This window comes from Sander vitreus, chromosome 2 (genome assembly GCF_031162955.1).
Source record: "Sander vitreus isolate 19-12246 chromosome 2, sanVit1, whole genome shotgun sequence".
Taxonomy (NCBI): Eukaryota; Metazoa; Chordata; class Actinopteri; order Perciformes; family Percidae; genus Sander; species Sander vitreus.
The window spans coordinates 25,368,791-25,512,969 of NC_135856.1; the positions used below are offsets into that span (position 1 = coordinate 25,368,791).

The window sequence follows — 144,179 nt, forward strand, 5'->3', positions numbered from 1 at the left end:
TGCAAATAAATTCATTAAAAATCCTACAATGTGATTTTCTGGATTTTTTTTTTTCTCATTTTGTCTCTCATAGTTGAAGTGTACCTATGATGAAAACAGGCTTCTCTCATCTTTTTAAGTGGGAGAACTTGCACAATTGGTGGCTGACTAAATACTTTTTTGCCGCACTGTACCTCACTTGGTCCGGACTTTCGGACTTTTCAGTTTGATCCGAACGAAAATTACAGGTGTGAAACCTCCCCCGGACCACGGTCCGGATCAAAAGACCAAATTTTGGTCCGATAAAAAGAGGTGGTATCGGGCCGGACCAAACTGGACCATGGTTCGTTTATAGGGTGAAAGCATTTTTTGGATGGTTCGGACTTTCGGACCAAATACAAGAAGCTCTGGCAGGCTCTCCTTGTGTTACAAGACTGGGGAAGCTCCTTTAAGGAATAGCTCGGTGCTTAGTGTGTAGGCTACATGAGAGAGAGTGAGTGACGGTGAATGCGTTCAGAGCAGACAGCTGTCGGCTATCAAAGCTGAGAATACATCAGCAGTTTATTTGTTAAGTGGTAGTAAATGTACAGAGTAGGTTTCACTTTATCTCTGAATAAATTCTCCAGAAAGAAAGTTCCCGTGTCTTGCTTCTCAACATCACAACAAAACAAAAAGAGCCGCAGCAGTCAGTTGAAAAAACTCAGACACAGAGAGAGGATACGAGAAGATGAGGATGCCCGTCTACAAACCAATCAATTATAAGTATCTGGAGATACAGCTCACATATGTGATGACGGCAGGACATAGTTTTGTCACGTATAGATCTTTAGTGCGCTTGCATAACTGCAATGTGAAACCAAAACTTACCGGATCAAATGTATACAATGTAACAAAAACATGAACCGTGGTCCGGACCTTGGTTCGGACTTTCATGTGTGAAAACACCCTTACAATATTGTTACTAGTTGGCTTGAGATATGGAGCACAGGAAGTTTCAAAACAGAAGGTTAAATACATGTATTTGTACGAGTTTAAATAATTTCAGACCTTCAAATAAAAAAAAAGTTTTTCTTGATAACCTTTCAGGTTAATATGGACCACTGTTGTCCTTGCTATCGGGATAAATGTACAGCCTGCACACAATGGGAAATCAAAGTGCGACCTCCCCTTTTTGTAGCTGCTGTAGAATAGAATACGATGGAAGGTGTATTCTTTTTTGTGTGATATATTACATTTAAAAAATATCATAGTAATCATATTCTCTCATTTCTGTGCTGCATCATTTCTATTTTATCAATGCCTATGACTTCAATTGACCCACGTTTGCAATGATTTATTTGCTCTTTAAGTCTGATGTGCAATGTCACAGATGTGGCAAAACATCTGGAGGCAGCTAGTTAAAATGATGGTTGTGGATGGTGTCCAAATCTACCACTGACCAAGCTACAACCCACTGCATTTTGTCTTTTGAATCCCCACCGTCACAAGTGCTCTGGATCGGTGTAGAAATGTATTCTCACCTTGTCTCCATAACAACAGGTCTATCTAAAGAAGACATAGTGGCATTTAAGGGGAAAATGCTACGCTACGGTCTACAGTAGATAACACCATAGGATCTGTGTGCTTTTTTTTATCTACAGGGCCCCCACAGCAGGAGCCTCCTGCTCCAATACTGGAGCTTCAGGAGAGAGCCAACCTGCTTCCACCACAGCTGCCTCTGAAAAAGAAAAGCCAGAGGAGAGGTAAGACAGGGTTCCTGCTCTTTGGACTATTTGCCTGTGTTCTGCCAACTGGATTTTATAAATGCAGTTGACTACGTTTTTCCTGTTTTTATCTCTGTTTCGTTTAGTCATTTTCACACTCATCTTCACTAAATGTCACACTCTGGGAGTCTTTCACTCTCGCTTGCTCGTCTTATCTTGCATGGTCACTCAACAGAATCACCAACTCCCTCACTCGTCTAACATCTACTTGCAGCCTTGCACATCGATATTTTCCCTGACTTTCTCATATATTCACCAGCCCTTAATTTGGTTTACCTTTGAGGGATCTTAATGCAACACAAGTATCAGCTACAGCAGGGGCAGCAACCTTCTTCCCTTTCAGTCAAACCCCAGATACGCACAGAGGTATCTGAGCGAACCCGATGGGACTGTGTATACAGTCTTCCCATTACACTGGTCTATAGCTCTGCTTCCTTGAGGCTAAATGATGAATTCATTTTCCGTGCTTTTCAGATGTTACTGAGGAAATTATAAACCGCTCGGTCATTCTGTGGGCAATCCATTCATGTTATTTTCATAGAAATGCAAATCCTCATTTTTTCCAAATGCGGTTCCACGAGAGTGCATTCTTCCAATTCTGAATGCAAGAACTCGGCTGAACATTGTTGTATTGACAACTCTGTGACCACAAACTTTTTTTTTTTTTTTTATAGTTTGTGTATCTTCTTTCTCCTCTCTCATCCTACATTGTTGCTGCTCTGCAGAAAGAATATGAAATATTTATCAGGGCATCGTGTGTTGAAGGCACAATTTCTACATGGTAATTTTACTGGCATTCGAGATAACGGTTTGCTATGGTGGGCAAAACAACCTTTCTGTGGAAACGTTTTTTATGTTTTCCGGAGCGCAATGGCATAAATATGCCTTTTTACTAACGTTTTCAGAGCGATGAATATGGTTTTCTTTGAAGGCGCTCTTTTACATCAAACTGATTTAAAATGCAGCTTCAAATACAAATGTATAAAAGCTGAAGCACCGCGGAGAGAGATTTTTATTCTACCTCTGTTAGTGTGCAAACCTACTTTAGAGTCCCCCTGCCACGTTTTCATTATCTCACCATAGATGGGTGTCTGCTGGGTGTGCCTGCCTTTTCCGCTGTACAAACCTGCTACAGACAGCGCTCTTTTTCATTGTGTTTGTGCCCGCACATGGGTTACACGTGAGTCTGATTTGACTCACTCGCTGGTCTGTCTAGACTAGACATAGGGCCCAGCTCCTCTCTTGCCTCTGTTCCAGCCTGGCCCATTTCTGCTGTTTCAGGCTGGTGAGTGAATGAACAAGCAGGCCCCGGGCCCAGATTGAACTGTGCGGTAATCCTCCACATAGCTCCGCCAGCTCACTGATTGCCTTCATTTTTCAGTGTCACCAGCAGGAAAGCCAAGGCAGTGTACCCATGTGAGGCTGAGCACGACTCTGAGCTCTCCTTCCAGGTCGGCGCAATATTCAACGCCGGTAAGTGTTATCACCTACACCAGTCGCTCACTCAGAACCAGCCCTGGCATATTGGATTTAGAGGAAAACCGAACACCCAATCTGATCTTCCCAATCGAACAGAGAGATGAGACGAGGAGAAGGAGGGGAAAGGAACGGGGGGGGCGACAACACATATTTGCTCTCCAGTGTGTCTGGAAGAGGCTCGACTGAGCTTTAATCACTCTCAGAGGAAATGAGGATTTTGTAGTTCCTATTTTTGCCTTTTTATGTGATACACAGACACTATGGGTAAACTATAGTCTTTACTGGGAAACGTGGTGGTGTCTTTGATAAGATCCCACAATGCATTGCCGTTTATTGGTTGTTTTTTTTGTCTTTCTTCTTAAAAGGTGCGATCACATCTTTTTTGACATTTCCCTGCAGATATAAGTAAACCGTTTGCCCTGAAATATATAATGATCTAAAGTTTTGATCTAAACGTCAACAACTGACATTAATACATATGGATTGGAAGACTGAAACCTCACCTTAATCATTTTTCATGTACAGTATTTTCTATTTTGATGCCTGCACATTACAGCCAACAATATTTCTTTCAAGTTCATGTCAAGATAAATGCCTACAATGGATTGTATTTATTACAAAGTGGATTTCCAACTCATAAAAAAACAAACTCCTATCATCTGAATAATAATAAACACAAAGTCAATGAAGTATCACATTTTCAAAAACTAAATTAGATTATGTTCTAGAGGCCATTCTCTTATTCAGAAATTTAATTTTGGAGCTTAACTGTTTTGTTTAGTTAAAGTATTACAGAATGATGGTATGTGTTTCTTTTGTATCTCGACTTAAATCTCCAGTTAGCTCGATACAGAGTTTGGGTGTTTAAGTGTAGTTTGCATAAATGTTACACTATGAGGTTTTCCTTAACTAAACATCTATAGTATCTAGTATCTTAGTAGTAACCCTTGACATTTTGCATATTTTTTGCATATATATATTTCTATTCAACTTTCCTTAAACATTTTAACTTTTTTAACCTTTCAACTTCTTTGTTTTACCGCGCTGCTTCACCAAGTCAAATTCCTGTGTACATTTGGCGAATTAAGTAATTCTGACTCTGATTATTTCTAAATGTATTTGTGATTATTTATTTTTTTTAGTCTGAGCTATGTGCTTAACAAATGGTCTGAGTACTTACTTACTACAAGCCACTACAGTTTGTCTCAAGAAAAATCTACATGTCTCCTCACCCTTAAAACTAAAAGGACAATTTTGCCTTGCTTTTTAAATTTTTTTTAAAGGTGCAATTACTGTTGGTTTGGTTTAGTTCGGTTTAATTGTGTCATAAAACAATGTATACATGACATACTCAGTCACTGAACAAACTTAGTGTTAGAATGCATTCAGACTAGATCAGGCTCTTAGGAGAAAACGCCGGTCCTCCCATTCATTTGATCAATTGTGAAATGCAAAGTCTACTTGAGCTACTTTGTGCTGTTAAAGTACACAACTGGTAGCCTGACAAGCCAGACGACATCAAGATGTTGGGTCTGGGAACTCACCATTGACAGGGCTCAATCTGAGGGGCGGGATAAACGGTTGTCTTTCAAATTCCCTCTGCACGCAATAGGATAGCACTACAACCAGGCAGAGCAACGAAGAAGGTAGTGGAGCTAGTTGATAGATTAAACTTTTGCCGTATCCGGTCGGCAAAACTCTGAACACATCTTCCTTTTTTAAGAATGACTTCAGTGCCGTTCTTTGTTCTTTTCTCAAAGAAAAGCTTAACTCCAAGTCTTCCAGAAGACCGCTGTTCCCAGCAGCAGCAGCCATACGCCCGCCCACCGACTCTATACACGATGTGATTGGCCTGACCAGAGTTTGGTTTTTCCAGCTCACAAGCCAACGGAGAGTGCCTGGACCCCCCTGGCTGCAAATTAAATTTGGTGCCGCTAGGGTGTGTCTAGATTTCTAGGCTACACAACTAGCCGATTTAAATGACACTCCCACACTGTTGTACAACCCTGTGGAAAATCGCTGGAGCGCCTGAGGCTTTGCGAATGCAGCCTTAATGTGTACACAAGTAAAAAACAAACAAGTATAGAAAAACAGGTACGAGCGTAAAAAGTAGTACCCATGCTAAGGTTTTTAATTGTGCTTATTAGAAAAAGTGCAATGAGCGTAGATGAGGTTTATCCTTCGTTCTAAGGATGGGCTTTATTATGATTTGACTAATGAATGATTATAAAAAAAACTACATTTGGCGATAAATATCCTAAAAATAGCAGTAAAAATAATCCCATAGCAGTTTGTTAATGTACTCACTCAGATAGGAATGGGGGTCTTTGTTTTTCTGTTGTTTCTCATTTTAATGGGGACAAGCTTATGTAAAAACACCTTTTAACAACATCAGAAAACAATAATAATACAGAATGAGTTGTGTCCTTGTGGTAGCCCTTGTTGAATGTTGGTGGCGGGTCAACTCTTTTGATTACACTTGATTACAAAAGATTGGACTTTAAAAATTCCTTGTTCATGTTGTGTTTAGAGATGGTCCGATACCATTTTTTGCTTCCAGATACCGATTCCGATACCTGAACTTGCGTATCGGCCGATACTGAGTACCGATACGATACCAGTGTGTCATATATTTTATTATGTTTTAAGAACTGTATGCTACTATCCCTGTATGGATGTGATTGATTTCTATCTTTGTTGTCGGTCTGGCTCAGGTTAAACTCTTTGTGAAACATGAATGCCACAGAACGTTCTTTTATTATGCAGTTTGACAGTCAGTTATAACAGAAAAAGAACATAACTAAACTACTTTAACGTATTTTTTCTTTAGGGCTTTATTATGTGGTATCAGATCGGTGCATAAACTCCAGTACTTCCCGATACCAGCGTTTTAGGTAGTATCGGAGCCGATACCGATACTGGTATCGGAACATCTCTAGTTGTGTTCAATAGACACACAAGAGCCCTGTCGGTAAACACATTTCTTTGCGTCCTGAGGCCAGCTGAGACTTATTATTATTTATAATAATATGTATTTATTATTATTTCTTGATTTGGCCCATTTATCCATGCAATTGATGACTTGCAAATGCACTCCCAACTTTTTAATTGGCTCACTCAGTATGTACATCAAGAATCCTGGGAGGATTTTGAGAAGGCGTGCCACAGAAATGCTCTGTGCTCTTGACACATCTGTCAGTGAAAAGCTCCGTTTTGCAGCTGAGGTTAAGCTCAGGGTGACATTTTAGCAAAATGGGATCCAAAAAACAGACTCGAAATCTGCAGTAGATATAAAAATGAGTCACAGTGGAGTTTAGTGTAACCACATAATTACTGTATCCTCTTCAGACCTGTACTCTGTTCGCTCTGACACATGTGCACATGCTGTGTATATATACTCACCAGAGGCTCTGTGTCCTCTGTCTGTCCCCCACCCTCACCCTCCCTGTGCTGCTTTCCCCCCTGGTGACGCTGTGTCCTCTCCTGCAGTGACCCAGTCGAGAGAGCCAGGCTGGCTGGAGGGCGAGCTGGAGGGAAAGAGAGGCCTCATCCCTGAAAACTATGTGGAGATGCTGTAGCCCCAAATGGAAATATTTATGGACAAGTTATCACATCCACCAGGAAAAAATATGCAGTCATGAATGTGCATCAACTCTGACATTCACCATAGAACCTCGTTTATCCAAATCTCTGAATTCTCTCAAGCAAGTGACAATATGTTATTACTGGTGGACCATTCTTGATACACAAGTATATCCATTTTTGGCTAGACGTTTGTGATCCATATGCAAGCATGTTTCTTTCTTTGAATTGACTTATCTACTTGGATTTCAGCATTGTAATCTCAAAATGGGTTTGCACTTACAATGTTCTGCTGTATACAAAGATGCTGTAGCCTATAAACATCCAGGTAGCTTTGTAGCAGCACTAGAGGGGGCGATTCTCTCTGTTAAAGGTCTCACTCTCTCCCCCAGTTATACATGGTATCCATGAGCTCCCAAGTCAAACAGTGATCCTCAGAAACTGTAAGGAAGAATGTCAGCACTCAAGTCACTGTAATCCGTTTTTGTTAAAGACTGCTTTTGCACCGAATCCAGCAGCTTTAGACCTTCTCGACAATGATGCACAGTGTGTTTTCAGCTTTTAAAAGATTAGACATACTGTTCTTAACCGTGCCTTATTCTTTAGAACAGCCAGTGTAAATGTATGTACGGGTATGTATGAAAATTAATTAGAGTGTGGCTGCTTTCACTTTTAAAATGTTGCATTTGGATATTCAAAATGAAGCATATCGCTATTGTAATTTTATTTTATTTTATTGGCAGATTGATTGCATGACTTTTGAATTATAAATACACTCTGTACTGTTTTGTTCTTGGTGCACTCCTTTACAGAAACACAGTGAAACGCCTCTTTGATGACTGATGAGTCTCTCGTGTTCAACACTAGCATCAGACAGTCAGCAGAGGTACATTTAAATAGGTAGTAATGATTGAAACCAAGTGTTGTTGTTTTTTGTCAAATGATCTGTTTTGTTTGTTTTCAAAGCTTTTTTTTTTTGCTGTTTTTTTTTTAAACTTCGCTCAGTTTACTCTGAGCAGAAAAATGAGACACTCCCACAAAGTTGAAATTTTAGTTTTGCATTATTTTATCTTCAACGTCTGTATAAGTGATTAGAAATCCACATCTTATAAGACCATAACATGCAGTATTTTAAAGTTTTACAGCTGTTTAGTGTATATAACCTAAATATTAAAAAGAGTTTATGACTGCAAGGTATGTTTGAGCCTCCGTTAAGTGATGGACAGGTTTTCATATGGATTGGTTTTAGATACACAATGTATCCGTCAGCTGTTCAAGAAGACACTTTAATTTTTCTGAGAGCTTTGGTTCAGCAGGCTTTTTCAATTGCAATAATTTAAGACATTGATTTATGATGTTTGTAAAGGGCCTTTTTTCATTTTGATACCTTTGGGTATCCTCTTGATCCATGTTAAACAAATAAAGCTTCCTTTTGTTCTTATTTTTTTCTCATAACATAAATGTGTTGAATAGATAATTTAACAGAATAAAGTCTTATCAAAGATTTTATTTAGCAATCAAAACAATATTATCTTAGGCACGGATTTCATGTACAGTACTTTAAGCAAACATTCAACAGTAAGACATTTGTTCACCAAAATAAAACATATTAACTCTGTGGAAAGCACTGCAGCCATTGTTATGACCACAGTTTGCTGAATGAGAATTATAATAAGTGTCAAGTTTATATTTGGAGAAATTTACCATTTGAAATGTGAAATCTAGCACTGTCTAATTTTGTGATGACTCATCTGTTGTGTCACCGAGAGGGCCCAGTTTCCCACAGAGTCTAGGAATAAAGTGACTGGTGGAATGAGGATCCATTCTGAAGCCAGTACTGTTACAGTGAGCCATGTAGTGTAATGTTAGCCTTCCTCTTTATATCGACCTGCACTGGTCCATCTGACTTAAAGCTACTTCCAAAATAACTTTCCAAAACGGGGTTTAAAAATAGATCTTTAATAGAGGGAAACACACAGTAATCCACCTCCCTGATCCATTATCAGCTCAGCTTCACACATGTTATTTCTTACACTACATCTCTGTAATTAATTAACACACCGAATGGCCTCAAGACTCGGTGCTTTGGCCTCAGTTATGTAATTACCATCAGTCCACCACCACACTTAGTGAGTGTGCTGCTCCTATGCTATTTAGAAGTATAAACACACACACACACACTGTCCCCTTTGAAAATACCAAAGGTTGTAGCTGTGGTTTCATTCAGTGAGACACATATGTCCACCAGTTCCCTAAAGCAACCCCAGAAGCGATGATTACATAATGAAATAAGGCAGAGCTAATGAGATGGGCAAAAATATTCCCCCGCTATCAGCCCCACCGCCATCATCTACCCCGGGGGCCCTACATCATCATCTTCCCTCTGCCAGAATACTGCTGAATCATAGAGACATCCACCTTGTCTGCCTCTCACTATGCTTTGGACAGTCCGAGAGCGTGCCATGTTGCTCTATCTGCCCTCCCTTTCCCTTTTTCTTCTACCTGTCTGTGTCTCAGGAATTAAACTCTGCCCCTCTCCAACTTGCCTTCCTTCTTTTTCCTTTTACCTTTTCTATTCCTCAGTTGGTCTTTTCTGACAGTGTAATAATAATCTGTTCATGAACTCAGTTTTTCTCTTTCCTTCTAAATTTGGGAATATGGCCCAATGAACAACAATGGTCATTTGGGTGGGTCCACCTGTGAGCTGCCTTAATATGACTTGAGGTTGTGTTACCTGTGGTGTTCTGTGTCTCATGCATTATGCATCAGCGTCTATCAGTCTGGGATGCGATGTATACATTTGTGTCACCGTGTCGATTTAGACTAGATATAGGTGTGTTTGAGTAAAAACCCAGATGGACGTTTTCATTTCTCTATTCCCAGAGTCCTGGCTGTGTGCCAGCTGTCCTCTGCCTCCTGTGACGCAGTGTCCTTCAGCCTCAAAACATAGTCCAACGCCATGACTCAGCTTAGATCAAAGCCTACAGCAGTTTACCTCTAATGATGAGCGAATGACACAACTAAGTGCCACAAATGTGTCTGAATTTCCCAAATGTGCACAGCTGGAAGTAACACTAACTTAATACATTCCTATCCTCATCTGGTTCCTTTAGAGTGCAACTCCTCTGACATATAATCATAATAGGACTTGATGTATTATTGGGAGTTAAAACTGAGTGGGAATTTGGAGAAAAGTACATTTAAAACATAAACGAGAAGCGAGGGAAGAAAAAAAAAAAAAAAAACAGCTCAGAGAGTGGGCCACAGAAGCCGCCATGTGCGCGGGCGCAGCCGTGAAATCAGCCTGATCCAATAGATTCTGTTTATCTGGCACGACTACAAGTGGAAGCAATTGGAAATCTGGGGGAGATTTGGAGAAGGCTGTGGATTCGGAGAGAGAGAGAAAAAAATGAGCAAAAAAGTAATACTGTCTGCTCTACAGTCTGGCAAAGCAGGCGTGTTTTCGGATCAGCCTTTAACAAGGTTAATGGTGATTTTTCTCCACAGGCGCCGTTTTACAGCAAAACCCTCATTGTCGCATGCTTTATCTCCGTCATTTTTACTCTCTTCTCTTTCCGTTTCTCTTTGGTCTCTTCATCTGCTCTCCCCTGTGACTGATGTACCTTCTGCTGCTCCATATCATTTTTGTTTTTCCATGCTAACTGTGTTGTTTTTTTTGGCTCATTATCCTCCCCAGCCACCAAATGCAGCTGTTTCGAATTTACCCACATCAAACAGCCCATTTTTCAGGGCACGTTTCCCTTGCTTCTGTCTCATGGTACAATTTTCATCACACCTACAGACCATGCATACATATATACACACACACACGGACAAATTACAGCACATCAAATGATGAATTGAACAGTTTTATTAGAATCTTGCAATAGTTTTGCAAACACAAGTATGGCAATATCTGCATCAAGATATACAGTAACTGGTTTTATTGGTTTATGGTAAAGGATGTCTACTGTGTTTGCTGGATAGTTGCAGAGAAATATTGTACAAAGCATCTGAGTAAAAAGTCATTTTTGGAATTGGAAAAAAAAAGCATTTGTATATATTTATATAGTAATAAGAAATGCACTGCCATGGCTGTGGAGATATGGCTTAGTCTCTCTACACCCGATTCATCACCGTGAACAGAAAATGGCAATGACGTGACTCCACACACAGTGACGCGATAGATAGAAAGTGTACTATGTACCAGCAGTTGAACACATTCTGAGTCATTCGTGCCTAAAAGGAGTTTGTTTAGGAGACAGCTTTGAAGATAACATTGCTCCCTTGAGTCGAGGGAAAGTTTTTTTGTATTTGCAGAAGGTGGTGATTAATGACCAATAAATACGTTTTGTTCCTTTTTAAAGGAATAGTTCAACATTTTGGGAAACACATTTATTAGCTTTCTTGCAGAGAATTGTATTAGAATATTGATTTCACTCATGTTGGTATGATATGGTATGAAGCTACAGCCAGGAGCCAGTTAGCGTAGCTTAGCATAAAGACTGGAAACCGGAGGAAACAGCTAGCCTGGATCTGTACAAAGTTTACAAAATCTGCTTATAAGTAAACCTGTGGGCTTTTTATTGTGTATATTAATTCTTATTGTGTATTTATGTATCCTTATTTATTGTGTATATTAATCCTCGACAGTTTGTAGGTGTGTGTGACAACTGTCTGCAGGTGAAGCAGTATTATGTGTATTTTAAGAATGTCAAATGAATCAATCTATCTATGTCTATCTATGACTATTTATTGGCCAAGAGCAGTGAGTTTCCCAACAGTCTGGCACATAACCCCCCATAAAACTACAACATCATCACAACAACATTTTTACACCTTTTCTACTGAAACAAATGAGATGTGTTTTAATTATTGCGTTTAAGAGGTGCTCGTACATGGGACTTTTTTTTATACCTTTGGACAGGGCCAGGCTAGCTGTTCCCCCCTGCTTCCAGTCTTTATGCTAAGCTAAGCAAAGCTAACAGTCTCCTTGCTGTAGCTTCATATTTACCATACACACCTGAGAGTGACATAAATCTTCTCATCTAACTCTCAGCAAGAAAGCGAACAAGTGTACTCCCCAAAATGTTGAACTAGTCAAAGCCTTTATTTCCGGAGTGCAGAAGGTTCATACAAGGGCTTGAGAACATTACTGATAACATTGTCGTAATTATCTGTGTATAGATGTGAACATTTTTACATTACCATTCTTTGGGACAAATTTGTTTCTGTTATGATTGAAACTTATTTTGGCAGTAAGTGAAATATGTCCAGTTAACAACTGGAACTTGAAATAAGTCAAATTTGAATTGGCTAAACCTCAGGTCTAATCTCTACATCCATCATTTGTTTTTGTTTTGTGTGTGCATTAAGTTTATTTTAAAACTGAAAAGTCAAGAACTTTCTTCGACGTATCCCAGTTTCAGTAGTTTGTGATTTCTGGATTTTATTGTGGTGCTCATCAACATTACCGCCATGGGTTAGGAAATCATTTCAACATCAACAACTCAAGGATCCATCACTTGATACATCTTGTTACAAAATAAGAAATACCTTTTGATTATTTTTTTTGTTTGAGCCACTTGAACAATGCAAAAAGTAAAAAAAAAAAAAAAAAAAAAAAGATGCAAAATCAAATAATTTTACTTAATAAGTAGATAATAAATGTACTCTCTCTAACATTCAGGTAGTAAGTTCCATAAGTCTCTCACAATGTATGATACATTCATTTCTCTATTTGGCCCTTTCTGGCACTGACCCTTACTGTAAATTCTTCTCTGTGATCCAACACATAGAACATAGAGTGGGAAACACATTTTTCCAATATTCCAACAAGATGGTTAAAGTAGAAATGTTTTTATACTATACTCAACATAAGGACTTGCTGTATTATTTACAATATATACTGTAAAATTGTAAATCAGGTGAGATAAAAAGGCACAAGTTTCCCTTTTTTAAATACAATGTAAACGTCTCATCAAAAAGCATGCATTAACATTTCATTTTACAAAAAGGATATCATTTTTAGACAAAGTACTTAAATATTGTTTTCCAGCAAAATATAATTCTCTCAAAAATACTTTCCCATTCATCCTATGAACCTTTAGACAGTTTTTTATTCTTTAAAAAGGACAAAAAAGGGGGCAAAAATAAAGAAACAGAGAGAGATTAGCTTAAGTCCTTCACAACTTGAACACAATAATGCACAACAAAGACAGATTGTGAAATGAGGCCTTTCTGACAAGAGACTGATGAAAACTATTAGGCAGGGGGACTTAACACAGCATTATAAATATTTAGTTTGGACCCTCCCCATCATTAAATTAAAATCATGTTTATGGCAAGCATAACAAAATAGTGAAAATACAGCTACAGTCTCTATTTTTGAAAAAAGAGCTGCTAAACAGCTGGGTCAATAAAAACCAGTGATAAGAAAAATCATCATGAGAACTGATAGAGCACAATCCTTTCACCCCAGAATGAATGAAAATCATATCATTCTGGGATGAGAAGATGTTGAAACACCCTCCCCCTACTCTCCCAACAAATTTAGACTACCCTCCCTTGAGCCAAAATTAAAAATACATAAACCTCCCCCTTTTCTGAACCCCCAGGATAATTTGCGTAGAGTCCCTAATGACAGCTGCGCTCATGCCACCTCCGTCTCTTTGTACGCCAATCTTTACACAATTACCGCCACAGAAGAGACCTCGTAGTGTACCACAGAGCCATTATTACGAGAGCCGAGGCCACAAATACATTACACCAGCACCCAGCTGGGCTAATGATGTCATGTTGTCTAACTTTAGGCTGGGTGACCATGCAGAAAGTCTTTTCCTGCATCATCACATCAAAACAGACAATTCCTGCTAGCTGCACTAATGCCTCATTTCACATTGTATCTCCTCTGTGCAAATCTAAATGTGGAAATAGGATATGGCTAATCCTATAACATAAAATGCATAATACCCACACTGAAAGAGCAGATCAACTATGCACATGCTTGCTTGCCAGAAAAAAACACACACACACACACACACACACACACACACACACACACACACACACACACAAATGTAAATACACACTCACAGGGCACAAAAAACAAAACAAATAATCACACGCCCCCACTGTTTTTCTCCTCTAGCGGCTCTATCGCTTTTCAGTAGCATCATAGTAGTATTCCACAACTACCCAAAAACCAGTGGGGTGTGAGACTAGTTAATGGTCCAGACGACTGGGCCTGCAATACCTAAAATAGTAGTACTTGGCCCAAAGATTAGAGTAAGGAAATACACTAAATTAGGAAATATGATAATACAGTACCAACAGTTCTTCATCAAGCATTCATCCACATGTACCTCAAAACATCTTCTGTACAACCGCTGAATAGAATGTGTTTAAGAATTTGTTAATACCTATACACATCTGCCTGGTTTTTGATACATTAGCCGTTTGCTGTAAGCACTGCAGAGTAATGCTCCATTTTGGATTATATCAACTTTACAGAGTATGTGTGTTTAAACTGCATGTCCATATAAGTGTATTGTACAGTATGGACTGTCTACACGTTACTGTACATGTTATGCTTTGCCTGGCTTTGTAAAAATGAAGCACCTTAATGAAAAATGACTGGCTTGTCAAAAACTAAACCTTTGCAACACACTTTTATAAAACGCTTTTTATTATTTCTGGGAAGAGTAGATAAGTGTTGGTTCACAAAGGGCTGGTTTTGCTTCATTGTGAGTAAAAACAGACATTTGGACAGCTGCTCTGGAGATAACACAAAACACAATTACTATGGATGCACCTCAGTCAAATCCATTACCAGCGGACTCTACTGAAATCGTTTCCGTAAATGCATGATGTTTTCCATCCTGCGACACTCCTGACCATTTTTGCACAAAGGTAAAATCGCTCATCAATACTGTCTACATAACAATGCCTAAAATAATGACTTTATGACATGGGAGCTTCATGTGCAAGCTTTCTTTACACAAGAGAGACATTTTTTTAATTTAACAGCTTTAGCTTTGGACTTTTGCATATTAGTTTTGATTGTTTTACTACATAATTTAATTAAAAAAACTCAGTATGTGAATGTTAATGATGGCTGTTATGACACTGATTGAGATTCAAAGTTGGACTTTTTAAATTTAATGTAACTATTCAACTTATGATGATGCTTGTATAGCCCTTGGATTATATTCAAATAGACCTTCGCCTTACCGTCTAGAATTTCTCCCTCCTCAAAATGTCCTTTGCCCTGTAGTCTTGCAGTATGCTGCTACACTGCAAAGCAAAATCTAAGTATTAGCATATCTTTTTATAATTTCATAGTGCTATTATTTGTGAAAGACTGCATAAGCCACATTAAATATTTGCAAAAACTTGCTCTCTAGATTTGTAAGGGAATCTGATTTTAGTGCATGTGGAGTGCATCTGTGCGTTTGTGTGAAGGCATGTGGACAGCATGTGTATCAATTTCCCTCTACTTGTGTGTGCGTGTACGTACGTGTGTGTGTGTGTGTGTGTGTGCGAGCGAACGCAGTGACTGTATCTAGCGCATCCTAAGAACTGTATGGCTTTATCTCCATAGAAAATACTGTTATCGTCTTTGGGGCAAGGGGGGCACGGGGTGGGGTACTTCAGGATGCTTTGTCACATTTATCTCAAGTCCTGCGTGTTGCGCTCGGCTCCACAAACTATTCACAGCTCTGACCACCCTCGTGGTGACTGCAGGGTCAAATCAGTTCTCCCCTTTTTACTTCTGTCACCATGTCACTTGACTTTTCCCATCCAAGGTGAGGACGCTGGCATACTGGGCGACCGGGTGCAAGCCAACTGGTCTGGCCTTTTTTCGCACATTTTCTCTTCTTGAACTTCTTCCTCCTCTCTTCCAGTTATTTATGCCGCTTCTGTCCCAACTGCTAAGTGAGTCACTTCTTGTGGAAGTAGATTGTGTGAGTGAGGCCTGACTCCACCTTTGGTATCTGGTCACTGATGATCTCCACCAACATTTCAGGGAACTCCACCTTCAGGGCCTGGGACTCACGAAAGGTGTAGAAACAGAAGTCCAACAGGTTTCCCACCAGCTGGACAACACAGACACAGTTTGATGAGAAACATACTGTAGTTTTTTTCCTAATTTTTATAGGATGTTATAACTCATATGTGAACTTTTTCTATAAATGTGAGAATGTAAGTACACTACTGTATGTTTGTATGAGTTTCATATTCATATGTGTTTACATTACGGTTTGGCACTGACCCCTTTACAATTCTCTTCAGCTCACCACTTGGGGGCACCACTGATTTTTTTCTAGACAGCCCTCCTCTAAAGAAGGGTCATCCGTTCAGCACTAGCCCCATTTACTCATTTGGGTCATTGCATTTTGGCCATTAATCTCTGTGACCTCTCGCTTGCTGACTCTCAATTAATGGGGCTTTGCCTACACTGTCGTTATGCCACATACCGGTTGACCCATGCAAAAGAAAAAGAAAAAAAAGTGATTAAGCACATTTGCTACAGTGCCCACTGTGTACTCTGCTCCAATAAACTGTGAGTTGGCATTGATCCCCTTCTGTTCCATTCACCAATACAGGCTGGTCACTGCCTTTGCCAAAATTACCTCCCCCGTAGGGAGAGATTGGGATGCAATAATCCTTATTCCAAGTCCCAGCACCATTGAACCGCTAAGTAAATACATTATCCTAATCCACTATGCTGCCATTTTACTCAAAACACGTCATGGGAATATTAGAGGCCCCAAAGTGCCACTGGACCCCACGCTTCGTGTGTGAAGGCATGGCTTACCGAGAGGCTGCCAAGGGAAGCCTGTGCTGTCCTGTAGGCCATTGGCATAGGAGGCAGACAGGGCAAGGGTACTTACATCATGCATGGCGTCCAGTAGCTTGGTGAGCTGGAAGAAGCGCTGCCAGGTTTGGCCAGAGTTGTTGGTTGCTTTTCCCACTGAACGCCGGAGCTCCTTAATGTAATTAACCCTCATCTCCTCGAACGCCGCCTGGTTCTTCAGACCCTCTTTGGGAACTGGGGAACAAAACAAATTCTTCTGTCATCAACTGGATTTATTGAGTGGACAACAATCTGGGTTTAAGTGTTATGATCCAATATTGACACAAAAAAACAACTGGTATGAGATTTGTATGGATAATGGGCAGTTTGTTGGTCATTTGACATGATTGATGTAAATTTGTCTTACATAATCATAAAGCATAAAAACCAGAAGAGCTTTTTTGTCTTTCTGTGCTATAATAAAGGACTATACCGGTAGATTTGCATGTTTTGCATACATCATGTTACTTCTGAACATTTTCCAAAACCTTTACCGATTGATCTGGAAGACTATAATTTATCACAATGGACATTTAGTTGGCTGTAGAGTTGGGCGGTAAGACCACTGTGAGATGATGTCAACCATCAAAAGTTTTACTGTTTATACCGAGGTAGTTATCACTTTAATATATCTGGTTGTAAAAGGCCATTGCGAGCAATGTTATAAATAAACAAGCAAAACTATTCTTGGCAATATTGTATTTTATATTAATTTGTGTCAATGGGAGGAGGTACTTGTTTGGTAATTCATTTAATTTAAAGAAAAATACATTCCCATCCCATATACATCAATATCACAGTTTAAGATTAAATGCACATTAAACACCATTTGCAGTTCATGTACAGCCATCAGTGTGTTCCTTACATGTTGAAACGTGTAACTGTTTAAAGGGTAATTAGAGGTGTTCAGTGAATTATGCTCCAACTCCCACACCATGGCCTGTTTTCGGACATTTTTCCTGTGTTGACAATCTGAGCCTATTTAGCAAGTCATTACAACCACTTTCATCATTTCGAGAAATTTTTCCTGTGTAGCGACTGATTCATGACAGTCAACTGAGCTACTGGAAGGTATTGATTAAAACTTATCTTGGCAACAGTGACAGCAACGCTGCTTATGTGTATTAAAGAAAGGGCTGTACCTGAATCAGATCTTTTCCAATTGAAATCGAATTTGGCTATTCAATACAGATTTGAACATTTGTTTCTTTTTCTTCTTATAAACTATCTGGCTGTCAGATAATCCATTGGCATGTGTTTCAGTGATGATTTCGACCACATTCAAAAAATCAAATGGGGTCAAATGCAGCCCGCCACAGTTTCATAATGAGGTGAACATATTTTTACCCTTCTCCACTGAGGGGTCACCGACAGATGATTTGACTCATCGACTTTCAGGCAGCAGCCCTAGTTAAAGAGCTTAATGATTTTGTCAACCAAACCTCATGCATCAAGCAGTTTGTTCGATGACCAGAGCTGTTACATAACTGCAACCTCCATTCACATCATTATGATTTGGATGGTGGCAACAATACATTTTAAATAAAAAGGCAACGTAATGGGAGAGATTTAGATGGATGTGTAGAATGAGATACAGACACTGCACCATGAGGATGTATTGAAATGTCTACGTCTTTCTGTCTCACTCGTTCTCCCTCGCTGTGCAGGAGAACAAAGTCACAGATATGGAAGTCTGCCAAATCTCTTAAAAGACATTCAGCTGCTGGCTACCAGAATAAGAAACACCTCGCCTCTCAAAGAGCACACCTCAAATCAGTCTGAGGGAACGCCTCGGAATCGATTATTTTAGTAATCAAGTATTCTACCGATTATTCCATCGATTAATCGAGTAATCGGATAAGAAATACTTTTGTTTTATTGAAGAGCAATAATATATAATAGTTTGGTTAAATTTTCGGAAAAAGCAACATGTGTGTTGCCTACATTGCTTACAATATCATCTCTCAAAAAACTAAACATATGAAGTGCATTTAAGTGCCATATAACATTGTAAAATTTTTAAAGAAAAAATTTTCTGAAATGACATCAACCTCACACTAAGGCATACATTAAACATACATAAACATTACCTTAAGTTGTGCAACTTTCAGAACTACAAGTTTCATCCTGAGACTGATCTGTATATAGACCTATATGTATATGTAAATATTAATTATACTCAATCTATTTTAAGTTATATAATATATAAATTAAAATAGATTGAGCTCTGTTACACTTATGCTAGTAGATCGTTGATCAGCTGTTTCTCCGTGAAGAGAGAGAGTGAGAGAGAGTGGTGCGCAACAGTCAGCTGTTTCTCCAAAGGGATAGTCAACAAGTCGGCTCTTTAGATCAAATTGTGGTCACTGCTACGTATTTTCTTGTCTTTGTTTTTGCTAGTTGTTGCGTTTGGTGTAGTTTCATCGTCCATACAACTCCGTGATTTACTTTTGTCGGGTCTGCTTCGTGTCATGGATGAGAAATGTTTTCTGTTGAGATGCTGAAGCATTGACGTTGTGCTATTATTGTGGTAAGCTAGTTCGGTTTTTCAGTAGACACACTGTACAGGATTTTCGTTTTAAATACGTTTGAACTGATTCCAAACTTTCTCCAGCCTGTCTCTTCTCTTAGCCCCTCACTATTTATGCTCTGGCATGTGCCGCCCACAGACTTAGCAGCGTCTGGTGTGCGACAATAATAATGATACGTGTGGAAATGCCGTCCGTCAGCAATACAACGTTGGTAACATTGATTTAACGAAGCTTCGAGGCAGATCATTTTGTAAAATGGATACGGATTCGGTAATTACAAAACGTTATTACTATTTTTATGTGGAATAGGGCTGCAACTTCTGATTATTTTCATTATTAATTGATCTGTTGAATATTTTCTCCATTAATCGTTTAGTCTATAAAATGTTGTTTTGTCCGACCAACGGCCACATATTCAGTTTACAATCGCATGATATAAATAGAATCGAGAAATGTTCTTAAAATCACTTCAAGGATTAATTGATTATCAAAATAGTTGCCAATTCATTTTCTGTTGATAGATGGTATCTCATCCTGCAGTGCGGTTCACCTCTCTGACAAATAGCTGTGAGTCATTCATGTTTCATCAGTGAAGAAAGCCCAAAGACGCTCACGATCCCATGTCAACAGCTACAGTATAGAAAACTAATGGTCGAACTTTTAATGTCTCGTACATTTTTTGTGTTTTTAAAAACTTACAAAATATATTGTTCAGCAGAATGTGAAATTCTGACCCATAATGGTTTGAATGGCCTCCTTTTAAAAACTAAATCATGTGCTTCTTGAGTACGTTTGAGTAGCCACTAGCAAAAAGCAGCAACTGACAGGACCTGTTTTGAGTCCTGCAGAATGATTAGCCATAAGCAAAAGCCTGCTTCATGTCAGTTATTATTGAATCTTTTTGAGAACAGATCATTGTAGGTCAATACATCTAAGAGTGTGTGTTTGTCTGGCTTCATCACATCTGATCTATCTGTCTCTTTCTATGTCGTTCTCTTCACCGTACTTTGATGCGCAATCACCTTCGAGCTTGACATACTCATATGAGGCTGAGGAAAGCAAATATGAAAACAAATTGGACCCTGGTGCAAAGACTGTGATTTCTGCACTTTATTTCATGTCTGACATGTCGAGCATGTGCTAAATCCGAGGGCCGCCGAGACCCAGGGACCTTTTGTTTTCCTCCCACTGACCCACATATGCCCTGATTAGAAACCGACCTGGCATTTAGGGGTGTTACCATGAACGGCCCCAAAATAGGACATTTATACCACCTTAATTGCTTTAAAATGGATGTTCACTGCAGGTATAGAGCCTTTTCAACTAGGTTATATTTAGTGCAACTGCATTATTGTACCAAAAAAAGCCCAGGAAAGCTCTCTTTCTAATGCACATACCATAAAGAGGCAAACATAACTCATGCAGCTAGGAGATGCCCTTAGCATGTGTGTCATTGAAGGACATGCAGCTTCCTGCTCTGGGTTGCTGGTACATACCAGACTGACAGAGTGGCTCTCGGTTTAGATATATAATACCTGATACTTTCATTAGGACATTTCTACAACTAGTCCTGAGCATGACTACTGTAACAACTAAAGAAAGCATTATCTATCAGGAAATTTGAGTAATGACTGGTTAGAATGAAAAAATGATCACATGATTTAAAACGATCAGGCTTTTGAAATGGAAATGAGGCTATAGGAGAACAATCGAAAAATGGAGATAATCTAGCAATATTATCTACTTGTGTGTAGAGGTGAGGAGTGTAACTGGCTTGTGCAGGACAACGCTCCAGTACCAAATCCAAACAGGGTCATGAGACGCCGCAGGCTCAATGAAACCTTAGCCAAAGTCAGAGAGGAATAACAGCTCTTTTCTCTTTATCTCTCTCTCTCTCTCTCTCTTTCTCTCTGTGTAATGCAACATTTTTCAAACCAGCCTAAAGGCACACACACACTCAGTGACTCCGTAGTACTTGCTCAGCTGACAAGTTCTGACAACTCCTCTGTAAACATTTCTGCCGCTATTCCTTCCACAAGGCCCGCGCATTACCTCTGAATGACTGTAACGAAGAGAGCTTCCTACAGTACCTCAAAAAAAAAGGACTGCTTTTGAAAAAGGAAGTGCTTTTGCTGATTGTTTATCGAACCTCTATACAGTACAGTTGCTCACAGATACAGGAATTTCTCTGCTGCACATTAAAAAAACAAAGCACTGGATGAATATTTTCTTCCCCTTCTCTCTTTATATTTTAGCGCTATATTTTGACTAAATGTAATAACCGGAGCAGATTGAAGCACCTTGAATTCCCTGTTTCAGTTCTGTATCCCAGCTTCTTTTATCCGCACCCTCTCCTTCAAAATACCAGCTCTGGGTTTGAAGGAAGTAAAGAAAAATAGCAGGTCTTGGAGCATTGCCTGGCACTTGACTGGCCTTTATTAAGTACAGCAGGACTCTCTGGAAAACCTCCAGAGGACCAGCAAGGAGAGGAGAGGGAGGCCGCAGCAACAGAAGGACCAGCTCTGCCAACCCCCCTTTGTATTCTCTTTCTTTTCTCCCCATAGCTATGCACCTGTCTCTTTCTCACCAACACATGCTCTTACTGTCAACATTAGTCTGATTTCACTCTTTAAATCTTCTTTGTTGCTCTTGCTTTCTCATCTCCTCTGTAGTCTTTCTCTTCCTCCTCTCTCCCAACATCCAATAGCTGAAGTCCGGCTGGAGCTTTCCTGCTTCCAGATGACTCAACAACACTGATTGCATGAAATGCTGAAATGCATTCCATCTCCACCTCTTCCATATATCTCTGTACTATGAAGCTAAACCAACCTTATACCGTCCATATATATATATATAAGCCGACCAAATGGATTTTTTTTTTACAAAAACTTAAAGGGCTTCAAACTTGATAGTAATGGCCATTTGATAACCATAGCATTTTCAGTTGCTCTGTTAAAAAATGTTTTATTTAATTTGATTAAAATTGGATCTACAGGACTAGTTCAAAGCCACTGACATACCTGCTACATTGTCTGAGCAGCTTCGACCATCAATTGTTTGTAATGGTAATGATACAGAACTATTAACTTCTTCTACTGTATGGTTGCGCTCATTATTACTCATTCTGGATAATGGTGTCAGTTAATCGGGCAAAATGTAAATGTCAAATTGAAGAAGTTGTGATGCTAAGATGAAGTTAAGTTCACCACAGTTGTGTTTTTGCCAATCTGAGTCCAGCATCCACACACCACTTTTAGAGGCCTCAGTAACTGAAAAATATGTACATACTCTGCCAATGACTATTTCCACTGATTGGCACTGGTGCTGAAGTTCAAATGGTTTGAAGTTTGGCCAGCATGCAGACTCTTCGAAAAGCCCCAAAGCTAGAATGCAGCAGGTCTTGTGTGTCCCAGTGCAGTTTAAAGCTTTGTGGTGATCTTTTAATTAGCTGTGAGCGGGTGTGGTCGGTGAAGTTGTGACACAGCTGCCATCACAAAATATTTAACTGTTCCTATTGAACTGACAGCAGCAGCTCACAGGGTGTTGAGGTGGTGGAAAAACCAGTGCTTTCAGTTTCCAACTGAGCAACTTGGTCCAACACGTCCTCTCTGTGAAGCTGCAGTGCCTGTGGGCGCAGTTTGGCAGAGAGTGGCAACACGGTGGGACCTTCTTTGGGGAGTGATAGACATATTCTGTTTATCCATGGGCAATTAAATTTTTTTAATATAAAACAGAGTAACCTTCGCTCAGAGAATAGAAAAATGAAATCACTGCTCCCTTTTTTTGTTTGCATATGGATGTTGCTACACAAACTGGTGCATGCAACATCAAGTCTATTTCCACACTTGTTATGCATGGTACGGATTACCAAGAATGATAATCTAACAGACTTTTAAAAAGCCACGATCATGGGTGGGTACGGTCGATCACTGCCAAAACGGTCTCAAAGGTGGATGGAACCGAACAGAACAGAACAGAATACACCTTTTCAATATATTTCCTAGACAAACACATAATGTATCTCCTGTTCACAATAAACCACAGATTATCAGTGGATTTAAAACATGAGCACTGTTGATTCTGATGAATCTTGCTTCCAACTGCACCAGCATAAAGGTTGAATCAGGGTGCAGCGTAAGTTGCAGAGCACACAGGTTTGAGTCCCACATTAAAATGATGAGTATCACAGCAGACTATCAATTCATGGGCAACGTGTTCTCACAAGGAGTTTGTACTTTCAACTAGAAAACACTCCCTGTCATGGAGCAAGATTAATCCAGAAATAATTTTAAGACGACCTGGCCGTTAGGATCTGTTGATCAAAAAACATTGAATAATCCCACATGAACACTGTTGGGATGACTTTGAATGCAGCATCTGAAGAAATCAGATGCATCCACCTCTCAAAGAGTTGCTTAAAAAATGATGTCTGCATGGTCAGCTTTAACTGGGACACTACAGTTCAGTCATTGCAATGAAATGTGGCAGCTGTTATCGGGCACAATTGTGGTCTAGAGTGGTACTGAACAGTGGTCTCTATTAGTAGTGTCCAGTGTGTATATTTTATAGCCAGGACATTCAAGTTTTTCACATTTACAGCGTTAATGTTATTGTTTGTGATTAAGTCAGTTTGAGTTATGGATACCCTGAAAGTTCAAGTCATTCTTGCTTGGAATTGATGTTGACTACATAATGCTTTTTTTTTTAAATACATTATTTTAAAATGTTCATGGTACCACTAGTAATTTGTGCTTGCAGGGAGAGAAAAAAGCAGTGTGAGCAGGTGGGTATATAATGAATAAATAAGTGCTCTTGCAGTGCCTGTAGCTCACTGCTTACCTGTGCTGAGAAGCAGAAGGACCTTCATGGAGAGGAACTCGTCGTAGGTTAACTGCAGTCGTAGAAACTCCTGGCTCACCTGCCTCATGCCCAGACACAGGTCGTACATGGCTGACTGCCGCATGCGGTCCCTGGAGAAAGAGAGGGAGGGGAAACATTTCAAGCTTCACAAAAAGTAGTATTTCTTTCAGAACTCCTGTATTAGTATTAGTTACAATCCATCCTCAGTACTCACTCATCCACACACTCATCTATTCATTTATTTACCCACTCCTTCTGATTTTATGTCACATTTTTTTTATGTAACTTACTCATTCACTTCCTAACTCCATTTCTAGTGGAGCCCAGTGAAACAATATTTCCACACAGTGCAGAGGATTCTGCTAGTCTGGGCTAAGAGCAGAATACAAAATCCCCCCAGATTGCAATGCAGTATCACAGCACAAATGCGCCACTTTTTTCTCTCGCTTTGGCAGCCTACAAAAGACCCCCTATCTAACCCTAGTCCCCATAAACACACTTAAGGATGTGTAACTTCCAACATATTTATGGTGACAGAAATGACACACACATGGACATATGTTAAGCACACAGAGATGTACATGTTTACTAAACAGATTTATGTACATCGATGTGTCGAAAATACATCATTAAGTGTGCATTGCAATCGCGCATGCTTGACACGCATAACATTTTCTCACTCCCCTTCTCTCTCACACACACATTTTATCAGCAAGATAATCTCGGTTACGTCACATAGTTCACAAAAACAGGAAGGGAACATTAGTAGGGGTAAAGCATGAGCCAATCATAAATGTGCTCTGCAGATGCCTCAGATTCAGGGGAATCTCTGGCTTTAGATGCCACTTCTCTTTGCTAGAAGTCACCATCATATTGAGACCACAGTAATTAAATGCAAGTGGTGTGGCTTGACTTGAAAGAGTTTGGGGTTTTACCCACAATACAGTGGAACCACATCATTAGGTAGGCAGTGAGGGTGGAGACTTCACTCTGATAACAACTAGACATTTTGTAGAAGAGACCAAAAGCAGCCGATTGGAAATGAGCGCAGAATAATCAGACAGATTCTACAGTATTTACTGTAGTACAGCTGTGTCTGTCGGCCTGACTAAATAACTGATAAACTGTGACGTCTGGGAGAGACGCAGTCCTGTCTCCCTGCTGAGCAGCACTGTGTATGTGAGCAGTTTCGCAAAGTGCAGCATAACATCATTTGATACAACTTTGGGCTGGAGTTTCTAAAGTCTCAACACGTTCTCTCTCTCTCTCTCTGTCTCTCTCTCTCTCTCTCTCTCTCTCTCTCTCTCTCTCTCTCTTCCTGAAATCAATTTTGCTGAATCACTGCCCAAAATGAGCTACTGGTTTTGGGTCAGAAAGAAAAAAAACTGGCAGAAATCTCTCCTTCCCACCTTCTCCCTCTCTTTTTCCCGTCTGTCTATATCTCTCCATCTCTGTATTGCTCTCACTCTGTTTCTCTCTCGGTCTTAAACTCACTGAGTCTCTGTTTCTATGGTAAAAGATTCAGGAAGGAGCGCAGAACTGAGGAAAAAAGGAAAGTTGGCTGGAAGAAGCCAACTCAATATTGTTGTCAGAAATGTCTACCTGATTGTCTTCAGTGAAATATCATCTCAAAATAAATATTATATATATTTTATTTTTAATATTTTTTAATATTGAAAGATGAAAAGGTTTTTCAGAGATACATCAGAAATGCTTTTTAGCCTTCAAGCCTCTGAGTGGGTGGGCCAACGTGTGTGTTTGATTGACAGCTGAGCTGGCAGGGGAACAGTGACACAATGTAATTCATCTAGCACCGCTAACTGCAGTTCACAAGCCAAGGACAGTGTTTTGTTAGCGGTGGTATTGACAAAACGACCAGACCGAATAGCATCTAAACTGACTGACACTGACTGACATTTACACTTGCAGGTAAATGTTTAGCTTTTCATTGTGCTACAACTGACTAGTTAATTAGCTATCTAGCTTGCAAATTGATATTAGAAATGCACTTTTCACTGCTGGACGCTGGTTGCTGTCTATGTTGTCAGCCGATAATAGAGCAGCTACATACTGCTGTCTGTGACTGTATGAAAGTGTTTAAAATATAGATTAAAATGAAAGGATTTGTTCGGCTGTAAAAGAAAAATGCTATATCTACATACGGAAAATCAACAGTGGTAAAAGCACAAACAGGGGGTGCTGTCTTTAAACAAAAAAATATAAAAGGTTGTATTTTATCTTTTCTGTATGGTGTCTGTGGCCAGTAGAACTTACTGCCATTGCTTTAGGAGCATTACTTATACTATATGTTGCATTTCATTTCTACCTTTACACACAGTAGATACATTGTTCCTGTCCAACATGTACATTAATCGAATCATGGGTGAGTGCCCAGAACCTTTAAGCAAATATCTTTGTTTTCTGTTTTCACATCAAAGACTAAATGACACAGACTACGCAGGCTTGCTTTGTCTTTAGTCTAAAATGCACATCTGTCTTTGTAGTATTTACGCTCAATCAGTGACAGATTCCATTCTAATAGCTGAGTGAGTGGACAGTCTATTCAATAAATGCCTTAATGCCCTGGGTCAATAAGCACTAAGTAGCTATGGAAACAAGTATACACTGCCCAACCACTAAATACTGAGTGGAATCAGCAAAGTTATGGACCAATGTCCTAATTTTTTGACAGAATTATCAATGAACAAAACAACATACTGTACGTTAACAACAAGCAAGCAACACACCTCAACCTAATAACAGGCCCAAAAAGACACAGTGGAGATGGCAGTGACATCCAGGCTGCCCTGACAGAGCAGCAAGCAACATCCAGGCCACCACCATCTCCAGCCGGTTAGCTGAGTACCAGGCCCATCTGTCAATGGGACAGGCCTTAGTAAATGCTTCACATGCAGCAACATCAGCATACTGTACAGCAAAATAACATATCTTAATTTATCTGCAAAGCATACATATTAATTTGTCATATACAGTACATGCATGTGTAACAATATTGTCCTCTGTTAGAACTTATTCCCAACTAAACTTCCCGAAATGATACAAACCATTAAGTCTCTATCACAAAATAAGATTTTTTTCTTTCTACAAAAGCGGCTGTCATCTCACAGAAGGAAACACATCATTCTTAATAAACTGTGATCCACTTGGCACTAAATTGATTAGAGGATAAGGGGATGGTGTGGCAATCTAATGCTTTACCAACTGTCCTAAGCTCACTGTGATACAACACAGGCTCGCGGAGCCTGAAGCTGTGTTGCACAATGGCATTTGCGCTGCTGTTTATTTATTTGTTTATTTGGGACAAACTGACCCACTGACATTGACTTACACAAGCTATTAGTTGGAGCTTTCAAATCTGCCCCTGACTGAACCCGCTCCTCTACAGCGAGTGCCTACAGAAGCTGCTATTCTCATTTTTGATTAATTCTATTACATTCAATTCATCAGCGGTCATGCACCACAGCTCCAACAAGAAAAGGCCCACATTGCTCCCCTATTAACACAGATCAAGTGGACCATTGACTGCCCTTACTAGGCTTTGATCCCCTGTGCTTGACGCAATTAAGGAATCATTAAAAAGTACAAAAGTACTTCCTTGCGAAGTCCCAGAAATCAACTGCAAAATTATGAACCTTGTTTTAAGTACACCACGACTTCCTAAAAACCTCATTACCGCAAAAAAAAAATCATTTTAGCCTTTGAATAGGTTTTAGGTATGTTAATGGCACGCCAAAATAGTACAACAGGAAAATACTCTCCATACTTTCCAAATTCTACTTGCAAAATTGATGTTTATGCATAAATTTGCATCGGATGAGCAGCTGAAAATACAAATACAAGCTACAAAACACCAATAGACTAAGCCTGGCTGTTCAACCAATTACTGTATCTACTAATTATATACTCTGAAAAACAAATAATTCTTTCTCACATCTGTAATAGACACGTTTGTGTGTTGGAGATCCCACAGACAACATCAAATGTATTTTATATTATATATATTCTATTTTGGTGCTTGGTACTATAAAAACAGGTGAAATGCAACTGATGTGACCTCGTCTCTTTGTTACATTTTGAAAATAAGAGCATATAAATTATGCATGACAAAAAATATTTCTTAAATCTGGGCCACTGCTAAATGTCAGGACTGGTACACTTTAATAACATCAGCGCGGTGTGTGCGGTATACTGCAGATTTGGAAGTGAAGGCCTACTCGTCAAAGATGAGGTCAGGGGCAAAGTAGAGCATCTGTCCATTGGTGTGTTTGTAGGAGCGCCAGCTGAGGCAAAAGGAGGACAGACACATCCATGAGTACTGGATCAGGGTGATTTGGTCCTCAATGGGCAGGCTCCGAAAACCTAACACACCAAAACAAGACACATAGCAGAAACAGATGAAGCTGTTGAAAAGAAAGCACTATGTTTAAATGTAGCTGACAAAATGTAGCATTTGGACTTAATTATTTAGCTGCGTGTGTGTACCTGTGTTAGGATAAGTGTGTCTTTGCTACAGTTTGCTTTTCTGTGGCAATATTTGTTTAGGCATGATAACCACTGAGAAGTATTCACCCATTCTTGTTTTATGCAAATCCTACAAGGCCTCCAGTTATTGGCATGTTGTCTATATAATTCCAAAAATAGAGTTGAATAGGAAACTTGCCAAACTCTCAATCAAACTCTGGCAAGAAACTCTTCCTCATTCAAAACATAGGCCAACTGAGGACATGCAAACAACTTATCAAAGCTTAGGGACTATCTTAGTCAATATGCATGTCAATCTGCAAAATACAATAATTTGTAAAAATATATTTGTAGAAAAGGTATGTCAAATGCCTGGCTTGACAGTGTGTATTCAGTACAGGGCTGGCTGATAATGAAAAAATGTACTTAGTAGAGTTTGATGTCTTTAATATAAATTTGTCATGCAACTTTAGAGATACCTAGACATCAGAAACAGTATGTGCTAATAACGTAGCTCCCATTGATAAATAAGACTGACGTCCCTAAGAATATATTGCTGGTATTGACAATACTGTTCCATGTTCCCCTGTGTGTTAGACCTGGTACATCCAAATGTTAGCTGAATGCAGGCAGTGGCATATCTGAAAGTCGAAGGTACTCATTTTGACCCTTCCGTCTGGCTCCCCTTCTATTTATACGTCCGGATATGGCAAGCAGACACCGTAGAGGTATCAAATATTTGCAATACAGCAAATTAAACAGCCTCAAAGAGCTACCTGTGAGGCATCTTTCAATCCCTCCCACTGACTGGCATTTTAGGGGAAGTTGTTTATCCCTTTTGAAACATTTTATATTTTCTTACAGTGCTCTGGTTTATTAGGGAAAAAATAATGAGATAGACATTAGATCTTCTGTTTAACATAACATCTGACAACGAAGATGTAAATGAGTTCTGTTTGGGAATCTTAATCTTGATTCGTTTAAATTGTAAAATAGGATTCCCTTTTTTAATCTTGTTGAAGCTTTACGGGATAATTCCATGACCTAAAACTTAAAATAAAATTGTGTGACCTGACAAAACTAGCTGTATTGCATTCCCAAAATGTAGAGATGTAAGCATGTGTGTATTAAACCCCTGCAGTCCATAATTACACGATAAACCCCCTGATTTATTAGACTGTTTTTACCATTTCCCTTTTATCTGACTCATCCAAAAATAAAACTGACTAAATTCCTATTATTTGTTAACAATAAAGTCATTATCAATATAATAATTTCCATGGCCAAAGACTTTGTATTGTACTGAAAATATATTGGATTTACATGCTATTTTAATCTAATGAATTTACAGCAGCCTACCTTATCTTTTCATTGACTTTTAAAAGCAAGGGGGGAAATAATGTGACTAGTAGTACAACCTAAAATGTAATCATCATAAAAAATAACCTTTAAAAATGTGATTTACACACCTCATTTTCTTTACACATATTTGTGAGTGCACTTCTTCAACTCCTTGTTTTAAACAGCATTTAGGACTCGGCCCACCGCTCTAGTGGTCACTAACCTGGAAGTACTTTGGCCCACTTCACCATGCGTACCATCTGCTTTCCGGCCAGGCGGTTGAGACTGGACAGCATGTGGTCAGCGGTGTCAGGATGTGTGTTGTCATAACCAGAGTACACGTCTTCAGGCTCAATCAGCTCCAACACACTGCAGATGGAGGGCGGCAGAAAAGGTGTGACCACCCCAGGCCCATGGGGCACCAGGGCATTGGCAGCGCTGGCCGTGAGCTCCTTCTCTGAGGACAGGTAACCACCTCCAACGCCACCTGTGGCAGTTTGGCCATCCTTAGAGCCCTGCACGTCCTCGCTGACACCCTTCAGCTTCCCTAACTTCTTGGACTTCCGTGCTGTGGGGAACACAACAGCCCTCATTAACACATTGTTGGTGGTGGCATTTCTTACATCTATAATGTGAGGTTATAATTATGATGTGACAGATACTGTACAGTTAAGTTTAATTTTATTCACAAAAGTTAAAAGACAATCATAAGGCATAATGCAGATATGTAAAATGGGACACCCTGGTAAGCTATTTAAAGCTTGTGTAAAAGGGCCCAGACACTAGCAAATAATACACCTAAATATATATATATATATATATATATATATATATATATATATATATATATATATATATACTTAGTATCGGGGTGCAAAAATTCAAGTCTGCTGCATGTGTACTGCTATTAAATGTGATTTTGTATTGCCCACTTTAATGTTAAAGGTGTGCTGATCAAATTCCCACTGTACAACATTCATACAATAAATCGGTTATCTCTGTATCTGAAGTAAGTTACTTCTGGGAAGTTGTAACTCTAAATGTTAGGATGTGAGTCAAAAATTCAGTCCAGTAAAAAGTATGTTGCAATAATCATGTTTAATTTCCTGTGTATTGTTTAGTCATACACAGATAGAAGGCGATATTTGAGGGATAATAAACAAAGAAAAAATAAAAACATACATACATTCATACAACAGGACTTTTTCTCATCAGCCATTTTGACATGCCAATAATTAATAACATTAATTATGGTCCTGTTCTATTTCCGAGGGCTAGGGCCCTGGTATGAGCTAGCATGCAGGCGCTAGCTCACTGAAATGGCTGTGACACACAAAATTGAATGGGACCATAATTAATTTGAAGAATTTCACCTGTGTTTTTCCTACAATGACATTTCAAAATGGCTGCTGTGAGAAGGGCCTATAAGCCAAGCCTCTCAGCTTGTTCAGGCTATTAACTCCAGGTGTGCTGCAATACTTGCACACAACACATATATTTAACACCCCCTGTGCAACAATGCCCTCTTTTTAAAGCTTTATGATCTGTCATGTATTTTTCTCTGCCAGTGTTATAGATGCAGCATTTATACCATCATGTGCGCTAATATTAGCTGCTGCTGCTATCGTTATATTCCCCAAATCTGTTTGTTGGAAGGTCATTCACTACCCACAAACTTTACCTCAAGAGGGATGCTGGAGTTCTCCCTTCTCTGCGTCTCTCTACCTAAGGATTTTCTACTGCTGAGATGCCTTCTCCTCTTGCTGCTTGCTAGCTAACATGCTTAAGAAAAACGCCACTTTATGTGGCTGTTTTCTCAGTTGTGTTTCAGCTTTGTTGCAGCATTACAGTACAGACTTATTAATAAGTTAATACATATTTACTTACTTACTCACTGGTCATTGCATCTGTTTAGTTGTTACTTGATAAGTGCATGATCATTTGTTGGCTGCTAAGTTTCTGCTCCTATCAGGCTCTTGTTATTCACACTGGTTTGGTTAGCTAGTCTCGCTTTTCGTTTGAAATTATGCTAATGTATTGCTTTTTTCTGTTAGCTATGGGCCGAATTGGTTTGACTTACTTTACCCAGGTGGTGGAAGAAGTATTCAGATCTTTTACTTAAAGGACAATTCTGGGGCAAAACGAACCTAGGACAGATGTGTACCCACTCGATCATTCTCTGGGACATGTTTTCATGCTAATCGAATGCGTTATGTAGCTTGAAACAAGCTAGGACGGACCGCTGATTAGCTTACACTGCTAGTATGCGGAGCACAGGGAAAGTAAAAACAAATCGCTATTTATTCCACTAAAAAGGCTTAGTGTGTTTAGAAATACAGTAGCTCCCAAGACGGCGGCCGCCTGTATACGAGAACGCAACTTTATAATCTATCTTTTTAATAAACTGTCTGTATACTTACAAAGTTCTCAATGCTTCGGTTAACATTTAGGGACTCTCATTATGCTACCGTTGAAGTGTGGTGATATTTTGAGCCTTTTTAGTGGTATAAATAGGTTTTTACTTTCCCTGTGCCCCGAATACTAGCGATGTAAGCTAATCAGCGGTCCGCGCTAGCTTGTTTCAAGCTACAAACACATTTGATTAGCATGAAAACATGTCCCAGAGAACGATCGAGTGGGCACACATCTGTTATTAACCCCTAGATTCGTTTTGCGCCGGAATTTTCCTTTAAAGGGTAATTTTCAGGTCCATACTAGTATTTTGGTTTGTTACTAGAACATGTTTACATGCTTTAATGTAAAGTATCTCCTCCTGTCTATCTAAATATACCTGGGCCAAATCGCATTCTGGTAAATGTGGTGTTAATGTTTAGTTATTTATATATTGTTGGATAGCCTAAACTATAGTAATATATCATAACTTATTAGTTATATATATATATATATATATATATATATATATATATATATATATATATTAGTGCTGTCAGTTAAACGCGTTATTAACGGTGTTAACGCAAACCCATTTTAACGGCGTCAATTTTTTTATTGCGAGATTAACGTTCTTTTTGGCCTAGCAAACTTTGTCGTTTTTTTACATGCTGTTGCAACAACTAGTAACGTTCGAAAAACTACAACACCACACCGGATCTAGCTAGACTGGAAACAAAACAACAGGCAACTGGAACTGCTGCAAAGTGCTGCAAACGCTGTCTCATTAACCGGTGATCACTGGACGTCAGTGAGTAATCAAAATTATTTAGAAGTTACTGCACACTATATTGACTATATATATCAGCATACGGTTTTAGGACTGTGTTGTTTGTATCGTTTTTTTTTACTGTTTTTGTCATTTGGGACATTGTCCACCCCCTTTTCTGTCCAGGAGAATTGTTACATTCCTTATTAGAAAAACGTAATGGTTACAAATGTCCTGCTGTGGCATCTGGTTTTTGGACCATTTTGTTTGTACTGTATAAGCAAAGTGTTAGTGTTACATCTCAGTTAGGTTAGGTACTTGTAGGAATTGTGCAATAATGATTAAAATCTTAAAGTCAAGTTCATAAAGTAACTTTCCTTGCATTCATTTGATTCCCAATTAAGATACACTGGTAAGAATGGCTTTCCATTGTTAATATGTACTTAAAAACAGTTCTGAAATGCAAAATAATAGAATTTTATTCATGTGATAAAACATGCGATTAATCGTGATTAACTATAGAAATTTGGCGATTATTCGCGATTTAAAAAATGTATTGTTTGACAGCCCTAATATATATATATATATATACATACCGTTGTGTTCAGAATAATAGCAGTGTGTTTAAAAAAGTGAATAATGCTTAAAATCCTTAGAATAGCTTCATATCAATATCCATAATATCAATGCATTGGGAACACTGCACATTCAATTCCAAATCAAAACATGATCAAAATTGATCAGGTTTGTGCTATACCTTTACAGAAAGTGAAGAAAAAGGAATATGTGGCTGTTCAAAAAAATAGCAGTATTTGCATTTTTCATTACAAACTCAAACATTTACTGTATAAACTGAAAAATGTCTCAAGGGTTTGCTTTACTTTGAATCACTGCACTAATATTTAGTTGCATAACCATTATTTCTGAGAACTGCTTCACATCTGTGTTGCATAGAGTCGACCAACTTCTGCCACCTGTGAACAGGTATTCCAGCCCAGGACGATTGAATTACATTCCACAATTCCTCTGCATTACTGGGTTTTGCCTCAGAAACAGAATTTTTGATGTCACCCCACAAGTTTTCTATGGGATTGAGGTCTGGGGATTGAGCTGGCCACTCCATAACATCAATCTTGTTCATCTGGAACCAAGACTTTGCTCGCTTACTGGTGTGTTTTGAGTAATTGTCTTGTTGAAAGACCCATTTCAAAGGCATTTCCTCTTCAGCATAAGGCAACATGACCTCTTCAAGTTTTTTGATGTATTGAAACTGATCCATGATCCCTGGTATGCGATAAATAGGCCCAACACCACAGTATGAGAAACATCCCCATAACATGATTTATGCACCACCATGCTTTACTGTCTTCACAGTGTACTGTGGCTTGAATTCAGTGCATGGGGGTCGTCGTGGCCCCTAGACCCAAAAAGAACAATTTTGCTCTCATCAGTCCACAGAATGTTGCCCCATTTCTCCTTTTGGCCAGTCAATGTGTCCATTTCAACCTATTCAGTCCATGTCTTTTTTTCAGCAATGGTACTTTGCGGGGGCTTCTAGCTGATAGCTTTGCTTCACATAGCCTTCTTCTGATCGTAACAGTACTCACAGGTAACTTTAAGTCTTCTTTGATTTTCCTGGAGCTGATCATTGGTTGAGCCTTTGCCATTTTGGCTATTCTTCGATCCATTCAAATGGTAGTTAGATGCCATTTCAAGGCATTTGAAATCATTTTGGCTGAGCAGCCTATCATTTTCTGCACTTCTTTATATGTTTTCCCCTCTCCAATCAACTTTGTAATCAAAGTCCGCTGTTCCTCAGAGCAATGTCTGGAACGACCCATTTCGCTGAGCATGCACAACATTTGCTTCCTTCCTTCCTTAAATATGGGCCATAATTGACACCTGTTTCTTCACAGAATCAATCACATCACTAATTACACAACTAAGAACACAACACTGCTATTATTTTGAACATGCCCCTTTCAATTACAGATTCAATTACACAGAATGAGCAGCATGCATGTCATGACTGTTGGGTCTGTTGGTTTTCTATGACTCTACAACACTTACTAGTAAATTATTTGCCATGTAGAAATATCACTTCTACACAACTGTATATATATATATATATATTATCATCATCAATCTACTGTAAATCTGCAAAGTAACTAAAGCTTTCAAATAAATGTAGTGGTGTAAAAAGTACAATATTTGCCTCTTAGTGGAGTAGAAGTATAAAGTAGCATAAAATAGTCGCTCAAAATTGTACTTAAGTACAGTAAGGTACTTAGTTTTTTTCCACCACTGCCGTGGTCTGTAGTAGACGATACTAGTGTATATTGGCAGTAGGAATATAAACATGACTGTTGCCCTTTACACAGCTAATTCAATAAATTATTTTCCCTTCAAGGCAAATTTGGGATTGTTAATGGTAATCATATTCACTTCTTTCCACATACTTGATATTTAGCCAGTGTTACAGAAATATTTTTAATCTTAACCTTTGGGAAGCTGACAGCTTTCTTTACTTGTCTGCTTCCATTTAATGGGTTACACTGCTGCTTCCCAAACATACAGCCACACTCATTGGCAACCTTAAGCTTTTATTCATGACTCATGGTCATCTGCTGCTTCTCAACACTACATAACATTTCACTAAAAAGAGATGTTTACTCCAAGTCATGTTTTTGTACTTGTAATATGCTTAAGTTAATAATGATCTGCCGCTAAGTTGACGTCTCTATATATGATTGACACATGGTGAATTGTTAAATTCAAATGTATCCATTCCAACCAAGTTTGTTGGAGATGCATTGTCAAAGGGTAACCTAACCCCAGGTATCCCTTACAGCTGTATAGCTTATGTCAGGCTCAGTATCTAATGTGGTTTCTATAGGTTTTTTTTGTGCACTCCCTCTTCGCCTCTGTGCTCACTCACTCTGGTGTATGTTTTAGAGGAGTGCCAGTGTTATCTATTAGTGATTGAGGGAAACCGGCAGGTTTATTTAAGCAGACTTGTGTCCACTTTTTTTTTTTTTTGCTCTGCTCTGCTCTGCTGCATTTAGCCTATACTGCTCCAAACACCACTTCAACACTGCTGCTGCTGCTCATATAGCATTTTATAAGACCGCCCTTCATCCCAGCGTTAGTCTATAGCCTTCACATTCCACTTCCGGTGATTGCTCCCTGGTGCTGCAGGAAATTCCGCCAGATGCATGTATTTTCCGTTTCCTTCCGCTTTCTTTGTGTTGGAATTTTAAATTTGGTGGATTTATGAGGACTATTGTTGACTGCTCCTCAGATCTCTGCATTGTAAATTGAGGCAGCGAGCTAGACTATCTGTCCAATCTGAGTTTTCTCTCGCACGACACAGCAGCTCTGTGCAGAGTTTAGCCCATGACAATTCTGATTGGTTTAAAGAAATGCCATTAAACCAGAGCACGTTTTCCTCCTCATCGAATTCTATGTGGAGTAGCCAGACCCTCTTTCAGCGCGCTTTGGAGGAGGGTCTGGCAAAGCAAGACTATCCCAGTGTCCACCTGTAGTTATTTCCCTGTGAGTGGGTTTAATACTGTCACTTTCCAATCTTCTCTGTGCATTAACACTGTGAATGCTTGTGGAGAGTGATTATGTCAAAGTAAAAGAAAAAAGGACTGTGTTAAAACTCTGTATTTACTCAATAAAACATCCATTCCAACTTAGTTTTGTTGACTGAAATTTATACAAGCAAGTCAAATCGGCCATTAAAAATAGCCATTCATACATTCACAGTGCAGAAAATGTATCATAAAGTGCTTTTCTGGAATTGATTTTCCCAATCAGTGCCCATTTGTTCTACTATCAGATATTTGGATTGGTTCCAGGATAGATGTGTTGGCTAATACATTCAAAGGCACAGGCCTTGAACAAAATGTAAAAAAAAAAAAAAAACAGTATCCACACTACTGACATGTTGTAGTACTTGCCCTCATTGTGAGCACTTCACTTTTAGTGTATTTTATATGATTGCTGACAATAACCCAGCAATCTGACTGCTGTTTTAGAAATTCCTCCAGCTACAACACATTTCATAATGCACTGATAATAGTAGTCCTCTGTTTGTTATATTGCATCATTAATTGAAAGTGTTTATGTTCTATCAACACCTGCGTTTTCATTGCACATTTAACTGTGCACAACAATACGTGTTGAAATGATTCTCCTGTTTAATAAAGCTCACTAACGTCATCAGTTCATCAGAAAAAACTCTTATGAGGAAAAATAAGAAATGAAAACCTTATTCTCGCAGCTATTTACTAAAACATTACTAAGTACACTCAGTCTTAGAAAGCTTGAGATAGGTTGGGAGTTGTTGCTGTTGTGGGCCTGTACATCTCTTATGTGATATTGGGCTATACAATTAAACTTGACATGACAGCAGACAGTTCTAGAGCATTTCCAGATGACAGACTTTTGTATAAACCAGTATCTTAGTACTGTACAGTACTTTAGATAAATTACATGATCTTTTAAAAAGTGCTAAAATATCCCCAAGGATTAAGATATTCAATATTCATTGATTTTACACTTTCATCCCATTGCATATCCAAATAGATGTAATTGCTGAACATTTAATGGCAAAAAAAATGTTTTACTATCACATGCCACAGGCTATGATAATTAGGTGATGAGCATTAATAAAAACAACTTTACAGTAATTTCTGTAAATGGTTCATTTTGACAGGAAGTCAAGGAATCTGAAATCACAGTACAGGGTGCAGCTAGCTAGTCAGTCTAAAGTCTGAGGACTTTTTCATAGGCATTCATTACCTCCTCTCACCACTGCTTGGATACATATTCCAATTTGCAAATATTTCACCTTGGATTTATTTAGAAGACTCACAAATAATTCACTTAAAAGCATGAAGTAGACAACTCTGGCTACTCTCTGTATCAGCAGCAGCTGCATGTGTGCATGTTTTTTCCCCCTATGGCCACATTTGTTTTCTCAAGTAATTTGACAGCGCTACCAAATTTTGCTATACATTTACATTCATGTTTAAATTTAGCTTCTTCGGGGACCATAGAATTGGTAATTTCAATAACTCTAATGGACTGAAAACCTATCAAGTATGCTTTTAGCCTTGTGTATGCTGCTGCGACCCTGAATTGGAATAAGCCAGTGGCAATAAATTAATATATTTCATTCCACATCCCTCTCAACTACACGGTCGTCTTTTCTCATAATACAACACTGTAACTTGTCTGCAGGCTTTGTCAGCTGCCATCGTATAGAGTACTGTAGATCTACACCTTCTGTGGATGCATTACGCATACTGTTTTGTGCTCAGATATACTATATACACGCACACACACACACACACACACACAAACATATGACTCCGCATATGCGGACCTCCTGTGACTACAGCCAGACCTGCTTTTCCACATCTATCATTTCTTATAAGCAAAGCTGACTCAAATGTCACATCTGAGACACGTGACAGACCAAATCTGTAATGAGGGTGTGACTCCTCACCTCCTAGGTTCATCCCAGCCTGGAGACACTTCCGTACGCGACATGCCGGACAGTTTTTCCTTCGAATCTTGTCAATGATACAGTCATTTCTCCCGGCACACAGGTAGTTGTGCTGACCTACAGAAAAACAAGACACAGCGTCAGTATGACGGTGAACCGTGCATGCAGTTTGACATAGAACAGCAGCTGTGATGTGTAGCAAAAAGAGCAATAAAGAAGAGAAAGGTGGCTTCTGCAACACTAAATATTTGCATAAATGTGATCACATGAACAGAAGTGAATGTTTGATTCTACAGTAGAGTCTCTGTCGGTGACTGTTTGTAATGTAGGTCAACCCAGGAACCCGTGAAATATCTTAACAATATCAGAGATCTACATTTCAGGATTATCACTGTGAAAATGATTGAAATTGTGATTATTCTGCTTTCACATTCTACAACGCATGCCTAATGGTGTATTTTACATTATGTGGCATGAGGGTATTAATATTCGCTGGAACCAGGACACTGGCTGCAGCTAGACTATTCCTGACAGTGATGCTAACATGGCGAGAATCCCTCCTGCCTCCTGCCTAGCCCTTAGCTAAACCCAATGATCTCCCATTTCAGAGTGCTTCCTTCCGCTCCACTAGTTCTTCACTGTACAGCTCCTCTCTCCTCCTCCACTCTTCTCCATCTCTACGCCTGCGTCTCCATCCCTCCTTTTTCCCTTTTTCCACACGTCCGCCAGCCTCAGCGCCATACGCCCACACACAGGCAGGCTCATGCTCGTGCACACATACAGTCATTCACTCTCTCACTCCCATACACACACACACACACACACACACACACAACCCAGATGGAGTGGTAAAATGTTGTGTAGTGACCCCAATGACCCCAGTGAATGTATTGATGTTAAAATTGTGTGCACATCTCAGATGATGTATATGGTTGAGTGCATGCACATATTTGCAGGTGAATGTAGGGCCTATATCAATCTGTTTTTCCTTGCATGTTCGCTTGTATGGTTTTATTTCTTCAGACGTATCTGAGATTCCATGCAGTTTGTAAATTCTGTCCATTGCCTTTGTTGCATCTACAATACGGGATTTGAATTTGTGTGTAGGACTGAGCAGAAGTTGTTTTCTGAGCTAGCAGGAGTAGTGCGCAGTGTCTTTCTGGCTGCTGCCAAAAGCCAAGGAACCGAGCTGCAGGAGGAGAGGCAGCAGCTGTAGCCCCACCACTATTTCTGGCTAAATCACATGACCGTTACATAAGCCCATTTTTCTTGCTCTAAAAAACAGTAAACTGCGACACAGGAAACACAACGCATCCATCCCCTTCCCCACCCCCCTAGTGCACGCACATGCATACACACACACACACACACACACACACACACACACACACACACACACACTCACTTGGATAGGCCGGCCCAATTGGCAATTCTGAAAACTCTGGAGCCTTCCTGTCAACTGTTTTGATCATTCCCTTGAATCTTGTTAATAATTGTGTGTGTGTGTGTGTGTGTGTGTGTGTGTGTGTGTGTGTGTGTGTGTGTGTGTGTGTGTGGAGAAGTTGTTTATTTATGTACTGTGTGTGCATGTCCTCATGTTTACCTCTGAATATGGGCATTTGCTTATCAACCTGGCACTTGCAGGCTAATGATGAATGCTGCTTTTTTCTTACCTTGTAAAATTATAAAATTGAAGACGAAAAATATTCCCCTTTTATCTCCTATGAAAATGGTTAATTTATGTAGTAATTCTGACTTATATTTTTACTTGCATCATACACAAAAATCTATAAGTTACTGTATTCAATTTTACATCATTCTAAAAACTTCTGTTTTCTGGAACAATACACACTCTGTCAGCATTCTCCATTACATGGCAACCCTAAGAGTTTTTTTTAACGGAGTTCACTCACATCTTCTTTTAGCTAATGATCTCACAATCTGGCAACAACCCGCTGAGTAGTCTCAGTAGTCTGTCAGCTCCAGCGTACATCAGTTATGAGGACCTTCATCTGAAAGGGAAATACTCTCTCCTATGGGGACCCCCGCTTTAACAAAAGTAATCTGTCCTGCAGTCGTCCTGCCATCAGCACAGCTACAGAGCATCTACTTTACAAACAAAAAACAGACGGACTTCAGGCCTTTGCTAAAATACAGCCTTTAACCTGACATTTTTGAATAGCCACTAGACACAAGTGGTCAGGCCCCCGATTGTTTAAATAGCCTCTCAGATACAGTAGCTGACACACATCATCAATAATAATACTACTGTGACTCTCTAAATGGCATTTAGTAGTGGCTGCAGAATTCTTAGTTGCAAGCCAGTCCTGCAGTCGCAAGACGGCATGTAACTAAAATATGTGCTTAAAACATTGTCACTCTCATAGATTAATGCCATTTAATTATCCACTCACAAAGCATTTGGTCACTTTTGTGATCGTCATTCATCTGTATTTATGCAACCTAAATTACATAGCCAACGAAATACCAAACAACCGGAAAAAAAAAACAGGCCTCTCAGAGATGTTATTGTTGTTACCACTTGGCCAGCAGTATGCAAATCACTGCCTTGCAATGGCACTGCTACTCCAGTTCTTTGGACAACACAAATATAGCTGTGTTGGATGAGGCTCTACACAATTAAGTTACCCTGTCTGGATCATTATAAAAAAGAGGGTACAGAAGTTAAAAAAGGATGTAAATAGAAGCTGTTATTTTGTTTACTGATCTCTTTACTTCTATAATAATCTGCTATTTCTCAAACCTATTGTCCTGTGCATTTCTGGTCTCACAAAGATTTTCACCATCTGCTGTCTTTGTACATAATGTATAGAGTCATTATGTGGGTCTCAATATGGTCTTTGGAGGTGTTTAATGTACAAATCCAGCCTGATATGACGGTGTTCATGATAAAAGCACTTAGGATCCAAAATGTGTCTTATAGTACTCTCAACTACAATGCATTATAACTTTATTCCAGCACTACACCAACAGTTTGTCAAGACATTCAGATTTTAATTTGTACAAATTAAAAATGTGTATGATCTTACAACTAGAGGTTAAAAACACATTTGACTTTCTTCCAAATCAAATAAAGAGTGCTTGCTGCTAAGTGTTTTCAGACTAAAGAGTTACTATAGAAATATGCCCACTCCTCTGTACCTCTTTTCTCATCAAAGCTGTACAAAAAACATGCGTCTATTAAAACATTACTTGAATGCCCATTTTAAAAGATTTAACTTGTATCTTGAAGGACATTAACGTGGAGAAATTCCACTTAATTGTGTAACTATGCGTTTCTTTTCTGCGCCTACTTTGTTTGTAATTATTACGAGCAAGTGCATTTGATGTGAGCATTTACAGCACAGTATGTGGTACACTAAGACTAAAAGTAATGCCACCACACTTGTAGTACTGTATCTTTATCTAACCAATCACTAGTGAAGACACTGATAAAGCCCATCAGATTGCCACTGCTCATTTGGTTGAACACAAAAGGTGTAACCCACTGGCTGCACTGGATCCTTTTTGCATTCATGTCAAAGAACAAAGGTATCACCAGGGAGCAGGAAGAGATGGAGGTCAGATTATATCCACTGAGGAGCCATCGGGCCTGCAGGTCAGCCAAGGCCAGGGGAACTGAGGACACTGAGAGAGGAAGTCGTGTGTGTGTGTGTGTGTGTGTGTGTGTGTGTGTGTGTGTGTGTGTGTGTGTGTGTGTGTGTGTGTGTGTGTGTGTGTGTGTGTGTGTGTGTGTGTGTGTGTGTGTATGAGTGAGTTATATCATCATACGTGCATCAATCATGCAGCATACCTGTTACTGAGGCTTCATATGTAGGCAAAATGCTGTAAATAATAAAGTATATTGTAGTGCTGAAGTAATTAGGTAATTGATTAGCCATTTGCAGAAAAAAAAAAATAATCAAAAGCAATTTAAATAATTAAGTATTTAAGTCATTTATCAACTATTTGCTAGCTTCAGTTTTACATAATTGTAAATAAAATACATTTGTGTTTTAGACTCATTGTCAGACAAAACAAGCAATTTGCAGATGTCAACATAGTTTCAGTAAAAATGTGAGGGGCAGTTTTTCCTATTTCTTCTAATATTCTAATATTTTACAGGCCAAACAATTCATTAATGAATTAATATACAGTGTATATATGTACCAATGTGTCACTAAGGATTGTGAACTGTACACACTGTGTATGTATCTGGGTTGCATTAGAGAGACCCTTCCTCCCTATTAGCAATGTGGGTCACACACATGCTTGCAGTAAGATTTGTAGATTTAATTTCTACCTAATACTGTACTGTGAAGAAGTGTATGTCCATGCATGTTTGATTGGGTTTGTATGTATGTTATATGCCGTTTTTAATCAAAGAAGCTCTGAAGTGAGAGGTGTTGAGGCTCTTGGATCAAGGCAATACTGCTAAATGGCTTCACTCCAGCCGTTGTTACATGAGTCTCTCACACACAACCTGAAGCATTCACTCCGGCACGGAGGGAGGCCTTTACTCCCCCGGCCGGAGCTGAAAAAGATGCGATTGGACGGCAGAGCTGCTAGTCAAAGCAGAAACAGTGCGAGACGTGTCCTCAGATGACCTCTCCCACAGATGCGGTACCGAAGAATAGATTTTTAGATTGACACCAGCGCCATGGAAACCACAACCCAATCACATCACAGAACACGGTGAGGCCATAACAAGGTTGACTAAAGTCTGTAAATCTCTCCGTTCAATAAGAGAACAGCGGAAAAACTACTAGTGAGCTAAAAGCGGGGCCTAGTATTTTTATGTAAAGAGCAGACATGCCAAGCCACTGATGACATGTGAATAATAAGCTAGCGTTCAACTCTTCAAATGCGCTCCACATGGAGTCGTTTTATTGAATGCAGCTGTCTTGTATCAACAAACTTTAGTCTTTAGTGGAGTGGATGCAGGAAAGAAGCACATATAAATGCATTCAGCTATTTCCACATTTCATTAGGGATGATAACACATATTTACGAACTGTTTTGTGTCAGAAGGCATTTTCCCGCAGCGCAGGATAAACTGAAGAATCCATTCATGTCAATTGAGGCTAGAAATTGGTTGCATGTTTGCATGTGACAGTAAAGTCAACATTAGTAATACAACTGCAAAACTTGGAAGCTTCATAAAAGTTATTACCCTTCTTCTATGTTTGTTTACTATGCAAGAATATAACAGTAAATAAAATGTGTGAGTACTGTATAAGAGCTGCCACACTTAATGAGATAATCTAGATGACTTGTAGTGAATAGGAGAGCAGGTGAATGAATGTTTCTTTCATGAAGTGTGTAATAATGTGAAAGCTTAAAGAATGAATTTAGGGCATTTAAAAAAAAAAAAGCTCACAGTCGGTGCACATATTTCAGTATTTCCAAATATAACAGTTATAAACTTCATGCTGCACAGTTGGCCGTGCCTTCTGGTAGATATGACAAAAATTAAGTGGAATGAATATTTGTCCTCTTAATGAGGACTGTAAGTGCACATATTTGGACAGCAAAAGGCCCATGTGGCCAACAGACATTCCACACAGAGGGTCTAAATGTAAAACTAAAATTTAGACTTCAAGGAATAACTGTGTCAAGCTCCGGTGATGTTAAATAAAGCTACCTAACAATGACTTGTCTGTCTTGGATAAAGAGGAAACCAGACCCTCCACAGTCAGATGATTTGATCTGTTTTGTTGATGCGAACTAGTATCTAGTAAAAGGGCTGTGAGCCAGTTTGTCGTCTAATGAGCTAAAGCTGACCGAAAAGTTTTGTCCCCTGAGGCAGGCGGTGCCAAAAGAAATTAAGCATGGGCTGGATTATTCCCCTTCTACAGATGCTCACTCTCCGAAGCCTTTATATCTTGCATTAAAGTCTAAGTGTTTAACTTTGAGAGAAAAGAGGAGGAGAAGGAGGAGGAAATACTGGGAGAGGGGAGGAGTAAAACGTCTTCTCACATCCTAACTTACACCTCTCCGGTGCTCACTGCTGACACATTGTTTTCCATCCCTCTCCCTGTTTCTTACTCCCTCTCTCGGCTCCTCCTCTCTTTATCTCTTTGTCTGCGTCTGACTTTTTCTTTGTCCTTCCTCTCCCTCCCCCCCCCCCCCCTCCCTCACTGTATCTGTTACACTGTCCTCTCTCTTCACTTTGCAAAATCCTTCTCTTACTATTTTCATCCTTTGCCTCCGTCCACCTTACCTCTCTCTTTCCACCTCAGCACCAGCTGTGGAGGGGTCAATTAAGGTAACTGCTCACTATGCACATCAAAAGGGCGTACACGTCACACACAACCTCGATGACATCACAATCCTGTATGGGTGGCCTTTATAACGCTGTCATAGTTTGCACAGTTGCAGTTGTTTGGAAGTACAGAATCAAGAGGAAAATCCAATCAAAAACAAAGATGCTCATAACGTAAAGAGCGCTGCATTAGACTTAAACGGCATCACACAAATCAATGAGTAAATTTCAGTATAATTATACTTCATATGCAAGACAAATAGAGTTTAAAGGAGAATTCCAGCCAATTTTTACACATTTGCACATTTTAGAGTGCCTTTGTGCCTCTTAACAGACACAAAATGCAATTAAAATGTCTGTGCCACATGAACAGGGCCCTTACGTGACAACAAGATGCGTTTTCAACTCAGACATTGTTTAAATTCACCTACCCTGTCTCGATCCTGCCGGTAGCTAGCTCGCCCTGCTAGCTACCGTGTGTTCAGCCAGGCTTCTGTGATAATCATCATGCAGCAGTTCCGTGTGTATTTGTAGATCGATCTGGTGTTGGTGAGTAGGAGGCTTGGCAGTGGCGATCTGTGTGGTAGTTCCCTTAGCCGGGCTAGCAGGCCCGACCGGCATCCTTGCTTCTCGGAGCGATCTGCACACTGTTTACCTTTTCCTGCTACAACGGGACTTCAGCGCGAGACTACAGCTAGCCTTCTCTAATGCTATCACTGTGCAAGCCACAGACATAATTTGGCCCGTTTCCATGTAGTTACATAGTCACTGATATGGTCATAACCACTACAGTGCTCAATTACCTATTTTTGAGGGGGAATAAACTTCAAGTTTTCGTCGCGAAGGCATGACCTGTCCTCTGGAGGACATAGCCAGAACAGCGACGAAGGCGGGGAGAAAGCAGAAGCAAGGATGCTAGCCTGCTAGCCTGCCAAGCCTCCTACTCACCAACACCAGATCAAGTTGAAAACGCATGTAAGGCCATGTAAGGGCCCTGTTCATGTTGCACAGACATTTTAATTGCATTTTGTGTCTGTTAAGAGGCACAAAGGCACTCTAAAATTTGCCCCGACAACAGCAACTCCAGTTTGCTAGCACCAATTTGGCTCGTTTTTTTTTTCTATCGACAGTACTCGCATATTTATAGCGATCAAGATTAACATAAAAAAAAAATTCTCCTTCAATCACATAGCATATAGAGATCTAGGCTCTTCAGAGCCTCACCTGACTAACACTCTCACACAAAGTCAGATCTTTAGCATCTGCCGCCAGCTCGCTGGCCACGCTTGAAGCAAGAACAAATGAACGTCTGATTCGATAAACGTTGACACATAATCTGGTTTCAGGTCTTCGTAATGACGGTGTGTAAATATCATCAAATTAAGGCATGATTTGATTGGGAATAAGTGCAATTCCTCCAACGGTCAAGAAAACACCTAGAGGGCCTGATTGGCAGGCTTGTTTGCTTGTTTTTTTCTGCCTGCACTGGGTCTGTAAGGGTGTGTTTCGCATTCAAACACTCCTCTTAATGAGTGAGGTCAACGCCTCAGGCAACAGGCACAAAATGAAAAGCACATTATGGCTGCTTGTGATTTTCCCTCCGCTAAATATAACATAAAGGGTGGCTGCAGGAGAATTACCTACTGAATGTTTTTTCTTTTCTTTTTTTCCATGATGTACCACAAAACTGGTCACAGTCTGTTAATGTAGTGTACCAAATGTTTTTGGTCATTTTAATGATCTTTTAGACAAAATAAATGTTATCTCAAACACTATTCTATCAGGAAAAATATGATTATTTATATGAAAATTACTGAAAGCAGAGTTACTGTATTTGCATTTTGCACACATTTCCCAGTTGGAAAAACTGTAAGCTTATACCAGAAAAACACACGTACTTGGCATAAGGCACTACCCACAAACTACTGTTATTAAATTGAGTAGTGTATCCACCAATCGGTCCGAACGCTACGGTTGTTAGTTCAGGTGATATTGTTTGAAATTATTTGATATTCAGTGAAACAATTGTGAGCACCAATTTTGCCCATAATGCAACATGAATGAAACTTGTTGAATAGCAGCATAATACAGGCACAGTAGCTTCCTCCTTCTCCTCAAGTATCATTTTTAAGATTAGAGTTTAAACAACATATGTCTCTCTTAGCTAAACAATAATAAATAAATATTTTTTCTCTTTTTAATGGTCAGTATAAGAAATGTGCAGTGGCCAAGACAGCTCAACACACTGCAATAAAAGAAAATGCAAATGAAAGAGCAATCAATTAAGTTTTAACACTCCCATTACATGATTTTGATATTTTAGGAGATATTGACTATTCACTTAGCTTTAGTAATTACGAGCATGTTCATCATTTTTAGCTCCGCCAGAGACTTCTATTGTGTTGTAACCTAATTCCGTTGTTGTGTACAGCTTTCAGCATTTCTTCATTTGCTTGTTTTTTTGTTGTATTTGTGGTGCGTTTCTTTGTGCTGTCTGTGTTGTCAAAGTGGTAATGTTTGTTTTGTCTGTCAACAGGATTATGTAGAAACTACTGCCCCGATTTTCATGAAACCTGGTGGAAGGGCGTAAAATGGGCCAAGGAAGAACCCATTACATTTTGGAGCGAATCCCAATCACGGGGCAGATACACAGATTCATTTTTACTTTTGTTAAAGTGGCCATATTATGCTCATTTTCAGGTTCATAATTGTAATTTGAGATTGTACCTGAATAGGTTTACATGGTTTAATCTTCAAAAAACACCATATTTTTGTTGTACTGCACATTGCTGCAGCTCCTCTTTTCACCCTGTGTCAGGTCTCTGTTTTAGCAACAGAGTGAGACCTCTCAACTTCTGTAACATCTTTGTTGTCAGTCGCACATGCGCAGTAGCTAGGTAAGGATTACATGAGCTAGCTAGCTGTTTCTGCAACTTCGGCCTGTACAAGGCAGGATTAGCCGGGAGACTTCTTCTAAATGAGGGCGCACTTCCAACTTTGTGTGGAATACCTGCAGAACAGCGACATGTAAGTAGTTCTATACAATTTAATTTTGTAGATTGGGGTGAATTTGTGTGTGTTGTAGCAGTGTTTTGCCATTGAGAACGAGCTAGCATGCTAACGGTTAGCCCCCTAGGCCCCTCGTCTCGGCTAGTGACGTAGAAAGCCATGCAGATTTTGAACAGCTCACCCGGAGACTGAAGGCAGGACACATTCAGAAACCGTATCTCACTCAAAACAGCATGGATGTTTTTTTTCAAAGTTTGTATGCATGTGGAAGCACCAGAGACACAAAATAACACCCCAAATCCCAGAAAAAGTGTTTTTTTTTCATAATATGGGCACTTTAAAATCGCGAGATAGGGTATTTGTGCTGCATTCATGTGGTGTCAAAATAATAGGAAAAATGTGTTCCAGACTGGGAAAATTCACATGAACGCCCCCTCAATTCGGAACATTAACATTGCATGGGGCATGCTTTGGTGGAGGTCTGCCCTTCTAGTTTACTTGTGTTTTTCTTCAGTATTCATGTATTGTCAAAGTGGTGACAATGTCTTTCTTTATTCATTTCCTTGTGTTTTCTAAAATTGCAGTGTGTTCTCAGCGTGTTTTATGCTCTCAGTCCCCCTAGAAAAGACCTAACCAGTGATATCTTGTTTGGACATGAGTTATTGCCATACCTTCCACGGCTCTTTTAAAGAAGACTTTGCAGCTTCCACATGTCACGACACCGTAGTGGCATCCTGATGCCTCGTCGCCACAAACCAGGCACACTTTGGCCGTTGAGGACGGTTGTCTCAGTGGCGAGCTGAAAGGACACAAACACACACAAGTTTTTTTAGACTAGATGTCGACAAATCAACAAAGCTTTTTCAAAAGTAAACACCAAAGCCAGGGCAGACAGTGCCCTTCCTTTCAGTGTTATTGACTGAAACACATTGTGAAACATTCGTGGTTTTATGACCCACAGTACAGTAGCAGCACAGCCATAAAGATGTCTGCCAACCAAGAGAGGAAGGCTTTGCACTCAACTGATTTATAGCTTCACCAGGCTTACATACATGAGAATGACAGAATTATAGAGGAGATTATTTAAATTCAATAAGCAGAGAGACACAGAGCAGGATGTCAAATTTAAGTAGGATCAAAAACACTTGTCTCTTTTTTGGCATACAAAGTGTGAGGCACTAGAGTATTGAGTATTTAAGTATTGAGTGGTGGATAAAAAATAATAAATTAAATTTTATTTAATAATACAAAAAAAAAAGTAGCTTGTTGTCATTGTTTACTCTTAGCAACAACCAGCAAGCAACAGAATTGATGTCAGTCTGCTGCAGTTCTGCCTGATCCAAGGCTTTGTTTTCTTTGGAATCCTGTACTGCTTTTAATACTGACTGATTTCTACAATTACATGACAATTACAGCTCAGGGTGTACAGTATGTTCTTACTCATGCACTGCTAAATCGGAGAATTAGTTACAGTTTACCTTTTCCTGCAAATGAGACCATGCGGGTCGTGGTAATAGATGTGAAAGGTCAAAAGTAATGGATGATGTCTGACTATAGTTACTCTATTAACAAAAAAGGCAAAGCAGTTTACTACAGGGTTTAAAAAACTGAAAAGAACTCGCAGTGCACACAAAGTAGGGCTGGGCAATATGATCTTTATCAAGGTAAATTACTAGATGAATACAACAATATTTTTTTAAATCGGGGTATGCATCAGTCTCATAGACTTACTTCTGATATGTTTGTCATGTTTAATTACAGTGAAGGACGGGCTGTTGGTTAAACTTGGTTGCTTAGATGTCATCAGTTGTAGTAGCTTTGTCAGTTTATAGATCAAAACTGAAATGTGAGCAAATTTAGGTTGGTAAGACATTCATAATGTCACTCATAAATTCTGTTTATTTTTAATACAGATTGACAGAGCAACTGTACAGTATCAGTATTAGAGCCCGACTGTGGGCCAATACTGTATCATTGGATATCACTTCCCAGAGATGCTGCGTGTCAGTATCGACATATGTTGCGCCAATAAATTGCAGTACAGATATTAGTATATTGTCGATATTTATTATAGCATCTTTTCACATATGTATTGTAATTTTGCTTCTTTTTTTACATTTTTGACTTTAGCACTACTTTGCCTGTATTTTTATTTATTCTTATGTAACATGTTTATTGTACGGCACGGCAAATTCCTTGTAAGTGAAAACCTACTTGGCAATAAACCTTATTCCGATTCTGAAACATTGTCACAATTACATACTTTGTATAAAAGCACCAAGAAGTGTATTCCTTTGTGTTTAAGAACAAAAAATGTTGGCTTCAAAAATCCAGTCTAAATTGGGCTCTAGTATACTATATGTAGAATCGTTGCTAAGCCATATTCAATGCATTTTCAGGGACATTAAACCAAACTCTGCTAAATGGAGATGTGAGGCAAAAGATGAAGGGAGGTTGGCAGATACATTTTGCCACAGTAGAGTCTGGTATGAAACATGACATGGTTTCATCAGTTTGCAGAGCAAGTATGCCCTGTGGGTGAGGCTAAAGGAGTACATTAGGGTATGCTACTTATTCATGCTACTTTTAAATGGAATGACACTGAATCAGTTTGCTCTCACATGCAATATTTTTTTTTACATACATTTACATTCTGAGAAGATTAAAAGCTTTGTGCATGGAAGGATAGGTCTGAACATACGGAAAAGTTAGGATATGCAGTACCATTTTTGATAAAATATTTCCCTTAATGTGCATGCACAAAAACACAACACACACAAAGAACACAACACGTAGATGGGCACAAAGAGAGAACACCTTGTATCAAAACATTAAAGTGGCCTCAGCTTCCCCTTCTTTTCTGTTCTAATTACCTCTCTCCCATCTCAATCAATAACATGCAAGGTGATTGTCTGGTTAACATTCTCCTTACATCCTTCATCAAACCAGCTGCCAAGCACTCTCTCTCCCCCTTCTCTGTCTCTCTACCTTGCACGCTCTCTCATACACACACATTCCCTCCAGGGGGCTAGCTGGAAAGGGGTACTGCACCAGCACACTCAGATACAATCAGGACCACTGATCTAATTCCCTCTTGTCCATCTACACACACATTCAATTTGTTAGGATGCTTAGAGGAGTCTCTGGTGAGGTGTTTGTCTGACTAGATCTTCCTGGCACCGGGCCCCATGGTTTCAGCTAATGTGTGTGTACGTGTGCATGCACAAATCCAATCCATGTCAAGATGTGTTTTTCATCTGTTAATTTGCTGAATATTCCCCCCATACATTGGCCTCTTCATACCATTACAAAGCAGTGTTAACAAGAAAGCAATTCACAACAACAAAAAACAGCCCCAGAAAGTTTACGGCCAGGAACGAGAGGTCCCTCTAAAGGATCTGCTTCTAATATGCAGTCAGTGGTCCGCCCTTTAATAGTGCCACACATTAAAACCTTGTCGCTGCGTGCCAGCCTGCCTGCCTGCTGGTCCGCCAACAAGGTGACTTCCCCTCCCTCAGAGAATTATATAGGTCATTCACGCTCTCTGCTTATGAAACCAGAGCAGACAGGCCAGGCTGCAGTGACTGTGCACCAACGGCTGCCAGTAGCCTGAAACTAAACACAAGCTACCAGACATTCTCAGATCAGGTTGTTTCAGCAGAGATGTTTTTTTTTGGATTTGGTTTATTGATTTGCACACATTCATAGAAAACAATAATCAAAAGTATGTCTTTCACATGGAAAGAGAGAGAGAGTGTGCTGGAGAGGTCAGAAACCTGTGTGGGGCTTATAGTGAAACCTCACCAGGTCATTAAAACTTACAAAAAAAAATAGGACATGAAATAACTACAACTGAAACTCAATATGGCGAAAATAGAATAACAAATATAATTACAGGCTAACACTCAATTTGGTGAAAAAATAAAAAACGGCTGACAATAAAAGAATGAAATATCGAAGCTTATGATTACAGAAAAAGGTAGGATATTTAGATAACAAAAGCCAAAGAAAAAAAGCTGGTACATCATTTCAATAGGCCATCCATTTAGCACAATCTTTCTTTTAGTTTTCTTTTGTATGTGTTAGCATACAGTTTGTCAGCATACAGTATGTGCAAGAATAATTAAAATGTAATATGTTTTAATGAGCTTGAGAGAAAAAGGCATGCAACAAAGGTCTCCAGTCAGAATCGAAATGGCGATTTTGTGGTTAAGTGGTGTGTGTCTGTCATGCAGGACCTCGTTTCACCCTTCATCTTATACTGAAAAACACTAAGTCAGATTTCAATTTATTAAGAATTCCAATGTACAGTGTAGCCGACAAACATTTTCTACTTCATCTTTTTTAAGACAATACATTTATTTTATTTTATTGAGAAAAACAAACAAATAATCCATTACAATATCTCTGAAATAATGTTCATAAAAGTTCTGCAGTTCTGTGCAGGCTACTTCTGTGAACTGGGACTTTTATTCTCGACCCCCGTCTTCTCTATTTCTGGGTACAATCTCAGACTAACTGAATGAGACTGACTGCACAGATCAAAGGTCTCATTCTTCGCTCCAGTTGTTGCTTTTTTCTCTTCCTACAGAAACCCCAGGGCAGCAGTTTCATTGTTTTCAGTGTCCTTTCATCTTTAAAGATAACACACAAAGCTAACAACTGATTTAGTTGCTGTTTATTTCCCATGAGGACACAGATGAGTGCGAGTACACAATGCCTGTTTCTTCCCACCAAAATGTACAAGCAGAAACTTGTATCTCTTACTAATGCTTGCTGCCCTCCTTACTGCTTCCCAAATACACCGAAATACTGCTGAAGAAAGATATTAATGAAATGGCAAAGGGAAATAAATATGAGAGTTTGAAACCAGACGAAGCCCACTGTGGCCACTAAAATGTGTGAGGACCAAACCACAGGACAGATGTTTGGGCTCAAAATTGGCCTCCTGCTTTTCTACAAGTAATTCGGATGTCACACTGGGAGCATTCTCCAAATGGTTCAAATATCTCCACTCTCTCTCAGCTGCCGAAGGAATGCTTAATCAGCGAGAGCTAAGACCAGAAAGGATGGCCAAAGACTTATCAAAATCTGGAAATATTGCAATAGATAATAACAGCAGTCATTCGAAGTGGACTTCTCCTTCTTTTTTTTCTTGAATGCTTCCTATGTTGGAGTTTATAATCTGCATTACTTGTAAACGGGTCAATATGGGTCACAGGAAAAGGTCAGAAGTCATCCGAGCTTGGTATAATTAGAACAATTAGTTGCAATGGAAACAAAACATGAAAAAGATTAGACAAATCAGAGATACAAAGGAAGTCAAGGGGGCTGTGGTTATTCTGAGGTTATCAAGATAACGTCATTATGGGTGAATAATGGGCCGTGAGATGTCTGTATGATGGAGGACACACGTGGTAAGGATGAACCCTGTGACCTACGTAAGTACATTAGCATGACAGAGTCAGTAAACAAGCAGCTGAACCACAGAGAGAGTTCTGTTGTATAGAAAAACAATGCCCTCCTCATGGATGTAACACTGTCTATCGCACTTCTGCACTGTACCCTACTGTATTTACACTGCTGTGGAGCCAGCCGCCCACTGTAAAGATAAAGTTGTGTGTGTGTGTGTGTGTGTGTGTGTGTGTTTGAGCAGACACACTGACTCGCTCATTCTAGAGGCTGTTATCACAGGGATAGTTCAGAGAAGTACCACAGCCTCCCTGAACCTACTCCTCATGAAAGAGAAGCATCCTTGACTCTGCAAAAAGAAATGAGAAAATGATTCCACGGTACAGTGCATCTCTACAGTCTGGCCTACAACATTTATGTAATACACACCTTGGTGTGCTGAAAAACCTTAAGCTAGACTGGTTCAAAGGATGTTTATGTAACACACAACTTGGCATGTTGGAAAGGTAAAGGTAGATTGGTTTAAACAAGCTGATGGGGATGGAGAGAGAGAGAAAGAGGAACAGAGGACAAAATGGCTTACATAACCATGAGCAGACAGTATAAACATTAGGTTGACACCCACTCACCACCTCTCAAAGGGAGAGAGGTCTTATGGGTAGTGTTAGAGAGCCACCAGGGATTTATTTTTCCTGGTGAAGGTGACCCTGGCATTGGGCAGAGTACCTGAGCATACAGAAATATGAGATTTCCTCTTTGTTGGGCTAGTGTTACACTTGTGTTAAGGTTACAGTATAATCTACAGTGACTGACTGCCTCTTACAGTTAAGGAAAAAAATCAGAACCTTAAAATGTTATGCGTGAGGGTTTAGAAGTAATTTTTCGTCTAAAAGTTATAATCTTCCTTGAATTTTCTGTTAAAACACACTGGATTAAGACTTAAAATACAGGGCAAATGAGGTGATTTCACTATCAAATAAAATGTAGTTCACGCTTCACAGCAGAAATGGCAAATGTGCTTTCTGATGGAATCTGGTATCCCGGCTGGGATTGCATTGCTTGTTTTAAATTCCAAGCTGTTGTGTTGTCTCCCGTCCCAGGCTTATGCCTACAAACTTTAAGTGACCTTCCCCATACCAGCAAATCATGATTATCTCAACAAATCCACTGTTTTTAGTGTAAACAAAGAAATTAGACAAGTCACAGAAATGCATGCGCTATTTAGGGAATTGATAGAGGCTCAGTATATGGGTGGAAACAGACAACAGTATCATTCTGATCTGCACACAGTATGTAGTTTGTACTCAACATGTCTGAAGCTGTACCTGTCTTTGACTTTAAATTCCATAGACCAACTCAAAAAGCACTTTTTGCTGAACTTTCACCTTTCCTTCCACAGCTGAATGGTCTAAGGGACGGGTTTTGAGAGGGTGTGGATACCTTTACTAGGCTGCTTTTAACTAACCAGCGCAGTTTGACCATTTTCACTTCATCTACATCCTTTACTGTCACACATTGTGAATTAAATGAATCACCTGGGATATTTTGGCTAAGTTGCAAAGAATGCATGCATGAATCTCAAGGAGATGTGGCAGGGTGTTATTATCTAGTGGGGAGGATTATAGTGGCTGGAAACTCCCGTAATTTATGCCTGTCAAGGGCAGCGAGAAGCCAATCACATCCATGCAGTATAAAATTAGGCATGGGATGCCACTGCGTACCCAGAGCTTTGTTCATAGTTTCCGTGTAGCACGACGTGCTTACACTCTGTGTGAACGCTGACATGCTGTTAGTGAATGCAAGTATGCACCTTTTTCCATACTTTTCAAACTGCAAACATAAACTTTAAACTAAAAATTGTGCTTTTTGCATAATGCCACAAGAAAAATAAACCGTTCCTATAGAGTTTATAAGGTCAACACACCCACTTGTTCATTTCTGACCATATGCAGTGCACAGTATTCATTTACTTACATTTATTTATTTCGGTTTTTGCATCTCAGCTTTGGAAATACTTTATCTGTACAAGGCTAAGAAGGATTGGAAATGGGTGTAAATCCCACGCACTAACTTGGTTTACCTCAAAAACGTTATCCATTTAAAGACATTTTTTTAAAGCTAGAAATTGACAAAACATCAAACACCTGTAAATTGTAGTGTAATGCAAAACAACAAACCCGCAAAAATTCTGGCCTTTACTATGCTTAATTCATTCCCATGAAAACAACCCTGCTATGCAGCTCTGTAGCAGCCTCGACAGATCTCCTCGTCAAGTCCTGCAGCACTGTGTCGCTTGACTGCAACAAAAGTGTCTTTACTGCCTTAAGGCACTTTGGTTCTCATGTGCTCCTCACGCTGATCGGTAACTGATCCCCAAAGTTTCTGTTTTTAGCACAGAGTTTCTAAGATCCTTTGCTGGGAACATAATTCAGCTGACAACATAATTCAGCTGACATGTTGGAAAATACATTGTTTGGCATCAGGTTGATTTCCAGGCATGGGAAATCGAGAAATAATGTAAACACGAGGCTGGTGAAAAACAGTGTTCAACACATGAAGAAACATGAAATACCAGCTCAGTGACTTAAATAAAATTTCTCTCCTGAACATAAACCTACATGATAACAGCAAAAATAAGCACAGTAGTTGGTTTAAGTCTAGCTAAATACACAAAAAGGAGCCTCTTTTAACCACCTTTTGTGAAACATGGCTCAAAATGTACTTTAATCTTTCTTGCTGCCACGAACACAAACACAAATGGACCACTTCAAAGCTATGCTGCTAAAACTGGTTTTGTTATTGACCCAAATCCTTTGATTTCAGTGGCATGGATGAACTCTAGACCTGGCCTCCCTTGGTGTTTCAACTCTATTTACTGCTTACTTTGCTTTCTCCCACTGACTCCATGTAATACCTGGCTCCTTACAAATGTGTCTCTGGCCAGGTTTGGGTCCTGTTGCCTGTATAACAGGTGACCTCCAACCTCAGCTTAGAGGCCCTGGGACGAATGAGAAAAACAAATCCCTAGAGAGGGAGATTATCTTTAAGGGATCAGCCCTGACCTGAGCCACCTCCACGCCACATATTCCTTACCTCAGTTCGCTTTCTAGCAGCAGTTAGCACAGTTTACCTCACCTTGTTAAGTACAAGATGGGTCTAGTCAATAAGATCACAGTGTACTATAAGATAAACGTATTTAAATCCTAAAAAACCTTAGAAATTAAAAGAACTAAGCACATTGGTCCAGAGAAATTAAACATGCCGAAAAATATCTTATTCAAAAGGGGACCTTTTCCTTTCCTGTGTGATTTCAAAAAGGCCTCACTCTGAATGTAGGTTAATGTACACTGGCGCTGACACATGTTGCCAACAACCCTACGCATTAGCTGTCACATGCAATCATCCTCAACACCCACCAGTCATTTACAATTCTGCTAGAACAACCATGGAGAAGGAGCAGGCATGGAGTCCAGCGTGTGCAAAGAGGAAACACTGCATGCACACACAAACCATAATACATGAACATACTGTACATACTGAGGGGATAAAGTTCGCTATGGGGCTGCCAAGTGGGTCCGGGAGTGTTTATTGTATAGTTTATAGTCTAGTGGTTCCCTAAAGTCAAAGGGTATAAAACCACAACCTCAAGAAGTGGGCTATGCATAAGAGTCAAAGCCAAGTCTCTGGTTGGCACAGATCCAGGTGGTTAGCACCACGGCAGCACATTCTGCATGTTAGCTCGAGAACTGCTGAGAACTGCTCTCCAGTCAGCCTCTCTATAGCATTTGACAGGTTCAACAGCAGAAGAGCAGTCGTTTATATCAGCTAGAAGTCTTGCCTGCGCACAGCCACTTAGTTCAAACTGCTGCTGACAGCATCTATCAGGAGCCAATCAGGTGATCAACGAAAATGTGCCGATTAAACACAAATTATTAACTACAGCAATATGGATTCTTAAAAGCTTTCTGCATAGTTTTTTTGCTAATGTTATTGTTTAAATGGCGTATCTGCACATAAGTCCTAGTAGCAGGTGGAGGAAGGAGGAGATTGGGTAAAGTAGGCTGGGCGATATGAATATATAAACTTAGCACAAAAAGTAAGGACATTTGTGTTTGGTAGATTATTTCTCTGTGGTAACAATGCTTTTTGGCAATACATTTTATACCGTTGGAAAGACTGTTTAGTTCCCCTTCAAATGGTGCCCCATTTGTAAGGAACATGCATTTGTGTGATGAGCAGCAGCGCTGAGTATGTGGGTTGCGCCCATGAAAAATTTGCCAAATCTTCTCTGCCAATGCCAAACGGCTTATTCTGCCATTGACTCGTTTGGTGTTTGGTGGATTGGATGATTGAAGTTTGAAGAAAGAAGACATATTGGCAATTTAACAATTTATTCATTTCACAAACAGGAGCCTCAGTAGCGTGTGGAAGAACCATACACAGCCACAACAGCCTGGCACCTCCTCCTCATGCTGGTCACCAGCCTGGTCACACACTGCTTTGGGATGGCATCCCATTCTTCAACCAGCATTTGTCGCAAGTCAGCCAATGTGGTTGTGTTGGTCACTCTGGCACGAACAGCACGGCCAAGCTGATCCCACAAGTGTTCAATAGGGTTGAGGTCAGGACTGCTGGCAGGCCATTCCATCCTCTCCACTCCCACATTCTGGAGGTAGTCTCTGATAAACCCCGCCCTGTGGGGACGAGCGTTGTCATCTTGGAGGATAGAGTTCGGTCCCAGACTGTGGAGATGGGATTGCCACTGGTTGCAGAATCTCATCTCTATATCTCTCTGCATTGAGATTGCCTCCAATGATGACAAGCCTTGTTTTTCCAGTGAGGGAGATGCCGCTCCACACCATCACACTGCCTCCACCAAAAGGTGTTACTCTATCGGTGCAGCAATCAGCATAGCATTCTCCGCGTCTTCTCCACACTTTGACCCTATGATCCAACTGCCGTAGGCAGAATCATCCAATCACCCAAACACCAAACGAGTCAATGGCAGAATAAGCTGTTTGGCATTGGCAGAGAAGATTTGTCAAATTTTTCATGGGCGCTACCCACATACTCAGCCAACATGGCATCATGACTTTGCGTAAACATACACGCCACTTTCCTAAAGCCAAATGGCGTGTCATCTGTATGCATTTTGAGCTATCCAAGTGTATGTCTATGCTGTATACAGCGGATGTAAACATACATACCACGTGGTGTGTTATTGCGAGAACGTGCCGTGCTATCGCGAGAACATCACGCGTATAAAAAAAAATTTAATTAAAAAAAAGTTGGGTTTAGAGAAAGAACATTGGGAAAGGCTTTAGTAACACTAAAAAATGCCAAAAACATGACGGTGACTAAAGTGACATGCTTAGGAAAACAATAAACGGTTGGATTTAGGAAAAAAACATTGGGGAAGGCTTTATTAACAGTTGATAAATGCCACACGATCCTGGCTCTCCCGGGTGAAAGTCCTGCGTTTTACCCATCCGCCACCCTAACCAACCTCCATCCTTTCATACTACTACTTGTTACGCCGATAATACACATGTAATGTAGGTCAATGGAGGCCAAACGGCGTTGATAAACATGCTAAACAACAATTATGCGTCTTGATAACACACAAAAATGGCATACGAATTGGCGTGTCATACATATGCCACTTAGTGAGATCAGTCTGTACTCAGCGCTGCTGCTCATCCCACAAATGCATGTTCCTTACAAATGGGGCACCATTTGAAAAGGGAACTAAACAGGCTTTCCAACAGTATAAGATTTATTGCCAAAAAACATTGTTACCACAGAGAAATAATCTACCAAACACAAATTCCCTTACTTTTTGTGCTAAGTTTATATATATCGTCAAAATGATATAAAAATGTCAATCGTTTATATTTTTCTATATCGCATGTGGACGATGCTTTACGTTCTGATCTTTGTTCTGATCTTTGCACGTTACCTTTATTTCGCAATAAAAGATCTTAATAAAATGAGAAACTACCCAGTACTTTTAATTTGTCAAGTATTTAATTCACACAGGAGTATATATAAAAACAATTATTATTATTATGGTTATTTCATATTGACTATTTATTACCAATTAACATTATCAGAAAACATGCTATAAAGAACATTAAATAGAATATTCTATTTAACATAACATTTTAACGTTTTTGTTTTACTGCGTCGTCAAGTCAAATATATATATACTGTATTTTATATATATATGTAGTTTTCGAAATATTAAATTAACCTACATATCGGGGGAAAAGATTTTGGCCATATTGCCAGCAATATAGGTTAAAGCTTAATTTCCATATTTTATTGTTTTACAGTTACATTTTTACAAATTGGTTTAAATAAACACTACAAAAAATTCTTCGGTAATGATGAGTGCTGCTGAACAGGAGGTTAACACAAGCAAATACAATGAATGGTCAGGAGCAGGATTATGACTACAGTTTGTCCAGCAGCATCAGGCCTGCTCACTGTAAAGCTCGACATTATTTTCCTAAAAGGTCAACTTTAAGATTCTGACCTCAAAGTACAAAAGGTCCCACACAAGCGGTACAAAATGTAAAAGAAAAAGGTTAGAGGGCAAAGACACACACACACACACACACACACACACACACACACACACACACACACACACACACACACACACACACACACACACACACACACACTCGGGCCAAACCAAATGTGTCTGTGCAATGACCTTTTTCAAATTCAGTGTGTTCACCTCCCCAGGATTACAGGCGCAGATGGCCACTGGATGAACAATGCAACACCTGCTGAGGGACATAGGCAATTAGATTTTCGCAAAAATACTACTTTAAAAAGAAAAACCTCAATCTACACAATGAACTACTAAAGGAACACATATGTATGTGCTGACTACTCTCACTCTGAGGACAACCACAGACTAATCCAACCTTTTTTAATCTATATATTTTCAGTCTATGTCCGTCCTCACAGTACACAATACAATAGATATTAATGGTTTTCTGAAATGTCTTACTGTAAGCAGGACGTGTATTATATGTTTCCATTTGAAAAAGAAGTTAGTATTGAGGTCCAAATAGTGAGATTGAATCGAAACCTAAATCTTAAAAAGGTGCAATCTGTAACTTTCTGCACATCCAACCTGCACTCAGAGCAACAATGAAGTATCTTGTGTCGTGTTTGTGAAGCTGTTTTACTTTGTTGTTTCTGTTATGCTGGTAAAATGTTTTCCACCAAAAGGGTAAAGTGAAATCAAATACTGTATATCATTTACTGAAGCAATGAAGTTAGCCTGCACCGGCACTGTCATCTGAACAGGTGCAACCCGACAAACCTGATCGGCATGTCTCAATTTTCAGACAAAGTCAGGCCCCTTGGAATTTGACCACATTGGCTACAACAAAGAGGAAACACAACTACTGACTGATGCCAGCTAGTACTGCTTTCTTGAAAAGGGGAGCTGAATTTTTCTACAAAATGCTCTAAATCTTGGAGGGCATGTCTGTGTCTCCCACATGTCTACTTCCTGCATCTCTATCATAAGGCATGCACCAGGTCTTGGCCATCACCACACAATGTCCAGACTTGCCTTAACACAACTGTGGTGTGTTGCACAAAGAGGGGGAGTCAGTAGAGGTACAGGAACATAAAAATCAAGAGAGAGAGGCTGTTTTTACCAACGGTTGTCACCTCTACTTTACCTATCCCTCTCATTATCAGGGCCACACGTAATCTGCAGAAGCAGAATTTTCCACAGAATAAAAAAAAATAATCAAAATTAACACATCTCCACCACAAGCAGAAAAACGGCCTTCTAAATTCCGCAGATTTTCATTCTGGACTAATAAAAAACAGTTATCGTAACTTTGGCTCAGGTCAGAGCTTCTTCACAGGTAAGGCTGACTATTGATGTATATTTAATAAGGTGAAAGATTTGCAGAAGTGCATGTGGCTGCCCTTTCTGAGCGGGCGCCCATGTCACCTTTTGTCAGCAATGGTGAGGCAGACTGGAGAAGTAGACAGTAAGTGGACAAAGGACAGAATGAGACAGAGCTAGAAAGGAAAGGAAGATATTTAAATAGTGTTTTCACATCCACAGATACTGACGTATTTGCTGGCTGATTCTGATGGGATTCAAAATGTATGAACACCCACAAGAGGACCGAGCTAATGCTGGCAGAGATCATATGTCAACCGCTGCCATCGACTGCAGCCAGTCAATGCAGCTCAGGTGGGACACAGACACCTGACGCTCGGTCTGTACTCCCTGTATTGAACCAGCCGTAAAGCCTTAGAGCAGCTGGGCTCCCATCTCCATGCGGGCGCGCACTCGGGTCGGAGTGGAGGTTCAGCCTTTTCTCCCTGGGTGGGGCTAATAAGGGGAAAGCGGTGCGTGGGTCCGCTCTTCCTCGGTCTCCACTTCATCAGCTATGGTTATATCGCATTCTGCCTCAGTGGCTAGTAGGGTGTTTGTGTCACATTGGTTAGAATGCTAACGCTACGTGGTTAACCGTGCTAATGTGGGCATCAGCGCTAATGCAGACGAGAGAGCTTCCTTGTGGAAAACATTGTGCCTCCCCAATCGATCGGCCTCGGTAAGTAATCCTGCTAGCTGCGTTAGCACCGTTGACCGTGTTAGCACAATTATCCACGTTAGCTATCCACTGCCTCCCTGGCTCTATCATCTCCACGGCTGCACGTGTCCCCACACATCCCGTATCTACATGGATATTTTAGCTTTTAGCTCATCTTAGACTAAACTTGTATCAGTGTGCACTGGAGCATGTGAAGGCATCGTGCAGGTTTTAGCTGCCAATCTACCAATGTCACACAGACACCTGCCTGCAATTACATCTTACCACCAAAGCTGCTGCTAGAAACAACCTACTTCAAATCTTTTGGATAGTAACTTTAACTGTCATGGTTGTATGTTTCTGTTTCCTGTTCTATTATGTCTTGTTTTACTTCCTGTATTGTGTTTTCCCGCCTTTTGTGATTGTGTGCTCCGCCCTGTTCCTTGTTAACCCTTGTTTACTTTTGTATTTAGTCTCTGTGTGTTCCTTGTCTTGTGTCGGATTGTTGTATTGTTGGTGGGTGAGTTGCGGTTTCCCTGTTGCTGAGTTTCCTTGTGGTTTTTATGTCTCTAGTTTCCTCTGTGATTTTTGGAACTCGTTTTTGCTCTGCCAGTTTCTGGACACCTTTTGTTGTAGTTTTTTTTTGTTAATAAATTCTCAACTCTGAACTGAACTGCATTTGGGTCCAAGCTACTTACCTCTCTAACAGATCGTGACATTAACTTGCTTACTTACCATTTTGATTTGATTTTTGTCTTTATTAGGATCCCTATTAGCTGATGAACATCAGCTACTCTTCCTGGGGTCCACACAAAACCATATCCCCCTTCAAATACTCTCATATATATTACACTAAATTCATAAGCACTGAATATAAAAAAGTGAAATCTTACAACATATTCCTATACATAAAAAAACACAATATAGTTAGATAATTAGATGGTTAGACCATTAGATGTGTCGACTACTACTGTAGCTAATGTTATGTGGCGAATTCAATCGTGGGGTAGCCCAGCGTTATCTGTGGTCAAACAGCGCTTCTTGGGTCGTTTGGTTGATCCGTATGTTTGCTTTTTATGGGGACAGCTTCGGCTCACCTACTTCCTTCTTCACTCTCTGACGTATCATCTGGTATTTCTTGTATTTCCTCGGAAGATAGAACAACTTTAGGGGGCGAAGGTTAAATGAGGCCATTGACAGGCAACCAAATGAAACACACTATTACCTTGAATAAAATTACAGATTTCTCTTAACGTTTGGGATAATGTAAATACACAACTTAAGAGCCATTTAATGCGGAAATGTTCCATATTATACCTTTGTAAAATTTAATTATTGCCCTACTTGCATATGTCCTCGTAGATGTTGCCTCACTTCACCACATTTACAGTAAAGAAAAACTGTTATGCATCATGGAATGTACTGCTCATCATCAGACTGAACTGTCCTTGCCCTCTTTTCTCAGGCTAGCAGTCACATGAGCACAAATACATTTATCAACATACCTGTACAGTTGCAGGCACCATACACACACATATGCACCGCGTTTTAATTCCCTTCAAGCTGCACTTTTAATAAATCATAACATCAGGCTTTACCACTAAGACGCCCTGTTCAAATACAACATTCTCCCAACCAAATACTCCTGGGGCTCAGAATATCTCCCACATTTTCCATCTGAGGGAAATACTGTTGATTCAGAGGTTTCCCTCCTTCTTCTCTCTCTCTGCTGCTCTTCCACTCGCTACCTTGTGTATACATCTCATTGTTGGAGGTGTATAAAACTTTGAAGATTATGGTAAATACATGACATCTTGAGCTTATGGCATAAATATTTAAGAATGTGAGACAGGTGGAGAAGGGAGGAGAAACATTGAGTATCTGAGGGTGATGGTTTTGTTATGAAGAGGAAAAATAAAGAAATAGGATTTTTGTCTGGCTTTTCTATTTATTTCCTAAAGGAGACCACTCCAACCTGAGTGGATTTAAAAATAAATATTTTAATTACTTTTTTTCTGAGCAGGAGTTTAGTCTCAAGTGACATACTGAGCTCTTAAACGGGAGGCCATGGGGATTTACACAGTGAACAAAGGATTCCCTATTGAAACACGGGCTTTGTGCTGCAGCAAAGCAGCTTGTAGCTCTACATTTTCTATCTATTCACTGTTCTGCTTCATGTTGCGAAACCCGTCAGCGCTAATGAGTAGCTTTATAAGAGGAAATAGAGCGTAATTTGTTTTTCTGAGCAATACAAAAACATGGTGGAAAGATGTCGGTGCATCTCATATCAAGCCACTTTATTAGGTACACCTTGCCTAGTACCTGATTGGACCCCATTTTGCCTTCAGAACTGCCTTAATTTTTCGTGGCATAGATTCAACAAGGTGCTTCAAACATTCCTCAGAGATTTTGGTTCATATTGACATGATAGCATCACACAGTTGCCAGAAAGAAACCAACTTTAGATGATTTGAGCTTTGTGACATGGCCCGTTATCCTGCTGGAAGCAGCCATTAAAGGACAATTCCGGCGTAAAATGAACCTAGGGGTTAATAACATATGTGTACCTTGTCGAATGTTCTCTGAGACATGTTTTCATGCTAATCGAAAGTGTCTCTAGCTTTTAACAAGCTACCGCAAAACCGGTGGTTAGATGCTAACGCTAGCTTTCGGGGCATGGGGTGAATTACTATTTTCTACCATTAACAAGGCTCAAAATAGCACCACACTTAAACGGTAGCATAATGAGGGTCCCTACATGCAAACCAAAGCATTGAGCACTTTGTAAGTGTACAGACAGTTTATTAAAAAGATTATAAAGACAGTAGCGTTCGTGTTTACATTCGGCTGCCATCTTGGAAAACAGTCATGAGCAGTCGAACCACGAACGCCGTGCAACCAGTAACCAGTAACATAGCTCAAACACAGCGTTCGTAATTCAACTGCTCATGACTGTTTTCTTTTTGAGCCTTGTTAGTGGTAGAAAATAGTGATTTACCCTCTGCCCCGAAAACTAGCGTTAGCAGTTAATCACCAGTTTTGCGTTAGCTTGTTAAAAGCTAGATACGCATTCTATTAGCATAAAAACAGATCCCAGAGAACGTTCGCCTAGGTACACATATGTTATTAACCCCTAGGTTTATTTTATGCCGGAATTGTCCTTTAAGATATAGGTACACTGCAACCATGCCACGTTCAAAGTCACTTAAATCACATTTCTTCTTTCTGTTTCTTCTTCTGATGCTTGGTTTGAACTTCAGCAGATCGTCTTGACCATGTCTATATGCCTAAATGCCATGTAATTAGCTGATATTGGTTGAGATATTTGTGTTAATGAGAAGTTGAACAGTTCTACCTAATAAAAGTGGTCGGTGAGTGAGTGTATACCTACCAAGACCTGACTGGCACACTACATCCAGATTTCTGACACTATATATTGTGGAGCACATTGACAGCCTCTCAATGTGGCACTGACTCCTCTTTATGTACTCTGCCCCCAGGGTCTGTCTGTCCACAGCAGCTTTATATGAGAAATCCTGTCATAACAGCCATGTTACAGTGTGAGGCATGCCCATTTCACTGGGATCCCTGGCCAAAGCATACAAACTCTGGTTACTGTAAATTCAGAAGAAATGCCAGGCTGCTCTGAACAAATTTGCCACCACCAAATCCCCTTGGGAAATAGAGGTCATAATTTCCATTTAACACCTACTGCTCCTACACATACATGTTACGGTTTATAGACTTGCATGTGTAAAGTGTATCTAAAAGAGGCATATTTTTCTGTGTTTTATAGCTTAGAATAATAAAGCCATATAAATCTAAAAGGCCCAAACCTGAGGCCTGCTGCTGTGCCGTAGATGATGGATTTTCTACTGTTCTAAATAAATCAGCAACGGATGTCCAAAAAAACAGGGGTTTTGTATGGGTCTTTTTCTCACACAGCCTGGATCTTATTTGTGTCCCCATGTCCCCACATTATCTAATTTATGATCCCCTCTAGCAAAAGAAAAATGCATTCCTGTTCACAAAATGTGTGTTCTTTTCAACAATATTTAAACATTTTTTCAAATTTAAAGGTGCAATATGCCAGATATATCTGTAAAAACGCAAACCCAGCGCGCTACAGCTGTAGTACAGCCATGAAAGCTGCAAACAAACAAACAGAATTTACAGAGATAGAATCATTCTACCCTGGCTGAGTCTCGCTCATAGACTGTATATTAATGGACAGCGCATGTGTGACGTCACCCATTGGTTTGTGGAGATCTGCTATCCGTCGTCGAGCTTGCCGTTACGGGCACAGCCATCCTGGTTGCAGATCTGACGATTTTAGACGAGCTGCTTACACTCTACGTTACACACTTTCACTGGCAATCACATCATAGCCACGCCCTAAAACACCCCCTGCTTTATCGCTGATTTTAAAATCAACAAGACCATAGTTCAAAAAATGAACATCATTCTGTGTTGCAGAAGACTTAAAACTAGCGATTAGGACCATCAACTCATGATGAAAATGTTTACTGAGGTAATAAATCAAGTGAGAATTGGATCACTTTGTCATAGACTTCTACAGAAACCGACCTCCTTTTGCAACTGCACGTGTCGCCCCCTGCTGGAATTTAGATAGAATGCAGGTTTAAGGCACTTCCGCATTTGCAGCACCCCAGAGAAGAAGTTGGTAATTTCATAGTAAGATGATTCCCACTTTCTTACAAACTGGCATGCAACCATAATGTGTAATGTACTGACTGTACAAGCTGTATAACTGGTCTGCAAGTAGTAGTACCGACAATCTCCCCCCTGCCGAAATTGTTTCCCCACTTCTGTTCAGCGGGCGTAGCCGACAGACAGTGACTGTGCCCTGGGTACAGACGACCATGAGGTCGCTGCCTTTTTAGCGACTGTTGCAGTGAAGTTAAGCCGAGGAAAGGTGGCTGCAAAGCTCCGCAAGGTCGCGTCTTTTTAGCGGTCGTTGTTGTTACTGTTAGTCAATAAAAGGTGACTGTCAGCCAGGTACAGAGCTCCGCGAGAGCACAGGATTTTATAACCGTCAACACAGCAGCATCTAGCAACTCCCCTGCGCTGTGGAGTACTGTCTGCCAATGCGAGACTAGCATCAAGCTAACACTGACATTGTGGGCCGTTGCGTTTAGCGTTCTCAACCTGGCAACTCTCGTGAAAGTCGACGCTTGGGAGGAGGGGCCGGAGAGATGACTCTTTTCAGTATTTTGAATTTGGACTGCAGTAACCATTTTAAACGCTAGCTGTCAGTATAACATATTGGACCTTTAAGTTTAAACAAATCTGTTTAACCACTTTGTCATAGTGTTTGAGCTCCTTCTTCTACCTTCTCCGCTGACTTGATTCAACCTTCCTCTTGTGCCACCTTTTTTTTGTTGTGGGCTAACTTTGGCATGCTGCGGAGACGTCCTTACCCCAGCTGCTGCTCTTGCACTGTCAACACTCCTGCTTTCTCAGCCATCCCGTCAGAGCTTCTCTTCACTCTTTACGTCTAACCTCTTTCCCGAAACACACACTGCATGCATTATCCCTGTAATCTTTGCCTCCTGCTGAGCAACTTCTTCTAATTTATGTGGATTAAAGCCATTTGTTGCAGAAGGCAAAAATGTGCCACTGAGGAGCCAAACATCAACAATAGCCCCCATGCTGGAGACTTACATCTTCTATTGTATAACGGAGGCATTTAAAAAAAAATCAATACATGTTTAAGTTGAACTGTCTCTTTAAACTCATTGCACCCCAAAGCCCTTTTCGGCCTGGGTTGAACGTACAAAGTAATATTTGAAAACTTGTTTCTGTTGTGATAGCATCAGTTGTAATTAACGAGGAGCAAATGCTGCGTAAATGAATCTGTCTGAGCTCCTCGCCCTCGGCCATCAATCAAAAGTAATATGCTCCCTCCTGATTTAATAGGGTTAGAATGGCTGCCATAGTGCAGCACAGTGCTATGATGCTGTGTCATTCATTCAAAACTATTTAACAGGGCACATTTGGGTATCCTTTTGTCCCCTTTTCATACCTGCATTTGAAACCCGATGCACAGAGCAAAAAAAGCAGTCAAAAAGTTTAGCCATCACTTGCAGCCACAGCCTATGAAGCTGTTCCAACAGTCTCGCACCCTAGGGAGCCATTCTAGTCACACCAAATCTATCCAGAGAGACAACTATGGTCTAACAGTAAGCACAGGCTGTTTCAGGTCTGTCTGTGCAGCATTAGCATGTATTCCCTTGGTCTTTGGCCAGGGTAACAGGAGATTCAATTTCCCCGTTTCTGGTCCAGTGAAATCAATGGCTGCAGTTAGGAACAGCAGAGTGTGAATTATACAGACTAATTCTCTTGGAGAGGGAGGTTAATGTGAAGTGCACAAGGTCAGTGCATTTATAAAGGTAACTTTGGCTTTGCCTGCGACTTTGGCTTCTGTGTTTTTTTCTTTCCCTTCTGTCTTTTTTTCTTTCTCTCACATGAACACACACGCAGCCACAGAGTCCCTTAGTGGGTTATTTCTCCTTCACTCGTTCACTCTCCACTTCTCTCTCTCTGTCTCTTTTTCTCACCCGGTATTCTCCAGCTCCCTGAGTTTTCCCTTTCCCACTTTTATTCCCATACCCTTCTCCTATCTTACTCCCCTCTTTCTGCATGCTAAGAACGTGTCTATTTACACGTCACAGAGGCTCAGAGAGAGCTGTGCTACAATAATTGGATTATTGAGCAATCGGCAAACAAACATAAGACACAAGGCACAGGATCAATATGGAACGCTTGCATCATTTGAGGTGGTCAAAAGCAATCAAAGTACTAGCAGTGAATGAAGCTGTCAAACAACTTGCTGTTCTGGATTAGTGAGTTAAAGGAGAAATTGTGGTGAGACGTCAATAATTTCTTATTAGGCATGAAAGGAATCTGTCCTCCATGCAGACACTCCTCAACCTGCTCAGTCTGGTGAATTTGGATGGATGTATATGTCGCGAGGTTTAAACTGAGCCCAGCAGTGAACAACACAGTCTGTCTGTGGCCGCAGTGAAATAGCTTTGGGTTTCTATTGTGTATTAATGTCCAGATGGACAGTTGTGTTGTAATCTGCTGCGTGCTGTAAACTGGCTAAATATAACATCAGCTTAATTGAGAGGCAGTATAAACTGAGGTAATGGAAACTGGAAAAAAAAGAGATACTACATTCGAAAATACATTTCCTGTCATTTTTATTAGGATTTCATCTGATGATTATTTTAGTAATTGTTGGTATAGAATTGTAAAATAGCAACTAACAGTCCAAAACCTTAACATATTCTTTTTTTTCATCATGGAAGACTAAAAGCTCAGTCACACCAGCATTTAAAATGGTGAAATTTCTTGGGGAAGTCGATTCATTTCAATGACTATCTGACTATCATCGTAAACTGAATAAACGGTTATATACCAATCCGTTTACAGTTATATATAACAGAGAAAAGCTGCAAGCTGGAAGAAAATGTTAACTACATTATAAAATTATTAAAATGGTTGGTGGTTAACTTTATGTCAGTCGACTAATTGACTAATTGTTTAAACTCTACAGTAATTGTTAGCATTTTGTAATTCACAAGGCGTTATTTAGCTCATCCACCAGTCAGAAGAAGCTAATAATGAGAGGTTAAAGTGAGAGTATTAGAACCACTTCAGTACATTTCCTGACGTACAAGCCCGCAACCCTAAAAAAACAAACCATTTTCCCCCTGAGATCCTCTAAAACAACAGCAAATCATGCAGTAAATAGCTTATTCACTACATTGTGCATCCACACACTGTATGCCGTTCCACTATAAAATCAAAAATTACTTTTGAGTTCAGAATATGTGCGCAGTTATACCAAGAGCTTTTTCTAGGTCAAGTGAATAAACATTGCCAGTCTAGCATACTTCCTTAAGCAGCAGACAACGGGAAAAAAAAGAAAGACTTCCTCCAAAGTTTACCAAGGGAACCTGTTTCACTAACCCTAAACTTCTGGTGTGGAACGTAAAAGTTGAGCTCCTGCCCGCCTGTCAGGTTGCAGTGAGGAGGGTGTCGATAAAAATGTTACATTGGAATTGACATGCTGGCAGTCATTCGAACAAAAGCCCTGCACTGTCATTCTGCTTTACTGTCTCTCTGAGCACAAAGTCATCAAGACCCTCTCACTGGTTTCTTTTTTCTCCTTCCTCACCCTCTCTGTCTCCCCCCTCTCTCTCTCCCTCCCCTTCACTCTCTTTTTTCCCCCCTCTCTAAAGCCTTTATGACATGCTCAGGATTTAGGAGCTTAAATGTCAGTCTCATGATATCTGTGCCATTCAGATTAAGCTCCTTAAATACGATGTAAATGTATAAATCTAGGCCAATGAGTGGGCACCATTCAATCCAATTAGCCATAATGAAGGCAGTCTCAAGGAATCTCAAAAGCAATAATTTCTAATCATTTTCTGTGCCTTATTGACTCCACAGACAGACAGCTGAATATATTCTACCTTCATATACATACTTTTTTTTGTTCATAGTATGTGACTAGAATAACTTCTAGAGCTTAAGTCATCTAATACTAGAAAGTAAAGTAGTTTCAATTTATCATGTGAGTTCCCGAGTGTTACTAGGAATTCAGACTGAAAACAGTGCTGCATTACTGTAAAAGAAAAGAAAAGAAAAGAAAAAATAAGGTAAGGCTGCGTTACTGGGTGTGTTTTGCTTCAGGTAGTGGCTTATCAGATTACAAAAAACACTGCATGAAAGGTGATAATGTTATGAGGAAGGATTTTAAAGAACTATCCTCATTTTACCTTTTGTCTTGACAATAGCAAGGTAAACTGGAAGTGTGTGTGTGTGTGTGTGTGTGTGTGTGTGTGTGTGTGTGTGTGTGTGTGTGTGTGTGTGTGTGTGTGTGTGCATGTGTGATGTGTCTGCCAATGGAAGCCTTAATTTTTGTAGAATCAAATATAGGTAGGCTGCATTGATTTTGGAACAAACCTTTACGTTCTTGAGTGAGCTCAGTCCTCCTGCCAAGTTTGTCTGGTCTGTCTACTCACTCTTCCTTTCCAAGCAGTAGAGTCACTTCTCTGAGCTGTGTTCAATGTGCAGAGTAGCAATCGCTCTGTGTATCCGCTATCCTTCTTGTCTCTCTCTGATGACATTAGGAGAGCTAAGACTTGGTGATAAAATATCTAGCATTTTAACAATTGATAACCACTCTCTATGCTACCCTCTGGGCTTGTATTTGGTTGGTTGTTTTGTCACAATCAACACGTCAAAGGAAAACTGAATCTTGGCCTGCAATGCTTCAGCTTCAGTGGCAGTGGCAGAAAGACCCGAACTATATTTTCAGAAAGGCTTGCTGCAAAGCAAATCACTCCGCCCAAGTAGCAGAAGTAGCAGAGCTTCGCCTTTCTGAGAATATAGTTCCCAGTTTGTTTACGGTCCCAATAAGTCAGCGTGTTCCTTTAATGGCAAATGTCTCCCAAGTCACTGGCTACCAGCCAATAGGAAAAGATGACAGGAAGGACAAGAGACTTTGTTTGCATTGCATTCCTCACTCCCTTCAGGCGCCCACTGTACAGGGTACTTCCCCTTGCTGTTTAAAATAAACAGTATACTGCACATGGCCTAATGCTTTTTAATTAGCACTACACACGCACCCCAAGAACAAACCAACAATTCATTCAGACTATTTGAATTGACCCTTATCTCATTAAAGCAGTGATCATTTGTTCTCACAGATGGCACAGAGAAACGTCCTTGTTCCAATCATTTCAAACATAATGCTTTGATTCTTATAGAGCCTGATTAATTTGCTGGATAAACCCCATTTTTCCATAATTAAAAAGAAGATGATAAGTTCAATAAGGTGTGGGTTGATGTGTGGGGATTAAGTATGCTCATGTGGTATTTTTATTGAGACTTTCCGCTCCCAACTCTGTCATCTGCAATGAGAAATATAAAGTAAATTGAAAGGGGACTTACACATGCCCTTTCCCTCTCTGCCCTTTTGTTCCTCTTTCTACTTATCTCTGATCATTGTCTTTCCCTCTCTGTCCACCCCCCTATGCAGCTCTTTATCTTTTTCTGACTCTCTTGTCTCTATTCCTCTCGGTTTTCGTTGTACTGTAAATCTCAGATTCTCAGAGGGACACTCTCGCTAACCAAACGAGACACTCTCCTTGCAGTTATTTTGGTGCTACAGTTTTATGTGGCTTTAGTGATGAATGACAAATTAAGGAGCTTATTTAACATTTTAGTGAATGTAATTTTTAGCTGAGTCTGCGCATATATATAGCCTACTGTACACATAATGAGTAAGTAATGTTGTGAGTAATACATTTTTATGAGATTCGGTAGTGTACATTATTGCTCTTTTAACAAAGAAGACCATTACTAATGAAAGACATGGGCTAAGTCGCTTCATCAAGCTACTTTAAATGTTTCCCTCTTTCCTTTTCCTCGTCCGAATGTTAAAGCAACACCAAAGATTCTTTTGCACCTTAAAATAATGTTTCCAAAATCGTTTCAGTGGTTCATCAACTCGTAACAGGGTGAACGGCACTTCTGCATTCGCTTTGCGGCCCTCTTGGGGTCATAGTGCAGTTATAGCCATCTTGGCTATAACCGCACTATGCAAGTTTGCCAGATCGGGTAGCGGATCTGTATGTCGAATGAGAACAATAATGGACAATTCCGCTTCCAACCTGTAGGGGGACCAAAGAGGAAAAGTGCTTTGGTGTTGCTTTAATGTTAACAATCTGTACACACATAGCTGTATGAAATAAGATCACGTTGAATTAAGAAATTCCCAAGCAATATGTATTTGGATTATTTATGTTTATAAAGCATATGGACATTTTATAGCCCTCATGTGTGTTTAAAGTTGTCTTTCACGGTGCACCACTAACTCACACGGTGTCCACTGACAGAAAGAAAAACAAATGCTGGCAGAGCAGCAGATACAAATTAAGACATTTTGCTGAAGAATGTGATTTTATGTAAATGAATTTTATGTAAATGAGGGATATTGGAAAATGAGTAGGCTACTGGACCACAACAATTACAATAAATGTCTTTTATCATGTCTGCATGTTTGGCACACAGGAAAATCCTTTGTTTAAAATATAGCAATACATCAAGGAAGAACATCTTAATACAGAGATCCGAGACAAGCATAAGACCGCCAGGGCTTACAAGTAGAAATATAAACCCTGCTTGTGCATTTTGTTTGGATCGTAAACTGTGTCACTGGCTTGCAAAGTGGTGTTATACTGTACGTGAAAGCTTGTTAGCTTTACACCTCCCTTTTTCAGTATTACAGACTGTTTTGTCACTTTATAGGAGTGCAAAAACATCTGCAAACTAATTTTATCTATTGAATTGCTTATTTTCTAGAAACTGAGGTAACTACGGTGGTCAAAAACTGACAAAAACATAACCAAGAACAATCTTAGCCACATTTATTCCAATGTCCTTTCAGCCGCCCTAACTATTATAACTTGATCGAAATTCTTTGGTAATCAAACGTTAAATGTTATCATACACACTTTTATTTTTAAAACATATACATTTTTGGTTCACTAGGAACATGAAAGAACATGGATTCTCCTGATTTTCTATCTTTCTACCCCATTACACTGGAGTACAGAGGTGTGTTTACACACGTGAACATGCTGTAATCCTCCCCCGTTGGCACGCTCCTTTAGGTGGAAGAGCCTAATCTGATTTTAATACACTACAGGGTTAACAGCTGCTGGAGGCAGAGTGAGCTCGACTCTGTGAGGACAGATCGGATCAATTCCCAAATCCATCTATAGGCAGCAAGTGAAAAACTACCCTGTGCTGCCCGTGAATTAGATGGATATATTCTCTTTTAATCAGATTCACCACGACCTTTCATCAATGCCATCTTCCCTCTGACCAATGAGGTGTGAAGAAAGAAGAGTTGACAGGTTTGAATGTCCTTCAGTGTCTGTCCTGTATCATTACCCATCTCTCAAAATAGATTGAAGCTATCTAAAAAAAGAAATCCGTTGTCATGCATTTACTGTGCATGGCGGAGCTTCGAGCCCTCCGTCCAACAGCAGTGTAAGTTCTGGGTTTTGCTCTCATATTAGTGAAGACACACTACTATGTTAGGGTCCAACCACAAATTATGTTTCATGTTTTGTCCTAATTTAATCGTTCGACTTCATTCTTAAACGCAGAGAGATTTGTGGTTGTTTTGGGTACAGACTGACAACTTACAATTATGCCATTAGGTTGGACCCCTAATGCGCAGATATAACTACCTCAGCCATATTCACCATTTACCCATCTATCAAACATTATAAATATGCTTACAATAATACTTGACCCATTGAATCCTAAAGAATCTTTGTAACAATAATTCACTTTTAAGGTTTGTGTCCATCACGTTACAGTAAGACAAACCATAGGCTACATGAAAACTGAGCCAAAACTGAGAAGCCACACTGAAATATCAATATGGTCACTAAACGTGTGTGTGTGTGTGTGTGTGTGTGTGTGTGTGTGTGTGTGTTTGTGTGTGTGTGTGGAGAAGTTGTTTATTTATGCACTGTGTATGCATGTCCTCATGTTTACCTCTGAATGTGTGTGTGTGTGTGTGTGTGTGTGTGTGTGTGTGTGTGTGTGTGTGTGTGTGTGTGTGTGTGTGTGTGTGTGTGTGTTGTGTGTGCCAAAACTGAGAAGCCACACTGAAATATCAATATGGTCACTAAACGTGTGTGTGTATGTGTCCCAAAGGGGAGGCACAAGGGGACCAAAACCAAAGGGAGCCCACTGAGGAGGAATAATTAAATCATGCAGCCCACAGATGTTTGTTACTGTAAATACCACTATGGGACAGAAAAGATGGGCCCAAATGAGAATGATGTGTGGATGATGTGGTATTCTGTTTGACCAGTGGTGAGCATGCATTAGACAAATGTGTATCTAAACCTTTGAATTCATGTCAGCCTGTAGCACTATCAAATGTAAACTAGACAACAGGAGGACCATAAGCCCTAAACAAACATCCCCATGAAACAATTGGCATAGCTAGCACTCATAAATGTCATGGAGAAAAGTTTATTGAGACGCTAATTAATCAGAGATATGGGGTTAACAAGCTGAAATAAATACATTTAATAAGTTGTTTGTAAAGTTTTATTCAACACAAGGAGCTTTTTGTGTGAAGAACTTAATGCTGCAGTGAGAAGTTTCAACACAGTGTTCAATTGTAGAAACCCTTCCATTAGTTGATAAAGTCTCCTAATGGCTGTCAGTCCTTATAAAAACTCTGTTATCATGAGTTTCTACCTGTAAATTAACAGTTATTTATATCTGTAACTGCAGTAAGGGCGAGCCATGAGGAGAGTAGATACTGTATACAGCAGCTTGTACAGTGGCTGAGCCTCCAGGCTAGCTCTGCTTAGGCCAGTGCCTCTCCCATCACGTCAACACATGTGACGTGCCCTCATTTTCAACACCATTAATGGCGGGGGGAGGTGTGTGTGTGTGTGTGTGTGTGTGTGGGGCGGGATAGATGCAGTAGACTGAGCATTTGACTCAGCATTTTGTCTTGCCATTCACCTAGGGTACTTTGTAAATGGTGTGTGGCAATGCCTAACTGGATGTGCAGGTGAAGAAATGTTGAGCAAAGTGACAGGATGTTGTAGTTCATTCCCAACATCGGACAAGACGGCAGCGGTTACACAAAATATTTACAGTATAATAACTTGCTACTATAAACCTCAAGCGAGCCTATTTAACATCCATTGTGGCTCCAAGTGAAAATGATTGGAAATTCCCTACATTTCTTAATACAGACGTTTTGATGAATCACCATCAGGTGACCTAATTAAGAGAAGTTGAATAAGACCTAAAGAAAACAGCAAATGTGCCATCTACTGACATGCAGGTTTTCCCTGTTGTGAATGTATATTTGTGGCAACTTCTGTCTAAGTAATAGTGAAAGCTCAGTAATGTCTACACGCTAACATCAGCCACTGGTTTTTCCAAAATAAGTAAGACTCTAGTTTAAAAAAAAGCAAAGGTTCCAAGGACCGGTCTTAAATTGTACCGGTTCCTGATTGGTCAGAAATAATTCACTGATTAGTTCCTGGAAAATCTAGCTCACACTCTCTTCTTCCCAGTTAACAATTAAGAAAAGTATGCCATGAACCTGTTCCAAAAACTACTTAAAGAAAGGGCACATTCACAAGGATCACTACATCCATTTATAGATGTTATTTATGGTAAATATTTTAAACGCAATGTCCAATTACTTTGACCATGTCCATTCAGCAATATACATTTGTGTGCACCGGTTTTCTAAAATGTATTTAGCTATTGCTGTTTTAGATATTGCTCTTCTATAGTCATACTTAAGGTCTAGTTTATTAGTAAACAACAACAAAAAACTAAAACCAACTACCAGACATTTATATTCATTAATCACTCAAGTGATACGAAGACTCTCATTAATAGATACAGTACAGTGAAATATGCAAATCTACTGTACTTTCCCTCTCTCTCTCTCTCGGTCTCTCTGTAACAAACATCAGACTGTACATGTGCACACATTCAGACGCATACAGAGCGCCATACTTTTTAACAGGTTTTCTCTCTGTCTCTCTACAGTATGGTAATTTTCTCCTTCAGTTTCTGGCACCTCTCCAGTGGTAATCACTAAGGGGAAATCACCCCTTGAAACACTTGTGAGTGTTTGGCCCTTAATTCATATTGCATGAAATGAGCATTGCAGCTTTGTTCACAGAGGAAATAAATGCCATGTCCTCAGTAGAGCTTGTCTAATACAGCCCATAGATGGGAGCTCTAATAACTAATGTCAGTGCCAAGAGAATAAAAGAACAATAAAATGGGACCTGTACCTGATCTGATAGTTATTTTCACCTAGTGATCTACTTATAATATATATTATATAATAATATTTCGTATATGGGGCAGTAACAGCATCTGCTGATAATCCTCACCTATTTTATTCACAACACTAGCGTTCATTTGAAAATCCCAATATTTACTAGAAATGGTCCGATACCAGTTTTTGCTTCCCGATACCGATTCTGATACCTGAACTTGCATTATTGGCCGATACCGAGTATTGATCCAATACCAGTGTGTCATATATTTTATTATGTTTTAACAACTGTATACTACTATCCCTGTATGGATGTGATATGATTTCTATCTTTTTTGTCAGTGTGGCTCAGGTTAAACTCTTTGTGAAACATGAACAAACACAGACAATCAATGCCACAGAACTTTATTTTTTTATCCAGTTTGACGGTCAGTTATAACGGAAAAAGAACATAAATAAACTACTTTAACGTAGATTTTCTTTAGGTGTTTGATTACGTGGTATCGGATCGGTGTATAAACTCCAGTACTTCCCCATACCAATACCAGCGTTTTAGGAAGTATCAGAGGCGATACTGATACTGGTATCGGAACATCTCTAATATTTACTCTCCTTTAGTTTTTTCTTTTAACATCTCATCCAGCTCCTTAGAAAAATATCTGCCTCTTTATCTGCGAAATGCTCCACTTCCTTCACCAGCTTGTTGCTAACTTTGTCTGTCTGCTGTTTGGCACTGAGCAAGTAGCGTGCAGTGGGTTTAAATTGAACGTTCTGTAGAGCTGAGGGGCACTGCAGAGTCTGGTGATAATTCTGTGAGTTCATCCCTTTAAGTGACTATCATTTGATCCATTGTTAATTTAGAAATATTGAAAACCTGTATTGCTTTAAAGCAACTACTGCATGTACCTATGATGCACCAAATAAGAATAACTCAGCTGAATGGCAAAAGGAAATTTGTCTAACCATCGCGTGACACGCTCCCTCACAATGAGATAATGATCACACTGATACTGTAGGTCAACACTTAATTATAATGACTTGATGATAAATTCGGAACATTTATAAAACCAAATTAAAGCTATGATTTCAAGGCTGTGGAAGTTGTTTTCCATGTTGTATTTAATTTACAGCAGCAAATGACAGCTATTTTAAATGCTGTAGTGTGTACAAACACTGTAAATCCCTGGTAACATATTAAATGTGTATAGGCATGCATTGATTTGCAGTCATGTCTCATAGAAACTATTAATATTGGGGATGAATGAGATCTCCATGTGCATCGGGGTGGGAAAAAACTCATTGTATTTTCCTATCTCAATCCATTAACCATGGTCATATAATATACTTTAGGTCATATGTATAAGTATAATTTTTGTGTCTTTCTACTTCTGCAGTTACTGTATTTCATAGTGGTGCCATCAAACTCAAACACGTTCCAATGCGACAATCAACCCATCCTCTTAATCTGTCAAACAGGGAAACGCAAAGACAGCTGGAGCAGTATCACACCTTAATAAGAAGCTTCCTCCTGGTGAGCCTGAAATACCACAAGGCGCACGTGTCACTGGCACTGGAGCGAGTGGGTGTAATCATACTGCAATGAAGGAAAAACTTAAGGCATGTCAGCTGCATTCACAACAAACAGGATAACATCCTCCTCCACCAGTGACCCAAAAGGAACCCGGTAGCTGCCTCTCCTCTCATAGAAGAAACTTTCAAAACCACGTTTTTACAATGGCAATAAAAGAAAGCAAACTTTTACCGGACAAAGACATATCATAGAATTGTTCTAAGATTATATTATGCCTCCTCTTAGCAGATGTGAACTAATTATTGTTTAGGAATGTCTAATAATAATGGATAGATCCACATGCACAACATCTACAGACCCAACAGAAAATGTAATACTGGATTTTACCACAGGTCAATGGTTTGGATCGTGGTTAAAGAATCATACTCATGTCCATATTTGAGTTGGCACACGTCCATCAAGGTGAACCACATGGACATGAATGCACGTATTTAATAAAGAAGGAATCTAGGTCAGCGAGAACAAGTGTTTCCAGGTAGAAAAATGTCCCTAGCCTTAAGAATGCAGGTTTAATGTTTAATGCCACTTACAATTATGTCTGCCCAGTCCAAATGTAAGGCATTAACAATAACATGATCACCAAGACAATGTAGGCAATCCACAAGTGTAGATGTAGAAAAATATATTTATTTTAAAGAATGAGGAAAATAATGTAGAAATGTATGTTTTAAAAACATGGTTTGTTGCTGGACTAAAACAACAATAAACCGAGATGTGACTGCCAGGACGAAGGTGACCTAACTCAAAGTGCTGGAGCCTCATTAAGTTAGACAGAACTTTAGGACTCATTTTCACAGGTAACGAGGAAAGTGGAATTTGTTTTTGGTACAATATGTTGTTCTCTGCTGCACAAATAAATTGACAACATCAGACAATCAGGGTAATGCATGCCATTGATTTGTGAGGAGGGGTCTGGAAGGAGTAGTTCAGAGTCCTAATTGCTAAGGGGGAAAACCTGTTTGTGAGTCCTTTAGTCTTAGTGGACAGTGACTTGTAGCACCTCCCTGAGAAAAGGAGCTAGAAGAGGTGATGAGCAGGTTGTGAGGGGTCAGAGACTATCTTCTTTGCTCACTTCAACTCAACTGAAGGGAGTGGTTTGCCTATCATTTTGAATGCTTGGTTAACAATCCTGTAGTTTTTTCCGCGTATGACTGTCTGTGATGCCGTACCATTGAGCTGTCGAAGGAAGTAGAGACAACGTTGAGCTTTTGCAATGATGTGTTTATTGCCACCTGGGTTTCATCATTGTTGAAGATGAGGCCAATGGTTGTGTCATCTGCGTATTTACTTTTTACACTTTCCTTGGATGTTAAGTGGTTAATGTACAATGAGAATAACCATGGGGAGAGAACACATCCCTGAGGAGCTCCTGTGCCGAAGGCAAAAGAGCGTGAGGTTAGGTTATTAACCTTCACCCTCTGTGGTCTATTCCACAGGAAGCTTCAAATCCAGTGGCATTGAGCTGGGTCAATGTTCATAACAAATAATGTGGTAAAAAGTTTGTGTGGGTTGATGGAATTAAAGGCACAACTGAAGTCTATGAATCAGATGGGTGTGTAGGTGTTTTGGTGATTCCGAGTGAAGTGATATGTCCACTCCATCCTTGATATGGGACCATCAGTAGGGAAATGTGGGATTTCAGGTATTATAGAAGGTTGCGCTCAAATGCTTTATTAGCTACACATCATTAAGGCAGGTAAGCCTTGGCACAGGGATGATGGTGGAGATTTTGAAGCACCGAGGGACTGTACATTGGCTTAGAGTAGTAATTACATGATTCTATTGTGTTAACGGCAACGGTGACACCAGACCCAAGGAATGTACCGGATAGGCCTGAATGGTGACCTACATTGCATTTTCTCATTGTCCCTTAATTACTTTAATGTCAAATGCATCTGTGAGAGTGCTCGTGTGTGATTAAACAAACAACAAATCAATCAAGGAGTGAATGTGCACAAACTCTTCTACATTACAGTATAATGGTGCATCAGCTCCTTTTACTTCCTCCAAGGTCCAGCAGCTGAGCGGGATTGTGAATAAAAGAGAAAGCACCTGCTTAACAGTCAAACCCCCCCCCCCCCCCCCCCCCCCCCCAAAAAAAAGCCCCAGACTGTCTCCCTTTCAGAGCAGAGTGAAACAGGCAGCTGTAGCCAAGTCGGAGGAAGGCAGGCGTATCAAAAAGCAGACATTGAACTAGAGAATGTTTGCTTGTGCCAGGTACGGTGCAGTAAACTCAACAGGGAGAATGGCCAGATCTGAGTGTTTCCCAGAGCGGTGGACAGTATTGATTTGATGCCATCATAGTGTCCTATGACTGTCTTCTTGCTGAAACTGGCAAAAAATTTTTTTACAGTCATGCCAAGTTCCAAAACGCTCAACCACATACATAGTCATTTATACTCACGATGAAACAGACACCGCCCACCATTCATTAGAATTAAATGATGCCTACCAAGTCACTTCTCTCTAGATGTGCATACAATCTGAAATCATGTTTCTGTGTCATTTTCTGTACGTACAGGGATGGTCAATTCAAATTTAACAAACATTTTCTGAGTTAGCTTCAGTAATACCTAGCTATGTAGATAATGTTGGTTTATATTGGCCCAGTTTTGAGATCTTTGTACGGCTGGGTTTTGTTTGAAATGTAGTGATACTAGATTACTTGATTCATTATATTACCTTTGTGAGGGTTATAATGTTTTTCATTTAACTAAATAAGCCAAACGTCTGAAATGTTAAATATTGTTTAAACACAAGAAGCAATTCAAGAACTTTGTCTGAATAAAATTGTCTAAAATTGTTAAAATTTGAATCAGAAATTGTTCGAAGAATAAGTAAACATGATTGCAAATCTAACATTCAAGAGTATGCCAAATCCATGATTTCTGCAGGCAACCCTGAATAACAGGGATTCCTTAGAATGGTCTTTTATGGATTCAAATAAATGTTTGCCCACGGACACAATAATCCCCCCCCCCCCCCCCACACACACACACACACACACACACACACACACACACACAGCAGAGCAGGAGGACCATGCTGTAAATATGTATTTTCTAGGTCACCACCATGAAAGCAGTTTCTAATCAATTATACATTTTCAAGACTAAACCATGTGTGTGAAAAATACTGAATGTTTCTGGGAATTCAACAAATTTGGGCAGATGTACAGTATGTTATTTTATTTTTTTCCCAAAAGACAGACTTTGAGTGTAACACAAACAGTACTATGTCAATGTTAGTATGCATTTATGTATATTATGTATGTTACATCCAATGTGTAAGCTGCAATTTATGTAAGACATATGTATATAAGACAGGCACATGTAGTTTAACTGCTAAACATGCTGTTAAATCAAGAGGTAATTTAAAAGCAGATCCATTTCGATAAAGCTGATATTATTTTAATAATTAAAAATGAATATCACGGTATTAACATCTAGGCAGCAGAGCAAATAGGTGCATTAACTTAAAACTACCTGGAGGAGAAAAAAAAAAGTAAATTGCTGAAATAATATCTAAGAAGGTCACTGCATGAAAAGCCTCCAAACCATCTGGGAAGCCTAAAAAGAGGGTTGACTTCTGACTTTGTTTTACTGTTTTACATTCACATCAACACATACATTTTTACAGTTTACTCTGCCTTTCGGGCATTTGTGTTATGAATAAAGTTATCAACAAAGTTATTAATGTTTTACAGTCGGCCGCACCACTTGTGTGTGTGTTTGCAAGAGAATAGTGTTACGTAAAAAGACCTGGAATAACCTCCCCCAACACACACACACACACACACACACACACACACACACACACACACACACACACACACACACACACACACACACACACACACACACACACACCCTTCACTCTATTTGAGCCAGCTATGCATGACCTACTTTGGGAACCTTTCAAGCTAAACAATTATGATTTTTTTGAAGAGTCTTCCTTTATGGCATCAGTTCCATGGAGGAACAGACGAGACAAACACAGGGGTTTAAACGTAAGCAATTTGGCATGAATGCTTGGGCAAACTCTAATTAAACATGAATGATAAAGGCATGCCTTGTTTGCTCAGTCAAGTGGATCAGGATACAAGAGGATGACAATAATACGATGGGAGAGTCGAGAGTGGAGACGGGTTCTCTCTGCTCCCTCTCCACCAAAAATGAAATATAGATCTCATTGCTTTTTATAGCTCTGAATGAATAATGTCCAACCAATGAATTAAACATCTGTCTGCATTTAGCTCAACAAACAATACTTTTTAATTCATGACAATAGTGAGAGGCTCTTATGACCAGTTCATCTTTGTAATTTAATATGTCCATATTTCCCTGTAGTCACTCTACTGTATATTACTAATACCAGCATGTTGCTATATCATCTCAGATGATGGTGCATTACATTCAGCTTCTCCTCCACACAAAACCTCTATCCATCTACAATCAGGAGATCTTAAGACCACTTGCATGCTAGGGTAGGTAAACAAAGTACTGCCATTAAGCTACACTATTTCACACAGCAGCACACTATAAAAACCAAGGCATTCATCACTAAACAGAAGCATTCACTATGCTTTGTTGCAGCTCTGGTATTTAGTTTCCGCCTCCTTTATGCAGTTTGGTAATGACCTCAACAACAGAAGGGAATGTCAGCGGTAGGTAATAGAGAGTAGATCTCCAACTGCAGGACTGGCCTAGCGGAAATCTGGCCCTCTGTCACCAGACTTTGCTTCAGAAAGAAGTTCAAATGAGGACAAGACAAGAATTCAAATCCCAGGAGACCTGGCCAGCAGTAACCACACTTTTATTGGGGTGTCAAGTCCGGCCTAGAATGTGTGCTGTTGTTGTTGGAGGCGGCAGAGGTGTGTGTGTGTGTGTGTGTGTGTGTGTGTGTGTGTGTGTGTGTGTGTGTGTGTGTGTGTGCGCGTGCGTTGCACATGGCTCTGCGTGGGAGAGGCAGAGTGGAGACTTTCAACATGGCTTATTTTCTGTGCAACAAAAGCATCCGATCACTGTGCCACACAACATGTTCTCTTACAAAGATTACATCCACTCTGTAGGCATTTACTCTCTACACTCAGCACAAGGTAAAAAACAACATTTCCATTCATAAAGCTGGAACAGAAAGCTGGCTTTTACTGTGCCCTCAGGGCTGTACCTATTAAGATAACATTGTTGGATGTTTAGATCAGATCTGTAAAAAAATTGAGGAAGTCCACAACATCAAATAATGTTTTTTGGTCAGCACAACCCAGCAAAAAATAAACAAACTGCATCCCAATATGAGGCTATGAAACAGCATGAATATGGCATGATAGTATTAAGCTTCTTCTCTGCGGGAGAAATATCTTTAATGAGATCAAGATGAACCACAAATATCTGCACAATCTGGAGCACTTTACTAACTCCTGGCTTCATGCAGCCATTTAACCCTTCATCTAAAAAAAACGTCATTAAAGTCCTACTCTCTACTAGTCAGTCTTCACCTTGCAGCCACGGTAAACTGCCTCACAGGGTGCTTTTAACTTCACCAGGCATTCATTGTTAAGGATAACTTCTTATGGTTTTAGAACAGCAGACAGTAGAATTTCACTACTCATACAGTACCTTGAATACAGCCTCACGTCTCTGCTCTACACAGCCTCCAATCAACCCACACCAACGACTGATTAGCTGACCAGAAGATAGAAAAGAACTGGATCCTTGTGGGCTCTATGTATTTTTTTTTCCAATCAGGAGTTTTTATTAATTTCCCCAGTAAACGTTCATCTTTTTCTTTAATGCTTAATATTTGCTTGGGAGAACAAGCTGATTTTCATCACTCACTGTTGGACTGGACTGAAAGTCAAAGTTTGACCCGTACACACAGTGATTTATTCATGTGCTTGTCCCAAAGTTCTATGACAACAGTTCAATAGACATTTCCGTTATATTTCAGTCCAAGTAAAACACGTATAACGTGACAAATGTTACACTTTGATCATTTTAACGTCGTTCAAACGCGTATAGGAGTATATAGGTTGGCAGCCAGAAGGCCTGGAGGGGAAATTCTAGGTGGCTTCATCTGTAGCTAATATTGTGTTTGACATAAATTTTAATCAATCGTCTCAATTATATCTTTTTAATGTCACATGAGTGTTGTACTATATACTATATTATATATATTTTTATTGAAAATAACTATTGGCTGAGATCAGCTATTCCCAGTATCCTTCAGTGGGCTATCAGTTATCTTACAGGGTTTTTAATCACACTGTCCTCTGAAACCACCACACAGTCTGGATTAATCATAAAATGCCTTTTGAGACACATATCGATAAAAATATAATAAATATAAATAATATTATGATATATTATAAATATATAATAATATAAAAAAATATATGTTCTTTTGATATGCAATGCGATGTCATGGGAAGGAGTATACATAGCATGCCACTTTTAAGGACATTTTGCATCTCATGTTAATGCATTTTAAGCTTTTTGCATGTAATTTAAAGGTCACATAGTACGCATTTCCGTGTTTTCTGTCATGTCTACAATGTTATAATGTTGGATTTTCATGTTAAACGTATAATAATGAGGTAAACATATTTTAGACAAATCCCCGTGAGCTAAAACATTCAGATTTCCAACTATTCTGAACACTGGTTTCAACAGTTTTTTCTACTCTCGGCTAAATCCAAGGGGGTAAGCTTCTCCTCGGACCACGAACCTCCTATGGCGCCATTTTGATGCTACCAAGCCATTACCTCCCATTAGCATTCCATTGACTGCCATTCATTTTGGCGCCACTTTGACAGCGAATAACTTTACATTTACATACAGCGTTTAAAGACTCTATTTGTCCATTGTTTATTTCTAAAGAAACACGACAATGTATAAAAGGCTCCATTACCTTGTACCTCACGTTATGGCTCCGTGGCAGACGTTTTTGTAAAAACGATTGTGTCATAACCACGCGACACACTGTCGCATAGTAGAGGAATTACTGTATAGTACAGGAGAAGCGTGCAGGCAGTTTCGTCTCACATTAGCTGTTTAAGTGTATTTACTAGGGCTGTCAGCATTAACGCGTTAATCGCGATGCGATTATGGGCCGAGCATAATGCGTTAATTTTTTTTAATCGTATTAATTGCATGCCGCCATTTATTAATTTATTTTCACTTCACTCGGCTTTGCGTCGTGCTTAACAGGCTACTATTTTGCCGTACTTCCTCCTAACACATCCTGCTGCTGCAGGAATAGCAACGCAGATTTTGGTGCCTCATTCTGATGCCACTGATATGTCTGCACTTCTCTGTGATGCTCTGAAACAGACGTTACAGGCAACAGAAACATTGCTGCACGTGACGCTAGTTAACACTCTACTCGACAGCAGCTAACGTTAGCCTACTGCTAGCTAGTAGCTGGATTAAACACGGTTACAATGCTGACAGCTAACGCTAAACGGTGTAAAGTTTGTCTGTATTTCACTGTAGAGGATTCTGACACTGGGACGTAACAATCTGCAGCTGCCGTTGTCAGAAAAACACAGACGGTGCGTTCAATGAAACTGGTAATTTACAGCCTCGTGGTGCATTCACAGTTGTTGTTAAATGCCCTTTTTCCATCTGGTGGTTGTTTTTGTCATTCAACAGATATTTACTAGTGAAATAAGTTATTGTTATAGTGATTACATTATTATTAAACATTTAATTTTGACGATATGGCCTTAGCAATAAACAAGCCATTCTTTAATGTCGCCAACTGTTTAGTACCCTTCTTTTTTTTTTTACTTTCTTAAAAAGTATCCGTTCAGTCCGTATCCAAACCAAACAATACCCAACCCTAATATTGACTCTAGATTCAAATGTGTGACTAGATTAAATATATAATAAACAAATACTAATCTTATAATCAAGTTCATAAAGTCATTTTCTTTGCATTCATTTGATTCCCAATCAAGAGCCACTGGTAAGAATTGCTTTCCATTGTTAATATGTACTTAAAAACAGTTCTGAAATACAAAATAATAGAATTTTAATCATGTGATAAAACATGCGATTAATCGCGATTAACTATAGAAATTCAACGATTAATCGCGATTAAGAAAATGTAATTACATTCACAATCACATTACTCCTGAAACATCTTCTGTTTATGTAGTATTTGGTTTAAAAGCCTTTATCTGCGTTCGTTAAAGGCTTCGTTCCACTACAATCTAACGTTATCTAACTATTAAGTAGCTACGTGCTAACGCGACATAGCTGTAATCTCGGCCAATGCTGGTCATGTCTTCCCAAATTTCGGTCACTTTACTGCTGGGACATGTCCGGTTGTGTAATATTTGGTTTAGAAGCCTTTATGGTGATTTTTCACAGTACAAAGTCCTGCTATAGCTCGACTAATGCTGGTCATTTCTCCCCAAATTCCAGTCAATTTACTGCTGGGACATGTCCGGTTGTGTAATATTTGGTTTAGAAGCCTTTATTGGTGATTTGTCACAGTACAAAGTCCTGCTATATACTCCATTGCAGTAGCTCCAGCTTCAACATAGACAGTTAAAGAAGTGGACAAAGTGACACCGTTGTTTTCGTGGTTAACACAATTTGGTGATAACAGGCTGTGATATGAAGTTACACTTCTGCAGTAAGAATATGAGGAATGTACAGTATACTATGTACTGAGCACATGGTGCCCTTGATTCTCAACTGGTTGAACCCAAGTTATTCATTAAATGTGGCTAGTTCCTGCCGTTCATGCTGCTTTATGTTTTTATCAATATATCGGTTGTTAGTGCATGAAATGACTCAAAGACAGGTGAGGTCTGCACTTGAGATCATCATCATAAGTTTCTACACACTCAAAAGAGAAAGCTAAAGAAGGTTCTTGTGTGTTTCTCTACAGCTACCTGGCATTTATTAAATTTCATTGAATCAAAGAAGTTACTAAATAATAAAAGGGTGAATTAAATGATTGATATACAGTGGTAATCAAATGAAGAATACAAAGTTGGGACAGTACACATGAAAAGGCACATAACTGATACACTTGCATGCACTATAAGACAACATCTGAGACCCACGGCCATTCCCCAACACCATCACCTGTTACCTTTCTTTTCACAACCCAAACAAGCAGCTGCCCACTTTATAGTCAGGAACCCATAATGCACTGGGAGCCCCTGTGCATGCCTGGTGTTGGGATTTAATTGGATATTAGTATCCAGCAGTGTCTGAATTAATCAAATCATTTCCATCCATTAATTTAGTGGAGGAACATACAATTAAAGTCCTATTAGTGTGCTCTCAGGAGTATGCCTTTTCATCCCTCTGCAGAACATTGAGGGTTGGCCAGAGTCCAGTGCAAAGCATTCTCCCCGCTTGAATCTGGTGCTTCTTCATGATGGACACTGTTAATCTACAGCAACTGACTGCAAGATTAAAGCAAGGAAAGGCAGCCTATAGTAAAGTGCTACTTTTCCCATGGCTACAGAAAAAGCTAAAAAAAAAAATAATTAATGAGAGCTTATCTAAATGAAAAAATACATTGTTGGCTTCTATTTCGAGTCTTTACAATTTGTCAGATTATGAAATAATGAGGCCAGGCTGACAAGTTTTAGAATGATTCTGTTTGGTGAAACATTACTGTGAAAACCTGCAGCACAAAAATGCCCTAAATAGGGTGAAAAGAGATTTGGAGATTTAGGCAGCCAGCAAACATAATCCAATGCACAAATGTAGGTCATTAAATGATATTTTCCATATTTTCATATTTCATATGAATCAGAATCTTCTTTCATAATGGACTTTAAACTATAGTGCACCGATTTTTAAATATAATAAATACAGGACTTTTTTGTAATGAAATAATTTCAAACCTCTAATCATGTACAATATACCATCCATTCTGGCTGCCTACTGTAGTTTGTCTGTTTGCATTACGTTTAAATCAAACATCACATAAATCCAACAAGATTCATTCCCCCCCTTCCTCCTCTCTTGTAAATCTGAGTTAAAACGTTTTTGCACAAAGTAATTCAGACTGCTCAGATGAGCAGCCATTTTTAATTAAAACCATTTACAGAGGAAACCAACGTGAGAAAAAAAAGAGCCAAGGGATTTTACACTCTGTCATCTGAGGCTTCAGTGGATCAAAGAGTTTTAGTAGTGCTTTTTAATGGTTACGTAACATTTTTGCCAATGAAATATTGGGCCTGGGCACCATGCAGTCAGTCCAAAGCTCGAAGGTACCACATATTTCCTGCAGTGCTTTTTCTTTTCTTTTTTAGATTTCAGGCAGGATAGAATAAGCCTGTTTATGTCTAAGTATAGCTGTCAATCAATACAATACTACTGGTGTAACTGGACACTGAAAGTAGGCAGAAACCTCTGAAAAGGTTTTCTCTTGCATTCTACCTAAGACATTTATGTGTGTGTGTGTGTGTGTGTGTGTGTGTGTGTGTGTGTGTGTGTGTGTGTGTGTGTGTGTGTGTGTGTGTGTGTGTGTGTGTGTGTGCATATTAATGTAATATGTATGTATGTATATGTGTGTTTGTATTTGCCTGTTTCCTTGCCTGGCTGGCTGGCTGCCATGTGGCCCACCTCTTACTGTCATCCTGTCTGACATAAGGGCTAAGCTGGATCTCATTAGGACCAAGGTGGCAGTGATTCCGTCAACATCGCTTTGCCTCCTGCCATATGGGTCGCCTCCAAGGTAACAGGGCTGTATCAGTCTCCTCAGAGCTGCGAGCCTTGTTATAGCACACACACACAGACGGAGTATCTACTCTCTAGATGAGCGTGCACTGTATATATAAAGCTGAATAAACATGTCAAACAGAGATGACGTAAAAAAAATATACTGATCAGGTCAGATCTGTGGGTGAGATGCAGTGTGGATAAATACAGACACACATACATGACATGCTTACTATACATGTATATAAAATATGTATGTTAAAATATAACAAGGACAATCAAACAGATGTTTTTTTATGAGCTATGGATTAGAAAAACCGTAGGAATTCATCTGGTCATCAGTTTATCTTGTTATTAGATGTATAGATAAATCGGACTACACGTCTCACAACAGATGACAGTAAGGGTTATTCTAATATCTTGTTGAATACTAGTTATGATAGATGTATAAACTCTTAAAATTAAAACTGAACAACCATCATCAGCAGCAGCAATGTTTTGCATTGCATTTGCAAGCTACAGTAAATCAGTTTGAAGCTGATAACATACGTGAATATACAGTGATAAACTGACTTTTCCCAGTCCCTTCCTCCAAATTTGTCCCCGCAATCTGAACGACAACAACTGAAGAATATCTAAAATAGACAACTGAAAGTAGCAGAGCAATCAGTGAGATCTGCAAAAGTTGGTTTCTACAAATTCAATCAGGAAATCTCCATTTTGAGATTCTGTTCAACATCACTTCCCAAAGTCGGTCTGGAATTGTCACGGTCAAGTCACAGTGGAACATAGCAAAGCAACATACACCAACATCCCACAGCAGCTTAAATACTGTACTTCTTTTACAGCAAGCGTCTGACTCTAATCGAAGCCGTGCAAGTAAGCAGGAAGTCATTTATGACTTTGTTTAGTGCTTCTTTGCACCAGCTCATAAAAAGTGGGAATTTATAACATCCCATGCAATAAATAGATAATAGCAATGTTGTTTATAAGAACACCAATAGAAAGTAAATGCTTTTAAAATACATAAATCATATCACACTCAGATTCCCCAGACCACAAACAACACCAGAACCTCTCACTGTTAGGTAACTATACACACTTCTGTATTTTCATGTGTTTCATGGTCTAGATGATGGCTTTGTAATTCACTGTTATTAATCCTGTTGATATGACTTCCTTTCGGCTTCACATGCAACTATGACACTAGAATATACTGGAAGCACAACAACTGTGTCAAAGTTGCACTTTGCCAGATTGGCGGCTATTATCGAGGTTTTTTTCCCTTTGGCCTGTTTGTTTTGTTTATGCCCCCATCCTCACAAATGCAACTATTATTTCATCAGTTTGGCAACAAAAGCATGTGATCAATCATTCATAATTTATGATGCTGCCAACGGCTCAGGGCCCATAAAAACACATATTTGCATTACACAAGGTTTTAGCTGGACCTCCTGATATCAGACCATTATATTTTGTTGTTGTACACACACATGGGCCCTTGATAAGAGGTAAACTTTGCCTCTGTGTTACAGTAGAACACAGGGCAGTACTAGCAGGGATGATGTTTTGATCACATGCTACTATAACAATGACCTGGACCCCAACCTTTAATTCCTGTTCACCAAGCCAGCATCCCACTGCCTTTCCCAAGCCCTGCTGTTATTATTTTTGCACTGTTCAAAGCAAACGCCCTAAGTCCCTTGTGCAAGTATGGTTCTGACTATAACAAACTGGCCCTCCTATAGAGAGACACACTATTATACAGGTATACTGACAAAAACAATCCATTATTTAGGAAAAATGAAAACTGATTCTCTCTGTAAAGCTGAACTTTTTTTAATATGGATTACAACTCAGAAAACGTCACAGTTTTCAAGCCAGGGATCTGACAGAGACACACTGAAAGGCACTCACTCAGACTGCAAAGAGACGTCTGCATTCTCCTTACCTCGACATGCTGTCCGTGATGCAGTTCTGACCCAGGTAACCCTCGCCTCTGGCTGACAGTGACCCCTGTGACATGCCCGGCCGAGATTTCCACGACTCCATTAATGCTGTTACAGGCGAAATGAGATTCAACAAAGGGTTGGACTGGTCCCTCACATCATGCCGCGTGAAAGACATTGTTCCTTGCGCTCCAATCTGGTAATGGAATGAATGTCCACCAGAATTAACTCCAACAATAGCCGATGTGGGCATGCTGTTATTCTCTTGGTAATAGCTGCCATCAGTGGTCTCCTGCTTAACCCCTTTAGACAGAACATTGTTGGAGAACACATCAGACTCATAGTTCCCATTCATAGAGGCGACAGGGGGTCCTAAGATACCAGAAAGACTGTATTCATCAATGTTATTCCTCAGGGACAAATAGGTGGTCTCAGATGCAGGAAAGTGACTAAGAGATGGTGACTGCTCACCATAGGGCTGTTGGTTCATACATCCCTCATTTTTGTTTGGCTCGCTCTTAATCTGTGTGATAAAAGGTGTGCTAGTTGCATTACATTTGGAACTGCCTAAACACATGCTTCTGAAGTCAGTTCCAGGCTCGTTCTTTATGAACTTAACCATGCCCATCTGGTCTAAGCCAACGTTGAACACCTCCCCGTCTACCACCTCTACTTTAGGGAATTCAAAGTTCTTGAAGTCTGCGTCTCTGCTCAGACCTGCTGCTTCTGGGCTGTTGGTGTCATTCTGCACCAAACCCAATCCGCCAGCAGGACTAGACACGGGAAACCCACCTGAGGAGGGGTTCTGTGGGCTGCTGACAGCCATGGCACCCCCTGCGGCCGGACTGGAGATGGAGGGCCTTGCTGTGTTGCAGTTGTTGGCAGTGCTGGTGCAGCTGCCACCTGTAGGGCTCGAGACAGATGACCTAATGTTACAGGTAGTGCTGCAGGACGGAGGAGATCTCACACTACTCATACTCTGTGGGCTGGACATGGGGGATCTCATGACGTTGAGCGGGCTGGTGAGAGGTGGTGAGCCCACCGTGCTGGACCCCACGGGGCTACATGTGGCTGAATTCCTGCGCTTGATGTTGGCCAGAGTTGCAGCACAAGACGTCTGGCTGACAGGACTACTGACGGACGAGCACACTGGTCCAAAACATGTAGGAGGGCTGGTGGTTGACGACACCATATTGTTGCTGCCCCCAGGGCTAGAGATGGAGCTGGAGGTCTGAGGGCTGCAGGACAGAGAGGAGGCCAGCATTGAGGCTGAACTAACGGGAGTCCCAGTGGTGCATTCTCTGGGAGTGGTGCTGGGCTGCTGGAAACCAAATGGCTTTAACTTGGGGCTCTTTGTGGAGCCACACTGGGTCTCCTCTAGAGCCCGCCCACACACTGGATACATCTTCCCAGGGCTGGTACTGCCACCATGCTGGCTAAAGGCAAAGTCCGCCTCCCTGGCAGCATTCATATACAGGCCCATAGACTCTGCCACAGTCTTGGAAAGCTCCTTAGAGTCCATTTCCTGCTTATGACCATGGACAGAGTTGTTGAAATGTGGGAGAACAAATGGCTGGTTCTGGCTGAGCCGAAGGATTGGCTGCTCCTGCTTCTTTGTATTGTTGTCTTTGCAGTCGGTTGCCGGGCTTCCAGCAGGGCAGCTCACATTGACTATGTCCATCAGGATATCACTGCTAGTCAGACTTGAATCCTCTGTGCTGCAGCAGTGCTCCATGGTGCTGGGGACCTGCGCCCATCTGTTCTCTGTGTTACTTCCATCAAAGAAACTTTGGTATCTTTTGGTCTCCATTGCTGGCTCATTGATCCACCTGGTAAACGAAGAAAAGAAATGAATGAAAAAAGTTCACAATGCTGCTGTTTCAAGCTGCAAGGCATTGGTTTAATAATAGGCGTATTGAGGTTCTTTACTTTGAGGCAGAGATTACAGGTTTCATGTCAGACTAGATTATACAGTATATTTAGAAATATGCTAATGAATTTAAAATCTGGAGTGCAAATATAGTCTTGTTGGTTTTGGATAGCAGTAGGTTCCACTTCAGTGGGTAAAAACCTAATGAGGCAAAAAAAAAAAAGGGGGGGCTGTGTAAAGAACACGTAATAGATTTGACTTATTATAATGTTATAATGACTTCAAGAATAACTGAGACAAAAACATAAATTATGCTGTGTAAACAATATGTCGAATCCGAAAAAAGTCCAAAGGAAGTCTGTACAGTTTTTCCTCTCACAGAGCTCCTTGTCAGTGCACTACAGGGGATGTACAGTCTGATAACTGAAGGGTTAATGTATCTACGTGACGTCGTCTGGGCTTTTTGTTTAAATTCCCACCTCTGCCGCGCCTCTATTGGACAGCTCAGCCAGAAATACACCAGCTTTATCAGGCCCTTTCATGGATTGGTCAGAAAGCTGTCACTCAATAGTTATTGCTCTTGCAGACACAACATAGCTGCGACATAACTTAAAATGTTGCTTTAGCGGCTCTAGCGGCTTCACCTTGTGCAAAAGCAACATAAATAGCCTATTGTCAATAATCACACACTTGAAATAACAGGTTGCAAGGATAAGGCATTGCTTTGGGTGATGTTTAAAGATTTATTTTTCCCAGTGCTACGGTTCACTCTTTGAAGGGCTCACAGCTGTGGAGCAGCCAAGACATCTGAGTTGAAGTTATTCAGATTGCCTGCAAAATATCCCATGCACATTTAGTGTGTAGATCCATAAATAACAATAAAATAAAAAAAGAGATGTCAGAGTGAAAATTCCTCAATCTCGCTCCTGCCGTGATTGCCAGCTGCCTCTGTAGGACATGCAACTCTCTGAATCTCCATTTTGCGTTTGCGCAGGATAAATAGGCTACTAAAAGAGGATTTTTGCTATATGGTTGCTGTTGAAGTTATTATTAAAGTAGTCTCAGTAACGGCTTTTTGAATGACAAGAAGGACTAAGTGCAGAAGGAAGAAAATAATATTTATTGAAGTTATATGTTTTGAAAATAATTTGACACCACTGGATATTTCTCAACACCTCTTGACAGGTGCTTACAGAATTATAAAATCTACTAATACAATGATTTTGTCTGTTTTTGTCTGTACATAAAGTGCATAAACTTCTTGGCGACTTTTATTATGGAGCAGACACAGCTAGGGCTATAACGGTCCCGCGGTGTAAAGTTATTGGATTTTTCTTCCACAGCAAATACACCGCGGATGCAAGTAGCCTATTCAGTAATCCGAAAGAACAGCGAGGAGTTTGCTTTCATTATCATCTCAGACCCCGCGCCAAATTAAAAATGTACAGTCAAACCCTGAGCTCCGTCCTTCCTTACCTTAATTACGACATTCAGAGTTGTCAGGTGGCCGTGTTGCTGGGCAGCGATAATCCAGAGGACAAAAAAAGACACGCAAAAAAGCAAAGTCAATAAATATCAACAAATGTTTTCTGCCTACTCTTTCCAATACATAGTTTTCAGTTTGACAGCTAGACACACTGGAGAAGTCTACTGCGTATTATCACTAGTAAATCCTCCACAGCGAGCCGCGGCTCCTGACAGGACGAACGGCAGCCACGGGTCGGACGACAGCGGCAGATGATCTCACATTATGGCCGCAAATTTACAGATTACAGATTCTGGGTCCAAGATTAAAAGAGTAATAAAAACAAACGAAGGAGTCAGTCGGACTTCAGCGCGACGTCATTCTGCACATGGACCCTCCTCTACTGCAGGGGGGTGGGGGGGAGGAGGAGAAGGAGGAGGAGGAGGAGGAGGAGGAAGAGGAGAAGGAGGAGGAGGGGAGGGGAGGGGCTCAGCGCAGGTAGACAGAGCCGCCTGGAAATAGGGCACCGCGCTCAGCGCATTTATGTTTGAAATAAACTCTCAGGGTAACGGCGAGAAGAATACGGCGTCTTTTTGGATTTCATTAAAATATTCTCTGCAAGTTTGTTCCATTTCTCTGTCGGTGTTTAAATCATCTGGGGGGTCCCCCCCCCCCCCCCCCCTTCATTTTATTTTTTCTAGTGCCACCTCTGAAAAGGTTTGCCATATGGAGCTCGTGCACAATTATGCACATTCATGCACATTCACGCGAGCTGGCAATTTAGATAAGAGGCCTCGCTGTACTGTTCACATGGATCTCCCTGCAAATAATGAGTGAGGAGTCCTTACTGTAGGAGAGAAATCAAGTCAGTATGGTGCCCTGCAACAATGTGACGGCTGCCTCCACTAGGTGGAGCAATATTTCTATTGCTGTTGGAAAAGTATTGAGTGGTCAAGCTGTCACTTAATTCACTACATGAAAAAAAAGTATGATATAATTATTTGTTTCACACCTTAATGTTTCACACCTTAATGAAACAGACTTAAAATGTTTTTTTTCTTCTTTTGGTCAGCCAAACTTCAAAGTAGTTGTCTTTGCTCATGAACGATCAACCACGATCTTAGACCAACTGACATGTAGACGAATGTTTAAAAGAAACAACATAAAAAAGATATGGTTACAATATGTGTACCTACACATATTGTCATAACATTTTTTGAAATTGAAGCAAAAGACATACAATGTCTGGTGGCGTGTCATTCAAATGTTCAAGCATGCACCAAAGGGAATTTTTTAAATGATAAAAGCATACGCAATAATAATGAAAAAATAGATAAATACCCGCAGTTAATTCAAAAGCCATACTGTAACTTACTACTAACAAAACTATCATATGAATTGAAGCTGTAAGTTACATTTTACTGCCGATATGGCATGGCATTGATGTGAGTGTAGACCTTGGTTTTACTCCAGCAGCATCCAATAATCATTTGAATCTTTGGAGTTGTCAGTCAGTCGAGTCACTTTCTGTAGTGTTTCACGTGGCTGCATAAAAGTGTGCATGCAGGATTTAGGCTTTGAGAGTGGCGCTCTATACAGTAGTTTGAATGCTTCTCTTTATAGCTTGTCTGGGTTCTCCAAGCAAGCCGCGAGGCAGCAGCAGTTAGATTAGTCAAAGCCATCCAAGCAACACTGCCCACCTCCCTGATCTGCCTGTTAATCACCCATGAATGGGGACCTGCTCTCAGAAAAAGCAGGAGAATTGAGATATAACCAATGTTTCCCACCCCCATTCATGCAGCTCCCATTTGTCCATCGCACATAATGGGTGCCAGTCAAACACATCATGAGCAAATCTAATTTAGCTTTGCATCGCAGATTTTTCCACAGTAATTTGCAGACTGACAGCAGAACACGGCTGATATGAAATCAGTCATAATTGCCTCCCTCATTGGTGAAAAATTCAAGGCAGCTCCATTGAATCCCACTGAGCTGTCGAGTACCGTCGTTAGTCAAATCAATGATAATCACACTAGCCTGAAAACATTGTATATACATGGGAGCTAAAATTAGCAGTATTTTTTTGAGGAGGGGGGGTCTTTTTGGATGAGTGATTGCTATGATAAGGAGCAGGCTTCCACTACAGTTCAGACACAAAGCAGACAACTGCAATAGCTGAGAAGGCCAAAGGCAAATAGAGAGGTGCATGCTGCGCCTCGTGGGGACCGGTGAATTGGAGCATGTTAACTCTGAAACAAAACACTTGTCAACTCAGCAGAAGACCCTGTCCCCATTGGTGTGTTAATTACAGAGGTAGTTTTAATCAGAGACGAAGTCAGTCACCATCACCCTCCCTCAGCTGCTTATTGTTCCAGTTTAGCCGTTATTCATGAGGATCATTCACATCTAACGTGACCAGAAGTGAGCCAGCTGGGTGCCATTCTCTCTTCTTTCTCACAACTTTGATTTGCCTGGTTAAACTGTTTTAGCAACACGTCATTCTCACAACAGATTATTGTTACTGTAGCCCTTTTTTGTCTTGAACTCCTCTCTGGTAGCAATTAGCTGCTAAAACATAAGTCTTGCTCAACAGATGTACATTGATGGGATAAAGCCTGAGATGCTATGTATGTCCCTCTCCTTCCGTTATCTTTGCTATCTATTTTGAAAGGGCACCATTGCTGCATCCAAGGCTTCAGCCGCTTACGACGATTGTGATTGGTTTAGAAATACAAACAAGCCATAACATTTCCCCCCCTATCCCAGAATAGACAAGCAGTGTAGCCAGACCATAGTCCAGGGCTGACACAGCGCTGTGGACATAGGTCTAGCAATGTGAGACTACTTAAACATTAGACCTGCAACATCAGATTTTTTTGGTTGTGAAAACCAGCTGTACTGTAAACACAACATTTTTCATCTTTTAAGTTGATATTTTGAACTTGTTAGCAAACCTTACACATCCAGGAGATACTGAGGAAACATTAGCAGTCATGGGGAGTCATGGCTCTGGCCACCTGATAAATGCAAGTCCAATATTCACTCTTCATTTAGCTCTTGAGAAAAAAAATGTCTTTTGGTTTAGCTGCTAACCATGTTCACCAGCTAGTTGCTTGTACTTTGTCTGGCCGTCTTTTGTTGCTGTTCAGGTAGCGTTCAGCTTTAGCAAAGCTTTTCCATTGAAAACAGCTGTGTTCTGTGTCTTGAAACAACACCAAAAACAGAGTGAACCAAAACAGTAAGATTGTAAAGCCAAAAACAATGAGCTGATAGACACTAACACGGTCTATAGAGGTGAGGGAAACCACAGAGTTGGTGATTATTTTTCTGCAGGTTCATCCCTACAAGCGGGCTCTTCACATGCACAAATTTACTTCATTGTTATTATAAGCATATTGATTATAGCAGCTTCAACAGACATTTGAAATCACTGCTTGTTTCATAAATATCCCTGTTTTACTGTTAGTGCTTTTGCCCCAATTTGGCTTGGTCAGCTGTCCAGTAACATATTAGATGGCTGGAGTGAGATCATAACCCACACATCATCAACCCTCCACCACTCTGCCCAATATTTTTTGTTGCCGATCACTCATGCTGCATGTGGTACATTTCATGCCTATACAGTATGTGGCAAGTGTTTACATAACATGTGTCCATTTGCTACAGTAAACAATTTCTAGTTAAGTATTATTTGATGAGAAACCCTGTCTCATTCTGTGTGTTTGGCACACTTTAGAATGGCTGGTACAGCTGATGTATCTGGCACACGGTTGGATGATAATACTCCTTGCCTATGAAGGTCAGACATAGAAATATATGCTTTTGAATTTTAACTAGGGTTGCTATGGGAACTAGCATGTTTTTATATCTGAACTCTGCAGCCATGGTCGAGCAGGAAAAGAGCCTTGGGCTATAGTGAGTGACAATAAGAAACATAAGTAATTATTTTGAATGAACTACTTTACATAAAGGTATGGCAGCTTTATTTGTGTAGCACATTACAGCAACAAGGTAATTTAAAGTGCTTTACATAAAACATTAAAGAGCAGTTAAAACAGTTAAAATATAATAAGACAGGTATGAAATACAAGAATAAAAGTTACAGTGCAGTATAAGAAATTAACAATTATTTAAAGAAAGGCAGCTTTAAAAAGAAAAGTCTTCAGCTTTCAAGAGAGTTGTAGCGGACCTGCAGTTTTCTTGGAGTTTTTTTCCATATATGTGGTGCATAAAAACTAGACGCTGCTTCTCCATGTTTACTTCTGACTCTATTTAGAATTTAGTGTGTTATTGTGTGTTTATTGTGTCCCAAGCAGAGGCCACATGACCACACCAGAGGCAGGAAGGATGAACTTAACACTCCTTCAAAACTGTAATTACAGTTTTACCTGTACGTCCAAGTTAAGCAGATGTGCAACATTTAATATAATAGATACAGTCTTACTGGTGCAGAAGCAGTCAAATATAGCCTATGCAAAGTTAAAGACAATTAGAGTTACACAACCAACTTGCAAGATTTTAATTAACTTACCCAGAGGTATAATTAACGACCGAATTATTCAAGTGTGACTGTCAGTGTGAAAATTTACACTTTACAACATTTAAAATAAAGTCGTATTTAACTGAATCCAGATGAGGAAGGAAATATATTTGGGGAGAACTGTATCATCATAGGTAGATAGATAGATTACTCACATTTTAGTTATTTTATAATGTTATGAAAGTCTTTATGTGTCTCTCGTGAGACAGAAGCATAAATAAGGCCACCTTCCAGTCCCACTTGACACAGATTGCTGTTCACCTTTAAGTTGCACTACTACACGGATGGCACGTATCGTTCAAATGCTGACTGATATGCATTTAGCCTGCCTCACTGCAGAAAGTCTCTCGTACTGTGTACACCACCTGGGGTTTGTTCAGCCTACTTAAGCAATACAATTCAAAACACATTGATGATTAAATAACATGTTTATCCTCCGTGTCGTCAGAAATACATATTCAGTGGGAACATTGCGTATAGGCTACAGCCTGGCTCCAGATCAGATTATTAACATGCAGAGAATTATCATTAAATAATGTGTTGTTCAACAAGTACATTATGAATTGATATTTCTGGTGCCTTATTGCAAATATTTTCCCCAACCTGCAGCACCTTGAGGTATTGTGAGCTTAAATGCAAACACTCAGATTGCATTATTTTACATTTGTTTATGTTTTGGTGTTAAAATATGACCTGCATTTTATTTTGTTGCAAAAGAAATTTGGAACGGCTTGATATGACTTTTATTTATGAATGTGTTGCTGGTTATTCATTTAAATTGACTTCTGTCAATCCAACCTTCTCACACAGTGTCGTTATCGGCAGCCTGTGTAAGTTTTAAATCAAAGAGAAAGAAAAGAAAAGTAGCAACAAAGGTGTGTAGACATCCCTAGATTTAAGTTTGCTTGGCTAAACCTAAATGGATAAAACTTGAAAATCACTACAGATGCTTGTTAACAGATGTTCGTCTCACTAAGGAATTGATTTAAATGCATGCAACTTGTTTGAGTGGCTTCCATATTTTTGTCAGTTGGCACCTACTGGTAAATATTGTGCTTTTTCTCCAGTGCATTTATTTAACAGCTATAGTTTCACTTTTCAGGTAACTATTGTTATTCAAAACAATTGATCACCTTAAAAAATATGTTGTTTTCCTATAGATTAAACTACTCAACAATATATAAAGTAATTAAAATTAGCCTCATCATGCAATGCATCAGTAGAAATTAACCAATGATATAATAATACAGTTTTACTTTGTGTTATAAAAACTCCACTGCATGTAAAACAAGTACCTCAAAATTGTACTTAATTACTGTACTTGAGTGAATGTTCTTTCCACCACTGAACTTAAAGCTGGAATGCGGGACTTAAACTTAAAATGAACGTACGTTATATTTAAACCCTTGCCAAACGAGTTCACACAATGCTGATTAAGTCTATCGCCGCCAGGGGAAGCTCTTTGTATTTTGCAGTATACCAGAGTTATGGTGTCTGGTGTCCGTGGCGACTTTCCCGCTGTGGCGTACAGGAAGTGATGCATTTTACATCAACCAGCCAGAGCTAAAGGTGGCAGGAAAGGGATACCATAGCAACGGAGCAGCAGCTATAAGTATGGCAGAAGCAACAAGACAGTACTCAAACCCCGCTTTCCCAGGTGAAAGTCCAGTTTTAGTTTGACCCACCCACCACCTCAACATACCTCATTGCTGCTCTTATATTTTGCCACATTACTCACTGCTTTGCTCCAGTCATAATTACTACGGCCACTAGCGCTGCCACTAGAAACGTGGATAGGTCGTAATTGCTGTACAAATGACCTCTAGGAGCATTTTGGGAAGGACAGTCCCAGTGTAAGCTATAACGGAAAAACCTAAGAAGTGTCCAAGAAAAGTTTCTGGGGTGGATGCTCCAGATAAAAAAGAAACTGTGTTCAGAGGAAGGATTAAAGTAAAAAAAACAAAAAAAAAACGATTGATGTCAAGCTATTCATTAGTAATTTCATAGTATTCATTGTTGTTTTTATGGCCGCTTGGCAAGTGTAAAGAGTATATTCACTCTCCTTTTAGCTCTATTATGGTCTCCTCCAACTTTAAAGCGACAGTAATAGCTCTTTAGCTGCTAAAATGCTCCACTGTGCTCTCTAGGTAATTGCTACCTTTGTCTGTATGCATTTTGGTGATGAACAGATAGTAGCTACTGCAATGTTTATGAGAGCAGTAAAAGTGAACCAAAACAGTAAAGTTGTGGGCTCTAACAAAAAGTTGAGTTGAAAAAAACTAATGTACTTCACAGAGCTAAGAGGAACTGCAGAGCCGTTTGGTATTACACAAAGTCATTTGATCCATTATTTATATAAAAATATTGATTAGCAGCCTAGGCAAAGGGTCAAAACACTTCTCCCACTATACACAGACATTATGGTAGTGGTCCTATATTCTTCTGCCTTGAGCTGAAGGAGGGAGGCAGGTAAAGCCCAGAGACAAACAGAACACCAGAACAATAGCCAGAGAAACAGCCAAACTCAATGTATCACTCTGCCTGGGATGTAATGTAGCAATACAGTAGAGAAGATAGATAGATAGACCAGACAGGATTAAAAAAGTTACCTTTACGATGATGCATGTTTGTGTGTCATTTTATAAAGGTTACCTTCTGCTCCTCTGTCTGTCACATACTGTACAGTTCCCCCATCCACTTCTATGTGCACACAATTCCCTCAGAAGATAAAGTGAATTTTTTTTATTATTATTATTATTTTATTTTTTTACAAATACAGACAGTAAAGCGATGTGAATACCATCTAAGAGTTTGATCTAGTTTTAATCGTCTGAGCTCTGCATGTGGAAACAGTTGTGGTGTATACTAATAATAACAGTAGGTGTCTGGTGACTTTTAAGTGTTATGTATGTATGTGTGTACAGGGTTTGCACTGTATGTAGGTCTGTGTTGATAATTTGTGAAAACAAAATCTTGTCTACTTTCAAACTCATTTCTTCCGCCACTCTTTCCATGTGACCTTTGGTCAGACAGACTGATAAAAGTGTTTACGTACATGATTATCTATCTGGACCTTTCAAAATTCTCTTCTTGTGTCTCTGCTTCCTTTACTTTTGGATGCAGGTTCAATATATTTAGTGTAGTTACAGTACATAACTCACAACCAGTACTTTGAATAATAATATGACACAATAAACAAAATAACAATAATCACTAATAATTGTAATCACAATAATCATCATGACTTCCACGTACACTTTTACCAGGTCAGAAGCAGTATAATGCATAATGCAAAACAATCAATCAAAAGAAAAAAAGGGGAGTGGACCATGTAATTGCAACTTCCTTGGTTTGAGTGTGGCTGGGGACCTTCGCTGCATATACAGTAATCCCTCCGCTCTACCTTCATTTCCTGTTATCTCGCTGCAGTCTGCTGTCAAAATACAGGTAAAATGCCTGAAAAAATATATTGAGTAAGTAAAGGAGGAAATGTTAAAATAGAAAAGGAAAACAATCTCTATTCATTATTCTCAGGTCTTTCTCAGTCTTTGTGTGTCTGTTCTGCAGTCTCCCTCTCCGGGTGCACTCAGTGACCCACATCAGCCTGAGAGTAGATGAGGGGAGTGGGGGGGATTGGCTTTGGAGAACAGCTGAAGCTGAGATTCAAAAGTTGAAATGGTCCAAAAGGATATACATACTGTACAGAGAGCTCATGCAGTCCTAAAATAGCTTAAAAAGTACACTTTTTAGGGAAAGTATAAGGCACTTCCAATAAAAAACTACAGGAACACGTACACTGGTCATGTCTCAAATGGTAGAAAAGTTCAAGTTTTCTTTGTGATTTCCAAATGAACAAGTTTTATACACTTTGAAGCCTGTGGAAGATCAAAACTAATCACGACTGTGTGGTGGAAAAAGAAATATAAGAGGTAAACAATATGCAAACCGCATTTTAACAAAAAAGCGAGATGTCAAATCAATTTGCCTGCATCTTGTCCCAATCTGCTTGGCTTGTGATCATTTGAGGCAGTAAAAAACTCTAGAAATGAGCAACCAGCTCTTGCCGGGGTTTGTGCACTGATGAGCTGCATGTCACATTAATTATGCCAGATACGGGTGGGCTGCGTTTCTGGAGTCTCAGTTCATCTATTTGTAATAATAAAGTAACAGCAAGGTTTTCTGCTAACTGAAAAGCAACACTTTATGCTATGCATGACTGGATATACTATAAGCGCTTTCCAGTACAATCAAGCTATCCTTATAAATAGCACAGCCTTCTGTGAGATACTGTGGACCCACAGCTGGTTAGAATTTGTATATAGATGTATTCATACACCCATCAGAGCCATAAACAACCTCATTCTAATAGTAAGTGTTTTTCTACTGCACTTATTTTCCTCCTTTTATCGCTACTGTGACACCTGGCGTTGGATTTAAGGTGCCTGGTTATTATTAAGACATCAGTGTCAGCATCTAATCAGAATTTTTGTGTGCATTTGGTTTATTAATTACATCGGCTGGTACAAACTCACAAGCACTTGGTGAAAAATATCAAAAGCTGACGCCTGTGTCATGATTAATTTCACAGTGAACAGTCTCTGCGATGTCAGTGGTAATTAGGCATCACCCATTGCATAACACACCATGTGTCAGGGTGGGTGGCATGTGTGTGCATGTGTGTGTGTGTGTGTGTGTGTGTGTGTGTGTGTGTGTGTGTGTGTGTGTGTGTGTGTGTGTGTGTGTGTGTGTGTGTGTGTGTGTGTGTGTGTGTGTGTGTGTGTGTGTAAGTGTAAGTCTGTGTTAGTGAGAGAGACAGCGAGAGGAAGAGGAAGGGAGGGAGAGGTAAAAGGACAAAGAAATAGAAAAAGAAATATGCCTTTAACTTCATCCGTTGTAAACCAAGAGGAAGTTTTAAAGTAATATAGCTGTCTTGTACTTATAAAGTGATAAACTCTGTTGTTATATTACAGTATAATCAGTGTGAAGCATATGTATATAAAATGTAATATCTATGTAGGTGAGTGGCTATCTGGCTAAATATTTATATTTTTTTATATCATTATTACACCTGTGGAAGAGTAGCTGTGATGGTGACGGTGAATGAGGGTCTGAATAAAAACCATAACATCAATGGAAGCCCATGGTGGTCCAAACGTTTTCACCAGGTGGTAGAAACAAACGCAGCGCAACTACTTTTATCTGCACAGCATGATCACTGGCCTACACAGTATTTTATTTAGTAAAATGTTTTGACTGAATCCATGGAGCAGTATTGTCCTGTAGCTATATTAAATCTTTATTTTGCCAGGTTACACACATGTAATTTTCAGCAGTGACCTGCAGTATGCTTGGCAAGCTGCACGTCTGCAAAAACGTTGGTACAAACTTTGCTCAGAATGAACTACAAAGGGGTTTATTAATCCATTTTTTTCTTTTTTTCCCTCAAAAATAAACAATGGCCCTTAACACTCAAATTAACACAGATTGGGATTTGATGTGCTGTGCAGCCAGATGGCTTGCTCACTCACTCTCTGGCGGGCTGGCAGTGCAGCTGAGGACGAAGGCACTTCCAGAGCGGATTTGAAAGAATCTAGGCCAGAGAGAGTGGGGCTGCTCTCGGAGACTAGCCGCCAGTGCTGTCATGTTTTAGTGCACATTTTCTATTTGAGGAAGAAGCCGCTACATAAAGAGCTGTGCTGTGCTGTGCTGTGCTGTGCTGTGTGTGCGTGTGCGTGTGCATGCGTGCGTGCGTGCATGCGTGCGTGCGTGTGTGTGTGTGCGTGCGTGCGTGTGTGTGTGTGTGTACAGTGACTGGAAGAGGAGGAATTCCTTGATAGAAAGGAAGGGAAAGAGGACTCATATTTGAGCTGTGTAAACAAGCTTGTGGAAAAAATAAATTCCATTCTGCATTTTTCTCCTGTCCACCTACAGTCTACAGTATCTACTGTACACACAATACTATAGATTGTGGCACAGTGATGCTTTGGAGAAGTCAAATATTTTGTCAAATAACTGAGAGTGTTTGATAACAGAAATAGTTCTGGTAATTGTAACACAAAAATACATGAAAATAGTGTACAGAATCTTGATATATACTATATACTGTATAAATGTAAATGTGCTTGAGATTGACGTGTGAGACAGTATATTGTATGTACAGTATGCATCAATGTACAGCGACTCCAGCACCAGTGTAAAGATCAGCACATTTTTAAACACTGTAGTGCAGACATTCAAATGCAACTTTTAGAGTTACTCATTATTCAAAAGCCTAGCCTCCATCTGGAAAGTGGCAAACTTGGCTGTTTTCCTGGTGTTGCTGTGGAGGAAAACTGTGTCTGTGTGAAATTGCAGGACTCATGATACTTTTCCTAAGGTGTAAATTTGTCTGGCTTTGATGATCATTTTCTTCACAGCCTCGCTATTGCCAACAGGGAAGGGTTAAAGTTGTCACAAGGCTTAGAAACTTTTCAGGTTGTGAACACGAGTCTTCAGCAAGTGATTGTAAAAGAGTGAGCACAGAGAAAAGGGTAATATTAGGAGAAGTAATATCATGCTTGCCCTGCAAACTGCAGACTGCACTGAACAAATGTAATCATTTAGGCTGACTGTCACACATTTCCTGATATCACATAAAATGATATCACTAAAAGCAGCCATGAGTGGATTTCAGTTTCCTGAACATCTTTCTTGAAGGTTTGACAACTAAAAGTCGAACAAGTATGGTTCTTGTTGAACAGTAGAGGACTCTGGCAAAAAATAGCTACAGTAGTTTGGTATGTATGAACTAGGGGTGCAACCATGCAACTAACGGTTTCTCTCATTAACAATAATACTGTTGATTATTTTCGTTATTAATTGATTAATGAGTCAGAAAAAATCCCCATATTTCCCATCGCTCCATTATGATGTTTTCAATTTGCTTGTTTTGTCTGACCAACGGCCCTAAACCCAAATACATACAGTTTACACTGATAAAAGCAGATAAATGCTGCACATCCTCGCATTTGACAAAATGGAACCAGCAAATATTTCGACTAATTGTTTTTTGATCCCACCATGGAGGGACACTTATTGCCAAAGCAGACTTTGGTAAACACACAGGTGGCTCAAGGAGGACATTAGAAAATTCTAGCATTAAGTACACATGCAAAAAACAGGCAAAACAAGCACAATAAATTACAGTCACAGCATATGCACTGTTTCACTTATGGTGAAAGATGCAGAAAACTGTATTTACAGTAAAGCCTTTTAAAATGTAGAATTCTTAATCATACAGCACATCAAATTCCTGTCCTTCATGAGGTCCTTTTGTCTTCCATAGAGAATATTTCAACAACATGTCAAAATGGTTCCATAACCAAAGAACAGGCACATCGAGCTCAACAGCAGATTCACATTAATTACAAACTGGCAAAGTTGTTAATATAACTCTGCACTCAAAGCCAGGAGTCTGTGTGAATGGCCTGAAGTGCCAGACAACACCTTCTGTTTCGATCGATGGCCATCAGCATGCACACCCCCTTACAGAAGCGAGGCTGCTCTGCTATATTTACACACCAGCCTCGACTGCCTGAGAGGAATCTCCTCTAACAAACCAACTTTTCTTTCTTTTAGATTTTTCTATTCTTCAGCAACCTAATTATCTGTGTGTGTGTGTGTGTGTGTGTGTGTGTGTGTGTGTGTGTGTGTGTGTGTTTGTAGGACAGCAGATGTGCTTCCAGCATCTCAGAGGAATTTAGCTTATTTTTAAGATTAGAATAAAGAAAAGGTAAAAGTAAAGTTCTCCAGTACAAAGTAACAAAAGAAAACTCTTCTCTGTTTGTTTTAGAAGCAAATGCAACTGTGATGTAGAGGGTAAATTAGGAGCATATGTGTTTTTGAATTGAATTATCTGTAATGAGTAAACACATTTCCCCAAACACAGAACAATACTATACTATACCGGTTGTTCTGGTGTTTTATGTAAAATAAAGAATAATAGTTAGGCTATAAAACTGTTCATTATGCATCATATGAGTGTCTCTGTGCACTGTATCTTTAAAAAAAAAAAAAAACTTTCAGAGTTTCCCACACACTGAAAGTCTACACACACTATAAACATTATTGAAAGTTGGCCAAAAACCCCCAACTCAAGGTCTGTTTTTTTCAGTGCTTTCATTTGTTTCACACAGTCTTCATCAATGCAGTTTGGACTATATCTTGGAAAGGAGTAATAGCCGACATGAAGCAGGATGCCATCCCACTTATTAGCAAAATGACCAAAATGCATGCCCCTTGTTAACCTGCCAACCCCCTCCCCATCCCCTAGCAGCAGAGAGAGTGCAGGGACAGAGGGGTTGTATAGTTGAATATGTTAGTCTAGTCTAGCCTGACTCATTGATCCTTTATCTGACTGGGGTTTGTGCAAGTTAGAATCTATGGCCCCGACCATGGCTCTGAACTATTAGTAGCCTAACTGAGTGTTGATAAATCCATGGCGCTGTCCGTGGTGCTGAAGTAGTAGACAGATTTGTAATTGCGACTTTTTCTCTGAGATATGCCTTTCTGTCAGTTTTATCTTAGATCTATAATATTCTCTGAACTATATAGCTAGGGGCTATTAAAAAAGTTTTAAAAAGCAGGTGAACAAAACAAACCGGGTGTATTTCCACTGTAAAAAAAAAAAATGCATACTGGCAAGAAGCATTGACTTCATAAAGCAACCAGTGAATGTTGTTACTGTCAAACAAAGCCAGGCTAGTCGTTTCTCCCTGCTTTGAGTGTTTATGCTAAGCTAAGCTGCGTATGGCTGTAGTATATACATACAGACATGAGCGTGGTATTGATCTTCTCATCTAACTCTCAGCAAGTAAGCAAACACACATATTTTCCAAAATTAGAACTATTATCTATATTATTGTTGTGAATTTAGCTTACTAAAGAAAGCAGTTACTAATCTTTCTGTTTAATTTATTGAATTGATTCTTTATTACCACAGGACACTTTTTGATGATTAACAAATCCTCATCCTCTCTTTAAAAATAGACTTCCTTTCATACAAGTGGTTACTGTTCATATTGACAGAGCAACATGCTTTACTAATATGTTATTTGAGGATTAGAAAACCCTGGCATCTCCATTAAGTATTTTCTTAAAGCCCCCAAACAATCTGCTAGGTTTGTTTGATCAGACAGTGGTTACAATGTGTGCCATAGAGAACAAATCAAGAAGGTTCCTTTGAAAAACATATACCCTTTCATATTCTCAACTGTACTAAGTCTGCACTGCCAGAGTTTGCAGATGGGAGAAGATGAAAGTTTTACTTTTATGTTAATTGTTTGGCGGGTAAAATCCACGAGGACCTGGTATGGGTGTTGATGCTGATATTGAACATCTGTTATGTGCAATGAAGTGTTTTATACATTTAGGAATACTTACGTAAAAAAGTTTAAAAAAAAAGTAGATGAGACTTTCTTCTTTGGTAGAAGCTCAGTTATCATGCTGGCAGGCACTGTGGATTAAAGAAAAAGTGAACTCTGAGAGGAAAAAGGAAAACTGTACCTTTGGTGTATATTGACAGACATAATTCACAGGGCCGGGCTCAAAATCCTCCCAGCAGGAAACACTTGTGATTTGTGAAGTGAGTTTGGTGGAGTGAAAATAACCCATAACTCATCACTTAAAGTTGCCCCTCTACTAGAAATACAGGTTCCTAATTCAATAATTCAATTCTTGTATTGCAATTGGCTTGTTAAAGGGACACTTTACCACTTTACACTTTATTTCAAGTCAGTTTGCAATTGCCTGACAATCAGGGGGTCCTGTGCTGTATGCGGTACTTTCCAGACAGATTAGGCCTATGTGAGTCACTTGATCAGCTATACAATAACATCACACAGTTCAACATCTGATACCGAAAAAAATAAGAAAAGTTACTGACAAGAATGTGAATTATACAGTCATATCTCCACTAAAAGTAAGAGTGTAGTCTAAGCACAGTTGCCTTTTATTCTTTACGTTTTTATTTATTTTTGTTAAGAGACATAAAAGCTGGAATGTATAATTTGTATAATGCACATGCATTGTTAAAGAGCTACTGTAAATGACGTTTCAAAAATACAGCAGAACAGAACCATGAGGACTTTATATCCAGTCAGCTTCCAGATTAGGTGTCAGTCACATTACCTGTGTTTCTCCTCATCTTTCACATTTCAACATGCAAATACAGTACACTGTTAAGAAGAACATTTAGTTTGAACAGGAAGTTGTTAATCCTGCTGGGCTCTAGGCCTGCTGCACCTCCGCTGGTGCCCATTCGCTTAGCTGCAGGGTCATCAGCCGGGGACCACCGTTCATAGATGTTTTTCTGGAACATCTCCTGGTAGTAGGGCAGTGAACAGGGGCGTCTCCCTGTCACCCCTGCAGAGAATAGATAAACAAAGCCTAATTAGATTGTATTAGTTAGCTATTCCAAAAATTGGATCCAAGAGTTTTAAGTCCCCCTAAATCCCCATGTATTTTACACACTATCTCTAGTTGTATCTAGCCATGCAGATAGGTTTGGATTTATTTGTCCTACGTTTTTTTTTTTTTTGCTTGTATCTGTACTTATATGTAATGGAGTTGAACACAATTTTGCGGCTCTCTAATTCAAGAGAACACCTTTAAGTTAGCTTTTGTGTGACATATATGGCAGCACTTGTTGGTCCAGGGTAGGTACAATAGGTGCAGATTAATCTAGATTGCAGTATTTACAAATCCAAATGCATGGGGATGCTGAGCTATTACCAGTTTCTTTGCTTTATGATAAACAGAGATTTTGAAGTTGCCGTAAAATCAAAGATTTATAATATCTAATACCTTCTTTGTCTTCTTCAATAAAACCTCCTCTTCTCCCATGTTTTGTGCATCCTCAGTCCCATTCTGACCTACAGAAGCATATTGCTACATGAATTATCTCTTTGATTGCCTGTGTAGGAGGGACATTTACAGTAACGAGGAACCTGGGAACAGGATTTACTGTTCCATATGCCCTCAAATGACATTACTTGAAGTGATGATGATGACAGCCATAAATTGGTCCTGATGGCCCGCAACATATAAAACCTGCATAGGATTTGTTTTGCACACTGCTGGCCCACCAAGGCTTGCTTGATAAACCATTTCATCACTTTCAATTAGACCACTGCAATGTGACTTCTGTGATAAAAAAATATTACAGCAAATTGCGTCAAATGCCTTCATCCACTGTTAGCAGCTCCATGTTGAATGTTCTCTAAATATTTCGGGAGGAATATTAATGGGAATATCCCCCACTCTACTATGTTGTTTTCAGCCTGTCACTCTCTATCTCCTGTAGAGGCATCATTCCTCATCTACACTGTCATCCCAGCACATGTTCCATTTACCACGCATTAATCTCACTCAGCTTCACATCATTCTCTCTTGTCTTGTCCTTTGGGATACAATGACAGAAAAACATGCTCTGCTTGCCAAAATGTGCTGCGGCTGCGGTGCTAAATGCTAAATGGGAACTTGTAGAAGCAATCCAAAATTTGTATCACTTACAAATGGTATCAGTGGTCCAAAATTCAGTGTTACAGTATACCCCAAGTTCAATATCGCAGTGTCCCAGCAAGGCTTTTATAAACTCTGCTCGATGCTCCTGAGCTAACCTTTTGATAAGACCTTGAGACAGTGTAAATTAAAGGCATTAAATCATGATTTGGTGGTGTGTGAGGGTGCTCATGGAGACATCCCCTTCACAGTCTAGTGGTCAGGGTGGAGGTGTGTGGTGGTCAGTGCAGACAGGTCATCCCACTGCTGTGACGGATGGCTTTCATCAAGGGGCCCATGGGCTCACTAGGGAAATGTGCATGGAGACTGCTGCCAAAGGAGCTGATATTTATCTACCAGCAGCCCTACCAGGCAGGACGCAGGAAGACAGAAGCAGAGATGGAGAGTTAAGCGAGGAAAGCCACAGAAGAGTGGTCACTTCTGTATTAAAAGCTATTATTGAACAGCTCCTGAATGCACTGTACAAATTTGTGGTCACTGGCAATGTAGAAAGGATGTCTAATCCTAAGTGCGATTTCAGCTCAGAAACATATATTCATACAACGTGCCTCCCAGCAGCCCCTCGCTGCTCTAATTCAATGGCAAATGGAGACATCCTGAGTTTGAAATGAAGCCAATTAGCGGAGGCACAGCTGATTTAAAGCACTGATTGAGGGAGATGTGCCGTGCTCAATCTTGGATCTATTCCCTCACTGCAAACCTGCCTCAGCTTGGGCTGCCATTAATATCCCATGAGGCATTGGGGCACGCTTCTGGCCAGCAACCACATTCCCAGTTATCTGTTTAAACAATTTTGCAGGCTATTTCAAGAGGAGGGAACTCACTGGCCATGCCTTTCGCTGCTGTTATGGCAACAGCCCAGTTCATCTTAAACTCAACATAGGGAGGGGACCCAATATCAAAAGCTCTGCACAGTCAACATTTTGAAAGAGAAATTATTTTAAATAATTGTATTTTTATATTTCTATAATTATATTTTGTGTTTAATGCCAGTTTATGATATTTTATTTGCACTGCTGTCTTGAACTAAGCTCAAGGTTGTAATGACAAATAACCCCCAAAACATTGCTAATATATGAAAGATAAAAAAAGGTATTTTATAATATCATACCATTTTATCTTTGAGCAGTCATCCTCATGATCAAGCTGTGGTTGAAGGGCATTTTTATTTATCTCAGAGTGCACTAATGCAAGTGTTTTGCTGCCAGTCTGATATAATAGAATGATATTATCATTAGGAGAGAAACTTGCATGAGTAACTCTAATTTGAATTTGTTCAATCCTGAAAATAATTGCTTATCTCTGTAACCGCTCCTAAATACTGTATAGGATAGCTGTGTAATTGTTGCAGGATTGGAAATGCAGGGACTGCAATATAGAAATGCATATGAATAATGTGATGTTAATAAATGGCACCTAGGTTAATAACTCTTCAGGCTGCACAGCCCACAGTAGTGTAAAACTTAGGAGACTGAGACTAGCTGTTATCACTCATTTCATTCATCTAACTCACTGTAATTATAGAAAGTTTGTTTTGTTGCGTCATTAAATGGTTATGTATGGACATTTATGATGAATAGAGAATAATATTAGAAATTAATATCATTATCTGTGGTATTTATATATCTGTAAAATATCTCTACATGTATTACATTGATTGGCATAACATTTTTGTAAAGACATTTATTAACACCAGAGTATTAATTCCATTGACTTTGATGATCTCCTGACTTTTCCTCCAACATGACGTTGACGTTTGTGGTTTTGAGTGAAATATACAACTATTGGATGTAATGCTGTGACATTTGTGTGACCAAATACCAGCAACACTAATGATATTCCCATCAGCTTCAACTGTCACCTGTACTTTGTGCTCAGTGCTAATTAGCATGTTAGCACGAAGAAACTAAGATGATGAACTTGGTAAACATGTTAGCATTGACCTTGTAAGCAAATTAGCATGCTGAAGTTAGCATTTAGCTCAAAGCACAGCCTCATGAAGCTGCTAGGGTTGCTGTATAGCCTACTCTCCTCTACGTCTTGCTACTGGAACAAAGTTCTAGAAAATGTACAAATTGGGCTCTGCACAACTGGAATGAATTGACTGAACTTTATAATAATGCCATGTTTGGTGTCCATCTTTCCCTGCTGTGAAATTTTAGGTAATGATTACATTATGTAATGATTTTGACATTGCAGTTTGTCATTTGATAATTGAGACCCTTGCTGCTTTAAATACCATTGCATTTTTAGTAATTGATGTGCCTGCAATTTAGGCACCAACTCTTTGACCACTTTAAAACTCCATTAGTTGCTTCATGTTGCTTTGTAAAGTCAAATAAAAGTGGCAATTGTCAGACCTCTTTTAAAGCTGACCCATAATTCTAATTAACTTTCATCTGAAAATGACACACCGGTCTAGCTAACTTTATGATGAGGATTTAATTACATCAAAGTCCTTTACATCTGCTGCTTTTAATATTTTGTCCAGTCACTGCATCTAATATCATGAATGTTTAATGGCAAGCCCTGAAATTAAGATACACAGTTAATAAATAAGTTGTAATTAATGCAAAACAACTTTTTTATATTCACTTAAAAAGGACTGATAGTTTAATCTATGTCATGATGATATTTAGAGTGAAGATGGAGACATGTCTTAGATCCTTTCAGTTTGATATTCTGCACTTTGCTGAGTCCTGAAGCACTGCTTACAGCTGCATATATTCTTGTCTTTTTCTGTTACCAGTGTGAACAGTTGCACCTTACAAAAGCTATTCAAATGAATATGTCACTAATTAGCTCCCAGCAACCCACAACCTGTGAGCAACCAAGGTTGAGAACTTATGTGTAATCAGCAGGTAAATATTTGAAGCATCACGTTATTTATTTTTAATAAATAATAATAAAATGCCTCATTTTTACATCACATTGATGTGCTTGATTATTGAATGCTCTAACCCTGTTTTTGTTTTACTCCAAACGTGTTCACTAAGAAATACTCTCGATTTACAATGATGCAAGCTAATTTATTGATTGTAGTCTATTTAAAAAACTATATTTTCACAGTGGCATATACAGGTTATGTCAGTAATGGTTCAACGAATAGCAATACAACAAAACAAATATATAACTTCAGTCCAGAATCGTCTTCACAGATTCTGTATTAGTATGTTACTGTAATGGGAGGAGTGACAAGGGAGTGCATATTCTGCAAGAATTATGCATAGATATTGTAACATTATCAGGATCAGCCAAATAGTCAGATTTTCTTTTCAAGAGACACACATTGGGATGCTACTATGCCCTTAAGAGAATTCACATTGATGCATATGTAATGGGATGATGAATATTATATCAATGTCGCCAAACGAAAATGCAAAGATGTTAGCAGTGCCAGAAATCTGAGCCCAGCAACCCAGTGTATGCAAAATAGTTTGAATTCACTCTCTATTACTAAAACTGAGTTCCAGCAGCCCACACATGCAGAGAAATGCAGGACACACACACACACACACACACACACACACACACACACACACACACACACACACACACACACGGTGTGTTTCCAAACCAAAGTGACACACAGACAAGATATGAGCATTATGTGAAAGAAAGTAGACATGGTGCATATCTTATTTTGAAACAAAATTAACAACAAATTTTTTTTTTTTTTTTCCTTCTGAAATATTTTTTATTGTGGTGGAAAAAAATCACATCCCCATAGGTTTAAACAATTGTTAGGGTTAAGACATTGTCTAAAGGTTTTGTGTGTGTGTGTGTGTGTGTGTGTGTGTGTGTGTGTGTGTGTGCGTGCTTGCGCAGTGAGTGAAAGAGGAGGAATAACTTGATAATAAGGAAGGGAAAGAGGACTCATCTTTGAGCTGTGTAAACAAGCTTGTGGAAAAAATAAATTCCATTCTGCATTTTTCTCCTGTCCACCTACAGTCTACAGTATCTACTGTACACACAATACTATAGATTGTGTGTGTTAAGAAGGACGGCCTCTTCAGGCAGGTAAAACTGGCTGCTTGAGAATCAGCCAATCAGGAGCGGCGCTGCGCTCTGCTGTTCGCTGATGAAGACTGCTTGAGTTTCTGTTTCGGGAGAGTTTGGAAGAGAGAGCTGGCGTCGAAAGACTGAGCAGTTATATAGATTCTGAGTTCCTAGTTTGCTGTGGAGTACAACTACCAAACCACACACACACATACTGATCATTTAGTCCAATAAACCAGCTAAAAGGAACATCTTGTCTGCATTCTGATTGATGCCCCCTGGCGGCCACAATCTCTTAAAGACCAATCACGATATATATATACAGTCCTTTTCAATCACCAAAACATTTGGTCCTTCGAGCCGGATCAGTGTGGTCACCGTGGGATTGTTTAAAGATGTTCTCGGATCGAGTATACACGCCCATCAGATGCCCGACCCTCCGAGAGGTCAGACCAGCCTGGATGGAAGACTATGACATCCCTCTCCAAGCTTTTCTGGCAGCCCTCTCGTTTGCCTCATCAGCGGCTACCCTGTCAGAGCAACAGCAGCCTTACGACAGCATGGTGAGATTCCCGGAGAACCGCCAGCAGCGCCTCTCACACCCCACTGCTGCATGAGGGCCAGGTGTCATGCGGGAGCGGAAGCTGCTATCACGCCAGTCAGTATACAGAACCCCTCTTCCAGAGCACGCCTGCCTCTGCCCGGTAGAGGCCTGCCCCAGAAACAGCGCCTGGGGTCCTGAAGCTCTTTCAAACTGAGGAAGATAATCCAGAAGCTGCAGCAACAGGTAATGGACAGGCGACTTGACGCCCGCACTTCCCCTTCAGACCTACCAGCACTGCAACAAAGACAGCCCCATCTCCTTTCCCTACCCCAGCCCCCAACAGCAGCATCACATAGAGCAGCATGGCAGTGCGTACCGGCCAGCCAATCCCGCCACCTGCAAGTTGGTGGTCACCTCTACCCCGGATGATGACGACTGGCCACCGCCCACCACCCCAGTAACAGGCGACATTTATCAGTCACCATCACAGGACCTTATGTGGAGCTCATAACAGCACTGAGACATTAGGACGACACGACCAGCAGAGTCTCCCAGTTGCCCTGAGCCATCATCCAGCGCCCGGGGTACAGACACCCAAGAGTGCTGTACCCTACACCCCACAAGATGTGAGTCTCTGCCGAAGAGCATAGCCTACCACCATGAGACACAGTGTACCGCGGGCCTAAACCCACAATCCCTACATTCACCAAAGGTGATCCTAGAGTTTGCCAGGCTTAAGGTTGCTTTGAACTTACTGCCTGTGACTGCTACAGGCGCTTTAAATACCAGATCCTGGTGGACATCTGAAGTATGAGGAGGCACTGCTAATAGCAGACTCCTACACTAACTCACTGCAGCCTACACTGACACTATGGCAAGCCCTAGTGAGTATTATGGACAGCCTCACCAGCTAGCTCTCAGGAAAGCCTTGAGTCTTATGGAGGCCCCCTAATGTGCACGTGGTGACACCAGTGGGTTTAAGCGGTTTGCTCTGAAAGTAGAGAGCACTCGTGGAATGTTAGACCAACTTGGTGACAGTGGAAAGGCAGGCTTCACTGTGGTTCCCATGTTACTACGGCTGCTGTCAAACTGCCACATGATATACGGGCTGAGTTTAAAAGGTTCCTGTACCCAATGCGTGTTACAATCCCAAGCCTCTTGCACTTTTCTGACTGGCTTGACTATGAGCTGAAGATGCAAGAGGCGGGGTGTATGAGCCTCTAAATGGTGAAGACAAAGAGCAGAGCAGGACCCAGGACAGAGTGCCGCGGCATGGTAAGAGTGGCAAGAGCACCAGCATCATGCATGTAGAACAGCCTAAAAAGCACACCAGCAGTAGAGAAGGCCCCTCTGGCACCAAGCAGCCAGAGAGGACAGCATACTGCCCTTACTGCTCTAACACGCAGCACTTCCTAGATAAGTGTGCAAACTTTGCACAGCTACGGTGGATCAGATAACCGCGTGGATCAAGACCAATAAAAGGTGCTGGCGATGGAGTCGCACACACCAGGCTGCACAGTGCAGCCTGAGAGATTTTATGTCACAAATGTAAGGAAACATCTGCAAGCTCTGCATGAAGTGAACATAAAACCTGCAGCTGAGGATACATCACTGCCTCATCAGCACTACTAATGAGGTCCTGTACATGGATAGGCGGGCTGGGTGCAGCGGGTCCTACTCAAAGTGGTAAAGTGCTGCTGCGTAGGGTGGGAACACACCTTTGAGACATATGCCATCCTTGACGATGGGTCGAGATGGACCATTCTCCTTCCTGCAGCAGCGCAGGCCTTAAGCTTACTGGTGAACAGATCTGATCCTCAGCACACTTACCCAATGAAGGCACTTCAGAAGAAGCACAAACATTTGAGAGGCCTCCCTCTCCAGACGATTAACAAGTGCAACCCTGTGTCGGGTCTGGTCTCACACTTAATCACTCCAGTGGAGCCTGTGCGTCTGGGACCCCCACGGGGCACCAGCAGCGGTGAAAACGAGTTGGGCTGGGCGCTTCAGGGCCCGACCATGTACAGCAAACAACAAGCAACATCACAACAGTGCCTGCACATCTCCACCCTCTCACCCACTACTTGACTTCTACAGAATGTAGAGATTGTGGCAGCTGGATGTTCTGCCCTACAGGGTGACGTTTGTCACACGCTCAGACAGGATCAGGAAGCAGTACGCCTGCTGGGCGAAGACCACAAGAGTAGAAGTTGATGGGATTCAGCGTTATGCTACTCCTCCTCAGGGTGAAGAAGACATGCCACAACTTCAGGCACCTAAGGAGGCTGTGCTCGCTAATCTCCGCAGTACAGAGGCGCCTGCTGCGGACCCTCAAGAGCAGCCGCATGCTGTACAGGGTGGAAAGCTGGAGAATGCAGGCTATGCAGTTAAAGTGTCCAGAAGAGCTGAAGGAAGCAGCCCGAGTCTGGTTCATTCCACATCGCAGTGAAGCCATAACGGAAATAATAGGATTGTGTTCAACTGCTCCTTCATGTATAAGGAAAAAACCTCAATGAGCTGCTGTTGCCTGGGCCCACCTTAAGTTCTATCTACTGGAGTGTACTGCTGCGGCTTCAGAGGCATGCCATTGCTGTCATTAGCGATATCAGGCATGTTTCACCAGGTGAGGCTGCTCCCAGAGGACAAGCCATTGCTGCGCTTTCTGCATGGCGAGACCTGAAGACAGAGGAACCACCCGAGTATCTACACGGCAGTCCTTCCATTTGGCACCACATGTAGCCCCTGCTGTGCTACTTTTCGCGCTGCAGAAACATGTGTTTGACCACAGTCGGGTGAAGATGTTGAGGTGTCTACAGAGCGATCGTTTATGGACAACTGTCTGCAAAGTCTGCCCTCGGTGGAAGAAGCCCATCACCTGGTCGACAAACTGACTTCACTGTTGGCTACAGGTGGTTGGAGGCTACGCCAGTGGGCAGTAACATCCTGATGTCATCAGCCACCTGCCCAAAGAAGCCAGATCTGAGAGCAGTGAGTTGTGGCTCAACTTGAATCAGGCACTGACCCACAGGAATCGCCCTGGGACTCCGTTGGCTCTGCAATTCAGACACCTTAAGATATAAGTACCATATGCTGGAGCAACCCACACCCACAATGCGAAACATATACAGAGTCTGGCATGTATGCGACCCCTGGATTTATGGTCCCTTCACCACGCGAGACCAGGTCTAGTGCAGCACTTGTGCAAGGACAAACAGAGAGACTGGGATGACCCATCACTGCTGAGGATTTGCTGCAGCCATGGCTGACTTGGGAGGAAAAATTGCAGCATCTCTCCCAAATCCTGCTGCCTGCAGCTGCTCGTGAGCCCTGAGATGGACACTTCAAACATCCAGAATCTACACATCTTTGCTGATGCGTCAGAGAGAGGCATATGGCTCAGTGGCTTATCTGCGGATGGAGAAACTCACCCGGCCATGTGGAAGTGTCTTTCCTGACTGCCAGATCCAGAGTAGCCCCAAAGAAGCAGCAGTCGTGCAGGCTAGAAATTGTGTGCTGCCCTGACTGCTGCACAGCTAGCTGCATTACTGCAAAGAGAGCTTACCGTGAATATCCGCAATGTTGTCTTCTGGACAGACTCCACAACAGTACTTACCTGGCTCCAGTCCAGACTCACTGTCGGTCACAAGGTATTTATTGGGAACACTGAGTAGCTGAAATCCAGGCTGATATCGGGCCTGGAATGTGGATTCTGTCAGCAGCCCAGCTGATGACATAACGCGGGGAAAAACACTGCTGGAACTGGCTGGTAAGACCAGTGGAGTCAGGGCCCAGCCTTTACAACAATCTCCTGAGTCTGGCCTGCACAGCCAGCCACAGAGGAGACCGAGAATTATGCTGAGCTACGAGAGCCCACTGTCTGCTGTCTCACTACAAGTGTACAGACATCTCTCTGCTACCAAATGCCGACCAGTTTTCCTCATTCAGGTGCTGACAGGCGGTTCGCAATCCAGCTCTCTGGGTCATCAGTGAGCCCTGTCAGTCTTTCTGCTGATGACTACCAAGAAGCAGAGCGAGGAAGTATTGAGGCAGGCCCAGCAGGACAGTTTTGCTGAGCTCAGCCTATTAATTACCGGTAAGCCAGTAGCTGTCACCAGTAGACTGATCTCCCCTAGCGCCAGAGTATGGCGAGACTGTATGAGACTTATCCGGGTTGGAGGAAGGCTCCGTGGCTCAGGCCAGCTAGAGCCCGATTCTGTTCTTGTGGTCCTGGACCATCGACATAAAAGTGACAGCTCATCATCCATGATGTGGACAACAGCCTTCGCCATCCAGGATCAGGCGCCTTTTGCAGAGCACGACGCAAATACTGGATTCTGCATGGCCGTGAAGCTGTTAGCCACCAATGCTCTGCTCGGACTGTGAGGTGGAGAGCCTCTCCAGTCGTGCCCAAGATGTCAGACCTCCCACAGTCCAGACTACGGTTGCTGAAGCCCCGTTCTTCCAACAGGCATGGACTGCTTGAACCTGCAGTGAAGAAGTTGGCCGTCGCCACGAAGAGATGGGGCATACTGTTTAAATGCCTGACGGCGCGCTGTGCACGTGGATGTGCTGTCTAGTCTGGACTCTGATTGCTTTCTGATGGCCCTCCGCTTACCGGCTTAGTCATGCAGAAGGGTAAGCCATCAGGCTCCGATCCGACCAGGGTACTAATTTTAAGGGGAGGTGAAAGAGAGCTCAGGAGCCTTCAGGTCATTACACCCAACACTCAGGCTCATCTGGCTAACACAGATTAGATTTCAGTTCAACCCCCCAAAGCGCACCACACTTTGGAGGAGTCTGGAAGGAAGTGAGATCTGTTAAAGCTGCATTAGCTATGCCCACCATCCAGTCACAGACTGTCCCGAAGAGGTCCTGCGGACCGTACTTATTGAGTGGAGGGGATTTTGAACTCCAAACCACTGGGTTATGTGTCCTTGGACGTGGCGGATGCTGACCCAGTGACCCCCAACTTGCTCCTCATGGGGCGGCTCGACCCCTCTTTACCACAGGCTGTATGCGGAGTCTGAGCTCTGAGTCGCCGCGCTGGAGACACACTCAGGTACTGGCTGACCAGTTTTGGTCCCATTTTATCCGACACTACCTCCCGGCTCTTCAGGGCTGGCTCCAGAGTGGCACAGGACTCTTCACAGCTGCAAACTGGAACCATCGTCATGGTGGTTGACCCACAGCTGCCAGGCGCATTGGCCTTTAGGTCATGTCACTGAGGTCATTCAGGAACTGATGGGAGGAGTCAGGACTGCAGTGGTCAAGGTCAAAGACAAAAGCTACGAGGCCTGTTGCTCGCCTTGTCGCTCTGCCTGCCATACCAGACACTGATCCGGTCAGTCCTCCTTAGTGTGGCAAATTTAGTGTAACAAATTTAGGGGCGGCTGTTAAGAAGGGCTGACCTCTTCAGGCAGGTAAAACTGGCTGCTTGAGAATCCAGCCAATCAGGAGCGGCGCTGCACTCTGCTGTTCGCTGATGAAGACTGCTTGAGTTTCTGTTTCGGGAGAGTTTGGAAGAGAGAGCTGGCGTCGAAAGACTGAGCAGTTATATAGATGAATAAAGAAGATAGTGTTGCTGTACTTATTCTGAGTTCCCTGGTTGTGTGCGTGCAGCTGCCATGCACAGAAACACATACTTCGATCATTTAGTCAATAAACCAGCTAAAAGGAACATCTTGTCTGCATTCTGATTGATGCCCCCTGGCGGCCACAATCTCTTAAAGACCAATCACGATATATATATATACAGTCCTTTTCAATCACCAAAACAGTGTGTGTGTGTGTGTGTGTGTGTGTGTGTGTGTGTGTGTGTGTGTGTGTGTGCGTGTGCTGGCTGGTGTGTAAACTGTATGCATCCTTGTTTGTGGGTGGCAAATTCCGCATTTGAAGCCAGAGACTCTGTGTGCCCACTAACATGATCACTTGACAGGACATGCAATTTGTATTTTCAAAGGGATGTTAAGATCCTCTCAATCTCCACGAAGTCACGTTTTTCTCCACTTATTATTTCATCAGCGCGAAAATGGTGAGGTCACATGTTCAATCTGACTCTAAAAGATTGGCCTGGAGGTTTTTGAAATACCAGAAGCCTTTCAAGAGAATAGTAGACTACGAGGATTTATAATTATATTCCAAAATGGTAATACATTTAATTACTAAGTAAATAATTAATTTACTCTTATTCCTTTAGTCTTTCCTTCCCAGCTTTCTGGTCCTTCATCTCTTCCTTCATTTCTTCCTTCCTTCCTTGGAAAAAGTTACCCCAGTTAAGGCAGATGTAGGTATGGCTGTCTTATGCTCTCTGCTTGTAGGTGTGTTAATCAGTGAGTTTAGCCTAGCTTAGCTGAATTCATGGATATCAGTGGGATCAGTAACAGCTCCTCTTAGGAGGAAATTACACTTTTTCCAACTGACCTTTCCCTAAACCCCTGCCCTAAATAGTGATTGTCCAATCTTAGCTTACTAACCATAACAGCAGGTCTGTTGTGTGGTGAGCCTGTGGCTCTAGTAAGATTACTAGTAAGATCTGATTTTATATTTTTTCATGTTATACTCACATTAGGACTAAGAGCCATGATTTGATATATGCATGTAGCCATCTAGCATGTTGCATATTTTACAATTTCTCTTTTTAAAACAAGTCAGCTGGAAAGTTTTAGTTGACGTTTTCAAACTCATGGAGCTAGCGATAGCTTGATTAGCTAGCTACCTACAGCTGATAAAATTTAGTAGCAACAGCTGTCACTTTAGCTGGCAAAATTGATGATTGTTGCAGATATTGAGTGGGAAATCTGCACCTTTATATTTTTAGTAAATTGCATAAGCACTGTGCAACAATGGAACGCTTACAAATTGTAACTAAGGGGGCATGGCTTAGCAAACAGTCAATTCTACACCTTTCACGTGCTTCTCGGATGGTCCCAGTTCCTGAGTTGGGAAGCCGATCTTCCGACTTCGGAGTGTTCATTAAGTCATAATGTGGAAACAACACAGACGGAGATGTGTTGTACTTTATTGTTCAGAGGTAGTTTGGCTGAGACTAGCGTCCCAGTGAAGATTCATGTTGCAATCCAAGTATGCTGAAACAGTTTGAAGCTTTATATTAGTGTGATTGTCGAGACTTGCTGCACCAGTACATTCCATAAAACCACTAAAACAAGGGTCTTTAAAAAAATTTAAGCCAAGGACCCCTTAGATAAAAGAGAGATGGAGCAGGGAACCCCTACTACATTTTACAAAATTAAATTGCATATTAAACTGGGCTTCAAATAAGGTGTAGGGCAGCCTAAAGCCTTTACACATACATTTTTATGGTGTATACAATACTAAGCTATTAAAATAATAATTGTTTAACATACATCATGTTTTAATGTAAAATGTGGCACAGTGAATCCTTAACACTATCTGTGGATGGCTGCCCCTTACGTATGAATAATATCTGCAAAGCACATGAAGTCAGTGAATACTGGGGCTCACCCTCTGTCCCCCAGGCAGACGTAAACCCACAGGCAGCTCTTCATCTCTCCGGTACCACTCTCAATAAACAGTAATCAAAGGATTATGGGTAACACTTTACTTGACAGTACTGACATAATCGTGACATGACACTGTCATAACTATGACATGACACTGTCATGAACGTGTCATAAACCTTATAAACAAGTCATAAACGTTTATGACTTCTGTCATTAAGTGTCATTCAGTTTTTGTCATGACAAGTTGACATTGTTTGGGTTGTCTTGATTATGACAACTTGACATTAATCAAAGTGACATTACAGAAGTTGTCTTGGTCATGACAACTTGACATTAAATATGTCTTGATTATGACAACTTGACATTAATCAAAGTGACATTACAGAAGTTGTTTCGGTCATGACAAGTTGACATTACATTTGTTTGGGATGTCTTTGTAATGGCAACTTGACATTAACCAGGATGACATTACCAGAGGATGTCTTTGTCATGACAACTTGACATAAAAGAAAATCCACCCCTTTTTGTATTCATGACATGTTGACATAATGATTATTCTAATAATTCTATTAACTGGCTGTCATGACACTATTATGACTATTATATTTGTATATATACGATTATATATGTGTAATGGATACATTCTTAGACCTCAAGTAAAGTGGTACCATTTATATTTGTCATTAAGATATCATGGATAAGACTTGCTGTCATGACACTATTATGACAGTGTAACTAATAAATATTTTGACCTCAAGTAAAGTGGTACCATTTTGATTTGTCATTAAGATATCATGAAGGATAAAACTGGCTGTCATGACACCATTATGACAGTGTAACAAATACATTCTTTGACCTCAAGTAAAGTGGTACCATTCTAATTTGTCATTAAGATATCATGAAGAATAAGACATGTCTTAAGAAGTGCCATCGCACAGTAGTGTTATGTAGTTGATACCAGTGTGAATTTGGACCAGAACCAGAAGAAAACTAGATTGTTAAGAGAAGAGGAGACCTAAATCTAGCGATCTAATGTAGCCTAGTCATAGACTGTAGTATATGAGATCTCCACAAACCAATGGGTGACGTCACACATGATCTGTCCATTAATAATATACAGTCTATGAGCCTAGTTGATAGATTGGTCAGCTCACGGACCCAAGTTCACCCATTGGCTTATTTACTTTAAAGCTTGAAAAACACTAGCTTTGATGGGCTTGTAAATAAGCCAATGGGTGAACTTGGGTCCGTGAGCTGACCAATCAGCTATCAACTAGGCTACGTTAGATTTAGGTCTCCTCACGTCCCTTTTGGCGCCTGCATCGGAACGTAGGAGGTTGCTGTTATTCACTCAGTAAGATAAAAAGAACGACAATTAGTGAAATAAATCAATTCTACATACTAATATTGGCTATGCCTTGTTGTAAATAGAGCGAGAGAGAGCTGTGCCTGAATCCACTGTCGTCACGGAATTAAAGGCAGCAAAATGGTATGTAACTCCTTAACGGGTTAGCTAAGGTGCTGTATTCATATGCTAATAGGGTAATTAGCCACCAAAGGCTAGCAGACTACTGCATATTGCCAAAGAATTTCTAATAAGGGAAGAAGTTCCACTCTCTCGTTACTACCGGCTTCTGAACTGGTTGCAGTTCCATATAGGGGGCGCTCACAGGCCAGTGCAGAATGAATGGGACTCTATGGAGCTATACCCCTCAAAATCCACTTTTCTCAGGATATCATTTTTTGTCTAGTAATTTGAATGTTGCATTCGAAAGGGGAGGCTAAGAAAATACACACTGCTGGGTGTTTTTTAAAGTGTTAAAATGTCAATGACGTCATACACATATACGGCCAGAGATACTGCTTTACGGCCTTTGTTCTCTCGAAGCATCGACAACACAGCTGACAGGTTAGGCTCTCCCTGTTAATACATGTGCTAGAAAGAGGTTTGCTAATGTTTTAAAGACCACGCCGAAATATTCACTCTGACATTCTGGTTCTGCTTTGGATGCCGTCAAGCGGGATCTCCGATCGTAATCAGTCCTTCACTGACCAATCAGCATTCATTAGCAGAATGCTAGCGTGTTATGGGCAACAATGACTCAACCTGTAAGAAATCGAAAGGACACAAGTACTAGTTCATTCAACTTTTGACCTATAATCCATGTTGAACTTGCAAAAACTACAATCAAATCTGAGATTTCTCAATGACAATCAGGCGAAAGAGACAAATTTAGCCGTCTAGCTCCATAAAGTCCCATTCATTTAGCACTGGACCGCGATCACCCCCAGTGGAACTCTGGTGGAACTGCAACCAAATTTGATACAATGGGGCTGAATAGGGAGTGGAACGGCTTTCCGTAGACGGGCTTTGATATTGCCTGTGAAAAGGCTAATGATTCTATCTATTGGTTATGGAAAATAATGTTGCTTTTCAACACTATTGCTAGCTGTGGGTATTTTGTTGAATTAATGTTAGTACAAATTGTGAGTTTAATTGTTTAACTGGAGTTTATGATGAAGTAGCTAACTTAAAGAGGCTAAGTTTTAGTGCATTCTTTCTACTGTTACCAGTGCATGGAAGGATAAATAAGCATGCATGTCTTAATGCCTCTAGAATACAACACTGTAGCTTAAGTTATGGGAAAATAATACAATTTGAGAGATGTTTCCATGCAATTTATGCAATTTTATTTAGGATAGTGTTAATGTTACTAAGTTTCCATACAACTTGAATTAGAAATGTATTTTTTGTATAAAGGTTGCCTATTAATATTAATGTGCTTTTGATACCTGAAAGGGATTTATATACTTTTGATACCTAAGAGAAGAAATTTGAAGAACGGTTGTACAACCTGAATAGAGGTTTAGATATTTCAATATGGGTTAACTGTAATATGACCTCATTTTATTTTAATTGTAGCCTAAGCAATAGATTTTATTACTGAATAGTAATTGAGAGAAATGATTTGGCCTTATCTACAGGTGGAGGAGGTGGAGATTTGAGAAACGCTACGCAGGGGAGGTCCAGTCCACAGTGGGATATTGAATCACATCGACTCTTCAGATCCCAGAGACTTCCAGAGTTTAGAGCTTCCCAGTTCAGTTGGCTGGGTGGCGAGCTACAGGATTGAGACTCTGAACTTAGACGGATTGCCCTGGATTCCTTCTTCATGGTGGAAGGACAAACGGAAACTTTATTATTTCAGTTGTTATTTTTCATACCTGTGTTTATCTGTATGTATGTAACAACCTAGTTTTCTTCTGGTTCTGGTCCAAATTCACACTGTGCGATGGCACGTCTTAAGACATGTCTTATCCTTCATGATATCTTAATGACAAATTAGAATGGTACCACTTTACTTGAGGTCAAAGAATGTATTTGTTACACTGTCATAATGGTGTCATGACAGCCTGTCTTATCCTTCATATCTTGATGACAAATAAAAATGGTACCACTTTACTTGAGGTCAAAATATTTATTAGTTACACTATCATAATAGTGTCATGACAGCCAGTCTTGTGAAATATCTTGTCACACATCTATCTGACCAAGTGCTAGAATTTGTCTCTAACCTTGTACATCTAATTATCATAATCATTATGTCAACATGTCATGAATACAAAAAGAGGTGGATTTTCTTTTATGTCAAGTTGTCATGACAAAGACATCCTCTGGTAATGTCATCCTGGTTAATGTCAAGTTGTCATTACAAAGACATCCCAAACAAATTTTATGTCAACTTGTCATGACCAAGACAACTTCTGGTAATGTCACTTTGATTAATGTCAAGTTATCATAATCAAGACAACCCAAACAATGTCAATTTGTCATGACAAAAACCAAATGACACTTATTGACAGAAGTCATAAACATTTATGACTTGTTTATAAGGTTTATGACACGTTCATGACAGTGTAATGTCATAGTTATGACAGTGTCATGTCACGATTATGTCGGTACTGTCAAGTAAAGTGTTACTGGATTATGTTTAGTTTCTTTGACAAATGTTCACTAGCAAGAACCATGCCACAACAATATGTAATTTAAAGGTTAAATGGAATGTAAAGGAGAGGGATGAAATTCACTTAACTAATTAACTTAATTTCAAACTGCACACAGAAAAACAAATAATTAAAAAAGAATTACTGAGAAACCCCACTGTCTATTTGATGGACACACATAATATCTAAGAACAAAGAAGTAACGATCAATCTGGTAAAGGAATACCATTACTTGGTTACATCAAACACTGACAAGCTGTGTGGAGCAGCATAGATCCAAAGTCTGCATTGTAAGTGTCACACGTACCTCTGATCATCCACATGCTTCATTATGGACTCTCGCATGTTACCTCATGTTGTCTGAGTGAGACCTTGAACGACTCTTCCAATAACAGACAGATCTCCATAATTACAGTACAGAGAAAGAAGACCTGCCAAACTCACAGCCCTCATATTGTTAAAGCACATATGTCAACTGTTGAATCTGAACCAGATCCAGGGCTTGCTGGTAATGAAACAGGGGGATGAGGGGTGAGTCAGCCACTGGCCTTTGTTAATTGCATGTCTCACATCGTCCTGGCTGGGACAGTTAATTGGAAAAGATCAAGGGGATTTGCAGTGTTAATGAGCTTCCCGTGAACCCAAGTCATACTTTGGATACCAGAGGAGCAAAACTTTTCATTTCTGGAGAGATGTGGTCGTGGTTGAATACTGCCTCATCTCCTGTGTTTAATAGCATTGGCTCACGGGGGGAATAGATGGTCTATTGTAAGCACAGCACCTTTTAAGCAGAAGTAATCAGTTGTTTAACTCTATCTTGATGTGCGTTCAACATGCATTATGTTGTATTCCACGGTGCTATATGCTAAATACCATTAAAGGACAATTCCGGTGCAAAACGAACCTAGGGGTTAATAACAGATGTGTACCCACTCAATCACTCTCTGGGACATGTTTTCATGCTAATCAAATGTGTTTGCTAGTATTCGGGGCACAGGGAAAGTAAAAACAAATCGCTATTTATACCACTAAAAAGGCTCAAAATATCACCACACTTAGTGAGGGTCCCTAAATGTTAACTGAAGCATTGAGAAGAAGCATTGTAAGTGTACAGACAGTTTATTAAAAAGACAGTTTAGAAAGACAGAAAGAAACCTCCCAAGACGGCTGCCGCCTGTATACGAGAACGTGACTGTTTATAATCTATCTTTTTAATAAACTGTCACACTTACAAAGTTCTCAATGCTTCAATTAACATTTAGGGACCCTCAGTATGCTACCGTTGAAGTGTGGTGATATTTTGAGCCTTTTTAGTGGTATAAATAGCGATTTGTTTTTACTTTCCCTGTGCCCCGAATACTAGCATTGTAAGCTAATCAGCAGGCCACGCTAGCTTGATTCAAGCTACAAACACATTCGATTAGCATCAAAACATGTCCCAGAAAGCACATCTGTTATTAACCCCTAGGTTTGTTTTATGCCGGAATTGTCCTTTAAACACACTGTGCTTCTAATTTAATTCAAATTTTTCAAAGTTCCATATGTACGATGCTATTACCATTAGGAATCTCTGCTTTTGTGTTTTGATCATGCCACTGTCTGCAATTGTCTACTCTGATATAGAAACCACATCGTAGTTAATGAACCATGTCATAGAGAGCAGATAGCAAATGCTTACCTGTACTTTCCCAGCAGATAATTATTCTCATTTCTTGAATAGGTGTATTTCGCAAACAGTTTTACTTGACATTCCCTGACACTTTGGAAATTAGTCTTGTACTAAAGAATTCTTTGCAAGAAATCACAATTATTATTCACGCTGAGACACCTTTCAAATTGAAAATCTTAATTATCATTCAGCACAAAAATACCAGATTAGAAAAGTGGTGCATACAGTGTCACAAATGCATCTCATAAACATGAAAGTTCAAATGCATATACAGTAAAATAACTTCATGATGACTGCTATATTAATGTGTTCTTCCTATCAGAGATGAAAGCATAAACACACAATACAACTACAGTTTATCTCAGGCTAATCTGTATTTCAGAGCATGGCTGTAAAGTTACAGTACATCCAGTCAAGTCAAGTCCAGTCAATTTATTTATAGAGCACATTTAAAACCAACCTAAGCTGAACAAAGTTCTGTACAAAGTCATATTATGTGGAAGGTATCCAGGTATAATAATGCCATTGCTCTACTGCCATAAAGGAGTTAGAGTGGTTATAAGCAGCTGGCCCTAGAAATCATACAGCACTCTGACTATACAATCAATCCACAGCTCAGTGTTGACTCAATCTGTCACCTCCACACTGCAGTCCACTGCACACACATTCAACCAGTGACAGTGAAAGTTCTAGTTCATGTTGGTGTGCTGTTGAAATATCCACATTAATATACAAATTTGAAACAATTCTGATTCTGGTGCACTGATTTTATACGTCAGTAAAAAGAAAAATCCATCTCTAAGCACTTCTACTGATCAGACTTTCAGTTGTTTGTTTAAAAGGGATACACTCACATTTTGTATGTATCTTGCCCCTTCAGTATGTGGTTTGAATTCTAAGTTGCTATGGACAAAAGTGTCGACCAAATGTAATTTGATGTAAAGTCGATTTACCGAATGATGGCAGTGCCGGAGAGCTTTGTCTAATGCCATACCCCTCTCTCACTCCCACTATCTAAAAAAGGAAAGGGAAAAAAAGGAAAAATTCTTGAAGAAAAAAGTCAATTTAAAAATTGCAGTGAGTACTATCGGATGTCACTGGACTCATGGATTTTCAAAGACAGAAGTTTACGAGTCAAGGAGGGTCTAACGACAGGTTGCGCTGCATTATGGGAAGTGCAAGATCCAGTTTTTTTGGAGCATGACCCATATTACAGACTTAAAGTCAGCATGTCACAGCCTCTGCTGCGTCAATTTTGGCCATTTTAATGAAGTCCCCCAACTTATGGAAGAGCGAGGACTTTAAGGATTCAAGCAAATTAGATGAAATTCAAAAATGTTGATGCAGTATAATATCCAAAGGGGTGGATATCCCCAATGCTTACATTGATAAAAAGGACAAACACATTTAGTTTGAGATGAATGTCTACAAATCTGATGCAAACCTAAATCTTGTGAGCTCAGTGTCACTTAAAATATAAATAATCCTAAACAGGTATTAGCATCACATCTGTGGCATTTGGGCTGCAGAGTAATGTTGAGCGATCTCTGTATTGGTTGAAACTTATGTTGTACCTGCACACACATAAAGATGCATATAAACGCTGCGAGTATGGCCATCATACACATTTTTGCCTACTGCAGTGAGCAGTAATATAATCAACAGGGATAAGCGTTAACACAGGTTGATGTAAACAATTCAGGTTTTAAACATTCCCAAAAATCGTTGCAAATGTTTTCTGGTGTAGAAAATGCATTCAGTATATGTATGGTCTTAAAGATGAGTTTTGGTGAAACACACTGAGAAATGGACAAAATTGTCAGCTTTTGTTGTTCGCTTCGTGCTACTAGGGAGAGGAGAGGGAGAGAGGAGGAGGAGAGGGAGACAAGTAGAAGGAAGGTTCTACGCAGGCGAGCAGACTTGGTGGATCACATTTCACATACTTTTGCGTCACCATATGCACGCAGATTTCCCCCCCATAACACTCGTCTAATCGCAGAATAAAATGTCAGAACAAAACGCCAATGTTGCGTTTTCTCTTCAGATCGTTTCCGTCTAAACATAGCCTGAATATGAGAAAATCAGGTGAGCGACTGAGTCAATTATGAGGAGATGGGGAAGACCAAAAGCTAATCGTTGTGTGAATATTGGACATTCATAAAGTGGCAGACACACAACTCCAAATGAACACTTATGCTCTGTGATGTATGTGTGATGATCAGCGTGGCGTTCTGCCCCCAAGTGACCAAAAATCTGATTAATGCAGCTTTAAGAAGTGCAACTGAAATCACATTTAGTCATCCCTTTTTGTTTTCAAAACTAATGTTGACAAGTTTTTTTTAAACTATATTGATAATAGTTTTTTATTCTTAAAAGGAAGAAAAAGGTCTTTGAGAAATATTAGAAATGCTCCTTTTCATCTCAGTCGACTGGAGGGTTGTGGTTGCCAGACACCATAGAGAATGAGAGACAAAGTAAACAAACTTGTTCTGTAGCCTACATGTCATGGGCAGACAGCGTGTTGTTAGTAGTGCTGAAGAGTAAGGACCACACCCAAGGTCCAAAGTGAAATTGGCAGATAGGTTTACATAGTGTTTGATGTGTTGCAACCTGAGCAGCTAATAAGCTAGCTAGCCTGCAAACGGACGTTAGTAGTGCACAGTGAATGTTTATTTGGTCGCTTGTTCAACAAGCTAAGGTGCACTACAATACTGTATGTGGGTTCATGTTTGTTAGATAAGTCAGAAAAGAAGGATACTTTAGCAGGAAATAAATGTCATTGTTCAAAGTCTGTGGCTCTTGTGTACAGGCTGCTGTCTGGCTGCTTTACTAATGACAGGATGCGGGTTACTGCTTTATGTAATATTTGATTGGCTTTATCAAAATAAGGTCTCCATCTACGTATTCCGTCAAATTAATGGAAAACTAATGAAACCACAAATGTAGAATATAAATGTCTCTCTTTTGGTTTCAGTTTTTCTTGTCAAAGGAGACACAGGACATTAACAGAGAAGATATTTATGCTGTAGCTGACCAAAAAAAACATTTAATTTCAGTTGGACTTTAATCCACTTGGTGAATGCCAGGGAAAGAATGAAAACGAAAACATGGGTCATTTTAAGCTGTTTCGGCAAACAACCAATACTATCAATTGATCTGAATCTTATTACTGACCTTGTTTATATATATATATATATATATATATATATATATATATATATATATATATATATATATATGTATTGCTTTCACTAAATGACTATTTCACTTGTGCTATTGCACCTAATGCTGACTGCATTGAACAACAAGATATAAGCCAATGAAACCTTTTCCGCTTTCCAAAACTCTGATGTGACTCTGATCTAGAAGCCAAATTTTCCTGGAGAACCCACACCACAGTAATTCCATTAGTTTAACAGCCACTTATCCCAGTGTAGACATTCCTTCAAGACACTATAGAATGTGTCTGTTTGCCTACGATAGAGCGGAGAGAGGGGAGGTGAACATCAGACGGAGAATGCCACAGAAAGTATTGATACCAATATTTTTAAAAAAATTGGCCACAGTTATATGCCCCTTGTAAAGTCAGCTGTCGCCGAGGAAACACTGTTGGCAGAGTTTGCCAAGACTGTAGTCCGCTTGGTAGCCCTTGGGGATGGTTGTAGTGAAGAACGCTAATGGATCGCAGCACACATACTTGTACTCAGTCATACACTGTACAGCCACTCTGATTTGAAATATTCAAGCCAGCACTCTTGCCTGTCTATTAATATTTACTTCAACAAGCGCTACACACAGTCTGCTCATGGTGCTCTGGGGATGCATGTGACTTTTACTGTTGTTGGCTCATTTAGACTCAAGATCTCCACAAATACAAAAGGTACATATACAGTCCATATCGCATATTGGGATACAGCGGATACCAAATAGTTCACTATAGTCTTTGTTGTAGTCTTATGTTATGCAAATGATAATGGAGAATGAGCTGTAGAACTTGAAAGATTAAAGGGATATTTTATTTATGCATAGACATTTTGAAAGACAGAATGGATTGGAGCCTAGATTCTTTGAATTCTGACTTTGGGAGAGTTACAAATATAGTATTGGCTTAAAAATCATAAGAATTTGGGACACCCTGGTGGCTCACCTGGTTGGGCATGCGCCCCCATGTGCAAAAGATAAGTGCTCACAGGTTCGATTCCGACCTGAGGCCCATTTTCTGCATGTCGTTCCCCCTCTCTCTCTCCCCTTTCCTGTCTAAAGCTGTCCTGTCAAATAGACCTAAAAATGCCCCAAAATCTTTAAAAAGAAAAAATCATAAGAATTCATTGTTGAGCTGTTAACTCAACCAGTGTGAAAATGGAGACTATGGGTTACCTGGCAGCATTTTTGGGCTGCCTTTCTCACTCCCATTATAATGACACGGGTGACAGATGCCAGCTCTCCTGCCAAAGGCCGCTGCAGCATGCATGAATCACGCTGCAGCTGTCACAGCACCCTGTTCCCCGACCTAATTAAACAATTAGGGTATTTGGTTAACAATCAGTCACCGTCAAAGGACAAATGTAGGCTAAACGGAGTCAGTCATATGGCAGTGCAGAGTGAATAGAAATAGTTCCGAGTCTAGGAGAAAAGAGGTCAAACGTTTTTTTTTTATAAACAATCTGAGAGTGTGACAGTGATGTTTCTGTAGAGAACAAAACTTTGGGTTGAGATGTCAAACAGGACCTAAGCATCGTCACATCTGAAGTAAAACCTAAACAATTTGCCGTACCAACCACTAGCAAATTAGATAATGAGGGACAGCAGATTTTGGCTCACATTTGTACATATGTCTGTAGGGCAGCTTTATTGCCGTTTTTAAACCACATTATCTAATTGTTTGAAATAAACACTTTTTAACATGACAGCACTCAGAGGGCAGATCTCCGCCAATGCCTATCTTCCAAGTTCGCCGATACTTTTAGAGTTAACATTGCACCATTCGAATAAGAGACGAAAGTAGCCAAAATGTGGCCTGATGGTGTCAGAGGAAATGCCCTGAGGTCACCAACATCATCTAGTTTCTTTCTGTTGGGAACACAAAGGTCTACAGCAAAAAGTGTGTGTTTATGACTGAGGGGTCAGGAGATACACTTATTTGAAAATGGAAATGTTTGCTGGGTGGGAAGGTCACTAAAATCAATGTTTCTTTTGTTAGGAGTTTGAATGTACATGGCAAATGTTGTACCAATTCACCAAGCCATAAGTTGTGGAAATATCCTCGTCACAGTCATATAAACCACAGACGGACGGAGGCGATCACATAGCCGCCGCTCCCTGACAGAAGTGATGAATAAATCCAATAATGCAGACATGCCATTTGACATAAAAAACTGTTAACAATTATTTAGTGTGACTTCAATTCAAGACAGTTACGAGGGTTTTAACCAGACTGTTGTACTGACTATACAGACTCGAACTCAGTGACCCATGTTTCCCTGTGTAGGTCACTAGAGGAAGAGAGTGGGAGAGAATGAGAATGACTATGGAGGCAGAGTGGCAAACAAGGATGGTGTGGGGGGGGGGAGAGAGAGAGAGAGAGAGAGAGAGAGAGAGAGAGAGAGAGAGAGAGAGAGAGATATTTTACTGCAAACAGGCCTGGGGGATTTAATCACAGTAAAACACTGAACTCTTATTGGGGGTATCAAAACATTTTATGAGAGCAGCTGTGCCAAACTGTAGCACCACAACGGTGTCCCATTCCAAGATAAATCAGCAGTAGTCCTCCAGATCACCTTATGTGTCTCATTTGAAACCCCAACTACTATGCAACTGGCAAGAAATGTTTTATCACATGTAAATAATTAGTTACAGCATAGGACTTCATGAGTAAATGCTTAAAGGTGCACTATGAGTTCCTGCATGACGTCACTTCTGTTGGTTCCAAGTAAATACCAAACAAAACAGAGCAAGCTCGCCCCTCCCCCCATGTTTCCGTAACAGTCATGACTAACTGACTGTCACTAACTCCCACCCCCTACCCCAACCTTCTCGTCGGTGATTGGCTGGAATGTGGTTTGTTGTATTTTGGTGCACAGCCTGTGCCCCTGGTGTTTGTTTGACGTTTACGACCCGTGTTGTCTCCAGAGACCGGGCTTTTTCACAGTCTATTCAGGGGGCAGGCAGCTAGCGGATCAAGGAGAGATGCCTACTATTTGAGACAAAAATGAAATTGCGCTGAAACCATGCAGGAACACACAGTGCACCTTTAAAGGGGCTATAAGGAACTTCCAGTTAGTGTTGATTCTAGCGGGCCCTTTGGACAAAAGTAGTAGTGTTTTTACCACACCTGCTGTCGTACAGGTCTTTTCTTTATGGTGCTGTATTACCCACTGTATTACTGAGTTTGTGTTACCGGGAGGTCATATAATTGCGATGAATGTTTTGCTCAGACAGAAAATCATTCATTTACAATAACAGATGCATCGTTGTGCATTTCAAATGTTGTATACGGTAACTTAGCCTACTTTGGATGTATCGTGAGCTAAACCGTGTGTCACTGTCACTGTTTCACGAGCCAAAACATTAGCAAGAGTTTGTTGTAGCAACTAATGTAATAATAAACTGAAACCCAAGGACGCTATACACAATTACAGGGGGACAAAAAGAAAATAGTAGGAAAACACAAACACAGACTGAAAAGAAATAAAAACTGGGCGCTAAATGGAAGGGGGACGTTATTTCATGTAGGCTACTGACGTACAACCACATCTCGCATTGTAAAGTAAATTTATGAATGAAAAAGACATATTACATACCCATCTAGGAGGAAGAGGGCCAGTTCAGGGTCGGTTTTGAATCATTTAAAATCCCGTAATTGTCTCCATGAAAGCCAGACAGGTTTTTGCCCATCGCCTGTCACTTTCCCTTTTAGCTTTGAGTTGTTCTTCAGAATGTGTTACTGTAGAGCCGGTCTGCCTGCCGTAAATAATTTTATGAAAAATCTGACCAAAGGCATTAATAAAAACTATGTAAAAAAAATAGTGTTCACTATTACTCTCGTTTGCTGTTACAGGTCATTTATGATCATCAGATGGAAAATTAAACAGTTTAAGTTCCACATAGTAACTTTAAAGGGTCACTTCACCCAAATTACAAAATAACATATTTCCTCGGTTATTCAGGTCAAGTCAATATTATTTATAGCCCAAATCACACATTTACAATCTGTAAAGCATATGACACCCACTGTCCTTAGATTCTCAATTGGGAAAAGGAAAAACAAAGAAAAGCAACTGTGGAGGGATCCGTCCTCCAGAGAGACATGCAATATATACTGTACGTACAGAATAGATTAAACTAACAAAAGTACAATTACAATATGGAAAATCAGAATGAATGCCAAACACGTAGAAACTGAGCTACAATCCCCTTCTCTCCACCATGAAGACCTGGAAAGAGGACAGAAAAACACACAGGAGACAAAACTCTAGGACACCTTTTACACAGAAGGAGAAGAGACAAAGAAACCATACATGCAAACGGAGAAAGAGACAGAGACAGGGGTGAGGCTGAATCTCCTGGAGGATGAAGATCCTGATCCAAAACGTCTGGAATGAGGCACCGAGAGCCACGAGAGAGAGAAATAGAAAGAGGTCCTAGAGGCATCTTGTTTTGAAAATATGAAACAAAAAACGTCAACAGCCTGTCTTCAACATGTCTGTCCAGAAATAATGTTGTGGTTACAATGGATAATCCACAGATCTCACTGTCAACTTTTTTCAATGGACTTTCTACCCAACAAATAGCCTGTTCATAGTGCGTTCTGGAGGTTATCCATGGTGATACTTTCTGGAAAGAGATGTTGCTGTTGAATTCATTGCTGCATATATTCTTTTTTTAATGCTGTGAACACAAAAATGTAGGTGGTGACAGTTTCATAGACGGATATCTCAAAACCTGGGCACATAAAGCCCAAAAATATCATGGCTATACCACTGGAGGAAAGAGAAAAAAAATCACCCTGTCCCTTTAAATTGTAGTGTTACAAATGCTACAATTCAGTGCCATTACTTTCTAAAATGGTGGCATTGCTTTAAATGTCTGTCATTATGGCAAACCACATTTGAAATGGATACATGAATATTTCTAACACTAACCCGAAGCTTCCAAACATGCAAGGTTCCAGGGCCAAACTCAGATGGACAGATATGAAATGAGCAACAGATGGCTAGAATTGATGAGGAGAGGAGAACGACACTATCGAGAAGAGCCAAAGAGGCGTTCGGGCTGAATCCAGTCCTCTTGTCTCCATCATAATAAACCATTCATTTCACTAGTCAGAGGAGAGTACTCCTTAAAAACAAGAGCCAATATCTGCTCATCCCTGAGTGATTCACTGCAGATTAAGTACCTTTTACACACACATACACACATGTACACTGCGCAGACATTAAGAACCTCAGCTGCATTCATTTCTTAAAGATGAAAGCAACCTTAATATTTACAACTGACTCTAAGAGAATCATCACCCAACTCTGCAGCTTCTGCAACCGTATGGGCCATTTTGGCCTCTTTCAGTGCATTGTTTGGGTTGCAAATTTACTGTCCTGGTTCAGTCTCACCGCTCTCATCTGCATCATTTCCAGCTGTTTAAGTGAAAAAGCTCTAATTAACCGGCTGTATGCTACCTAGAGTTAGTGACTAGCTGGTGAACACAATTGAGCATTTAGCAGCTAAAGAGCCAGATATTTCTCAATTGGAGTTGGTGGAGATCAACACAGCAATACAAAGGACGTGACTTTTGGATTTAAATTCACCAAAAAGCCAGAAATAAGCCTTTAAATGATTGCTAATGTTGCTTCATGCCCGCTGGGTGTGTAAACAGGCAACCGTTTGCTAACAGTTTTCCCATATCAACTTCTAAGTTGATATGTATTGTATTGTAGGAGTGAGAACTGGGTAAATGTCCTCACATTACATTACTAATAGCGAGTCGTGACAGTGAGCCAGCATGCACAATACCAGCACCCGAAAATAAAAGCAGCTAAATGGAATTCAGCCATTCATTTTATTATACAAACCTGTGTTTTTCCTGTTGTGACATGGTAAAATGTCATCCTGTGAGTCTTGACATTAACTATTACCCATAGTAAAAGCAACACACACACATAAACACATACACTCACACACTGGATTCCTACTATATCCTATATGGTTCACTCATTGTCGTACTCACTCCTGTATCGAGCGTATAGGGAATTATTCACTGAGCAAAGCCCGGTTCTCTGGAAGCTCACAGCAGAGACCGTGAGTCGACCCGTTACCTAGCAACCACTGTGATTGTCTCATGCTCCAGGTATAACTTCCGCGAAGAAGGTAGCCCCATGTGAACCAAACAGGCACTACGCTATTCGAAACCCTGTTATTCTTGTATTTCAAGAAAACAGAAAGGAACAAAAGGATGCTGAACACACACTGTGTTTGTGCAAAAGCAGCAGCTGGTGAGCTTCAAGGTTTAAGAGAGAATATCAAGAGCTCAAGAGGTTTTCTCCCTGGTATCACATTGGCTAATCAATCAAGCATCACTCTCTTTTTTTAGTAAATATATCACTACATAGTGTATGAATGTACAGGGATCTAGTAAATGCCACATTTTCCAAACACATGCCTCTAGAGTAGTTTAAGCCCCTGAAAATGTGGTATTTCTCTGTAACATTTAATACCCATGACTAAATGTGCAACATTTGCCAAGTTGGGCAAAAACATCTGTAGAAGTTATTTTTTTAAGTTTAGCAATCAAAAACTTAGCTAATCTGTTTCATCAGGACTGTGTGGGTGTTGTTTGATTAGCTTTGATTGACAGCGGCCTGACAATATAAGCAGACAAGCCCACAACTGTTCTGTTCACATCATCAACATCATATTCTGTATTAATAAATATTGTAACACCTGATGATGCATCCTTCAGAAGAATGTGACACACCTTTTTCCAACTAAATCCAACCCACTTTAAACTAGTGAAATGGGCACAGATAATTGTCACAAATACAGAAATCTCTCATGTGAAATAGCCAAAACTGTTTCAACTTTGGCAGAAAATTAGGATATCCATGTAGGACCACATTGCTCATAGTAAGAATCTGATTAAGAAATCAGATTTTCAAGACATTTCATATTGTTTCATTCTTGGCCCTAGTTCCTCCTTTTTTAAACACACTATTGCATGTAATTACAAGAAAGAAAACATATACAAAACTGGCAGCGACAGCAGCAGATAAAGCCAGTAATTAAGCTCAGCGTAAATTCTTTCAAGAAGACTTCTAAACTTCATCCACCTCTCTCTCTTCCTAAAACTGATCAGCTGTTTTGAGGTGTTCACTTTTCAGTTAAACCAACCAGAACTGTCCATGAATTTCACAAGCCAATCACAGCATGGCATCCCTGCTTTAATTCCGTTCTTCTCTCTGCTGCTGTCAGCTGTCATTTCAGGCAAAGCGTGCAACCCTCCTCCTCCCCTTCCACCTCCCGTCATCGTCACCCACGGCACCCTGGGTCCTCCTCCGGCAGACCGCTCTGTCGACTCCTTCGGTCCCGTCTTCGGGCTCCTTCACCACCACCACCAGTGTCTAGACTCCATCGGGGGGATATGCCTTGGCTTCTCTACCCCTTTAAACTTATTTTTATAACGATGGAGTCTACTTTCCAAAGACTCTTTACATTTCATATTAATAAATAAACAAACCTTTGCACATTTGTAACAAATTCTCTCCTGATTGAATTGTTATGGGTTGACTGCCTTGAATGTGGGGATGTCATTGCTGAAAGTGACAGTTCTATACTGTAAATATGCAGAAGATAGAAATATATATGTTTAGAAGCCTGTATTCACTGTAACATCTTTATTATCCTCATAATGCTAAACTCTTACATTTGACTGCATATAAATCTGCCTCTAACCTTATATAGATTTCTTATATTGTGACCACCACCATCTGTCTCATCTCAAACAGCTATATTTTGATACAATAAGTGCAGGGATGTTTGATTCCCTGGGGGATTCTGTGTCAGATAGCTCCAGGTATACTTCAACCAAGAGTCTGTTCAACATTTTGGTGAAGTGGGCTCTAGACAGAATACCTATTGGCTCCCAAAAGAGAAAGGAAGGAAAGAGAGAGATATTTGAAGTGGTACTAACTGATGTTGAGGGCCAAGGCCTGGGAAACAGTGCCATCTATTGATTGTGCTTCCTACCTGCTGTAAAGCTGCAGGGATGCATGTTTGTGGGGTTTAACACATGTACTACAATTGTCAGCAAAGGTTTAATAGAGCCATTTCTTTCCAAAGCCATCATGTATTCTTCCTGTTATTCCCCTCAGACACATGGTTTGTCCAATATTCAGAAACTTACTGCAAATACTGTAATGCATAGCTGAACACTGTTACTTGTACTTACTTGTACTTACATTTTTAGTATTATTCATTGTTTGAGGGTTTTTTTATGAATTATTTTTCTCACAATTTGTTAAATCTTTGTGTTTTGTGTCTTTGTGATGCCTTCGTAATCTAACAATTTTCCAACATGATATCCATATAAATTGTATTCTCTGCAGGTGTTGTGCCCTTAAAAAGGGGAATAGTAACATGAATGTGATGTGACTGACAGCAACAATGTCATATAAATGTTGAGTGTAACCACAGTCCATCTCATGTGCAACAGTCCATTTAAATGTGGATTCTGTGCTGAACAGTCCATTTTGAGTGTAATGTATATGTATTAACTCAATTCAGTGGCGTGTAATGTTTCTGTCTTCCACATCTCTAATATCGGAAGTGCCGGAAGTGGTATGGCTCCACAGTGTATGCCCATAGCACCATACAGTCTTGCCGCTGTAGTGTCCTAAGATTGTAACAGGCCGGTGAGCCAAGCCGGTCATATGTGAAGATCTTGGGCTGTCTGTGTTGACGTCTAGGCCGCTGACGCTCCTCACCACTGAGATTACTTGGCACAGGCGAAGGAGCGGCGTCCTCCAATTGCAGGTCTTCAACATAACTGTCCTCTCTCTCCTTTGAGTTTTCAGTTTCATCCAACGCTTGTTCTTTCTCAGGCTCAGGTGGCATGTTTTCTTCATATTGTATGCGTTCAAGCATGGGAGGTATACTAGTACGCATAGGATTGATTGTCTCAGACAAGCACGGTTCAGATTGGTGCTGAAGTGGAACTGGATAATACTCATCATCGTCCTCTTCCTCTGACTGCTCCGTTTCCTTGATTTCCTCCACATTTCTCTACCTCGCTCGTGGCTGTACTGAGGTTTCCAGTGGCAGGTGGTCACATGGGAGGAGAAGATTGCGATGCAAGATTCTTGATCTCCCTTTTCCTTTCTCAGGCCTCAGTTCATAACAAGGGATGTCTGTTTGTATGGCTTATGTGTTGTTTATGTTGCATTCTATTGATGCACAACGAATTGCCCCTCGGGGATAATAAAGACTCCTTGACCTTGTCTTTACTCACTTGGCGCACAACTGTGTGGATAGTATCCTCCCAGTGGCTCCTCAGTTTTCCTGGACCACCACAAGGTGTCATGTTCCTGATTAAGACACGATCACCAGGCTGTAGTACTGAACATTTTCACTTTACTCTCATAATGTCTCTTAGTTCTTACAGCAGCTTAATGAACATTTTCTCTTGTGATTTCATAGGCTTCTTCCATGCCTTGCTTCCACTTCTCCATGTAGTTACGGTGATTACAGTTTCCTTGTTCCGAGGTCAAGTTGAACAACATGTCAACTGGCAGTCGTGGGGAACGCCCGTACAACAGGTAAAATGGCGAGAAACCAGTCACTTCACTGCGAGTACAATTGTACGCGTACATCAGTTTGTTTAGTGAGTCTTTCCAGTGAGTCTTTTGTCTCCCTGTGAGGGTCTTCAACATCTGGAGTAATGTTCGGTTAAACCGCTCTACCTGTCCGTTCCCTTGAGGGTGGTAGGGAGTAGTTCTCGACCCAGCAACCCCACAGTACTTTTTCAGCTGTGTAAACAGTTGATTTTCAAATTCACCACCCTGATTGTGGTGTATCCTTGTTGGGAAGCCAAATTTCAATGCATAGTCATTAAATATTTTGTCTGCCGCTGTTTTGCCTGATTTGGTAGTTGTGGCGTAAGCTTGTGCAAAACGTGTAAAATGGTCAATGATTACAAGAATATATTCATAACCACCTTTACATTTATCAAGGTGCAAGAAATCCACTGAGACAAGCTCAAACGGTTGAGTGGTGACAATGCTCGTCAGCGGTGCTCTTGTCTCATGACTTGGTTTCTTGTGTTTGAGGCACACACATCTTCTTGCAACATACTCCTCTATCTCTCGTTGCATGTAGGGCCAGTAAAATCGGTCTCGTATCAGTGATGTTGTCCTGTCTACACCTTGGTGGCCCATTTCATCGTGAAGTTCCTTTAACACTGTACTTTTATATTTTTCAGGAAGCACCAACTTTCATTCATTTCCAGTTTGTCCCACTCTCTGAGAAGACATGTGATCTGTGGACTGAGTTGTTTTAGTCCTTGACCTGATGGCTTTTTGTCAGCCAGTTTGAACTGAACCACCGATCCAACAGTGGGATCATTCCTCTGGTCATGTTTAATTTGTCCTGTTGTTAGTGGGATGAGGGGTGTGCCTGTAGCAACTGCCACACATTCAACTGAAATGCCCATGGACCAAGACACGTTGGATTCATCCTCCTTTTTTCCACTGCCTGTGTAGCTGCACCAATCACATCATATGCCATTTCCTCTGAGCACTCTTTCATGAATGTCTCCACATCCAAAGGCATTCTGGACAGACTGTCTGCGTCAATATTTTCTTTACCAGGGCGGTATTTGATTGTGAAATTGAAATCTGCTAGTTCTGCTACCCACCGGCACCCTGTTGCATTCAGCTTAGCAGTGGACAGCACATAGGTAAGTGGATTATTGTCACTGTAGACAGTGAAGAATGGTGCATAGTATAGATAATCACGGAATTTCTCTGTGATTGCCTACTTGAGAGCTAAAAACTCTAATTTGCCTGAATGTAGATGGTAATTCTTCTCTGCTACCGTTAAAGTTCGGGAGCCATAGGCAATTACACGAAGCTTCCCATTCTGTCTTTGGTACAAAACTGCACCTAGTCCTTGGCTGGAAGCGTCAGCATGGAGGATAAAGGGCTGTGAAAACTCTGGGAAGCCTAGAACAGGAGGCTGAATGAGTCTATCAACTGTTCCAGTATTGACTGGTTGGATGGCATTCCTTTGCTGTTTTGTTTTGTTTGCCACTTCCTCTTTTTGTTTTGCAAGGTCTCAGTCTCTGCAGGTTTTTTAAGCAGTTCATACAAGGGGCAGGCAAAACGTGAGAAATCCTTGATGTACTGCCGGTAATAACTCAACAGTCCTAATATTGCTCTTAGTTCACCAACAGTACCTGGCTGCTTGTCTTTCAGGGCCCTTACTGCAGCAGTATCAGCAGAGTCCATAATGTTTCCCTCAGCAGACACAATCCTCCCAAGGTACCGTACTTCCGCTTTAAACAGGTCACATTTCCTGGGTTTCAGTTTTATCCCATGTTCCCTCAGTCGTCGCAGCACCCTTCTGACATCACTGACATGATCCTCAAAGGTTTTGCTAAACACAAGAACATCATCGAGATAAGGCACACATATTTCATCCCTTAAGCCCTCTAAGCACTGTTCCATGCAGCGCTGGAATGCTGCAGGTGTGTTCATGAGCCCAAACGGGATTCGGACCCACTCATACAGGCCCCAGGGGATCACAAAAGCTGTTACGTGTCTACTGTCCTTTGACATGAACCCCTGGTGATATGCCTTACCCTGGTCCAGCAGTGAAAAGAGGGTGTTTCCCCCCAGAGTGTCCATAATGTCCTGTACTCTGGGGATGGGGTGGCGATCTGGGTGAGTTTTCCTATTGAGCTCCCTGTAGTCAATATATAAGCGCAGAGTCCCGTCTTTTTTTCTTACACAGACAACTGGGGAGGAGTAGGAAGAGGTAGACTTTTCAACCCACCCCTGCGCTATCAAGTCCTGTAAGTAGTCTTTCATCTCCTTGTACAAAGGCTTTGGAACAGAGAGATATGCTTTTGACACCGGTTCAACATCTTTTAGTGAAATGTCCATTTGTAGGTTTTCCACACAGCCTTTGTCATCATCAGACCTGGAAAATGACTCTGATTCTTCTCTTAACATCTGACTGACTATTTGTCTCTGATGTTCCTCAGATCAACAGGGGGATCCCACAGTTCATGTGCAGGGATGCTTTCACTGGAACTCTGGACCTGGACATGGCAGTGGCAGTGTAAGGGTTTTGCACACTAACAATGATTTTTGGGGCCACGCCTGCCTTCACTGACACAAGGGTATCACAAAAGTCCAGTCCTTTAGGCCACAGTGGATTCTCCTGAGGTTCGAAAATCAGAGTCCTCTTTGAAAGGCAGGACCTGTACTTGACACTCAATTTGGATGGAGCTCTGTTTAGGCACACTGATCCTGTCATTTGCTGTCTTTACATTATGATCACATGCTTGCCCTACATTCACTGCATTAATAAAGGTTTTTGCTTTGTTCTTCCTGAGGTGAAGAAAAGCCATTTTTACAGCCTTCACAAGTTTCTCTTTGTCTCCTTGCTTTGTCTGATCTTGCAGGCTATCTAGGACAAGGCGTTCAATTACATTAAAGCCAATAATAGGACACTGTTGTTGGTTGCCTTTCAGCACTAGCATAGGTATTAGCAACTCATGATCACTAGCGGTGAGCTTAAAGGACACTTCAAGCCAGCCGACGTATAGCATTTCTGTCCCATTGGCTGCTTCAATTTGTAACGGATCAAGTGGGTTGACTAGCTCTGCTACATCTCTGATTGGCACTTCAGGTAAATGGCTTCTTTTCCATTGATCGCCTATAGCACAAACCTGTGTCCCAAAGTGCCTGAATCTTTTGTATGTGCAGGAAACACCTGATTAAACACTTCTTCCCTAATAGCTCTCTTACAGTAGGTGTTTTCTCCGAAGCACTATTTTCTTTGCATTTAATTTTCTGCATAACTGTGTTGTCTTTTTCTTAATATTTGAACATG

General features: G+C 40.3%; 2 protein-coding genes across 5 annotated transcripts in view; one reads left to right on the forward strand and one right to left on the reverse strand.

The window, feature by feature from the left end:
* The window catches only part of arhgap10 (Rho GTPase activating protein 10), a 57,699-nt gene extending 49,455 nt beyond the window's left edge, over nucleotides 1–8,244 (forward strand). For 2 of the 4 annotated variants that reach the window (XM_078262751.1, XM_078262744.1), the window contains exons 21-23: nucleotides 1,620–1,721; nucleotides 3,124–3,215; nucleotides 6,711–8,244. In XM_078262751.1, the coding sequence (XP_078118877.1) occupies nucleotides 1,620–1,721; nucleotides 3,124–3,215; nucleotides 6,711–6,799 (283 nt within the window). In that variant the 3' untranslated portion in view covers nucleotides 6,800–8,244. The remainder of the gene's footprint in view (nucleotides 1–1,619; nucleotides 1,722–3,123; nucleotides 3,216–6,710) is intronic. The other 2 variants (XM_078262759.1, XM_078262766.1) reach the window with 2 other exon arrangements.
* Nucleotides 8,245–10,659: 2,415 nt separating this feature from the next.
* Nucleotides 10,660–94,683, reverse strand: nr3c2 (nuclear receptor subfamily 3, group C, member 2). Its single transcript, XM_078262787.1, has 9 exons — nucleotides 94,290–94,683; nucleotides 90,946–92,772; nucleotides 48,500–48,627; nucleotides 38,555–38,671; nucleotides 30,100–30,444; nucleotides 28,289–28,433; nucleotides 24,033–24,163; nucleotides 16,700–16,857; nucleotides 10,660–15,901 (listed from the first exon to the last, which is right to left on the reverse strand). Exons 2-9 carry the CDS (start codon nucleotides 92,751–92,753, stop codon nucleotides 15,746–15,748), a joined length of 2,988 nt encoding a protein of 995 aa, XP_078118913.1. The 5' UTR covers nucleotides 92,754–92,772; nucleotides 94,290–94,683; the 3' UTR covers nucleotides 10,660–15,745.
* Nucleotides 94,684–144,179: the final 49,496 nt, after the last annotated feature.

Excerpts from the sequence above, each read along its gene's own strand:
- nr3c2 (XM_078262787.1), bottom strand. The coding sequence starts at position 92,753 with ATGGAGACCAAAAGATACCAAAGTTTCTTTGATGGAAGTAACACAGAG. Across the intron at positions 28,434-30,099 it reads GTGGGCCAAAGTACTTCCAG|GTTTTCGGAGCCTGCCCATT; the intron begins GTTAGTGACCAC and ends TTGGTGTGTTAG. Across the intron at positions 15,902-16,699 it reads TACTGGACGCCATGCATGAT|CTGGTGGGAAACCTGTTGGA; the intron begins GTAAGTACCCTT and ends TGTGTTGTCCAG.